The 144,179-nt window shown below is 41.0% G+C and overlaps 2 long non-coding RNA genes across 5 annotated transcripts, besides 3 other annotated features; one reads left to right on the plus strand and one right to left on the minus strand.

The window, feature by feature from the left end:
* Window positions 1–36,630: 36,630 nt before the first annotated feature.
* LINC01854 (long intergenic non-protein coding RNA 1854) lies at window positions 36,631–68,349 on the minus strand. 3 transcript variants are annotated; one of them, NR_122040.1, is made up of 5 exons: window positions 68,065–68,349; window positions 44,324–44,532; window positions 39,611–39,687; window positions 38,601–38,807; window positions 36,631–38,108 (listed from the first exon to the last, which is right to left on the minus strand). It is a non-coding gene; the product is annotated as a long intergenic non-protein coding RNA 1854 (long non-coding RNA). The 3 variants fall into 3 exon arrangements; NR_122041.1 differs by lacking the exon at window positions 39,611–39,687 and having other exon boundaries at window positions 38,601–38,796; NR_122042.1 differs by lacking the exon at window positions 39,611–39,687.
* On the plus strand, window positions 37,679–83,614 carry LOC105373612 (uncharacterized). 2 transcript variants are annotated; one of them, XR_007087235.1, is made up of 3 exons: window positions 37,679–37,822; window positions 40,781–40,977; window positions 45,328–45,592. It is a non-coding gene; the product is annotated as an uncharacterized LOC105373612 (long non-coding RNA). The 2 variants fall into 2 exon arrangements; XR_007087234.1 differs by lacking the exon at window positions 45,328–45,592 and adding an exon at window positions 83,408–83,614 and having other exon boundaries at window positions 37,744–37,822.
* Window positions 93,772–94,273: an enhancer, noted in NCBI's record as "H3K4me1 hESC enhancer chr2:130056887-130057388 (GRCh37/hg19 assembly coordinates)". NCBI's record gives its function as "activates a minimal SCP1, AML or CMV promoter by ChIP-STARR-seq in primed H9 embryonic stem cells {active_cell/tissue: H9 hESC(primed)}" and the evidence as "EXISTENCE:reporter gene assay evidence [ECO:0000049][PMID:30033119]".
* Window positions 142,217–142,446: an enhancer, noted in NCBI's record as "active region_16518". NCBI's record gives its function as "activates an Ori minimal core promoter by ATAC-STARR-seq in GM12878 lymphoblastoid cells {active_cell/tissue: GM12878}" and the evidence as "EXISTENCE:reporter gene assay evidence [ECO:0000049][PMID:35858748]".
* Window positions 142,507–142,636: an enhancer, noted in NCBI's record as "active region_16519". NCBI's record gives its function as "activates an Ori minimal core promoter by ATAC-STARR-seq in GM12878 lymphoblastoid cells {active_cell/tissue: GM12878}" and the evidence as "EXISTENCE:reporter gene assay evidence [ECO:0000049][PMID:35858748]".

Raw genomic sequence — 144,179 nt, forward strand, 5'->3', positions numbered from 1 at the left:
AGTATCAGGAGGAGATACCTTTTTATTTCAGTCCTCATTCTAAAGAGTCGTATAGACAGCTTTCTGTCAGACAGCCAGGGCACTTTTATGGGGGAGAGCAGAATTTTATACTCACTGCCCATTTCTTGGAAGAGGGTACTGAATAAAAACACACACATTTTGTGGCTGCAGTTTGATGTGTTCTCAAATTTAACTATTTACTAAATCAAAAGCAGAATACATGATGTTGACTTCTAGATATTGTTAGATTACAAGCCAGGTTTCTGTCACAGAAGACTCCATGATAGGGTTGCTTAAACGACGTGGAAGTTCACTTTGTAGGAAGGAACAGTTGGGACCGCTAATCCCGGTGACTGTGATGGATCAATAGTGCTGGATGGCAGGCCCCTTGCACCTGGATCTCTGCCATGACTGCACATGCACTCATTCCCAAAGCCCATCACGGCTTAGTTCCTCATCCACATTGCAGCTAGAGGAGAGGGAAGGGGAGGAAGGAGGGGACTCTAATGCACACATTTTGGGCAGAGCTCTGTTACATGGCCATGCCAGGCTGCAAGGGAGGATGAGGCATGCAGCTTTTAGCTGGGAAACCATGGACTCAGAGAAACCAAGGCTTCTGTTTTGTACATTGAGATTAGTAGATCTGTTCAACGCTCAAATATCCGTAAGTACCCTTGTTCCAGTCAGATACCATACTCATCCCCTCTCCAAAAGACATAAGGTAAAGCCCTATTCAGCTATTGCAGGGATCACAGTTTGCAAAAATTACCCTCATTTGCCACCTCTGCAGTGGAGCGTGTCCCATGGACTGTCCATCTGGCCACTCCATGTTTTGCCTTCAGGTGAATTCTTGTGTTCATTGTCTTTCATGATTCCTGGCTTTGCCCTCAAGAAGCTGTTCTCTGTCTCTGGTTCTCCATGGCTTGGCATGCAATGGGCATCAGAAACAAGGCCCTTTTTTGAGGACTGCTTCCCTTTCCTTTCATAGCCAATTCCTAGAGGTGATTGTCAGAGGCTTGGAGACCCAAGACCAGACTTCATTAAACATTGCTTCCGTGTCCAGTCTGCTTGCATCTTCAGCCAAAGGGAGTTCCTCCAGGTAGACTTTTCACTCCTGAAACTTCTGGTCTTTGTTTGATGGCCTCTGTGCTCTGCCCTCTCTCCCTCTCAGCTCATGGTGTCTGTCTTAAGGCCATCTGAAACACTAGGCATGGGTGGGAATTAGCTCTCCTTATCTGATTGATGCCACCATGACAACCCCAATGTCCAATTGAAGGTTCTTAACTGGAATTGCTACATAATGGCTTGAAGCCACAATTCAACCACAGATAATGCTGTTCTTATGAGAGATTTCTTCCAAAGCCCACTTTTGTGTTCCCCGCAGGCTTTGCCGTGAGCTGCAGGAGCACCAAGCATGTGCTGGAGTTTTGAGTTCTCTCTGCAGGCCCCTGAGCACGCAGTCTCCCTTCCCAGCTTTGCCCAGACAGTTTTACCAGTGATTTCCTAGGACATAAGGAAGGCCACCAGATAAAGGACATTATGTAGGGCTTGGAGTTAGATAGCCTGGGACTGAATCCTATCTCAGCTTCTTCCTTTCCTGTGCTTCTGTCACAAATTACCACAAACTTGGGGACTTAGGTACAACACACATTTATTATCTTAATGTCATGAAGGCCAGGAGCCCAGAATAAGTCTGGCAGGGTTAAGACCTGCTTTCTGGAGGCTCTAGAACAGAACCACTTTCTTGTATTTTCCAGTTTCTAGAGGTTGCCTGCCTTCCACTAAGGGATTGCTACACGTATTTGGCTTTATTTTAGCAGCGTCCCACTCATGGTAATATATTTTTACTTATCAGGGTACAGACAGCCTGGTAGAAGTCTCAAAAAGCAATGACTTAAACAAAATACAAATGCAACAGGCAGACCAGGTAGGTAAGGACCAGTACGATGGGTTCACACCATCCATGACCTATTATTCTGCTTCCGTCTTGCAGTCTGTGTCTCTAGTGCATGGTCCTGTCCACATGGTAAGAGGGTTCAGCACCACATTCACACCCCAAAGAAAGGAAGGGAGAGCAAGACCATTCCCTTCAAAGACATAAACCAGAAGTCTCACTCATCCCTTCTGGGCATTTATAGTTTAAAAGGAACTGAGAACTGCATATTTTAACTGTCCATATAAAATTTGGAAGGCAATACTAAAGAAAGAAGAGAAGCATTAGCCAACTATGGATGGCTGAGTGGAATAGCAGTGGGTTGCCGTTCAGGTGTGTCTTCCACATCCCTCCCTGTGCATGCTTACCTGGCAGTGTAGATAATAACCCTGGGGGAGTCACAGCAATGGTGGACTAAGATAGGAACCAGTCCTTTGACTAAGGACTATCATAAAAGCAAACAAAATAAAAGCTACTTAAAGGCATTAGAGGCCAAGCGTGGTGGCTCTCATGCCTGTAATCCCAGCACTTTTGGAGGCTGAGGCGGGTAGATTACCTGAAGTCAGGAGTTTGAGACCAGCCTGGCCGAGATGGTGAAACCCCGTCTCTACTAAAAATACAAAAATTAGCTGGGCGTGGTGGCGGGCACCTATAATCCCAGCTACTAGGAAGGCTGAGGCAGGAGAATTGCTTGAACCCAGGAGGCGAAGGTTGCAGTGGGCCAAGATCACGCCACTGCACTCCAACCTGGGCGACAGAGCGAGACTTTATCTCAAAAAATAAAATAAAATAAATAAATAAATAAATAAATAAAGGTATTGGAGAGATGAAAATAGTGAAGAACTACCATCCAGTACTCTAGGAAAAGACAGAGGCCCAGAAAAGTAAGTACAGGATTTGGGGCTGTTTTTTCACTAAGGTTGTTTGTCGATTTCAAAATGCTTGGTCATAAACATTTTTTGTAGAGTCAGCCAACGTGTTCCATGATAATCCCCACTCAATTTGGGTTGAAACACCAAGAGAACGGTCCCTGGCAGTGAAGACAAACTAAAACTATGCTTGGAATGCAGCTTCCTTCAAAATAATCTCATACCCTGAAATTGGGTGGAAGTGACCCCATATTACCTGGAAAATGAAAGATGCAGATACCTTCAGGAAGACTATAACACCATCCTAAGCCTCCAATTATTCTCACAAATGAACTAACAAAGTATATGTCACATAACTAAAAATAAGCAAGCACATGGGGAGACAATGAATGAATCAGATAGAAATGTTAAATTATAGTTTATTTGTTAAAAAAATGAAAATACCAGCAGTTGAAAATTTAAGCACAGAATCAGAAACTAGTCCAGAATTATAAAAAATTACCAAATAGAAATTTGAGAAATGAAAAATGGAATAACTGAAATGAAGAACTCAATGAGTGGGTCCATAAATGTTTAGACACAAAAGAAATTTAAAAAATAACTAGAATGAAGCAGAAAGAAAAAAGGTATGAAAAACAGAGGAGAATTGGCAAAAGACAAGGAATATAGTGAGAAAATATAAAATGTGAGCTATCGGTATCCTATAAGGCAAGACAAAGAAGCAAAACTGAAGACAGAATAAATAAGAACATTTTAAAACTGATGAATAATAGAAATATACATATTTAAGAAGTCTGTTCCAAGCAGGCTAAAGAGAAGGAAATCCACTCTTAGAAAAACTACTTAAAACCAATGACAAAGAGACAATTTAAAAAGCAGTCAGAAAATTCCCTATTTTATTTAAACACACTATAGCTGATCATTCCTGCTCATTACAACTAAAATCTTAGGACAAACTACATAAAGTAACTCCCTGAGAACTAAGAACAGTAAATGAAAGCGGGTAAAATGTAGAAAGAAGTCAAAATGTAGAGAAGAGATATTCATGGAGGTAAGAATGCCATTTCCCACCGTGGCTCTGTCCCTATGTCAGGCCCCAGTTGTGGAGCTGTGAGGCAATGCAGTGGTGTGTACACTTAAACAGAAGCCTCCTGTGATCTGGAGATTATCAGTGAGGTGGTGCCAGAGAGGAGAGCACTGAGTAGGGAATCCATTATTCTCTGTAGAAATCCACATTAGCTGTAGTGCCACCCCTGAGCTACAGTAACAGAGACCAAATAAAAATAGCAAAGGTTTTGGGAACTGAACTAATATCTAAACCATGGCACGAGTGTCAGACTCAACCCTCAGTGTTACATGTGAGGGACAGGCTTACAGATGCATAGCAAAAACAAAGCACTTTGTGGTATAAACCTGACCTCTAAAAGAGAAAATCCAAAATTATCCAGAGCCTTATAACAGAATCCAGAGGTCACACAATGTAACATTAAAAATGTCCTGGATACAATCCAGAATTACACAACAAACAATCAGCAAAATATGACCAATTCTCAAGGAAAAAGATGGTCAACAGAGGCAAACCCTGAAATGCGTCAGATGTTGAAATAAACAGGAAAAAATTATAAAGTAGCTACTATAACTTTGTTCTGTAAAAGCAAGAAATTAACAAATGAAACCCCAAAACCTTGAAATGAATGAAAGCTAAGCATTCTCAGAAGACAAATAAAAACCATAGAGAAAGAAATAAAGGGAAATGTTAGAAGTCAAAGCTATAGCATTGGAAATGAAAATTTGCTACATGGGCTCAAAAGAAAATGGAGATGAGAAAGGAAAGGATCTTGAACATAGATTAATAAAAATTAACACATCTGAAACACACAGCAATAAAAAACGATGGATAAAATGAACAGAGGCTCAGGGATCTGTGGAGCAATATCAGAAAGTCTAACATGCATGGCACTAGAGACCAGGCAGAAGAGAAGAAGTGGACCATAGTGTAGCAAATTAAAGCAGGGATGCCATTGAAAACTATCTGGGTTACATCCAGAAATTCAGATGGAAGCACACAGTGCCACACCCAAACATTGACTGTGTGTACAATCAACTCTTTACATCTAACTTCCAGTTTATGGGAAATGCAGTGAACAAAAGAACATGTTCAGGATGGGCACAGTGGCTCATGCCTGCGATCACTGCACTTTGGGAGGCCAAGGCTGGCAGATCATAAGGTCAGGATTTCGAGACCAGCCTGGCCAACATAGTGAAACGCCGTCTCTATTAAAAATACAAAAAATTAGCCGGGCATGGTGGCAGGCATCTGTAATCCCAGCTACTCGGGAGGCTGAGGCAGGAGAATCACTTGAACCTGGGAGGCGGAGGTTGCAATGAGCCAAGATCGTGCCATTGTGCTCCAGCTCAGGCGACAGTGCGAGACTCAGTCTCAAAATTTTTTTTTTAAAATTAAAAGAATGTGTTCAATGGCATCACAGGGATGCAATCAGCAAAATTCAGAATGTGAGAATCTCAATGGGACTAGTGGCCTACCTTCTTCAAAAAGTAAATTGCAAAGAAAAAAGAAATAGAAGTTGAGGGGAGGAACCTATAGACAGATTGACTAAATGCAAAATGTGGATCCTGAGTCAAACTATTCTATTGTGAAAGTATTTCCTATAAGAAAGCAGAGAAAATTTGAACACTGAGTAAATATTTGCTGATTATAAAAAATTCATGATTTTTTAAAACTTAATAATGGTAGTATGGCTATGTTTTAAACAACAGTCCTTATATTTTAGAGATACTAGAATTGTATGGATGAAATAGCATTGGGCTTTTCTCTAGAATAGTATGGAGGGGAAGGGAGTGTTTAAATAAAATAAGGTCAGGTCAAATGGTGAGGATGGGATTCAAGTTCATTCTCTTGCTTGTGGATATTTAGTTGTCTCAACAAAATTTAATTATTTTGACATCCATGTTGAAAATTACACGTATGTGTGAGGGTTTATTTACAGACTCTGGAAAATAGTTCATTGATCTCCCTGTCTGTCTTTTGGTACTGCTACATTGTTTTTGTTGCTGTTTGTTTAGTGACTTTCCTGAACTAATTCTGTAAAGTTTGTATTCTTTGTTGTTCATGTTCACTAAAGCCTTAATGGTGAGCTGAACATTTTCAGATATCTTCTTAAGCATCTTTTTGTTTGTTTTTGGTTTTGTTTGTTTTTGTTTGTTTGTTTTTGAGACGGAGTCTCGCTGTGTTGCCCAGGCTGGAGTGTAGTGGCATGATCTCGGCTCACTGCAAGCTCCGCCTCCCGGGTTCATGCCATTCTCCTGCCTCAGCCTCCCGAGTAGCTGCTTGGATTAGAGGCATGCGCCACCACGCCTGGCTGATTTTTGTATTTGTAGTAGAGACGGGGTTTCTCCATGTTGGTCAGGCTGGTCTCGAACACCCGACCTCAGGTGATCTGACCGTCTCGGCCTCCCAAAGTGCTGGGATTATAGGCATGAGCCACTGCACCCGGCCTTAAACCTCTTAATAAGTCTCCCAGCCTTCAGTAAGGAGCACTGTGGGCAGGTTAGGGCACACATTTCTGACCTCATCAGTCAGAGGGCTTAGGACTCTGTCTTTGTTTTCTCTTCTTGCTTCTGCAAAGCCTCAGAGTCGGCCTGAGGGAGAGACTTTCTCAGGTTATCCCTGGGCATGCACACACTATTGCAAATATGTGAGACCTTCTAGGTCCCCAGGAACCTGCCAAAGCTTTCCAATACCTTCCATGGACATCAAATTCCCCAGCTTTTCCTTTCAGGGGTTTTAGTGGACTTTTTGTTAGCCTCTACTGTTATTACCACTTCAGAAGATGCAATGTTAAACAATTGCCACGATTATTTTGATAGACAACATTGGGAGAAGCTTGTTCACAACAAATGTACTTTGTTCAGGTCAAATAAAGACAAAATATTTGAGTAGGGTTTTCCAGGGAACTGCCAGACCTTTTAATAATAACAATTCTGTGCAAATGGGGCTTTTCTGGGAGTTCCAAACCTGCTTCATCCTCTGGCTCCTAGGTCATTAGTTTTCATAGCTACCGTAATGGTAAGTCTGGCTGTTTCCAAGGCTACTGCAGAACTGATGAGAGTGAAATGGAAATGAGGTACGTTGAAATGCCATAAAGCTCTCTGTTAGTACTGACATTCAGCCTTTTTTCCTGGATTGTTGAAAGACTTGGTTAATTCCCAGAATTCTGAAAACCTTGCCTTTGAAAAATGTTGCAAGTATTCTTATTGATTTTATAGAGGAGAAGATATTTTTTGGTCCTTACTGTACTATTCTGGAAGTGACCCCCACTCCAAGGAAAAGCTTTTAACACATCATGTTTATTGTCCAGCAATTCACCAAATGTATTGTGACGTATTATGATCCAGGGGTAAATGATTGGCATGTCGTGATGTAAGGGCAGTGGCAAACAAGGCTATCTGCTTTAGGTTGCACGTTCAGCACCTGCTAACAATTTATCAGCTCTCATATGTCAAGATATTCAATAATAATTCCTTCTTTTGTTCTAAGCTTTTGAAATCAGCCTCTAACTTCTACAATCTTTTCACCCCCTTTAAGAAACTTTGAGCAAACACCAGTAAGGTCATAGAGCTCTCTTGTCTCTGAGATTTTCCAGTAGTTATAATGTAGGATAAGCAATCTGTCCCAATGTACATCTGTGCGAGGGTCTGCTTGGTCTTTTTCCTTGCATTTGATGACCAAGACTCACAAAAGATTGAGAGTCACTGAGTTCTTATGATCTAAATTGAGCCTTGTACTTCCCCAGGCTGTCCTAAGGGTGAAATAGCATTTCAAAGGAAAAGGGAGGCTGAGATAACATGTAACACTGTCCCCAAACTATCTAATCCCACACATCTATATGGGAAATAGCAAACACTACACAAAACCAGACTACTCAAGAAGACTAGAATGGCTTTCCAAAGTCAGCAACAAATTAGAATTGCCTTCCTCCATCCATAGCTTCCTTCCCTAATACGAGAGGATTTAAATCCAAAAGAGAAGAAGGGAAAAGTGTCACCAAAGAAGTGGCATTTATGAGCTAGAATGGGAAGAAACTTTAAAATCAAAATAGCATTGAGCTCTTTGCTGCATTTACTGTGAAAACAAAAATTATCTCAGGAACCATCCCAGAACATATCAGTGTCACTCTGAATGCACACACAATTGTCTTGAAGGGCCCAGAGGAACCTGTGGCAAGACCTCAGTCTCATCATTGTAGAGCTCAGTCTTCTTGAAAAAGAAAAAAAGAAACTTTGGGACAACAAACACTGGGGCAATAGAAATGGAACGGTTCTAGTTTGCACCCTTTGCAAGCATCATTGTGGGTAGCAGTGGGATTGTTCACTGCTGCATCTACATCTTTACTGCAACACAAGTCTCTTCTTGAACTACAAAATTTCTTATGAGAAAAGAATATTCACATTATTTGAATGAGACCAGGTGTGCTAGGTTCAAGACCTCAAGCCCCAGAAAGATGAGTTAAATCTTGAAGGAAATGGCATTTCACATGTGTGAAATCCAGATGCTTTGATTTAGACAAGATATAAAAACAAAAAAGTTGATGGCATTTCTGCCCCTGAAAGATTTAGACTGATAGATGAGATTTGTCCAGCTTCAGAAACAAAAGATGATGAATAATACCTAAGACCTTGTATTTTAAAGTTTGATGTTTAAATTTTAAAAAGACATCTCATTAAAAAAAGAACATTGAGGTTTTAAATCAGATTTAAATGTTAATTTTAAGCAGTGAAATGGTGAAAAGTTTATAAGATAAAACAAATTCCAAAGAAATAGTATTTTTAAAAATTTATTTTTACCCACTAAACTGAGAGAACTCATTAACTATTGAAAAGATTTGTGTATTTTGTTCCTTTATCTAAAGTTGTATTCTCCCAAATTACTGAGCATCTGTAGGAGAATCATATTTTCTGTTTCTGTGTCCCCTTGGCTGGTGAATCTCAATGCTGGGTTTCTAAAAGCTGCTAAATAAAACCTTAGTAGAATCATAAACATCTGTGTCCTAGGAGATTGCTGCATCCCGGTCTCCCTCAGACCAAGTGCTCCCTCTTGGCTTCCTGGGAGTGGGATTTTTCGTGCTGGGAGGGGTAGTCTTCTAGAATTTCTCATCCACTTCAACTCTCTGTTCTAAAAGCTCTATTCCAAGCAAGGCCTTCCAAGAGGGCTGCGAGTCCTTCACTCTACCTATCTCCCGACTGGAGGTGGAAGCTCTACCTCAGATAATGATAACTGAGAAATGTTGGCCCCCAGTTTTCCTTGCCCCAGTTCCTTCACAGGGACAGTAAAAGAAAACCCTAGTAAAACCACGTCATTCCAGGGTGACCATATGCCTGCCCAAGGCTAAGTCCTCCGAGGAGGAACATTCAGAGACAACACTGTGGAGGAAACAGATTTCACTGAAATCATTTGGTGATGACATTAGACAAGTAAGAAAAACAAACAAGAATAACAGGATGCCTTGTGGGGAGGAAGAATCAGTATCTAGACAGTATCAATATCAGTATTTAGAAAATACATTTTCTAAAATATCCCGTTTTTAACTAAAAATTTTGAGATATGATAGAAAATAAGAAAATGTGACCCATATGTAGGTAATTAAAAGAAGAAATTGCCTGTGAGAGGACCCATTGTTGGACTTAGGAGATAAAGTCTCAAATGAGCTATTATTAATATATTCAAAGAACTAAATAAAATAATGCTTAAAGATGACGTATAATGACCATGTCCCTTTAAATAGAGAATATTAAGAAATCATATACTTTTAAATGAAAATTCTGGAGTTGAAAAGTACAATAGTATAAATGAGATATTCACTAGAGGAGCTCAAGAGTTGTCATGATCTGACATTAAGAAAAAATCAGCACATGCTTGTAATCTCAGCAGTTTGGGAGGCCGCGGCAAGTGGATCATGAGGTCAGGAGTTCGAGACCAGCCTGGTCAACACAGTAAAACCCTGTCTCTACTAAAAATACAAAAATTAGCTGGGCATGGTGGTGGGTGCCTGTAATCCCAGCTACTTCGGAGGCTGAGGCAGGAGAATTGCTTGAACCCGGGAGGCAGAGGTTGCAGTGAGTTGAGATCATGCCACTGCACTCCAGCTTGGGTGACAGGGTGAGGCTCCATCTCAAAAAGAAAAGAAAAGAAAAAATAAGCAAACTTAAAAGTATATTAATAAAGATTATGCAATTGGAATAAAGAAAAAATAAAAATGAACACAGCCTGAGAGAAATATGGGACACATTCAAATGCACTAACATATGGTTAATGGGAGTTCCAGAAAAAGAGGTAAGAAAAAGAAGGGAGCAGAAAAGTACGCAAAGAAATGATGTTTTTAAACTCCCCATGGTGAAAAACATTAATATGCACATCCAAGAAGTTCAAATGATTTAAAGTAGGACTAACTAAAGAAAGCCACATTCAGACCCATCACAGTAAAAATATTGAAAGATAAAGACAAAAAGAAAATCTTGAAAACAGCAAGAGAAAAATTACTTGTCATGTACAAGGAAAATTCAACAGGATTAACAGCTGAATTCTTCTTGTCAGAGGCAATGAAGGCCAGAGGCAGTGGGATAACATATTCAAATTGCCAAAGAAGAAAAAAACTTTCAACCAAGAATCTTGTATCTGTCAAAATTATCTATAAAAATGAGGTGAAAGAAATATGTTTTCAAATAAAGAAAAACAGAGAATTCATTCCTAGCACATGTGCCTTACAGAAATAATACAGGAAGATATTCAGAACATAAGGAAGTGACCCAGAGAGTAATTCTAATCCAAGTGAAAAATCAAAAAGCAATAGCAATAGTAACTACAATAGGCAGTGTCATTGGATATGTACTTCCCTTTTTTCTCTGAACTGATTTATCAAGCAATTATTATTGTGTCTGACATATACAAAGGTAATATACTTACTTGACAATAACATTATTGATATAAATGACGAAAAGTGATTCAGAAAGAAATAGAAAATCTCAATAAATCTAAATAAGGAAAGCGATTAAATTAGCAATATATTTTTTAAGTTTGCATAAGGAAAACTGAAGACACAGATAGCTTCGCTGGTGATTTCTATCAATTATTAAAAGAAAATTTAAATACCTGGCTATCAAAACCAGATAAATATACCACAAAAAAGAAAACTAAAGATTGAGGCCGGGCGCGGTGGCTCACGCCTGTAATCCCAGCACTTTGGGAGGCCGAGGTGGGCGGATCACGAGGTCAGGAGATCGAGACCATCCCGGCTAAAACGGTGAAACCCCGTCTCTACTGAAAATACAAAAAATTAGCCGGGCGTAGTGGCGGGCGCCTGTAGTCCCAGCTACTTGGGAGGCTGAGGCAGGAGAATGGCGTGAACCCGGGAGGCGGAGCTTGCAGTGAGCCGAGATCCCGCCACTGCACTCCAGCCTGGGCGACAGAGCGAGACTCCGTCTTAAAAAAAAAAAAAAAAAGATTGATACTCTTATGAGTATAGACAAAAATATCCTCGACGTAATACTAGCAAAACAACTCCAGCAACATATAAAAAGGATCATCCACTATTGCCAAGTAGAGTTTATCCCAGGAATGTAAAGTTGGTTTAAAAGCCAAAACTCAATTAATGTAATACACCATAGAAGAACAAAGGACAGAAAACACATGATCATCTCAATAGACACAGAAAACATTTTTGGAAAAAATTCAACACACTTTCATGATATGGACATCAATGGACTGGGTTTAGAAATGTTCTCAGCTTGCTAAAGGGATCTATGAAAGATAGAAGCATCATCTCTAATGGCAAAATACAGAATGTTTCCCCCTGAGATCAGGAATAAGATAAGGACTTTCACTGTTGCTACTTTACTCAATATTTTACTGGACGTTCTGGCCAAGTCAAATATATAAGAAAAAAATAAAATGTATCCATATTCTAAAAATAGAAGTAAAGCTATCCCTACTTGTATGTGAGAAGTATATAATTTTGTATACAGAAAATATAAGATAATTCACAAAAAAATAGAAATAACGAATGAGTTTTGCGAAATTTCTTACATAGAGAAAGTCTTAAATAATGCACTGAATCACTATTAGAATTAATAAATGAATCCAGGAAAGAAACAATAAGTGGGCTTAGTAAATTTAGCAATTAATGTATAATTATATTTCTTTGCACCAACAATGAACAATCCAAAAATGATATGAAACAATTCTATTTATAATAGCATGAAAAGGAGTGGAATACTTGAGGATAATTTTACCAAAAGAAGTACAAGACTAGTACTTTGAAAAGCATGAAACGTTATTGAAAGAAATTAAAGATGTAAATAAATGGATTAGAATATTTAATAATGTTTAGATAGCAATACTCTCCAAATTGATCTACAGATTTAATACAATCTCTATCAGAATCCCAGCTGGCTTAGGTTTTTTTTCTTTGCAGATATTGACAAGATGATCCTGAAAGTCATATTTCAAATTCAATTCAAGAAGCACGTACTCAAAATAACCTTGAAAAAAGGATATCAAATGGGAGTATTTGGATGTCAGCAAACGGCAGACTATGAAGTTCCTAGCTTTTGTGCTTACACAGAAATATATATTTTTAGGGACATGGATGAAGCTGGAAACCATCATTCTCAGCAAACTAACACAGGAACAGAAAACCAAACACCGCATGTTCTCACTCATAAGTGGGAGTTGAACAATGAGAACATATGGACACAGGAGGGAAACATCACATGCCGGGGCCTGTAGGGGGGTGGGGGAAAAGGGGAGGGGAAAGGGAAGGGATAGCATTAGGAGAAATACCTAATGTAGATGATGGGTTGATGGGTGCAGCAAACCACCAGGCACATGTATACCTATGTAACAAACCTGCACTTTCTGCACATGTATCCCAGAACTTAAAGTATATTTTAAAAAAAGAAAAAAAATGTTTTAAGAGTTGTCAGTACTGACTCTGAAAAATTTAGTCAAAGGTATACAGCAACCTAGAAAACACCCCGTGAACAAAACCCATGTTCAAAACTGGAAGAAAGTTATAAGGCATTTTACCACCCCTGCTCCATTTCCCTCCCCAGTGCATGGTGGTGGTTTTGGTCTTGAGCAGTGGTAGCTTAGTTCTAGACTCCTCCCTGGAACTGGAGGAAAAAGAGAGGTCCTAAATTGCAAATTTGTGCATATGTCTATTCTAAACTGTCTAACCTATCTGGGAGCTACCTGAAGGACTACTCACTGGTCTCTATCTCATATAACTTAGAATACAGGCAGAAAAATTGCTGGTGCTTCTTATAAAAGCTACATGGTACTAGAAACCCACAGACTTCTAGGACAAGAAAGTATGGGTGGAGACATATAGTAGATCATCTAAGGTCCAGAGGAGAAGCTTGCATGAGACTCTTTGGGAATTGAGGACATTTAAAACAGCCATGGAAATAGGAGACTTTAGAATGCAGTGGGCCTGCCCAGATAACACATAGACTACTCAGAAAAAAATTGATATAATCTTAAACTAACACCTTGGGCTAATTCCTAGGCTTAGAGCTAGCTAGCTAATCAGTGAAGGACTACCCCAGTACAGAACAAATATTCATCATATGGTTCCTCTCATATGAAGTACCTAGAGTGGTCACAATTGTAGAGAAAGAAAGAATAGCAGTTAGCAGTGGCTGGAGGGAGAGGAGACTGGAAGTTATTGTTTAACGGGTACTGAGTTTCTGCTGGAGATAGGTATAAAAGTTATGGAACTGTATAATGGTGATGGTTGCACAACATTGTGAATGCACCTAATGCCACTGAATTATACACTTTAAATTGGTTAAAATGGCAAATTGTATTTATGTATATTTTACCACAATAAAAATTTATTGAGAAAAATGTTGGAGAACGCATACTTCCCAATTGATGAAACTTATTGCAAAGCTGTCATAATCCAGATATTGTGCTGTCAGCATAAGGGTAGACATATGAAACAACGAACTATTATTGAAAATCCAGAAGTAAGTATTTAAATGTATGGTTAACTGAATTTTTTCTATAAATATAAGTGCTAAAACTAAAAGACTGTAAGTAGAAATCATAACCGCATATATTCATGACCTTGAGTTAGGCAGAGCCATCTTAGTGAAGATAATAAAATCACACATGAAAAGGGTGATGATATTGTTTGTATGTTAGTCGCTCCAAAACTCATGTTGAAATACGATTCCTACTGTTAGGGGTGGGTCCTGGTAGAAGATGCGTGGATCATGGGGGCAGATCCCTCATAAATGGTTTAGCACCATCACCATCTCCTTGGTGGGGAGGGGGTTCTCACTCTGATAGTTGACACCAGATCTGTTTAGAACTAGAGTCTGGCACCTCACTCCCACTCTTGTTCCTGCTTTTGCCATGTGACATGCTTGTTTCCCCTTTGCCTTCCATTGTTATTGGAAGCTTCCTGAGGCCTCACCAGGAGCAGATGCCAGTGCCATGCTTGTACAACTGCAGAACTGTAAATCAATTCAACCTATTTTCTTTATAAATTACCCAGCCTCAGGTATTTCTTTATAGAAATGCAAAAACGGGCTAACAGAGGTGAGTAAATACATATATAAAGTTAAAAAAAAAAACTTTTGTGCTGTAAATGATACCTTTCAAGAAAATTTTTTAAAACTCAGAGGGTAATATATGAAAATCAAATATGTCATAAACAACTTCAACCTATAATATATAAAGAATACTTACAATTCAATAACAAAATAAATAACCCAATTAAAAATGAGCAAAGGATACAAATTAACATTTCTCTAAAGAAGACATACAAATGGCGAATAAGCACACAAAAAGATGCTGAATATCATTATGCATTGAAGAATGCAAATCAAAGCTCCAGTGAGGTACCACTTCACATCCACTAAGATGGTTAAAATTTAAAAAGACAAAATATTATGTGTTGACAATAATTTGGAGAAATCTGACCCTCACATACTACTGGTGTGATAGTAAAATAGTGCAACCATTGTTAAACATAGATTTGTAGTATGACCCAGCAATTCCACTCCTAGGTATGTACCCAAGAGAAATAGAGGCATATGTCCACACTAAAATGTGTACAGGACATTTTACATAATAGCCAAAAATTGGAAGAAGGGAAAATATCCATCAACTTAAGAATTAGTAAATGCCATGGGCTATATCCATACAATTGTGTATTACCTAGCAACTAAAAAAAGAGTAAAGTGCATTCTCTTGAACACATGACACAAAATGGATGAATCTTGAACACATTTTCTAAATGGCAAGAAGCCAGTCACAAAAGAAAACACATTGTGTGATTCCATTTCTATGAATGTTCAGAATAGTTAAATCTATAGGGAACGAAGGTTAGTGGTTGCCTAGGATGCAGAAGTTTGAGGGGAAAATGCAGAATGAATGCTAACTGGTATAATATTACTTTTTAAAGTGATGAAAATATTCTAAAATTGATCATGGTCATGTTTGTATAACTGTGAGTATAACTGAAATTATTAAATAGTACACTTAAATGTATGGGTTGTGTGGTATATGAATTACATCTCAAAAAAATCTTAGAAATTATCTATAAGTTCACTGCTCTCTAGAAAGGAAGGAGATAAAGTTTTCTTCTTTTCAGTTTTTCCCAATTTTTAAAAACTTTAAATGAATTTGCTCAACTATTAACTATAACTTGCAGGGCAGTGGTGAGAGTTAAATAACAGAATGCATGTGTAGCTCTTCCAAAGCCTAGAGCTCAATGGTTGCTGATAAGTAATAGCTTCTGTAACAACACCACAATTTTCACAGATCTGGAGGGTGCAAGGAGGAGCCATGGGAGAGTGAGAAAAAATTTCCATAGGTTCCCCAACATAAGCAAATTTCCACCAAGAGCAAAGAGCCTTCTAGAGTTTCCTCAGGAATTTAAAGGGGTGTTTTTCTAAACCCTCACTAAAATAGATATTTGGATTAACCATTTCTCCAACAAAGATGTACACATGGCTAGCAAGCACATGAAAAGAATCTCAACATTTTAGTCATTAGGGAAATGCAAATCAAAACCACAATGAAACATGACTTCATACCCTCCAGGATAGCTGTAATAAGAAAAGAAAGTAAAGAACAAATGTGGACAAAAGTGAAGAAATTGTAATCCTCATATACTGCTAATGGGAATGTGAAATGGTGTAGCTTCTCTGGAAAAAAATGTTTAATTAATATCTAGAATTACAGTAAAAACCAGCAGTGGCAACTCCTCAATAAGTTATATATGGAATCAGAATGTGACCCAGCAATTTCACTCCTAGGTATACAGCCCAAAAAATTGAAAACAGGTGTCAAAGGAAAACTTGAACACAGATGTTCATAGAAACATTGTTCACAATAGCTGATGCTGGAAAAAACAACCAAAGTGTCCTTCAACTGATGGCAAACAAAATGTGTTCTCTCCATACAATGAAGTAGTATTCATCCACAAAAAAGATGCAGTACTATAATAGTCAAGGTTCTCCAGCAAAACAGAGTCAATAGCATGTGTATACAGAAAGAAATTGATTTTGAAGTATGCGATTGTGGCGTATGCGATTGTGGAGTCTGGGAAATTCAAAATTTTTAGGGCAGGCTGTCGCGGGACGAGTTGATGTTACAGCTGAAGTCTGAAGGCAGTTTCTGACAGAATTCCTTCTTTGGGTGGTGGGGGAGGCTCACTCTTTTTACTGAGGTTTTCAACTGATTGGATGAGACCCAGCCACTTCCTAGATGGTAATCTGTTCTACTCAAAGTCTATTGACTTAAATACTAATCTTACCTAAAAATATCGTCACAGCAACATGCATGCAGATGTGTTTTGAATCGGCACTTAAAATTAACCATCACGTGTGTGGATACATGCCACAGTATGGATGAACCTTGATGATATTATGCTAATTAAAAGAAAGCAGACACAAAAGGTATTGGATGATTCCACTTATTTGAAATATACAGAATAGGCAAATCCATAGATACAGAAAGCAAAGTAGTGATTGCTAAGGAAATGGAGAGCGACTGCTCACAGGTACAGGGCTTCGTTTTGAAGAGATGAAAATGTTCTGGAACTAGATAGTGGTGATATTTGTACAACATATGAACGTATTAAAGACCACTAAATTGTACACGTTAAAATGGTCAAAACCACAATGCGGCACCAGTTCACACCCCTTGGCATGGCTATTATGAAATAAAAAATAACAAAATAACAAATGTTAGTGAGGATGTGAAGAAATTGAAGCCCTTGTGCATTGCTGGTAAGAATGTGAAATGGTGCACCTGCTGTAGATAACAGTGTATTTTCCACACACTGAAACAGTGATTTTTCTCAAAAAATTGAAGATAGAATTACCTTATGACCCAGCAATTCCACTTCTTGTTATATATTCAAAAGAAGTGAAAGCAGATGCTGAAATAGATATGCGTATACCCATTTCATAGCAGCATCATTCATAAGAGCCAAAAGGTGAAAGCAACTCAAGTGTCCATTGACAAATGAATGGATAAACAAAATGTGGTATATATATAATGCCCCTAGTCTCTCTTTAGTGAAAACTCTCAGACCTTCTTGCTGTCCTTCCCAACCCTTTCAGCTGGCCAGAATCAAAGTGAAGTTCCCTTCCAACTGAACTCTAGAAGTACTTTCCTAGTCAGTTGCTTTGGTTTCCATTCTTTCTATTTCCAATTCTTCCTGAATACCACAATAATAACAGCTAACATTTATGAAGCACTTACAGCTGACAGGACTGTTCTATGAGCTTCCAGTGATCATTCAGTCCTCTCAACAGCCCTTTGAGGTAGATGTTTTTATTCATTTTATTGTACATATGACTGTATGGAGGCACACAGAATTTTAGTAAATTGCCCAAGCTCAAGCTCACAAGGATAGTAAGAGGTAAGGCTGGGATTCAAATCTAAACAGTCCAGTTCACCTGATCATGAAACATTTAACATCAGCCTTCCTCTAGTTTGACTTTCTTCAGACCTGTCTTCTACTGAAGAACCCTCTGTGGTTCCCTACTGCCTGGGGATGGCCACCATGAAATACTGTTTAGCCTTAAAAAGGAAGGCTAAACACACGCTACAACATGGAAGAACTTTGAAGATGTTATGCTAAGTAAAAAAGACGATATTGTTTGATTCCACTTATATTAGGTACCTGGAATAAGACCAGTCATAGAGACAGAAAGAATAGGTGTTTCCAGTGGCTTGCGGAAGGGAGAAACAGGAAGGTAGGAATTAATGGGTGTACAGTTTCACCTGGGGAAGATAAAAAGTTCTTAAAATGGATGGTGGTAATGGTTGCACAATGAATGAGAATTAATTTAATGCCACAAAACAGTATACCTAAAAATGGTTACAATGGCAAATTTTATGCTATGTTTATTTTACCACAATAAAAAGATGTTTAAAATGCTGAATTTTATGTCATGTGTATTTTACGTCTCCCACCAAAAAAACCAAAAGTGACATGAAACATCATTGAGCAATGCTTGTCTTTGAAAAGCAGTGGCTCAGAGAGCAAGAAGCACCTGGGGATGTCCAGACAATTTGGTATTCAAGTCTTGGCTCTCTATTCATCTCCTTCAGCAAGTCAAGTATAGTTTCACAGACTCAGTGCCATCATCTGTAAAATATGGATATGGCCTGTTTGTGCACCTCGGGCCAGCCGTGAACCACCCATCATAAAAGGCAACGATGACAGCTACGTCTGCTGCAGATGATCATTGCCATCATCATCGCCACAGCATCACTGTCGCCATCATCTTTGCCACTGCGGTGCTGTCACCACTGTGAACTCCAAGTGATAAAGTATGACATCACATGAGTGTCAGGTGATACATTCTACAGTAGCTCACGATTTATTCAGCACACACATTCTGAGTGCCGCCTCTCCACTAGACACATGATGGGGAGAGTCTAGTTTGAGAAAGACGGATGTAAAAAAAAAGGTAAGTGGCTAAATTGCTGGGATGAGTGGATGTGACACTATGAGGGCAAAACAAAAAGGACTATCTATTTTTTCAGGTACCAGGGGATTTCAGAAAAGGACAATGTTGATGTGAGCTGGGATTGTCAAAGGTGATTTCAAGAAGAAGGCAGAAGGAAACTGTGCCCGATGGGAGAGAGGAGAGGAAACAAACTAGCTAATGAAGGTGCCAGCAAGAGTGAGAGTCTGAGGTTGGGCCCCGAGGCCAGACTGCATCACATGAGGTCAGGGCCCTGGCTGTGGGGAGGGATTCAGACAGGGCACATGGACACAGGCTAGGAGCAGATGGCTGGCCCAGGTGTAGAGAGCCAACAAGGCCACCGAGACATCTGCAGGCAGTAGGGAGCCATGGAGGGTTCTTCAGTAGAAGACAGGCCTGAAGAAAGTCAAACTAGAGGAAAGCTAATGTTAAATGTTTCATGATCAGGAGCACTGGACTATTTAGATTTGAATCCCAGCTCTGCCTCTACTTACTATCCCTGTGAGCTTGGGCAATTTACTAAAATTCTGTGTGCCTCCATACAGTCATATGTACAATAAAATGAATAAAAACGTCTACCTCAAAGGGCTGTTGAGAGGACTGAGATGATACATTGGAAGCTCATAGAACAGTCCTGTCAGCTGTAAGTGCTTCATAAATGTTAGCTGTTATTATTGTGGTATTCAAGAAGAATTGGAAATAGAAAGAATGGAAACCAAAGCAACTGCCTAGGAAATTATTTCTAGAGTTCAGTTGGAAGGGATCTGCACTTTGATTCTGGCCATCTGAAAGGGTTGGGAAGGAGAGCAAGAAGGCCTGGCAGTTTTTAGTAAAGAGAGACTAGGGGCATTATTTCTTCTTTCTCATTTATTTGCCCCATCTCTTTTATTTCTTTTCTTTTTTTTTTTTTTTTTTTTTTGAGACGGAATCTTGCTCTTTCATCCAGGCTAGTGTGCAGTGGCATGATCTCGGCTCACTACAACCTCCACCTCCCGGGTTCAAACGATTCTCCTGTCTCAGCCTCCTGAGTAGCTGGACTACAGGCGCCTGCCACCATGCCCAGCTAGTTTTTGTATTTTTAGTAGAGACGGGATTTCACCATGTTTGTCAGGCTGGTCTCGAACTCCTGACCTTGTGATCTGCCCGCCTGGGTGTCCCAAAGTGCTGGGATTACAGGCGTGAGCCACCGTGCCCAGCCCATCTCTTTATTTTCTTGACCACAGTGGCATATCACAGAAGAGAGAGGACGTGTTCCTATTCCTCTGGATTTCTTTTATCTTAGCAGTAAAACATATTGGTAACATGTTTGACAAGAAGCAGACTTCCACAGCGGCTGTGCAGGGAGACAAGAGACCTGGGTTCTCACCATGCCATGTCATGCTTTTCCCATGTGACCATGGCTCCTTCTCAAAAGTCAGGCTGCATCTTCTCCATCTATGAGCGTTGGTTTGTAACAGTACCTACAGCACTCCTTTTCCTGCCACATTGCTTTTAGGAAATGCTAATAGGAGTGCCAGAAGAGTTCAAGGTTCAAATATATTTATGAAATATTTTAATTGTATTTTCTTCCTGGAAATTTAAAATGAATGTCAGCATATTAACAACTTGAGAAATTTCAGCAGAAAAAAAAAACGCCTGTGGAATTACACATATCCCAACATCTCTCAACTTCACATGAGTATAGAGCTTATATTTATTCCACAGAGCCATGTGCCAAGGAGGCACAGGCTGGGAAACCCTGGATAGAGGCCCTTCCAAACTTCCCACCACTAACACACCTCTGTAATGTGGTGATGTGGTTGCAAACGGGCTCTGAGTGCTACAGTGACAGAAGTAGCTCATGTAAGAGTTTTCTCTTACCTCTGCGTGTTGCCCCAGCAAGTGAGGAGCAGACAGCATTTAATACTTTCAAAGTGAGAATGCAAGAGTGAGCCCTGGAGGCAAGGCTTAATTGCTGGATTTTGAAAAAGGGAATAAAAGCCCTTCCCTGCGAATGTCAAATGTATCCTGCAGATATTTTCCCATCATGGAAAGTCTCTGTGTTGGGCAGTTTTCAGAACCTAGACAGACAGGTGAAAGGGGGATCTCTCTAATTTCTTTTCATTTCCCCAGGTAATAACACTCTTGAGCGACACTCAGCTGCCTCCTCTGCCAGACTATTAACCTGCAGCTCTCTTGCTGAGTTTCCCTGAAGCTCAGGGAAGGAAGTCCAGAGGACTAGGTGCTTCCCCCGCGCGAAGAGCTGCTACTGATATTACTTTTCCTAACCTTTACTCCAAGAGCTTATTTTTTTAAATGAGAAATAGGCTGTGAGAGAAAACCTCTCCAAGAAGGTGAAACAAATGGGCTTCATTCAGTCTGGAGGGTGATAAAAGAAAGAGGGTGATAAAATAACTGTCTGTGAGGGCCAAGAGAGGTTAGGCAGGAGGGAGATGTTTCTTCTCATTAGGAAGTGGAAATGCACTCCTAAGGAATGACTTTAGAGGAAGAAGTATATTGGAGGTGAAATGTAAAAAGAAAGTGAAAAGATAACAAATATTAATGGAGTGACTGGATGGATGCATGGATGAATAGATGGATGGGTGGATGGATGTGTGGAAAATGGAGACCATTTGTCAACCCAATGGATGATTGACTATGTTCAAGAGTGACAAAGCAAAAGTCTAGGTTAACAGTAAATTTGTTAAAAAATGTCACTCTCAGCACGGTGGGCTTTAAGCTAGTCTGACACATCAATTGCAGATACTCGATGATTATAATATGCAATAATAACATCTGTGTTTTTTTGGCATATGTATTATACATGTTATCTTGCTTTTTCTCTTATGGATTCTGTGAGTTAAGTATCATCTTTAGCATTTTACATATAATAAAATCAAGGCTCGGATTCTGTTTATTGAAATTGACACTATTAACTGTAAGACATCTGTTTTATGAACTGTTAAGAAATAAAAATCATGATTATTGTAGAAGAAAGACATATTTCAAATGCAGAAAAGGGTGAGGGAGGCAGCGTGTCCGAATGAATGGGATGCTGTAGCTGGGGCAAGGTGGCCACACTCACTCGGCAGCTGTGAGGGAGATCTAGGCTATGAAGCTGGGCCTATGGAGCCAGCCCCACACCCCTGCAGCACCATTCCAGCTGCTTCTTCCTGGTCCCACCTGCCTCCCACTCTGGGTCCTGTTTCCTGCCTAAGACAACGTCCCCTCTGGTTCACAGTCCTGCTCCTGGCCTTCCACGTAACTTTTGGCTCCTCGTCCAGCCTCAGTATATAGTCTCTTCTCACTTCATACCACTTTGGAAACAAACCCCATGACTGATAATGATTGGGGATGATTAAAATGGAATATGTCAGCCAGCTCCCCCAAAACCTGCATAAGAGAATAAAGTTTACTAGAAAGCTAGCATTAGACATGAAAATCATTAAATATTCACTCCCACACTTACATATAAGCATCTATATCATACTTAATATGCTTAAATATAGTAAGTATAGAAGTATACTCATATACTTAACTCTCTTTACTTCTTAAATATAGATACCAGAACATTTCAGCTGCACATGAGTGGATTAGGTTTGGACTCCCCGCCTCTGCATTGAACTGGTCCTGTCAGTTAATACTCCCATGTGTGGGTGGGGCACACGAGTGGTTTATGTAAGGCCTCACGAGGATGCTCACAACTTCACTGCAACAGCTCAGAGATCTAGCTGACACACAAACAGAATTCTTCTTAACAGTTGTTGATAATTCAGTTGAATTAGTTTAGCCAATTAGCTAAATCTCATAACAGTTTCTAATTTTTGACATGTCTTGGTTATAAGCATTTTGACAGGTTTGGAACTACCACAGGAGTTCTAAGATGTGGGACAAGGAATGAACTTGAAATCCATGTTCTCCTCTTTAGGTCCTGCACAATTCTATAATCTTCTTTCCTTCCTCCTCCTTGTGGACTAAATAATCTGAATTCTTTGGTTAGGTACCCACATCTTCTTCCACCAAGTCTACAGAAATATTGTGGGGTAGTGAAAAGATCAAAGGGCATCCAACAGAGCCCTCCACTAATTCCTTTTTTGATTTTGAGCAGATAAGGAGGACTCTGTAAGCCTCAGAGTCATCACCTGTAAAATGAGACTAGGAATTCCTTCCTGGAGGAGCTCCTGCATTACCTAATGCATAAAGCACATGAGATGTCTGGCATGTGGTAGGTGATCAGTAAGTGACACTTACTGATGCATTTCTTCCTTGGGGCTGGAACAAAGAATTAGATGTAAGTGCTCCAGATTTGCATAAGGCTAGGATTGAGTCTCTTCATTACAAACCAATTTGGGGAATTATAAAAGAAAATCTTTCATTTGTGGAAATCACTTGACTGTCATTAGATCCAGTCAATCTCTGAGTTGGAAGTTTTTGAACTAAAAGTTGACCTTCCTCCCCTCTCAAACCACCACCCTGCCACTGTGCAGCTAAGCTTCATCTGCATCCTCAGCACCCTCTCCTCATGCCCTTGCAGTCTGGCTCCCACCCTCAACAAGCCTCTGCAGCAGCTGTCTTCCATGTCATGAGGGACCTCCTGCTTCCCACAACCCATCCAACCCATCATCCCTAAGAGACACTGGGTCCCTTCTCTTGATGGACTGGCTCTCAAGGTCCCAGGGTGACTCAACTCAGATGGAGGTCTTTGGCAAGCAGAATTTTGGGAGAACATATGGGGGCCATAATGTTGGCTATGCCTTGGAAGTTGAGCAATGTTTTTGTATTCCAATATTTTACTGAAGACCTTCTATGTGCTAAGCAATCTATTTGTCTCTTACCATCCATTTTTTACATGAATTCTCACATCAGCTTGCAAGCTGAATAGAATGTGGTGGCACTGGGTGACTTCCAAGGCTGGGTCATAAAAAGAATTACTGCTTCAGCCTGGCTCTCTCTTCCTTGCGATGCTTGCTCTTGGAACCCAGCTGCCAAGCCAGGAGGAAGCCACGGCCACACAGGGAGGTCCCATGTAAGCATTCTACCCAGCATCCCCTACTGAGGTGCCATCCAGCATCAGTCTTGACCTGTGAGTGAGCAAGCCTTTTGGATGACTCCAGGCCAAACACCGTCTGATTTAAATGACTTGAGAGACCCAGAGAGAGAACCACTCACTAGGCCCAATTAGTCCACAGAACTGTGAAGGGTAATAATAAGCAATTATTGTTTTCCAAGACACTGAGTTTGGGGTGTAGGGTTAGAAAAAAGAGTGTTTGGGGATCAGATGGCTGATGGTACATGTACTGATTTGTGCACTGTTTCTGCTGTGAGGGTATTATTTTGTATAAATGTAATAACTTTTCTGTAGTTAAGATGAGTTGGTTAAGGTTGTTTTTGATATTACTACTGGGGGGATATTGAACCCACAGAGTCCTTCGTAGCCTTCTTTTTGTTGTGATGAACAAAAAGGGCCTTTGCCCTTTGTTCTGAAAAGCTCTTGCACATCTCCACTTTGGGAAGAAACAGGTAGAATGCATTTCTGACACCACATACTCAGAGTTTGTACGGACGTCACAGGTTAAAGGCTCGGCTTGTAAGACTGCTCTCACTTCAGATACCAGCTGACTTCTGACTAACTGGCTACAAATTTGGGTGTTCCTGCTGCCTCCTAAGGTTTGATAATATGCTAGAGCAGCTCACAGAACTCAGGGAAGCACCCTCCTTATGTGCTTAGTTTTATTGTAGCAAAAGGATACAAGCCTGAACCAGTAAAAAGGAGACTGCACGGGTGAACTCTGGAGGGTTCTGCACGTGAAGCTTCATGGCTTCAGGGTGTACCCTCTCCCAGCACGACTGTGTACATCACCAACCAGACAAAGTCACCCGAGCCTCAGGGGCCAGTTTTCCCAGCAGTTTAATCACATAGGCCTGACTGAATCATTGGCCACATGATTAAACTCAGTCTGCAGTCCCCCTCCTCTCCTGGGAGGTCAGGCCAAGCTCAGCTGGCTCAAAACCCCAATCTCTAATCACATGGTTGGTCTGTTCAGCATGGTCCACCCCTTTTCTGAAAGTATTTTGGTGCCCACTTGAGTTACCTCATTAACATAAACTCAACTCAGGTGTGATCTGAGGGGGCCTGCCGTGAATAACAGACACTCCTATCATTCCAGGGACATAGAGGACACCTGCCAGGAATCGGGGACAAGGCCAGCCAAATGCTTTATTATAAAACAGAAGACTCACGCCTGTAATTCCAGCACTTTGGGAGGCTGGGGCAGACAGATCACAAGGTGAAGAGATTGAGACCATCCTGGCCAACATGGTGAAACCCCGTCTCTACTAAAAATATAAAATTAGCTGGGCATGGCATTGCACGCCTGTAGTCCCAGCTTCTCGGGAGGTTGAGGCAGGAGAATTGCTTGAACCTGGGAGGTGGAGGTTGCAGTGAGCTGAGATCATGCCACTGCACTCCAGCCTCGTGACAGAGGGAAACTCCATCTAAAACAAAACAAAACAAACAAAAAACAGAAGACTTCTGTCCTTACCCTGTTCAATAAGTTTTTCTCATTCTTTGATATGCCAAATAGGCTGTAATTATCCTCTTGACCTCCCAAGCCAAATCTAGAAAGACCTTAAACTAGCTGAACACCGGATAAGTAGTGCTACATTTTAAACTTTTCTTTCCTTGATCCCAGGAGACTGAAGATGATTTAAAGTAGTGTTTGTATAATAGAGATATTCATATGCAACTGGCTGAGAATGAAGAAGCAAGGAAAGCAGTCAGATATATGTCCTTGCCACTCCAGGGCACCCTGCCTTCAGGAGCACAAGTAAGTGGAAGAGGGCCCTGGATTTAATGATTTGAGTTTCAGTTCTTCTCATTTGTGAAAGATGGATGTTACAAGGCTGATGTAGAGGCTGAATAGGATGGTGCATGTACGGCCCCTGGTATACTGCCTGTCCTACAGCAGGATATCAGTAACAGCAACTGCTATCATGACTAGACTGTTATCGAAGTGTAGTGGATAAAGGTGCAGGCTCTAAGAAAAATTACTAGGGGCATCCTGGTCGCCTTAATTTGTGGCATCTAAACATGGACAATTCTTTCTAACTTGCTGTGTTTGAGGTCTGTCCTCTGTGAAATGAGGTTAACACATGTGGTTACCATATAAAGTTTGTTTGTGTGGAGTCTGAGTTTCACTCTTGTTGCCTAGGCTGGAGTGCAATGGCGTGATCTCAGCTCACTGCAACCTTCGCCTCCCAGGTTCAAGTGATTCTCCTGCCTCGGCCTCCTGAGTAGCTGGGATTACAGGTGCACGCCACCAAACCCAGCTAATTTTTTGTATTTTTATAGAGATGGGGTTTCTCCATGTTGGCCAGATGGTCTCTAACTCCTGACCTCAGGTGATCCACCCGCCTCAGCCTCCCAAAGTGCTGGGATTACAGGCATGAGCCACCACACCCAGCCTAGAGTTCTTAAAATGACTTATGTGGTCTCATATGTGTAGTGCAGTGCTTGGAAAAAGTAAATACTTTAAACATGTTAGCTCTTTTTACTGTTTTCGAGTCTCTTTCCTACATTTGGAGTCTGGAGAGCTGGTTTCCAGACCACACGCCTACTCAAGCTGGGTAGGTAACCTTGGGTTCTGCATCTGTTGAAAGAGGCCAGTGGATTAAATGGCCTAGAAGGTTTCCACGAGTGCTCCTATTTCTCACTGGAGATCGGATCAGATGGGTTTTGAGGGTGCGGGCTCACAGGTGGGATGGATTCCCAGCAGCAATGATCCTGCTGGCCAGGCCTTCTCTCACTGCACCTGTCATTTTCTCAGCCATGCCCCCTGGAACTGGTGCAAATCAAAACCACAATGAGATACCATCTCACGCCAGTTAGAATGACGATCATTAAAAAGTTAGGAAACAACAGATGCTAGAGAGGATGTGGAGAAATAGGAACGCTTTTACACTGTTGGTTGGAATGTAAATTAGTTCAACCATTGTGGAAGGCAGTGTGCCGATTCCTCAAGGATCTAGAACCAGAAATACCATTTGATCCAGCAATCCCATTACTGGGTATATACCCAAAGGATTATAAATCATTCTACTATAAAGACACATGCACACAGATGTTTATTGCAGCACTATTCACAATAGCAAAGACTTGGAACCAACCCAAATGCCCATCAGTGATAGACTGGATAAAGAAAATGTAGCACATATACACTATGGAGCCATATGCAGCCATAAAAGATGAGTTCATGTCCTTTGCCCGGACATGTATGACGCTGGAAAACATCATTCTCAACAAACTAGCATAGGAACCCCCGAAAACCAAACACCGCATGTTCTCATCCATAAGTGGGAGTTGAACAATGAGAACACATGGACACAGGGAGTGGAACATCATACACTGGGGCCTGTCAGGCGGTGGAGGGCTAGGGGAAGGATAGCATTAGAAGAAATGCCTAATGTAGGTGACTAGTTGATGAATGCAGCAAACCACCATGGCATGTGTATACTTATGTAACAAACCTGCATGTTCTGCACATGTATCCCAGAACTTAAAGTATAATAAAAAAGAAAAAAAAAAACTGGAGCTTGCAAGCTAGTTTCTCCTCTCCTCCTCTATCCCCTCCCCACACCCACTACCTACCCTGAAAAGGAACACTGTATCAGTACATTCCTTGTTTTTGTCTCAGTTCCACTTCTGTGGAAAATGTTTTGCAACAAAATCTCCTAAAAAGCTGCTGAGAGGCGAATAGGACCCAGGTAGAAGTTATTTACAAGACGAGAGCATGCATAGAGCCTTCATTATTAGGAAGAAGTACCACTTGAAGGGAGGGTTGCTTTTTTATTACAATTCCCACTTTCCAGTGCTCTAGCCCTTTAGCTTGAGAACCGGCATGCTCAGCCCTCAAGGAGGTAATTAAGACAAGAAAGACATTTATTCGACTGAAGAATAGACAGAGAAGCTGCCAGCCCAGCCTTGGATGGTACACTGGGTCCCAACACCCTAGAGGACAAGACGTGCCAGCTGCTGCCACACTGGGAGCGCTCAGCCAGCAGCTTTCTTTACAGAAGCCTGCGGCGGGGCTCCCGCTGCCCGCCTTGCCATGCAGTGCTGATCACAAATAACAACAGCCCCTCCTGCTTCAAAATCCCTAGTGATGCATTCAATTCGCAGAAGTCCACAGGCAGGCATTAATATTGTCTCACAGGAAAGCAACCTGGGACTCAGAAAAGTTACGTTGCTTGCCCAGTGCAATAGGTGCATTCTTTTTGCCATTGAATTTTCTATCCATAGTCACACACACACACACACACACACACACACACACACACACACACATATGCATACTTTTAGGCACAGCAAGAAAACAATTATCTTTTTAGCTAGTCGTGTCTACCAGGGACTCAGAGGAAGGGAACTGGCCACATAGAACACAGGCATTTGCTGTTGTTGTCTTAGCAAGTGGTTCCTTTTACTGGGGAAGTCTCGCCTCATGAATTAGATTTAGGGTTAGGGAGTTAGGGAATATCAAAAGTGACAGTAAGAATCTATTCCTTTAGATCTGACTCACATCCTGCACACGGACACTGCAAGCCACAAGCTTCCTTTCCTTAGGAGTTACAGAGAACATCAACTCCAACAACCACTTAGCACATTCTTAGGCTCACTGACCACTGCCCTTGCCAAGGATGCCAGAGACTCCCTTGTCCCATTCCATGTTGCTGTGAGAAAAAAGGCAAGTGGGGAGTGGCATGGACCCCTTTTGGCATATTAATGATGGGAGCAGTGAGTGCGGCACATGCCCAGACAGACCGAGCAGCCAAGGGTGGTGGCTGTGTTTAACAGCATCCCTGCATCCTGTAGAGTCTTACAAGAAACACAGCTCTGGTGACATCTGCAGGTCAGGATCTCTAAGCATGTACACATTCATTCTCTAAGCATGGACACCCAAGCGCCTGGCTCTCTGTTTTGTTTTCCTATGGCAGTACAGTGCATAGGGCTTTTTAAAAAACTGATGACTTCACACCACATCTAAAAATTATTTGACATGCCTCCCAGCAAGAAGTGGAGCCCGAGTCCCCTTTCCTTGAGTGTGTCCTGGCCTTGGTAATTCCTCTCAACTGAATAGAATGTGGTGGCACTGGGTGACTTCCAAGGCTGGGTCTTAAAAAGAATTACTGCTTCAGCCTGGCTCTCTCTGCCTTGTGATGCTTGCTCTTGGAACCCAGCTGCCAAGCCAGGAGGAAGCCACATTTTGTTGTGGCCACACAGGGAGGTCCCATGTAAGCATTCTGCCCAGCATCCCCTCCTGAGGTGCCATCAAGCATCAATGTCTAGACCTGTGAGTGAGCAAGCCTTTTGGATGACTCCAGGCCAAACACCATCTGATTTAAACGACTTGAGAGACCCAGAGAGAGAACCACTCACTGTGCCCAATTAGTCCACAGAACTGTGAGGGATAATAATAACCAATTATTGTTTTCTGAGACATGGAGTTTGGGGTGTAGGGTTAGAAAAAAGAGCGTTTGGGGATCAGATGGCTGATGGTGCATGTACTGATTTGTGCACTGTTTCTGCTGTGAGGGTATTATTTTGTATAAATGTAATAACTTTTCTGTAATTAAGATAGAGTTGGTTAAGGTTGTTTATTCTTGATTTTACTACTGGGTGGTGTATATTGAACACACAGAGTCAATGCGGGTTGTATGTTGGGTCAGAAACCTGGACTGAGACCTAACCCTTTATACTCTTGAGTCACTCAGGGTAGCAGTGTTTTCTTTGGATCAGAAATCTCTGCCAGGCCCCACTGACTGGGGACATAAGGTTCCATTGCTAGGGTCCCAGCTGCCTGCCTGGAGTGGCATGTCTCCAGCATGTCCACAGACATAGACTAAAGAGAAAAGCAATCACTTCCTCACCGTCGGAAAAGATTAAACTCTGGCTCCATTCCTGTCCAACTCTTTCCAGCAAACTCTAGGTGTCCTGGGTAAAGGGTGAGGAGGTGGAGGTGAGTCTAGCTCCCTGCAGCACTGTGGCCCCAGGGTCAGAAATAGCCCTGATTTCTTTTACGATGCACTCCACCCTCTGTTGTGGGGCCTTTCATGGAGGCTACATAAATGTGCTTGGAATTTATTTTATCCAAGAAAAATAAAAACATGTCTTCCAAAAAAAGCCATATACAAGAATTTTTATGTTACATTTATTCAAAATAGCAAAAAATAGAGACATCACAGGTATCTATCAACAGGAGAGTGAATAAATAAACTGGAATCTATTCATACAATAAAATACTACTCAGAAATTAAAAGGAACAAAGTGTGTTTACATGCAATAATGTAAAAGAGTCTCAAAAACATAATACTAGAATAAATGAAGCTGTACACAGAAGACTATGCAGAGTATAAATTCTCATGTGAAATTCTGAATGAGGGAAAACATTTTTTGTTCTGAAAACATGAAACCATGGAGAACAGCCTTTGTGGAGATGAGGGTGAGGATGGATGCATGGGGCAGGGGGTACTTCCTGGGGTGGAGTCATGTTCTACATCTTGAAGAGGTTTTGTCTTACACAGCTGTGCACATTGTACCGTACACATGCAATGGTACACAGAAGCTCTGTGTATTCCACTTTGTATAAATTTATCTATAGAAACAAGAACCATGAACACATGTAGAGTGCTAGTTAATATTACACATGCTGAAGTATTTGGGATGCTCTGTCAGGGTGTCTGCAACTTGCCTTGAAAAGGATTGAAAATAAGATTATTTGATGGACGGATAGAAACTGATTAAAACAAAGAAAGCAAACTACTGATTGTGGAGGTTAGGTGATAAGTAATGCTGTAGTATAAATATATCTCCCAAGTTTCATGTGTTGAAAATGTAATCCCCCAATTCCCTTGCTGATCAAAGGTGGGGTTTTGGGGAGCTAATTGGAATTAGATAAAGTCATCAGGCTGGGGTTACCATGATGGGCTTGTGGGGTTGTAAGATGAAGGAGAGAGACCTGAGTTGACACACATGCTCTTGCTCTCTCACTGTGTTGCCTTCAACCATATCATGATGCAGCACAAAGCCCTCCCCAGAAGCTGACCAGACACAGCCACCTGATCTTGGACTTCACAGCCCCCAGAACTGTAAGAGGTAAATTTTTCCTTTATATCCAGTGTGAGTTATTCAATTATAGCAACAAAAAGCCAACTAAGACAAAAAATTGGTACCCAGCTGTTGCTATCAATACCTGAAAAGGTTGCTGTAAATACCTGAAATGTGGAAATACCTGGAAAGTTTTGGAAATGACTAATTGGTAAAGACATGAATGGAGCACTAAGGGCAATTTTGGTGAGGACTTAGAGGAATACTTCATGACTAGGGAGAGCCTGAATCTTCTTAGAGATTAAGTGGCCATGACCAAAATGTTGATAGGAATCTGGGCAGTACAGGCCATTCTGCTGAGGTCTCAGATGAACTGAGTAACAAGGTATTGGACACTAGGGTAAAGGCCATCCTTGCCATTCTTGTTATACAGTTGCAAAGGCCTTGGCTGAATTGTATCCATGCTCAAGAGCTTTATGGAATGTAGAACTTAAGAGTGATGAACTAGGATATCTGGCAGAACCATCTAAGGAGCAAAGCATTCTAACTGCTGCATGGCTACTTTTAACTGTAGACAGTGGGATGTGGGAGTTAAAAAATGACTTGAAATGGAATGTATAATTAAAAGGGAAGCAGTATATAAAGATTTGAAAAAAAAAAAAAGCCTTTCCATGCGGTAGAGAATGAAAGAGCATTTTCAGCAGAGGAAACCAAGAGTGTGACCAAGTGACTGACTGATAAGAAAACTAGTGTGGATAGAACAAAGCCAGAGGCTATTCATCAAAACAATGGGGGAAAAACTCGAAGGCATTTTAGAGATCTTTGATTGCAACACTGTGCATGACAGCTCAGGTGTCTCCTCCTCTTTTTATGAAACCAGCAGTTCCATCACCAGGGCTTCATCCTAATGATCTTTTAAAGTCCTAATGACCTCTCAATGGCCTGCCTCCAATCAAAATGAATTCAGCAATTAAACTTCCAGCACATACAATTTCAGCAGATGAGCTACAGCCTGGGTCCAGTCTCTGATCCCTGTATTCTGGTGCAGTAATGCTTGGCTGCACCAGCTGTGGTTCTAGTGAGTCTAGGTGCAGCTTGACCCACTACCCTGCAAGGTACAAGTCATAAACCTTGGTGAAGACCATGGTGTGCTAACTCTGCAGGTGTGCAGAATGCAAGCAAGAGCTGTGGAGGCACAGCAGCCTCCACTGAGATTGCATAGGATATATCAACAACCTGGGGGCCCATGCAGAGACTTGTGGCAGGGGTGTAGCCACCCCAGAGAGTGCCTACTAGGACAATGCCTAATGAGGCTACAGAGTTGGGACCACCACCAGGACCCCACAACTGTAGAGTTCCCAGCATGCAACACCAGCCTGGAAGCACTGAAGTGTGGACTGAGCCCACCAAAGCCACAGGGGTGGGGCTGCCTAAGGCCTTGCGGGCCCAACCCTTCCACTAGTGTGTCCGGGAGGCAGCACATAGAGTGAAAGGATATTCTGGAGTCTTAAGACTTAATGTTGTTTTCCCAATTGGGTTTTGTACTTGGGACCAGTTATCTGTTCTTCTTTCTTGTTGCTCCCTTTTGAATGGTAATATCTATCCCATGCCTGTCCCATCATTGTATTTTGAAAGTAGACAACTCATTTTGATTACAAAGGCTCACAGCTGGATGGGATTTGCCATGGGATGAATCATGCCTTGAGTCTCACATGTATCTGATTCAAGTGAGATTCTGAACTTTGAATGTTTGAGTTGATGCCAGAATGAGTCAAGACATTGGAGCTATTGGGATGGGGGTGAATGTATTTTGCATGTGAGAAGGACATGAATTTTAGGGGTGAGGGACTAATGCTTTGGTTTGATTGCGTCCTCCAAATTTTATGTACTGGAAATTTAATCCGTAAATTCATATGTTGATGGGAGGTGGGGCCATGCGAGGTAATTAGGATTTACAGAGGTCATCAGAACTGATGGCTTTATAAGAAGAGGGAGCGACAGCTGAGCTGTCATGCATGCTGTTGCTGTCTAGTCATGTGATGCTTTCTGCTCTGTCATGAATCGGCAGGAAGGCCCTCACCAGATGCCAGCACCATGCTCCTGGACTTGCCAGCCTTTAGAATCATGAGCTATATAAATTTATGTTCATTGTAAATCACCCAGTCTCTGGTATTGTTAGAGTGGCAGAAAATGAACTAAAGCAGGTATCCGGGTGTTTGCTTTCAAGTTCTTTCCACTTTTTTCTATTTGAAAGTCCTTATAAAGAAGTTAGAAAATAGAGTGGGGGCACAACCTTGGCATGCTCCCATCCCCCACCTCTGGCATAATTTGTGGAAATAAATCATAACTTGCTTATTTATTTACTTAGAGATGGGGTCTTGCTCTGTCACCCAGGCTGGAGGGCAATGGCACAATCTTGGCTCACTGCAACCACCACCTCCCAGATTCAAGCAATTCTTCTGCCTCAGCCTCCCGAGTAGCTGGGATGTCAGGCGCATGCCACCACGCCTGGCTAATTTTTTGTATTTTTAGTAGAGATGGGGTTTCACCACGTTGGCCAGGCTGGGCTCGAACTCCTGACCTCAGGCGATCCATCTGCCTTGGTGTCCCAAAATGCTGGGATTACAGGCATGAGCCACTGTGCCCAGCCCACTTGCTTTTTTTTATTTTTTAAATCTGAGAAGGGAGGCATTTTGTGCATAAAATGTAAGGCGTTCAGTGGTCGGATCTCTGTATCCCTTGTACATTGCAGCCTTGTGCTTGGCTGTGAAAAGAGAGGTATGCTTTCTCTTTGTGTATCTTGTATCAAAATTAGCTCTCCTGCCAAAATCCTGAGAGACAGTGACATCTGAATCCACACACAGGTTCTAGAAGGCAGCAACCCATGCCAGGATTGCCCCAACAGCATTCTCTGCACCTGCCCAGTGACTGGCAGAGCCCAGGCTTTCATTCCTGTAGTCCTCAGTGGGCTGAGCAGACAGGGTGGGGTTAGGAGCACATTGCATTCTGTGCCAGGGTGCTGAGGAAGAATAAGGAAAGCCATATTTTAAATCAACAAGGAAAGGGAATAAAGATTTTTCAGGAGGTTCTAATTGTGCCTTCATGTAGGCTTATTTTGTAAACCAGAAAGCCATGCTAATATGACAGACCCTAAATGGGGAAATCAGCTGAAAATGCTTTGCAGATTTATTTTCATTATGCTCTCAACCAAATGTCTGTGCTCATTAAACAGACTTGTTGTTGATAATTTATCTTAGACTATGGGCACACAGTCGTTCCACCAGAACAACTGACCCTTGGTGGAGTTGACTGTGGGGAGAGAACTGTGTCAGCTCAGCCCTGACATCCCACCCAGTGCTGATCTGTCTCCAGAGAGGTTGGAATCACAGTGAGAGTCCTATACCAAGATCAGCTAGCAGCCTCTTCCTCCCTTCCCGGTCCCCTCCCCTACAGCGGCATTCACAGGATTCAGGGCAGGCCAATCCATGACTGTTGACAGTGGGGTTCCCACCCCCAGCATCCAGCCTACCCACAATCCCACGAACAGAGCTGGGTCCAGGCCCACGCATGGGGTCTGCACCCAGGGCCCACAGGCCCTCATTTCCGCACCTCGTACCTGCAGTCACAGAGCAGTCTGCTCTCCAGCAGAAGCTCTGGCTCCAAGTTGGACTTGGATTTTAAGCACAGCTCTGATACCCACTGTTACTGTCATCTCTATTCTAAGGAAAGTTCATACCTCGTGCTACTGAGGGGAGGGCAAAAGGAGAAGTGAATACAAATGGCCTAGCCCATTTGCTGGCCAAAATAGCAACAAATACCAACACAACATAAATAAGGGGAAGGTCTTAGCTGTTCATTCCATGCAGAAGGGCCTCCTCTCTGCCCCCACACTCTCTGTGAGGGAAGGAGGAGTGAATTATCTAACTGGTACATTTGGGAGTAGAAGCTGGGTGCATGTGTTCAGTTAGCTTCTCCTTCTTTTCTCTTGGGGATTTGCCACATTGGGGGACCCTCGTTTGGTTCTGTCCCTTCATGCCATGAACTCCCAGGCACAGGCTTTGCCCCAGAAAGGGAGGCTGAAGCTCTTCCTTGCCTGGCACTGAGCCGGCTGGTCCCATCTGGGGTTCAGCTGAGGAAGCCTCATCCCAGAAGCTCCCCCACTGCAGGACCATGATCTAATGTCCACCTGTGTGAGACCTCCTTTCCCAGAGAAAACAAGAGCAAGGAAAACTACACCAAAGGGGCAGGCAGAGTGGTGACATAAGCCCCGTCACAGCAGGAGAGGTGGCCCTGTGCTGGCTGCATGTGCCAGGCAGTGAGGTGGATGGGGCCAGTTGCCTTTGATAAGTGGGGATCGGGCAGACATGGCCTTTGGAGAAGGGAGAGGTCTGCAGGGCAGAAAGTGATTTCCTGGAAGTAACAAGATGTGCGTTGGACCTTCCTGGTTGGTGTGTGCATTATATGATAGGTGGATGATTCCAAGCCATTTATGAGAGGTCCTTCACTCCATGGTGGTGGCAGGCCCAGCTACGCTGCTCACTGTGATGTGAGATTCAGCCAGGTGACCTGAGACCCTCACTGTAGTCTTCCAGGGAGACTGAGAGGGGACACTAAGGGATTCGCAGCCTGTCCACGCTCTCCTTGATGCTTCCTCATGCCCTCCTCACACCGAAAGGGCCCCATTCTACAGGAGATGGGCAAGATGAGGCCATGTTCCTGGCCGCCTGTGCCTGCTGCCTCTGCAAGGCACAGGCCTCCTGTGCTGCAACCACAGTCAAGGGCTCCAGGAAGTCTACTGCAGAGGCTGTGGAAACAGAGCACTGGAGACTTGATTTATTTTCCTTCCCTTTCCTGTTGTCTCCTTCTTATTACTTGAGAAATTGTATAAAATAATGAACACCCATTTCCTCACCACCAGCTTTAGCAAGTTTGAATATGTTGTCCGTTGGCTTCAGATTTTTAAGCAATCTGAGGATCTCGCATACCCCTCCTTGAGGGCATCCGTGTCCCTCATCCAGAGATAGGAACATTTGTGTCAAGTATCAATAAACAATTGTTCTGCATCTATTCCCATCCTCAAAACATAAAGTGCTAATTTGTAGAGTTTTAAAATGTTACTCTAAATAATATTTAGTAACATGTTACTCTAAATATGATTGTGCAATTTGCTTTTGACACAGAATTGAATATTTTTGGAATTTAAATATATTTATAAATGTATTAGGCTGAAATCCTTGAAACTGCTGTTATTGTAGGTTTGAAGCAGTTGAGCATTAGGATTTGTACATCACTCAATTGCACAGCTCTAGTAAATCATTTTTAACTTTAATTTTATATTACATGAATCTATCACAATTTATTAATGCCTTTTACTGCTGGTAGTCATTTAGGGTGTATCTAGTTATCCCCCATTATGTTCCCACAATAATTATTATACATGTCAACTTGGGAACACTGTATTGAAATATTCTAGAACTGTGCTGTCAAATGCAGTATCACTAGCCTTATATGGCTATTTAAATGGATTAAAATTAAACTTAAATACAATTAAAAATTTAGATCCTCAGTGAGAGGATTAGCTGCATTTAAAGTACTGAATACACACGTGACTAGTGGCTGCTGAGTTAGCACAGAATGTCCTCACGTTGCAGAAGGTATTATTGAACAGCGCTTTTCAAAGAAGGAACTTGTTTTTCTTGATGCTCTCATTCCATCAGTTTTTGATCTTATGTTTTTTATTTTTTTCACTTTTTCTATAAGTTAGATGTGTTGCTTTGTTTCTTGAATTAGATGCTTAGTTCATTAATTAGCAGTGTTTTTTTCATTGCTAATGTAGGTATTTGAGACATTCTCTTTCTAGGTACTATTCAGCCAGTGTTTCTACACAGTGCTTTCATTGTCATTCATTACTGTACTCATTCAACAACTATCAGTCAGGTGCCTGCTCTGGGCTCCAGTCCTGCTCTGGATGCCGGCACACAGCAGTGAATGAGGCATCCACATTCATGGCCCCGTCTGCTGTTGGAAGACACACATCATGAAGAAGCAGCGCTGCAGAGCCAGGGTACAGTGGGGCTGCAGTGGGGCTCAGGGGTTCGGGGCATTTGGAGAGTGAGAGTGGGAGGGAGCCACACGGAGCAGAGGTGCATCCTGCAGGGCAGAGGACACAGCTGGGGCAAAGGCCATGAGGCAAGACTGGGAACAGCACCCAGGGATATGTTACAATCTTCCCCATGGGCAGGGTGCAGGCAGAACAGGAGAGTCACATCATCTAGGTGATGATGGATGCAGAGATCTGTCACAAGGCTCTCTGTGAGCAGGGCCCAGGCAGGAGCCTTCCATCACCCAGGTGTTGGGCCCAGCATTATGTCACAATACCCACAGTATGTGGGACCAAGACAAAAGAGGAGTCCCATCACCTAGGTGATGAATCCAGTGACATGTCACGATCCCCCCTTTTGGCTGGGGCCAGGCACGAGAGGAGAGTCACATCTCCTAGGTGATGGATGCAGAGATATGTCACAAAGCTCCCTCTGGGTAGGGTTCAAGCAGTAGGCTCCCATCACCCAGGTCACAATACCCAAAATATGTGGGCCCAGGCAAAAGAGGAGAGTCCCATCACCTAGGTGTTGGGTCCAGTGATATGTCACAATCCCCCCTTTTGGCTGGAGCCAGGCAGGAGAGGAGAGTCACATCACCTAGGTGCTCGGCCCAGTGATACATCACAATTTCTCCTTGGGCAGAGCCAAGCAGTAGAAAAGAGTCACATCACCTAGGTGTTGGGTCCAGCAATATGTCACTATACACCCTGAGGGGTGGGCCCAGGCAAGAGACTCACATCACCTAGGTGAGGGGTCCAGAGATATGTCATGAGGCCCCCTTGTGGGCAGGGCTCAGGAAGGAGAGGTAAGTCACATAACCTAGGGGCTAGGTCCAGTTATATGTCACAATTACCCCAGTGGGCTGGCCCCAGGCACGAGAGGAGAGTCACATCACAGTGGTGCTGGGCCCAGCAATATGTCACAATCCCCACTGTGGACAGGTTCCAGGAGAAAGAGGAGAGTCCCATCACCTTGGTGCTGGGCCCAGCAATATGTCACAGCACCTTCTCAGGGCAAGGCCAAGGCAAATGTGTAACTTCGACTTGGTGTTGGGGCCAGCAATAGGTCACAATCTCCCCTGTGGGCAGAACCTAGGAAGAAGAGAAAAGTCACATGAGCTAGATTTATTAAGGTTTCTATAAGTATAACTTCTACTGGTTCAGGAGATTTAGTTATAAATCTCCTTTTCATTTTTTGGTGGTTACACTTAAGCTTTGAGGATATGTTCTTTATTTCAAAATGTCTAAAGTTGATCCATAATTTCCACTTTTGGTCAACAAGTGTAAGAACTTTGATACAGTTTCTTGAAACTCGAATTACTCACTCTCCTCATTTTGCATGTTTCTTCCTACCTGATGTTTCAGTTCACCTTGTTTCTATATTTAATTCTTTCTTGCTTGATATACTCTATCCTGACAACTTTCTTTTTCTCTGTTTTCATGTTTGTCTTAATTATTTCTTCAGGATTAAGTTTATTTCACCATGAAGCATATATTTTGTTAGTTCTTTCAGTCTTTGAGTGGTTAACTTAGCCTTTGCTCAGAAACATCTTTATTTGAATAACCTTCAGTTCTCATGCTCACCTTGTAGGTCGTCTTCTGGGTTCTGTTATTATAAAGAGAAGTCTCCTTGTCCTTCCTGTGCAGATACTCTGGCTAGTTTTCTCTTGTGGGTTGCAGTTTCTTCAGTGGTTCTTGGTCTGGATTTATTTTCATTCATTCTGCTTGGTGCTCATTATAATTCCCACATGTGCAGAGAACAGGACCAGGAGTGAGTTGCCTAAAGAGAGGCTATTGTGATTGAAAACCAAGTTCTGAGATCAGCTCCACGCATCACAACCTAATTGCATTTATTCCTGTCCTATTTAATAAACTACTATCTCTGGAAATTAAGATTAAGGCCATAATTTGTTTTTAGCTACAAAGAGAAAGCTGGCCTGCAAGGTGGGAAGACAGGAAAAAATCTAAAGAGCTGTTGGCTTGGGGGCATCAAGGAGCCTGGGAGATAGGCCATAGTCCTGGGTTGTTTTCCCAGCCACACACACATGCCAAGACCCTCGAACAAAGACTAGCTGGTCATCAGCTCCTCATAGATGGGGCAACCTCCACACTGATTTGGTGAGCAAGAGCTAAGAGGAGAACCTGTGCTCAGTCAATAAGGAATGCCCTTACCATCAGATGCGTGCTTGCTTGAAAAGAAAATTGAGATAAGTTCATAGTCAAGCTTTATCGAGACATACCATTGACTTCTTTTGCTTCAGAACATGAGCCCTCTCTGTCACTGACTGGCAGGCACTGCCCGTATTTCTGATCCTGACTCCTTTAGGAAGCCTAAATGTGCTTGATCTGAAGTGCTATTCCCCTCATTGACTGAGATAGGACCTGCTCTATCTCATCAGGAAACCCGGACTGCATTTTACAGCTTGATGGTGTCAGCATGTCTCAGCAATAAGTACGTTACAATCAATAAATATATTAATCTAAAAATCCCATTTGTTCAGATATTGTTAGTGGAAAATAAGGTTTGCCCAAATTGTAGGAACATCTGAATTATTTTGTTTTTACTGGAGGCTGAAGGAAATTAACCAAATTACCTAAGATCCCCAGCTAGCAATGTTTCAGTCCAGTTTTCACTTTCTCTCTTCTAATATCCCTCTTCCTGCTCATCTCTCTGGGAAAAGTAAGAAATATTGAGACAAAAGGTGAAAGAAATTTTATTAATATTAGAATGTGTTCAGCTGCAAGAAACAGAAAATTCACTGTCTTCAATCTTAAGGATATCAATCAGTCACTTAATAGTAAGTTGTGCAATGGGCCGTTTAAGGGTTTATTCAATAAGTTCATCAAGGACTCAGTCTCTTGCACTATGTTAGATTTTTATCCTCACATAATTTTTCCAATCTAAATATATCTGCAGCAATTCCAGGCTGCATATTCATCCTAGACTCCCAGACATGCAGGATGTAAATGGGGATAAAAGTTCTCTTCTTTTATTGGAAAATATAAACTTTCCCAGAAGCCTCAGAGTAGATGTCTTCTTATATCATTGGCCAATATCAGTCACATGGCCAGCCCTAGCTGCAAGGGATGCTGAGAGTGAAAACTTCCAGCAAAATTTCTCAGTCCAGACACATTGCTGCTCCAATGCAAAATTAGGTTTCTATCAACAAAAATGTGAAGGAAAAACTTTTAAAGGAACTCACACATTTCCTCTGGAAATTGAGCACTCATGAGTTGCCGCTCAGAGCCATGTCTTGAGCATGAGTTGAGTCCCCCCAGCAGTGGCTCAGGGTGCTGACCTCCCTGCATAATCATGGGCCCTACACCACTTTCCCTACAAATGCCTTCTCACCACCCTCTGCAGTTTCCTAATCTTGGTCATCAGTGCCTGGCCCTCAGAAGGCTGTCACTCATTCAACAGCATTGGCAGAGAGGCCGATGTGCACAAGGCCCTCTGGTGGGTGCTTGAGGACTGGTATCAAATCACCTGTAAGTGAAAGTAAGGAATATGACAAGTAAACAGGTGTGGGTACTTCAGAGGAGTATCATAAAGCTATGAGTACTTCAAAGGAGGAAGGACCCCTATCCAAAAACAAACATTCTATTTACTCCCTTCCAAAAACAAAAATATTCTACTAAGTCCCACATCTCCATCCAGCTACTACCTATTACCTTTCTTGCTTTCCTTCTTTTTGCCTTACGGCAAATTTCTTCACCTCGAGTTTGTAATTTACTCTGTATTCTTTTTCTGCCTTCACTTACAGAAACTGCTGTTCTCAATGTCACCAATCACATGGACATCACAAATCACTTGCAAAGTCAACAGACTCTTGTCTGCCCGCACAGTCTTCAGAAAATGTGTCCAGGTGAATTCAAAGCAAGGCATTCTAATTAGAACAATGTACAGAAGGAAAGAAGGTATGAGAGTCTGAGGGGAGTTTGAGGAACAGAAAGTAGACAGGTATGTGTACAGTAATAAATGTAATAGATGATGTTTTAGAAAAGAGTAAACAGGGAATGCGTTCTGAATGCTTTTGAATACCCAGTTGGACATCTGGACCTCCTCCTACACTTATGAAACACCTCCAAAGAGTTTTACATGTGCTCTAAAAATTAAAGACAAAGTTAATCCCTAAACACCCACCTCACCCTCCTCCCCACCCCTCCTGTACAAAAAAACAAATAAGAGAGCAAAGGTAATTCAATGGAGAAAGGAGAGGTTTTTCAAAAAATGATACTGAAACAAATGGACATCACATACAAAAAAATACAACTAGACTAAGACTTCACTTTTTATAAAAATTAACTCAAAATGGGTAATAAACCTAAATGTAAAATGTGCAACTATTAAACTCCTAGAAGATAACATAGATGAAAATTCTGGGTGGCCTGAGGTTTGACTTTTTGATACAGCAACGAAAGTGCAATCCATGAAAGAATAAATTGATAACTTGGACTTTAATAAACTTCTGACTTGTGAAATACATGGTTAAGAGAATGAAATGACAAACTAACAGACTGGGAGAAAATATTTTCAAAACACATATTTGATAAAGAACTGGTATTCAAAATATACAATCTACTCTTAAAAGTCAATAATAAGAAAACAAATGACCCAGTTACAAAATGGGCAAGATATCTGAACAGATACCTCATCAAAAAGATATACAAATGCAATTAAGCACATGAAAATATGTTCAACATCAAATGTCATCAGGAAAACTTCACATTAAAACAATAGCAGTAAAACTATTCTTTATATTATTGTAAATGACTTTATGCATTTGTCAAAACCTATAAAACTGTACAACGCAAAAAGTGAATCCTAATATAAGCTATAGATTTTAGTTAATAACAATATATCAATATCTGTTCATCAACTGTAGTAAATGCACCCAACTAATCCATAGTGTATGAGAGTTCTTTATACTTTCTGCTTGGTTTCTCTGTCAACCTAAAACCACTCTAAAAATAAAATAAATTAACTTTTAAAAATCACCAATAATAGCCCTCATTGTGTGATTCTTGTTTTCTCATCCAAATGTTGATCTTCTCCAGATGCATTACTTCATTATCAGTTTCTGCACCTAAGTTTCATTAGTTAGAATATAATATCTTTTAAAAAGATACGTTGGTTTTGCTTTTCTTGCATCCCCCAAATACCTATTAAAAGTTCAGAGGTGGTAAATACATGGAGTTAAGACTTAAACCATAATTTAACAACAGTGAAAATTTGAAATAAGATAATATTCTCCTTGGATACAAAGGCATTTTAGCTTTGTGCTAGATGAAACTTTTAAGTTATCCAGTCTCCAGTGAACATTTATTCCAGCTCATTGAAGTTGAATATTCAGAGGACTCACTGAATTAATTTGTGCAGGAATGGTATTTTTAAGGGAGGCCATTGTAAATTCTAAATCACGAAGACTCTCTTGGCACCTCAGACAAGAATATGCTATATTGTGAATGTAGCATTTAATTCCTAAAAATGAGCAGAATGTCTTCGTCTTCTTATTTTTTGTGTGTGTATCAGCATGCTGTATGCAATTCTTTAGTAAACCACATTTAGAAATCAAATAGGAATCGCTAGGCCCGAAGGCACCTTCAGAGGTCATTTGGGTCACTTCCACATTTCCAGTGTTATTAAACTCCCTAAATTAAATCTCTCAGCTTATTAAATCTAGACTGTGCTAGTGCACAGGTTTCTATGTGCTCACAAAACCTGTCTCTTTCATTCTGGGCACAGGCATAGACCACACTTTCCAGCCTTCCTTGTGGTTGGTGCAATCATGTGACTCAAGTCTAGGCAAAAGATTACAAACAAAAGACATATGTTTTACTTGGCCCATCCAAAGCTCATACAGCTGATACTCCTCCTATTTCCTTAACTGCAAGAAGAAAGAAAAAGTCCTCTAAGGATCCAGGATTAATGTGACCACAGACTGAAAGGAGCTTAGACTTAAGGGGCCAAATTCCTGGAGAGAAAGGAAGTTCTTTGAAATGACTGATGTGCTGGGGCTTGTGCTGATAGAAGGATGAGAAGCCCAGGAGAAAGTCAAGTGAAAGAAGTGGTTTCACAGATCCCTTGGAGCCTTCTGAGAAGAGTAAAACAAAATTAAGACAAGATTTGCCAAAAAGACCAAGGTCCCAGAGAGAAGGGAAATAAGCCTATTCTCAAGCTAGAACACAAGAGCAGAAAGTGGTAAAACCCACAGCTGAAGAAACAGAACATTATCCAGGGTCTCGTCAATGTTTGGTACATAGTGAGTGGCCTTTTTTGTTTGTTTGTTTGTTTGTTTTTGAGACAGAGTTTCACTCTGTCACCCAGGCTGGAATGCAGTGGCACAATCTCTGCTCACTGCAACCTCCACCTCCCGGGTTCAAGCGATTCTTGTGCCTCAGACTCTGGACTGAAGTAGCTGGGATTACAGGCACCCACCACCATACCCGGCTAATTTTGTATTTTTAGTAGAGATGGGGTTTCACCATGTTGGCCAGGCTGGTCTCGAACTGCTGTCCTCAAGTGATCTGCCCACCTCGGCCTCCCAAAGTGCTAAGATTACAGCATGAGCCATGGTGCCCAGCCATGAGTGGCTTTTAATTTAATGTTATGAAGCATAAACAACCAAATCAAGAGAAAAATCCAACAATGGAAATATAGCAATGAAAAATATACTAGTAAATATTTATTATTAATATGGTCAAGAAAATAAATGGCATGATGGAGAAATCCACCAGAGGACTGGAATGTATTAATATCGAAAAGAATCAAATTGAATTTTTAAAACTGAAGGTAACAAAAATGAAATTAGGAACACAGCAGGTGAGCTTAATAACAGATTGGGCGACACTGAAGAGAGGATTAGGAGATTGGGAGACATCAAATGGAATAAGCTCTACTTACCTGTCTCTCTGAACACTAGTGAGAAAGAAAGATGAACGATACACATGAAACATGTCAAAACATAAGCAACCTAAGGACAATGATGAAAATATCTAACATTCATCTAATTCAATATCCAGGAGGAGAGGGCAGAAATAATGTATCAGACAAAATGTATTAGGAGTGGATGAGAATTTTCTAAAACAAATGAAAAACATGACAACAGATGTAAGAAGTACTATGAATCTCAATGTGGTCGTTTCCTACCACCGCTGTCACGAATTACCACAAAATCAGTGGCTTAAAACAGCACACATCTATTATCTCATAGTTTGTAGGTCCCAAATCCAGGTGGGCTCACCTGGCGCCTCTGCTTAGAGTATCCCAGGGCTGAAATCAAGGTGTCCGCAAGACAGGCACTTACCTACAGACTCCAGAAAATAATCTGCTTCCAAGTTCATTAGGTTTTTGGCAGAATGCAGTTCCTTGCTGCTGTAGAAGTGAGGTTCCCTTTTGTTGGCTATCTGCTGGGATCCCCATCAACACTTTCTGTTCACTTGATTCCCTGTTGTATTGTACACTTCATCTTCAAATGGCAGCAGCCTCTTAGTCTTCCTCACTCTTCAAGTCTCTCTGTGAACGTACAAGATACAATTTTGCTAAGCTTCCTGCCACTGTATTATAAGGATCCCATTTCTTCTGGTTTCCAATACCAAGTCACTCACTTCCCTCTGAGCCCTGGCTAGTAGTATCCTTCAAGTACAGATGTCTACTAACAGTCTGTTTACTGCAATTTAGGCTTTTTCTAAGGTGATTTCTAAGATTTTTCTAAAATTCTCCTTATTTTCCTCAACAGTGTCCCTATTTAATAGTCTGTTCAAAGGCACCTAGGAGTTTTCTAGCATGCTTTCCAAAATTCTTCCAGCCTCCACTCACTGCCCAATTCCAAAGCCATTTCCATCATTTTCAGGCATAGAGAAGTAGAGGGAATGCCAAGTACTGGAAATAGCAAGGGCAGCGAACTAGGATGGCTTTGAAAAATTCTGGGAATAGACAATAATCTGATATTGCTTAATAAAGTGCTTATTAGGAAGTAAAGGTGGGCTGGGAAAGACCTCTTAGAGAACCTTGAAAGCCATTGTAAGGTATTTGCAGTCTCTTCTGTAGACAACAAAGAGGCATCAAAGTCTTATTAAGACTAATGAGAAAGAAATTTTGCACAGATCAAGACAAACAAAGAGAGTTACTTGAGGCAATCTTAATGAAAAACATTAAATTCCTAAAGTCTAATAGGATAAGAGGTAGGGTGATGCAGTAGAAAAAAGGACAAAGCCTGGGTTTAAGACCTCTCCCAGCAGCTATACGCTCAGTGAATTGAGGCAAGTTCCTTAATGTTTGAGTCTCATTGTATTTATCTGTCTGCAACAGGGCATCTCTGAATTGGGGACTCTGATTGGCCCAGAAGGAATCAACTACTATGTCTGTGTGCATAAGAACAGAGATAGGCAAAGTTGACTGTAAGAAATGGAACATCCGGGCCACGCACAGTGGCTCACACCTGTAATCCCAGCACTTTGGGAGGCTGAGGCGGGAGGATCACGAGGTCAGCAGGTCAAGACCATCCTGGCTAACACAGTGAAACCCCATCTCCACTAAAAACAAAAATAAAAAAAAATTAGCTGGTCATGGTGGCACATGCCTGTAATCCCAGATACTCAGGAGGCTGAAGCAGGAGAACTGCTTGAATCCGGGAGGCAGAAGTTGCAGTGAGCCAAGATCATGCCACTGCACTGCAGCCTGGGTGACAGACTAAGACTCCATCTCAAAAAACAAACAAACAAACAAATAAAACAAAACAAAACAAAAAGAAATGGAACATCCTTGAGGCAAGCAAAATCTAAAGAATAACTGCTTAGGGTAGAATATTGGTTAAATCCTGAGTCAACGTCTTGACTTAAAAGTGAAAGGTGCAATGGCAAGTGTGTAGCACATCATGGGTGCACCACCCAAATCCTCTCAGCCCTTCTCACTCCAGCCACTACTTCAGTGACCGGGGCTGAGCAGCCTTGTGGCAACTTCAGACAGATGCTACCTGACTCTTGCTTCCTGCCATGGGATGAGCTGATGCCATGGCCTGCAGCATCTGTGCTCCTCAGCCTCAGTCCTTGCACAACCCAGAGATGCCAGAGAGTGAACGCCTTGGGCTACCTTTCACCAAGCGGGGTTAGGGGCTGAGAAAGAGCTCCTAAGGCTCCTCAGAAATGTTCTGCCCTAGTGATGGCAAATCCCATACTCATCCTTGTCTTGCCTTTCCCCTCATCCGCAAGCTCTCCTCCTACACCTGTAGTCCCCATTCTTGATCTCAATGATCACATCCCAAATAATCTACTTGCATGCAAGCCTCTGTTTCAGGTCCCTGCCTTCATGGGAACCCATGCTGTGGAAAACACTAGGTAAAAATAAATTATCTACAGAAAGTCAGGGTCAGTCAGCAGAGGGCTGTGAATGTCAAGGAGCCACAAAAGCAGAGTTGGGCAAGCAAACAAATGCAGCAGATCTGCATGCCAGGGCGGTCCAGGGGAAATCCCAATATTCCAAATACAGTAAGAGACCCTAGGCATCTTGGCTGGGCACCACAGATAACGTGCGGTTTCTTTACTGAACTTGCCCATTCAAATCCCATCTGGCCAAGCAGTTTCTCATCACTGTTTTGCACTGTATGGTCTATGGCAGAGAAAGCACTGGTCATAGCCCCTATTTGTATTTGGTGCCCACAGTGAATGCCCCATTCACAGATTTTGAAGCTGCAGGCTGATCACCAGGATCTGGATGGTCAAGGCCACAGGCCTGGAGGCAGCAGGCCTTCTCTGCGCCTTGCCAAGCTGGACTTTCTCACACTTGCTGCACGACCTGCTTCTCAGGATAGGTGTGAAGGTTGAGGAGTGAGAGAGGGCATGCCAATGGCCAAGCACAGTCCCTCGCACATAGTAGGTGCTCTGGAAAGGCAGTTACACTGATAGTAGACTGCAGGCAACAATCAGAGGTCATGGGTTCACGTGGGAGGGCCCCCAATCTTTCTGGGGAGTCCTGCAGCCTCATCCAATAGACATTTGTCCTCTTAGTCCAACAAGCTATCTGCCCTGGGTGTCAGCACTGAATTTTCTCTGACATTTTCCCTTTTCTTTTCTTCCTATAAATGAGAAATGAAGTATAAAAAGTTGTGCACAGCCTCCTGCCTGCATCACGGCTCTTAGGAGAGATGTTGGCATTTAAATGCCAGACAATCTGGTGAAGTCAGGATGAGGCCAGCCTCAGGCTTGTCTTGGGGTCAGGGGTAAGGGGCAGGGGTCCCCTCTGGTTTCTGATTTAATAAGAGGATTGCTTCCAGCCAAATGCAGGGCCAGCAAGGTCAGCACTGAACACACGCAGCTCCACTGAGAAATAAAGGGGCCAGATGGTTATTACACTGTGTGTGTTTCTTATAAAAGGCAAAAAAAAAAAAAATTCTAGAGTGACTGCAGCAGAGGCTGTTCATCAGCAGAGGCACAGTTCAGGCAGGCCTGTGGCTTGGTGCTGCTCCCTGGGGGAGGTGTACTTGTGAGGAGTTTCAACACGCCTGCAGATCCCATGAAGATTTGGCTGTGGGCAGAAGCCACAGGGATGGAGAGAGGCACAGCCACTTTGTGAAAATGGAAAACACGCCTCCCTCATCTTAGCTTTCTTAGTTTCCCATTTTGATGCTCCAGAAAGCTTCTTAAATTACAGCTGATGACCACTGTAGCAGCTGACAGCCGTCACCACTACAGTCGTGTGAGTCCGACCTCATTCTGCCCCTCACACGGTATAAACATGAGCAACTCCATTGATCACACTAACTTTAGTTTGCTCTATTGCAAGTATGGACTAGAAACATGTGACTCACCCTCTAATAACAAGGTAATATCAGATAATGTACCTAAGCCCCTGGTGCACATCAGGCACTCCAGAAACACTGAGTGCCCCTCCTTCATTCCTGGAGTCAAATACAAGGGCATTGAGCAGCCCTGAAGGAAGCCTCATCATCCCTTCTGGAGGAGGTGGATGAATGAGGAGCCCCAAGGAGTCACGCTGTTCAGCCCACTCAAACAAGGCTTGCGCCTGCTCCATCTCAGAGTTCGCTGTGGAGCGCCCAGCACCAGGAGCTCTCTGTGCTGATGTGGCCCTCTTAAGGATGGTGGTGGCATTGTCACTGCTCTCCCATGTTAATTAACTGGGTTGTTATTCCAAAGTGTTAATGGCCAGAACTGTAATTCAATCAAGTAAATAACATTTCAAGCAGTTAATAAAAGAAATGGAATTTGTAACCACCCATAAATGTGATTTTGTAGACGTAGGCCATGTCTAAGCAGTCAGTGGTCTGTCCTTGCCACACAAATGTCAGACAACCAGGATCACAAATACTGCGTGGGAATCTGTTGAGAATTTTTCTCTCCATAGGTTTTTAAAGCAAACTGTGTTCCTTTTTGCCTCTTCCCCCCTCATTAACTTTCAAAATGTGTTTTTCTTAAGGTTCCACCTTGGGGAAATAGCCATTCTCGCCCACTGATGCTGCTTGTGAATTCAGTTTTATGAGGAGCTGAGATTCCAAACACCACCTGACTTGTTATCGTTCTTTTTAATGCCCCCAGCTTTTTGGTTATAATCTATTTTCCATAACCATAGTTAATACCATGCTGTGTCCCTGCAGGGTTTTCAGCATGCATGGGAGAACATTACCTTAGGAGAGTTGCCACTTCCTCCAGTGGAGTTTCAGAGTCTGGTGGACACCTTCCTTCAGCCCCTCATTATGCCATCTCTGAGCCCCACCTCTTCCAGCTCTGAGCTGGGTCCTGAGGACTCACAGATGGACTGGATGCTGCCTCTGATCTCAGAAGATCCGCGTCCACTCTCACACCATTGGACCTGGCTATGTGCATGTCCCTGCTATGACTACCTCTCCCCTGGTGGCACGGCTGAGTGTGAGGTCACCTGCCAGAGAAGAGATAGCTGCTCCAGCCCCAGGGCCCCTTCCTTGCCCAGGGCCTGTGCTAGAGGGTCTGACAGAAGCTGCTTCATCTATGCCAGCCTTCCATCTGTACAGGGCTGATGGGCCGACTTGGTTTTGATTTCTCTCTTAGTGCCTTCTACTTCCAAGTGACCATGTTGCATACATTTTAGCAAATGAAGGGGCAATACGAGTGTGGAGTGACAGAAGCAGGGACTCAGAGGGGGGGCGGGGACAGCACCAGGTGTGTAGATAGCACCTGTCAGGAACGTGAGGTGCCTGCCTGGGCTCTGTAGGACTTCGGGCTTATCATGCTGCTCCTGCTCCATTCCATTAATGCTTCAGTCACCCACTCACTTACCCATGTGCCCACACACCCACTACTCAGCTACTTACCTGCTCCAACCACCTACTCTCCTACCCAACCTCTTCCTACCCCCACCAAACATTGTCACCACTCACAGACAAACTCACATATTATCCACCCACCTCAGTCATCCACCCACCTGGGTACTTGGCTACTAGGCTCTCTTTTAGCACCCACCCATCCGCCCACTCAACCCTCCACCTAGACACCCACTCATCCACCTAGACACTAACTCACCCACCCGGCAAGACACGTATTCACTCACCCACCCACCTAAACATCCACTCACCCACCCATGTATACACCCACTCACTCACCCAGACACCCACTCACCCATCTAGATACCCACTCATCCACCCACCTAGACACCCACTCACCCACCCAGCAAGACACCCATTCACTCACCCACCCACCTAAACATCCACTCACCCACCCATGTATACACCCACTCACTCACCCAGACACCCACTCACCCATCTAGATACCCACTCATCCACCCACCTAGACACCCACTCACCCACCCAGCAAGACACCCATTCACTCACCCACCCACTTAAACATCCACTCACCCACCCATCTAGACCACCCACACACTCATCCACCCAGACACTCACTCATTCACCTAGACACCCACTCACCCATATAGACACCCACTCATCCACCCACCTAGACACCCACTCACCCACCTAGACACCCAACAATTCACCCACCTAGACACCCACTCACCTACCCACCCACCAAGATACCCATCCACTCACCCACCCACCTAGATACCCAGTCATTTATTCATTTAGATACCCACTCACTCACCCACCCACCTAGATACCCAGTCATTTATTCACTTAGATACCCACTCACTCACCCACCTAGACACCCAGTCACTCATCCACCTAGACACCCACTCACTCGTCCCTCTAGACACCCACTCACCCACCCACCTAAACACCTACTCACTCACGCATCTTGACATCCACTCACCCACCTGGACGCCCACACACTCATCACATAGACACCCACTCACTCATCACCTAGACACCCACTCACCCACCCAGCTAGACACCCACTCACCCACCCACCCACCAAGATACCTATTCATTCACCCACCTAAATATCCACTCACCAAAACATCCACTCACCCACCCATCTAGACACCCACTGACTCACCCACCTAGACACCCACTTACTCATCTAGGCACCCAAGTACTCATCCACCAAGGATCACTCACCCATCTAGACACCCACCCACTCACTCCATCCATCTACACAACCACTTACTCACCCATCTAGACACCCTCTCACCCATCTACCTAGACGCCCAGTCATCCACCCATCTACACATCCACTTACTCACCTGCCTAGACACTGACTCACTCATCCATCTACCTAGACACTCACTCACTCATCCACCTAGGCACCCACCTACTTACTCATCTAGGCACCTAATCATTCATTCACCCACCTAGACCCTACCTACTAACTCACATAGACACCCACTCACCCATCCTCTCAAACACCCACATAGACAATCACGTACTCTGTCACTTGCTAAGCTGCCCCTTACTCCTTCACCTTCTCACAAAAGGTTACTGACCAATGACCCTCTGGGATCCGTGAGCTTTGTTGTGGGGAGGAAGAGGTGAATCAGGCTCAGATGCCAGCTAAGAGGCTCTTCTGGCCCAGTGAGGGACACAGACAGTGGCTGTATCACTGAGTGTACAATGACAGAGAAGAGCAACGCGAGGCAGGAGCAGAGAAGAGAGACATCACTCAGCCTAGGAAGACAGGAGAGGAGCTTTGAACTCAGAGGCTAGTCTCCAAGTAAGAAAAAAAATGCTGGTAGATGCAGGAGCAGAAGTCTGGAGCTGAGAGGGATGCAGCTTCTCTAGGAAAGTCATGGGGTAGAATAAGGGTGGGGCAGGATGGGTGGGTGGCAAGAGATGGTCTGGAGAGACCAGCAGGGGAAGCTCCTACCAACCTGAGGATTCTTTAGCCTCTAAAGAGAGCTACGACTCAACGTGGAGGCAGTGGAAAGTGCTAACATGGCTATAGGCAGGAATGACTCACTGCAGATGTGCATTTGAGAAAGGTCTCTTTAGTGAAGCAATGAGGGCTTTGACTTCATCATCTGCAAAAATAAAGTTATAGACTATGGTCTCTCAGATCCTTCCAGTTATCTAAGTTTAAAGGTCTCCAAGGGTAGGAGTGGGGAAGGGAGAGCAATTAAAGGGTTGTCCTCATTTTGCAGAAGACCATACTGAGGAAGCACAGGAAGTTAAATGACTCCCTCTGTTCCCACTCCCAACCCCAGAAAATATCTTAGAAGCCAAAGAAAGACTCTTTGCTTCCTGCTCCAAGCCAAGCTTGTCTTTGAACCCAGCAAACAAACACTTGGCCTTTGTGGTCTGCACAGGTGTGAACTCTGCCTTGACCTGGGGCAAAAGCTATAACACAACCAGTCAAATGACTGCATAGCCATCTTCACTAGTACCATTACCCAAAGATGCTGGAGATCTTTATGCATAGATAGGATAAACAAAATCGTGGCTATTCATGTTTAGTAAGCAAAATTCCCTCACTGAAAGAGGACCCTGGCAGAAGTGGGCTCTAATTCACCCATTCATCTGGTCCCGTCTGCTAGGCTGGAACACCATTGTGTTATTACCTGTTCTTGCCACAGCTTAGACCAGTAGAGACTGCAGCGAATCTCTGTCTAGATTAACTTTAGCCACATCCTCCATTGCAGGAACTTTACTAGATCTAAAGACAGAGACTTAAATTCCAGGCAAAAATGGGATGATTCTCAGTTTGACAAGTTTTTCTTTCAAAGCCCCAACCAGTCCAGTTTCCAGGCCAATAGGCAGTGGGCCAACCACCCTTCTTAGAAGACTTTCCTCTAACCTCTTCCTGGCCAAGCACAAGGTTTGATGACCATTCTCTTCTCTCATTCCATAGCCATCATGATGGTGATGCTCTCCCAGGGTGGATTTCTAATCACGATTTAGAAATTTAGGAAAAGTGTTAATTACACATAGACCCTCATCCGTGCACAATTTACACCCACACAAGTCTCATCCCCTTTAATGGAAATTGTGCCAGAGTCTTTCATTCCACAGCAATTCATTGAATGCCCATCATGTGGCAAGGTCCCAGGAGAAACACAGCAGTAAAACACAGCCACCTTCAAGAGACAGGCCATTGAGATAATAATTAAAATATACTTTGATAAAGCTATAACAGGTGTCAAAATAAGGATGACAGAGGTTGTGGGGGATGCCTGCCTCAACTTGAGGGTGCACAAGGCTTCACTAAGGATTGGTATGTGGACTGGGTTTTGAAGAATGAGGTAGAGAATGGCTAAAGAACACCCTAGGAAATGGAGGAGATTTCTGTAAAAGCTTAGAGGTCTTCAAGGGGTTCTCACACCTGCAATTCATCCCATATGAACAGGTGTAGAGGGATGGAAAGTGGTGGAAGATGAGATTGGATTATGAGAGGGGATGTGTGGAAGCCTACAGAGCTACTCTGCAGTGTCTGGATTGAAGTGTAAAGGCTATGGTAGTTCTCTAAAGAGTTTTAATAAATTGAAAGACAAAATCAAATTTGCATTTAAAGAAATTCTTATTACAGAATGGAGAATAAATGGGGAGCAAGCATGACTAAAGAAATATAGTATAAAGTAAATTTAATTAAAGTAACTAAATTAAAGAAATATAGTATAGATGCAATCTAGCCAAGATATGATGAAGATTTATCAACAATAAGTACAAAGAATGTATATCGAAGGTGGTAAAGGGGAGGAATTCACAAGGACCAGTTTTCCCATCAGATGGGGAGAGTGAAGAGTTGAAGAAAGAGTTAACTTTTCCAAGATGCTGGAATTCACCAAGACAAGCAGGAGGAGGAACAGGATTTGGGTACAGAATCACAAACTTAGCTTAGGATCAGTTGAGTGTGTGGTATCTCTTGCACACTAATGTAGAGGAGGAGTGTGGAGGGCAGTGGGCTCTATAGGTCTTAGGTTTTTAAATTGAAAAATTCAATTTTTTTGTTATTTAAAGTAAAATTGTATCTTATTGCAAAAGGAATAATATTTATTGAAGAATATATGAAAAATAGAGAAAAAGAATAAAAAGTGAATTAAAATTCCAAAATAATTTTCCTAATCACAGATAGACACGATTAATATTTTGGTATTTATTACTTCTATGCATATGCAAACCACAAATATTCCTTCAAGCATCTTCAGGTCTATCTACAGTCCTCTGATGTTTGACAAGGATGGTTTGATCACTCAGTCCACATGTTACAGGAAACCCAGCATTTTATTTAACAAATAGGCAAAAGCATTGTTGTGTTACATTCAACTTTCACTCCAATCCTCTGCTTCTGCAACATGCTTAATCCCACTCTCTTCTCTTCCTGCAGTTTCTGTCTTCTTTTTCCTTACTGATTCTGTAAGTTTCTGTCTTCTTTTTTCTTATTCATTTTTTTCTTATTCTCCACAGCATCACTATCCAAAGGCTCTAATATGCAACAAACTTTCTTGAAGCACAGACAATTACTTAATGGATAAGGTAGTACAGGCAGAAGCCATGGTTTTGTATTAGCTATCCCTGTGATGATATTTCATTAGCAACAGGGAATTTGTGTCTTGCTCCTGGTCTATTCTCTCAGTTGTCCTCAGACCTGGCTCACTGTCATTATCTTGGTTTATTTCTGACTAAATATTATTCTCTTACCTTTCCATTGCTTGTTCTGGTCCATGATATTCCAGTTTCTTTATTAGGATGAGCAATTTATTCCTTTGTTTCCAACACTAAATAAGGCTCTGGACATAGTGTTAAACACCAAAAAAACCCAAATGTACGCATAGAAACAAACAAACAAAAACATTCAGATGCTTGGCAATTGCTGTTTTCTTATATTAGACTTAATTTCTGGACAACAATGTGAACATATAATTATTTTTGTGTGTATTTTTCTGCACCGAATTATATATTTCTTACAATGCAATTTCCAATAGTTTTATAGCACTCCAATCTATAACTCTGCCAAAGTTAAATTTACTGATAACTTATTATTAGACATTAGCCTGTTTCCTTTGTTTTTCACTATTCTCAATATTTGAAGGGACTCTTTTTTGGTAAATCTTTGTCCTGCTTATTCCTGAAATACTTCAAAATGGGCAATAAAGACTGCTGAGTATCCTGTCTAGAATAATTTTCAGTGTATCTCTGCTTTTAGTTGTTTCTAAACTATTTTACCACTATAAAAATAGTTAATAATTGCTAGGCGTGGTGGCTCACGTCTGTAATCCCAGCACTTTGGGAGGCCAAGGCGATCAGATCACAAGGTCAGGAGATCGAGACCATCCTGGCTAACACGGTGAAACCCTGTCTCTACTAAAAATACAAAAAATTAGCTGGGCATGGTGGCGGGCACTTGTAGTCCCAGCTACTCGGGAGGCTGAGGCACGAGAATGTCATGAACCTGGGAGACGGAGCTTGCAGTGAGCCAAGATTGCGCCACTGCACTCCAGCCTGGGCGACAGAGCAAGACTCCATCTCAAAAGAAAAAAAAAAGTTAATAATGCAAATGATTTTTTTCATAGAAAAACAACTGAATTGTGTCCTGTGTAATGCAATTGGAGTGCTGGCCAGTTTAAAAATTCTTTGTAAATTAATTTCAGCTTTCCTGATAGCTTGTAAATGTGTGTCCTTTCCATTCTCCTTTGAGCCAGTTGTAATAACGTATTTATTTCATTAAAGATGAGATAAATGCCATCTTTGATATGTATTTATTTTATATTTTTACAAGATTCATGATATTACTTTTCTTAAAAAAATTATTTAACATTCCCTTGACATAGATTTCTAGAAGTAAAACTATTTGGACAAATTTTATACATTTTGCTATGATTTTTGATATGTATTACTAAATTTTCTTCCCAAAAGATGGCATTGATTTATATTCTCATCAATAGTATATGAGATTATCTATTTTTACACATTATTAATATAGATGTATTATAATCATTATCATAATTTTAATACTTTAATAAAGTAGAGATGAAATTGTATTTTTGTATTAAGTTACATATTTTTCCTTTCAGTAAAGGTGTCTTAGAGAACACTCCATTATCCTACCCTTCTGGTTTCCAGGAGGAAGATTTTTCTCTAAATACTCTTCTTTCCCTCCATTCATTACTCTCCCTGGAAGTAAAAGCGGTTAGTTGGTTGGTAGGTGGCAACATTTAGCTCCATGTTTCACAATTAGCTGGAGCCAGTGGACCAAATGCTTGATCTTTTTCTAGCCCCCATCTTCCACTCAGGCCAGGGGGAGCAGTGACTTGGGGAACTGTGATGCTTTTCAGGTGTGATCTCCAGTGGGCCTTCTCATGCTCCAGACTGTGTCCAGCATATCTTTTCTAGCTGTGTCTTTCTGCCCAGCATGTTATAGTAAGCCTGCTGACTTTGTCTTATTTCTCAAGTGATTTAGAACCTGTGTAGGAAATATGAAGTACCATTTTGTTTACTTGGTACTAGTCATTTGCAGATCTTCATGAATAAATTGTCTATACAGAGCCTTTGCCTGTTTTGGTCTTGAGATGTTCATATTTTTCTTTCTTTGTGATTTGCAAGAGATCTTGATATAATAATGATAATAGCCCATAGCTGTCACATGTGTTGACTGTTATCCAATATTAGTGCAAATACATAAATACATATATGTGTATATGTGTATGTTGTGTACATACACATATAATTATACAATAAATATACATATATACCCATACAATCACATACACACATATGTGTCTTTGCTTTTTCTTCTTTAATTATTCATAAAGTCCATGCTTATCCAAAATTTCAAGTTGAAATGAGTTTGTCAGGGATTGTGTTGGTCACTGTTTGAATTTCATAGAGAAGCTTCTCAAGTTATTGTGACCTTACTGTGTCAGATACAAGATTTAGTAGCCTGTGGGCATAAACAAGATGTTAAGAGCTTTGGGTCTGAGGAATGACCACCCTCATAGAGAGTCCACTACAGAAGCTCCTCCCCTTTGCCTTGCAAGGCCTGGGGCTGGCAGTAACTGGGATGAGGACTTCCTGGATTTCCTTTGGTTGTGCCTTCTGGAATTCAAGGTGGCTCCACTGGAAGTGGTAAGGGCCAGTGACTCCCCCTATTTGCCTATCCTTACCTCCAATGCTGCTGGGTGTCAGAGAGTGTTTTGGGAATCATGCTGGGATTTTTTTCTTCCATTTACATTCATAGTTTTCTGTGAAAACTATTCCTTCATGCAGTATTTTGGTGACTGGTCAACATTTCCCTAAATCCAGTTTCATGTCATAGATCTATTGTCTGGAGGAGATTTGGGAATGTAATCACATCCTTTCCTAGTTTTTAGTAATGGTATGGATTTTCCCCCTATTTTTATATGTGTTTAGTGAGGCTAATAGCTAAAGATGCAGAATAGGTAAATACATATATTGCAGCTACCATCTTTGCTAAAACTTCTATCAGTGAGTATAAATTTGGTTGGGAATTGTGGATTTAAATATCTTAGAAATTAACTACCAGGGCAAATAGTGTCTTTGGTTTTCACAATATGCAGTTGTCCTTCCTTTATGAGACATTCAAGTGGCTGTGGTCATAGCCCCTTGCAGTGTAGTGGAGCCAAAGACAAGTTCTGGCCAATGAAATGTGAGCATAAGTCACCAGTGCCATTCCTGGGCTGAGGCAGAAAAAGTGGCCCCAGAGAGGTAACTGCCCTCTAGAGTGAACTTTGCATGGAGCGAGCTATAAAATTTTGTTGTGTAAGTCTGACAATCTGGTGGATGTTGGTTACTAGAAAATAGTCTAGCCTACCCTCTTTATCCTGTATAAAAAGGTTATTATTGACACTTCTGTATTAGTGTTTCCTGTTTTTTCTTTGCTTTCAAATGAGGGTAAAACAAATAGGAGAATTAGAAACAAAGAGGTGGCCTATACTTGAGAAACTATAATATGCACCTAACATTGTACATCACAAGAAGAAACAAAGGCAATAGGATTTTTCCAAGAAGAGTTTTGGCAACAGCCTTTCCCAAAGCTCTGGAACCCAATCCAGACTCCCTTCACAAGGTGAATTCAAAGTGTGTTAAAGCTGTGTTCATGTAATATGATACTTCAATTGCCTTAACAATGATTAAGAGTAGCTAGAAATTGGCAGTAAGAGGACCTAATTTTATCTAGGCATTTGAGGTCTTTGGAGTTTTGTTTCAGTTAGTCAGGTTCATGAAATGGGGAGGAGATCTAACACCACCAAGAGCCCCTGAGGACAGCTCATTTCACCTTAGCAAAGCCCTTTAGTGACTCTTAGGAGGCACTAAGCCTCTGGGATACTCCTTTTCCAAAAGGAATATGTAGCTAAAACACATGGAATTACCTATTCTACATCTAATTTTAGCTATTAGCCTCACCAAGCTTATATAAAAATAGCCTCACCAAACATATATAAAAATAGGGGGACAAATCTGTACCATCACCTTTTCCAAAGTCTGCACCATTCCAGAATTTCAGAGCTCACTGCAGACATCACAATTATAAACCCAGACTAGGAACAATCATCTGACATTGGTACAGGGGACGCATGAGGGAGTGAAAAGAGCATTTGTCCAAGAGTCCTGAATAGTGGCTCCATCCCTACCAGTAATCACCTACAGGACTTTGGGCAAATCTTTTTCCCTCCTTGAGCTTTAATTTTCTTATTGAAAATCTATTCTATCCTAAAAACCATAAGTTTTCTAGATGAACTACTCTGTAATGATGGTTTATTACTAGTCAACACATAAACTTAACAGCGTGCTACTAGTCAGGAGCTTGGCTGCCTATCTGTTTATTTAATTTATATGCACTCAAACCATGCAGTGCAGCCTGAGTAGTGACCTGGAATGCAAATGCACACACAAAGTAGAGATGGCGGCCCTTTTGTGAAGAGAGGCTGATTGCAGCTGCCCATGGCCAGACAGCCCCCTCTGTCTGCCTTCTTTCTCTCAGCCCTGTCTTTGCACTTAATATGTTTCGAGCTTCTGTGCTTTCAAGTCTACAGTAATTTATCTTGTGCACAGAAAGAGTATAAGATGTGACCTAATTAAATTCAAAATAATTAATGGGAAGCTAACAGAGAAAACCATGATAGTTTAGAGATTTTATGGCCACTGCATCAATAAAACTTCTTCTCTCACATGACCTGCATTTCACTGGTTTCCTTTCCTTCCACTATTTATTCTGTTTGCAACCATTGTAGGCAGAACAGAGTATTACAGAATCACAGCAATCTGCTCTCTATTTTTAAACTGCAAGGCTGAACATCATTCTTGCTCTTCTCATTCAATGTGAGTGCTCATTCCAATTTCTTTAAATCTGGATGGATTGTTTTATAGTAAGGAATGGCAACAAAATGAATTGATAGGTAACAGAAGGGAGTCCTCAACAGGCTTTTTAGGGTAATGGCATTAAATGGTGGGATGTAGAATTTTCTTGAAAATACCAAAAGTTCATTTTGCAGATTTTCTTTGAAATGTTTTTTCCAAATCTTTGTCTTAAGAACAAATATTTGAAATGAAGATTAATCACAGTAAGAGTAACAATGTGCCCATCCAGATTGGCATTCTAGGACTTATGCACAGCCATTCATTCACTGTAATAGAGAAAGACAAATAACATAGGAGGAAGAGGGTCACAGCCTAGCAAGCAGAGAATGCACTCTTGAGATAACCTGCTTGGCTTCATCCCAGTCCTGTCACCTACTTGCTACAAGCACTGAATCACTTAATTTCCCTATGCTTCAGCTTACACATTTGTAAAAAAAAAAAAAAAGGTGAATGATAAAAATACATTCTCCTGTGGGTTGACATGAGGGTTAAACCATTTGATATATGTAAGTGTGTACATAGTTGGCATTCATAGGTGCCATAGGAGTGTTGGCCAGGACAACTTACTTTGAGGAAAGACTCTTCAGAGAGTGTAGTTTGGATCTTGCCCAATAACTCCGATTGGGAATGATTAGCAAGGGATGTCAGGGATATCTGCAGCCCTTATCAATTCCCATGACCCAGAGACACTCAGGTGTGAGATCAGGAGGGAGGCTGAGGTCGTGGTGTCCTGAAAAATATGAAGGAGCAATCAAGTGCAGAGGATGTAACCTAAACTCAGAATGTAGCATGATGTTTCAGAGACAAGTAAACCTTGAGATTAAGAACTATTTACTATTTTTCCTTTCTAAACATGAAAATCCCAGCCAGGACCCAGAAGTGTCATGGTGATCTATCTGGACTTGTGTTGGTTTTTGCAGCTAAAGAATCTAGATGTGGGTCAACCGTGCATGCATCCATGAAGCAGCTTAAAACCCACACCATTTTCCCTGTATTACAAGGGACTTTTAGTGGGGGCGCTTGGGGTGCAGATCCCACCTGCTCTCGCCAGTGCCATCAATAATATGGTCAAATCCTATGAGAGTCTAGGGAATGTGATCTATGCAGGCCAAGCTGAGGCTGTACACTAATCAGATGAGACAAGTCTGTGATTAGCCCATCACAGCTACTTTTTGTATCTCTGTGCCTTGAGTGCACCTTTCTATTAGAGTTTCAGGAAAGGGGAATAAAACCTGAATCCACTTGCTGGAATAAGACTCTAATAGCTCAAACTTTCATGCTAATTCACTAACAACACTGAAGGTGACAAGAGGATCATAGAGAGCTATGAAGGTAGAGCACATGCTATTCAAGGAGTTGCTTATATTTGCATCAACTGAGAACAAAGCAACTAGGAAAGGGTGAAGTTACAAAGGACTCCTTTGATTTAGTCATTAGGGGATTGTCTGATTATGAGAGATAGGTATATATTGCTAAGGAGATAGTTCAGAGGCAACTGGATGGGCTGGGAGTGAAAAAATCTCAGTTGTTTCAATATAACACTTACTAGCAAAGAGTGTGGGACAATCTCATCATTTTTCTGATTCTTGAGTTTCTCATCTGCAAAACTGGAGATTAATAACCAATGTGAAACTTTCTTGTATTCTAACACTTCATGGTACTCAGTATCAAAGCCTTTCTTGAACCTCAAAATAGAAATACAGAATAAGGATGTTAGAAAGAATACTCAGAGAGCTGCAGAAAATCAGTGAATAAAGTGCAGATAATGTGACACTTGGAATGATTTACATAATAAGTTAACAGTAAAATTAATTGGGATAGGGGTAACTGCACTCAACCATAAATGAGCAACTGGAAGAGGAATCAGATCCATATCCAATATAAGCTCACTGTCAAGAAAGTTTGTAAACTTTATGACTAAATAAAATTGAATAAAAATATTTTATAACAGAAGTGACATCAGCAAGCTGAAAAAATACAAGATTCCAATTCTCACAGACCCATATAAACATTGATTTTTGACAATCAAACACTGTCAGGAATATCTATATGAGAACCTAGGAATACAATGGAGAGATTCCAGCACGCTGTTCTAGCAAAAATATAATTACAAATATAGTTAAGAAGGTAAGAAGAACAGTGTCACTTTAAAATATTACCCTTCCCCCAAAGCAGCACAGCTCAGTGCCAAGAGAGACCTCATTGGCCCACAGTTTGTCCCACATGTGAAAGTGAGAGTAATGTGAGATCCTGACTTCCCCAGGCTTGTGAGATATTGCCCAAGAGGCCCAATTCTGCCTCATTCCACCCAAACTACTGAGAGCGTCAGCATAACTATACAGTCTAGAGGAGTTAGAAGTGGGGAAAAATGATGGGGGCTCACTGAAACTTTCAAGTGAATTTCAAAAACTGGACACAGATACTATTAACTGTCCTGAAAACTTTCCCAAGAGGCCTGCCCATGACCCCTGTGAGACATCTCACCTAAAGCCCCTGCATGAACTTAGCATTCCACAGGTATCCTTGAGATGGTATATGAAAGTCTCTGCAGCACAGGTGAGTCCCTGCAGATTATGAACAAGCACTCACAGAGAGACAGCTTGATTTTGGAATATTGAAAGAGGACATACAATCTTAAAAAGAAGAAACAAGAGGTGTGAGGCAGGCGCATCCATAGAAAAGGCCTGACAGATTTCCCAAATATCTAGCTGGGCTGACTAATAAAAGTCTTTCTGTCCTAAAATTAGTCAGTAAAGAGTGGAGGAGAAAACTACTTCTTCAAACACAAGGACAGTAAGACAAACTTCAAAGAACATAAAGAATCAAGAAAACATAACACCAACAAAGGAACAAAATAACGTTCCAGTGGCTGACTCCAACGAAATGGCAATCGACAAATTGCCTGATGAAGAATTCAAACTAATCTAGGAAACACAGAGAGAAAACCTAAACAATATTAGTAAAACAATACATGAACAGAAGGAAACATTCAACAAAGAGAGAGAAACCATAAAAAAGAACCAAACAGAAATTCTGGAGCTAAATAATATAATGACTAGACTAAAAATTTCAATGGAGAGTTTCAAGAGCAGACTCAATAAAGCAGAAGAAATGATCAGCAAGCTTGAAGACAGGTTATTTGAAATTATTCAGGAGGGAACACCAATTTAAAAAGGAACAAAAAAGAATGAAAGAAGCCTATGTGATTTATGGGATACAATCAACAGAAACATTTTATACACTATGGAAATCTAAGAAAAAGCAAAGAAAGAGAACAGGGAGGAAGCTTATTTAAAGAAATAATAAAAGAAAATTTCCCAAATCTGGAGAAAGAAATGAACATCCATATCTATGATACACAAAGGACCTCAATAGGCTCAACATCAAGAAATATTAACCAAAACATATTATATTCAAATTGTCCAAATTTGAAGATAAAAAATTAAAACAGCAAGAGAAAAATTGGATTATCATATACACAGGAACTGTCATAAGACTATCAGCAGATTTCACAACAGCAACCTTGCAGACCTGGAGAGAGTGGTATGATACTCAAAGTGCTATAAGAAAAAAGCTGCCAAGAAAGAGTATTTTACCTGGCAAAGCTGTCTTTCAGAAATGAAAGAGAAAGAAAGACTATTCCAAACAACTAAAAGTTGAGGAAGTTTATCACCATTAGACCTGCACTACAAGTAATGCTAAAAGGTGTTCTTCAAGTTGAAAGAGAAGAACACTAAATAGCAACAAAACATATGAAATTATAAAACTTACTGATAAAGGTAAGTATAGAATTAAATTCAGAATACCTTAATATTTTAATAGTGGTGTGAAAATCATGTTTAATATTAGTATGAAAGAAGACAAAATTATAGAATAATTATTGCTATAATAATTCATTGATAAATACACATTATAAAAAGAGGTAAATAGAGATTTTTATGTGATCAAAGTTAGTTTGACATCAGCTTAAAATAGACTGTTACAAGTATGTTTTATGTAAGCATCATAGTAAGCACACACAAACAAACCTGTAGTAGATACACAAAAGATAAAGAGAAAAAAGTCAAACATAATCATACATAGAAATTAAATGAACAAAAAAAGAGAGCAAGAGAAGGAACAAAAGAACGACAAACCAGTCTGAAAGCAATTAACAAGATAGCAAAAGTAAGTCTTCATCTATCAATAATTTCTTTAAATGTAAATTAAATTATCAAATCAAAAAACACAGAGTGGCTAAATGCATTAAAAAAACAAGATCCAACTAAATACTACCAACAAGAGACTAACTTTAGCTTTAAACACACATATAGGCTGAAAGTGAAGAGATAGAAAAAGATAATGTATGCAAATTATAACCAAAATAGAGCAGGTATGGCTATCCTATATTAGACAAAATATATGTCAAATCAAAACTGTCAGAAGGGACAGAGAATGTAACTATATAATGATTAGGCAGTACGTTTTTCAACAGGAGATAACAATTATAAATATTGATGTACCCAACACTGGAACCACTAGTATATAAAAGGGATAGTAACAAAACTGAAAGGAGTAATACAAAACAATACAATGATAGTAGGGGCTATGGTCTGAGTGTTGGTGTCTTCCCTAAATTAATATGTTATTACTAAATTCCCAATGTGATTGTATTAAGAGGTGAGGCCTTTGAGAAAAGATTAACTCATGAGGGCAGAGCCCTCACAGGGTTATTGCCCTTCATGTGAGAGTCCAGTGTTCCCCCCTTCTGCCATGGAAGAACACAGCAAGAGATACCATCTAAGAAACAGACAGTGAGCCTTCACCAGACACCAAACTGCTGACACCTTGATCTTGGACTTCCCAGCCTCCAGAATTGTGAGAAATAAATTAATATTATTTATAAATTACCCTGTCTAAGGTATTTTGTTACAGCAGTCCAAATGTACCAAGAAAGTAGGAGACTTTAATACTCTACCTTGAACATTACATAGATTATGCAGATCAAAAAATTAATATACTACATTTTAACGACACTATAGACTAAATGGACATAACAGACATATATAGAACATTTCATTCAATAGCAACAAAATATACATTCTTCTCAATCACACATGGAACACTCTCTAGGATAGGTCATGTGTTAGGCCACAAAACAAAGTATTAACAAATTTGAGGAAATTGAAATCATAACAAATATATTTTCTGAACACAATGGTATTAAAATAAAAATCAAGAACAGAAGGAAAATTAGAAAATTTGCAGACATGTGGAAATTAATCAGTGCACTTTTGAATAACCAAGAAAGTCACAGAAGAAATCAAAACAGAAATTTAAAAATATATCTTTATGCAAATGAAATTGAAAAAAACAACACATCAAAATTTACAGGATGCAGCAGAATCAGTTTTAAGAAAGAAGTTTATGGCAATAAATGCCTACATTAAGGGAAAAAATATCTCAAATAAACAACCTAAATTTACACCTCAAAGTACTTGAGAAAAAAAGAATATACCAAGCCCCAAGTTTCCAGAAGGAAGGAAATAATAAAGATTATAGCAGAAATAAATTAAATAGGGACTTAAAAATGATAGAAAAGATCATTGAAAGTATTAATGAGTTGTTTTTCTGAAAAGGTAAACAAAATTAACAACACTTTAGCTAGACTAATAAAAAAAGAGAGAAGACAAATAATAAAATTAAAAATGAAAGAGAAGACATTACAACTGCTATTACAGAGTTATAAAGGAACGTGAGACTACTATGAATAATTTTATGCCAACAAATTGGATATAATAGGGAAAACTGATAAGTTCCTAGAAACATGCAACCTACCAAGACTAAATCTTGAAGAAATAGAAAATATGAACAGAACTACAATGACTAAGGAGATAGAATCAGTAATCAGAAACCTTCCAACAAAGGAAAGCTTTAAAGCAGATGGCTTGACTAATGAATTTCACCAAACATTTAAAGAATTAATGCGAATCCTTCTCAAACTCTCCCAAAATATTGAAGAGGAGAGACCACTTCCAAACTCATTTTACAAGGTCTGCATTACCTTGATAACTAAACTAGACAAAAACCCTACAAGAAAAGAAAATCACGGGCCAATATCTTTGATGAACACAGATGTAAAAATCCTCAACAAAATTGAACAGCATAATAAAAGCATTTTCACCATTATCAAATGAGATTTATCCCTGGGATAAAAGGATATTCAACATTTGCAAATCAATAAATATGATTCACCACTTTAGCAGAATGAAGGAGAAAAGTCATAGTATCATCTCAATAGATGCAGCAACATCATTTGACAAAATTCAATATCCTTTCATGATAAGAACTCTCAACAAACTAGGTACAGAAGGAATGTTCCTCAACATAATAAAGGCCATATATGTCAAGCCTCCAACTAACATTATACTCAATGTTGCTTTTCCTCCAAGATAAAGAAGTCAAGAATTACCCCCTCTTGTCACCTCTATTAAAAATAGTACCTGAAGTACTAGCAAGAGCAATCAGACAAGAAAAAAAAAATAAAACGCATCCAAATCAGAAAGGGAGAAGTAAAACAATCTGTATTTGGATATGACATGATTCTACATGTAGAAAACCCTAAAGGTTGCAAAAAATAAAAAGATGTTAGAACTAATAAATGAGGCCAGGCACAGTGGTTCACGCCTGTAATCCCAGCACTTTGGGAGGACAAGGCAGGTGAATCACTTGAGGTCAGGAGTTCAAGACAAGCCTGGCTTACATGGTGAAACCCCGTCTCTACTAAAAATACAAAAAAGTTAGCAAAGCGTGGTGGTGGGTGCCTGTAATCCCAGCTACTTGGGAGGCTGAGGCAGGAGAATTGCTTGAACCTGGGAGACAGAGGTTGCAGCGAGCCAAGGTGCACCACTGCACTCCAGCCTGGGTGACAGAGCAACACTCCATCTCAAAAAAAAAAAAAAAAAAAAACAGGAACTAATAAATGATTTCAGTAAAGTTACAGGATACAAAATCAAAGTACAAAAATCATTTGCATTTATTTACAACAGTAATGATTTATCTGAAAAAGGAATCAGGGAAACAATACCATTTATAATAGCATCAAAATAATAAACTAGGAATAAAATTAAGCAAGAAGATAAAAGATCTCTACATTGAAAATAATAAAGCTTTGATGAAAGAAATTAAAGATGATATACATAAATGGCAAGATATAATGTGTTCATGGATTCAATAAATCAATATTTTAAAAATGGTCATACTACCCAAAGTCATATACAGATTCAACATAATCCTTATCAAAATTCCAATGATATTCTTTACAAAAATAGAACAATTATAAAATTCCTGTAGAATCACAACAAAAGATCCCAAATAACCAAAGCAATCCTGAGAAAGGAAGACAAATTTGGAACCGTCACACTCCCTGATTTCAAATTGTACCACAAAGCTGTAGTAATCAAAACAGCAAGGTACTGGCATAAAAATCAGATGCGCAGACCAATGGAACAGAATAGAAAGCTCAAATAATCTCAACCATATTTGGTCTACTAATTTTCAATGAAGAAATAATGGGGAAAGAATTATCTCTTGAATAAATGGTGTTGAGAAAACTAGGTATCTACTTGCAAAAGAATAAAATTAGACCCTTATGCCATTTACAAAAAGCAACACAAAATAGATTAGAGACCTAAATGTAAAACTTGAAATAATAAGAATCTTAGAAGAAAACTTAGGAAAAACACTCATTGACATTGGTCTTGGCAATGATATTTTGACTAGGATTCTACAAGAACACAAGTAACAAAAGCAAAAATAAACAGATGGGACTACAATAAGCTAAAAAGCTTCTGTACAGCAAGAGAAACCAACAAAATGAAAAGGACCTAAAGATTTGGAGAAAGTATTTGCAAACTGTATATCCGATAAGGGGTTAATATGCCAAATATATAAGAAATGCACACAACTAAATAGCAAAAAAAAAAAAAAAAAAAAAATTAATACCCTGATTTAAAAACGGGCAACGGACCTGAATAGACACTTTTCTAAAAATATACAAATGTCCAATAGATATATAAAAAATGTTCAACATCACCAATCATTAGGAAAATGCAAATCAAAACCACAATATTAATATTACCTCTCACACCTGTTACAATAGCATGTGTGAATATATATAATACACATATAAATGTATATGTAATATACATGTAACATATATTTCTAATAATATGCGTGATATATATATATATATTTCTAGTGTTGGCGAAAGTGTGGAAAAAAGAAAAGTGAACCATTATACATTATTACATTGTTAGTGGTAATATAAATTATTCTGACCATTGTGGAAAACAGTATGGATGTTCCTCAAAAAAATTAAAAATAGACCTATCATATCCCAGCAATCCCTCTTATATATCCAAAAGGACTGAAATTGAAGAGATATCTGCACAATCATGTTCATTACAGTACAATTCACAATACCCAAAGTTTAAAAAATCTAAGCGTCCATCTATAGATAAATGGAAAAAGACATGGCATGTATATACAATGGAATATTAGCCCTCCTTTAAAAAGAAGGAAATCCTGCCATTTGCAACACCATGAATGAATGTGGAAGACATTATGCTACGTGAAATAAGCCCGACACAGAAAGATAAACACCGTATGATCTGACTTATATGTGGAATCTAAAATAGTCCAATTCATAGAGGCAGAATAGAATGGTGGTTACCAGGGGCTAGGGGAAGGGGATGTGGGTAGATGTTGATGTTGAGGAGCACAAAGTTTCATGTATGCAAGGTGAATATGTTCTGGAGATCCAATACACAGCATGGTAACTACAGGTAACAATACTGTACTCTCTACTTAACATTTGCTACGAGGGCAGAACCTGAATATCCTCACCATACACACAAAAAAGGTAACTACGTAAGGTGTTGGATATACTTATTAGGTTGATTTTGTTGATTATTTAACAATATATTAGCATATCAAATCATCAAGTTTTATGCTGCAAATATAGACAATTTTTAAAAATACATTTTATTTATTTATTATTTTAAATAAAAGTATAACTAGAAAATCCCTGAGTATTAATTGATTGCCTTTTATAAACTGAGGTGAGGTATACGCTTGGCCTGGTAAACTCTGAGAGTAGAGAAGACTGAGAGGGTCTGAACCTGAACAGGATCCCACCTTGGGGTGTGCCAGTGATAAGGTCAGAGCTGGCTACAGGTGCCACGCAGATATCTGGCCCTCTAGAGAGCAATGGGAAATCAGAGAGGGGCAGCTCGGAGGGGCCTCAGGGCCTGCGTCAGGGTAACTGGGATCTTGGGCCGGGTGGGAGGGTCACTGACGGGAATGGTGGAAGTACTTACATTCAGAGTTCCAAGGTGGCCCCCCCAGGAAGGGTCTTGTCCAGCAGGGGTGGGTGCTCCAACCTATGGGTGGCAGGAATATGCTCCATTTCAATAAGGCACCACTGAGTAGGAAAGTTCCTCAAATAGGCAGTGAGGCAGGGGTAGGGATGTCAGCACAGGGACTGAAGGTCAGTGCTGACTTACAGAAGGAAGAGAAAGGAACCAGCATGTGCTAAGTGTATGTCGCATATCACATTCCTGATACTGCACCAGTCTGCCTGCAAATCTTTTCCCAAGGAATCCTCACACAAGCCAGAGAGTATTACTTACAACATAGTTTGCACTTGATGTAACTGGGCTCAGAGCCCCTAGTTCATCACGAAGACTGAGTGAGATCCAAACCCTGCTTGGGCTCTAAAGTCTGTGCCCTTGCAACAGTGCTCCTGAAGTCCCCTGTGCTTGCTGGCCTGCCAGGATGGTTCTGCGACTTTATGAAGGAAGAGCCTACCAAGAGGGACTGGACAATGGGAGCTAGGTAGGCTCCTACCTGCCACCACAGGAATGAGAACACCAACACACAGGCAGATGACCCACAGGAGCGCCAGCCTAGAATTAGCCTTCCCCAACACAGGCTGCTGCAGCTCACATGTGCCTTGTTGGCATAAGGCAGCAGCCAGCTCCTTGGTTCACACCATCTGCCCTGTCCTCTGCTCCTTTTCCTGGTTGACAGCTGGGCCTTCAAGTCCTCCAGCCTCTACCAAGTCTTCTCATTCAGCTTCTTAGGCTCCTGGGCCACATCCATGTTTAGTTTCAGGAATAAGAGTAGAACACCCCTATTATCCAGGGTTGGAGGTGGTGACAGAGCAATGTGGCTTCCAGTTCATTGCATGGGTTCCTGATGGTCCTTGTGGTTTCTGTTTGTCTTTCCATACTGCCTGCTGAAACCCTGATGACTGCAGGTGCAACATCAGCTGCAGATAAACCTTAACCAGCTTCCACAATGGGATAAGAACAAGCCTCCATAATAAGTCCCTTATTTTGTATCACTCCTAGTGGTTTTGCTTCTTGGATTTCATCTGAGAAGTTCTGTTTTCACTGTGCATCTCTGTAGATGACCAGAGGACATCAGGAATAAGAATATTTCATAGTTACTGTAAAGATTATACACACACATACATGTATGTATCATTTATATAAGGGCCTAACTGAATGCCTAGCACAGAGTAGGTCTTCAACAAGAGTAGCTATCACTAATTGCTTCATTACAAAGCTGGGTCAAGCTCTAGTAGCAGTTCCACATGGGCAAAAAGGCTTCATAGTTTTTGGAATCTGAATAGGAGATCAAAGACGATCTGCATTGCAATTCCCATGATGAGGAGTTTAATTATGAACAATGGGAAGAATAATGCATGCAGACTGTTTACAGATAGCTAATGGCCTAATATGCTAAATATAGTTGCAGTTCCCTAACCAAAAGCTCGGTCTGCTCTATGGAAGCAGACTGAAAGCCCCCACTGCTGTGCAATGCGGGTGAGAACAGCTGGAACAAATGTTCTCTTCCTTGCCACTGAATGATAAATCACACCTGTCAATGAATAAAACATTCCGTCTCAGCAATCAAGCAATGGATTTTTAAGAAGCCTTACCATTTATCAGTTTAGCTATTGATTACCTGTGAACGGTCATTTCATCAGAGGGATAATGAATGGGAGAGCAGAGTTCCAATGTGCAATGTGAAGTGAGTTCGTAAGTTTGCCTCCAGAAACTTGATAGTATTTAAACTTGCCCCAAAGCATTAAGGAACTTATAATAGATGTAACCACCTGTCGTTGGATTTCTGATTAACAATAACAGGTGTACTAAGCAAAAAATAGACAAATGCTGATTAAAGAAACTGAGGCCAGTTGCCCACCAGCAGCATTACCCAGAACTTTAGGATGCTGACAAAAACAAGACACGACTGTGTGCATAACAGGAGGCAAGATGAGCAGTTTTGAGTTCACACCTGAGGTCTTCTCCAAACCCTAGGCCAGCCTGGCATAATTTTGTTCATATTCCTTGTCATTTTGGTTTTGTTCTGAGAAACATGATTGTGCTCATTGCATGAGCTGCTCAATTGCTTAACAAGTGATGTGCCAGTAAGTATTTAACAACTAGCTCTCTGAGAAAAAGGAGCTTATGTGCAGTGTTTTGTCAATGTATGGTCTAAATGTAATGTGGTTTAAATACTCCCACTATGGATGATTTCAAGCTGTCAATGTGATGCCCCTGCACTCAGAGTTGGGAAGAAAGGCTAGCAATCAGCTCTTATGAGTCAGTATGAGCCAACTCCAGCCCACACAGTGTGAACCGCCAACACACCTTGTCTGTATTGTGCCGGCTTGTGTCTTGGAAGTTGCACCTATCTCCACATTAGAAGATGAATGTCTCGGACTCCTTTCTTTTATGAGCTTCATATTTATACTCTTCCTTCTGCCAAGAGACATTCTGCCAAGTGTCTTCCTTGCAGCAGAAATTTAGAAAACAACATCAAAAGTAATGAATCGTCTAAGACAGGAAGGTTTGAACTATAAAAACAATGATGTGCAAAACTTACCTAGGTGTTCTGCTATCAAATAAAATAATGGTTATTTTTCCCAGGCCAAAGGAAAAGAAAATTGCTGGATAACCGTTTTTCTGTGGTAAGCATTGAGGGCACCACACATCTGCCTGTTTTTCTGTTTAACAGTGTTCAGCCATTAATTTTGTACTCATGATGACCTCTTCCAAATTAGCTTAGGCCCAGCTTTCTCACCTCTAGTCTTCACTGGAAATCAACAGCAATCCAGGATTTAGAAATGTTTGACTTTCCCCTTTATTGATGAATGCTCTAAGTTAGTGTTCTAAATTACCCCCATCCTGGAGTTGGCATTTTGAGATAGGAATGAGGTACAAGATGCAGTAACTGAAGAAGTAGTAAAGCACAGTAGTCAACAGTGCAGACTGCACAATCAGAGTTGAGCAAGAATACTGGACTCATTGTGAATCTGTTCTTGGACAATTACCTCCTCAGTTTTCTCATCTATGAAATGGAGGTAAGTTAGTAGCTGCATGTAGCAGGTGACATCTGTGTGCTGACCTGACAGACATTCCCAACTCCTCTTCTCTCTTGTTGCAATTCACCCCACTGTACTCTACCATCTGAGAAAATTAAATGCATATTTTGCCAAAACTCTTTGCTAAAAAAGGATAACCCTATAACACAATTGTGGCTGTATCGTAGGAATGAAAGATTTCTGGTCTCTTCTGAGAAATATTTTACTTTGTCTGATAACAGGGACACATGTAGCTGGCAACAACTCTTCCTTTTTGGATGTAAATGTGATGTCTGGGAAAGCAATAGTAGCCATTTGGTGACCATGGGGTAAGAGGCCCATGGAAAAGGCCATAAGAATCACAGAGAGCCATAAAATCACTGCCAGGGAGACTCTCTCCAGATTTCCTGCGATACAGGATGAACACATTGCCTGACAAATAGAAAGGATGGCAATTTTACATGTTTATGAGTCACTATTCAGTCTGTCATTACTATTTATTACTGTACAGGATTCGTGCCTTCTGCTGTATCGCTCACAGCATGTAGGGCACTGGACTGAGGGCAGCAAGTCTGCTGTATAGAGGCTTACCATTTGATGCCACAATCCATGCCTTGGAAGAGCTTCTAAGTTTAATAAGGAAACAGATACATGCATGCACAACAATCTGAAGGCATTTAAAGGCAGTGGTTAACTATATGACCACGTGTTTCAGAGAGGTACTATAGGATTTCTGAAAGAGATCCATGTGGTTGGAATGGTCCAGGGAGACTTCATGGGGAGGCCTGTCTTAAGACAGGCCCTGAGGGGCAGTGATGAAGTGGGATGTAGGCAATGAAAGAACATACTAACTGGGAATCCCCTGTAGAAATGGCCGTAGAGCTCTAATAATGTCTGCTTTGGGAGATGCTGTTGGTTCCTCCTAATCCCTTCAATCACTCCACTCTCTCGCCAGCCACTGGTCACCTACCCTCAGCTCCTTTGCGTGTTGGCTGCTAATGGCTCACAGCTGCCCCTTTCTCCAGAGAATCACACTTAGCTATTAGAAGCTGCCTGATTGGGAGTTTGTGGCCCCTCCCCTATGGACAGCTCACAGCTAATGACTAAGTGATAAAAGTCTGGCTTTTTGCCTAATTGCACTCTGCAATACAATTCACACACAAGAACTCCCCATGGGATCAGGCTGAAGTCAGTCTCCAGCTGAGACCACATCTTTGCCTATCTTTGCCCTACTCTGTCATCCTTCCTTCATCCCCTTTCTCCTGAGATCATTTCCTCAATAAATCATGCAAATCCCTGTCTCAGGCTCTGCTTCTAAGGAACTCTGGTCTAGCTCATGATAAAATACTCAAGGAATGTTGAATAAATGACTTATTGAGGCAACAGTGGTTTCACACACTTGTTTTTTCATTTGTTTATTCCTTCTTCCAATAAACCCATGTTGAGCATCTGTTATTGGTGCACTGTGCAGGCATCTATAAGGCAGAGCAAAGACATGACCTGTGCCCTCAACAGACATCATCAGATACAGAATACTGTGTGTTATGGAGAAACAAGACAGGACTAAATGCACAGGTTTTTGGAAGCACACAGGCCTGGGATGAATATTACTTTATTGCTATCAATGTTACTGTGAAATAGCTCACTTCTCTAAGCCTCTTTATATCTCTCTGAAATGTAGTAATAAACCAATTAACTGCATGATTAATAGAATTTAAATGAAATAATGGGTAAAACTTTCTCAGCTCATAGTTGAATCTGAAGTGTGCTGAATGTTAGTATTACTACTATAAGTGCTAGGATTACAAGTCTTTACCTTGGGACCCAGGGGAAGAATGACCTACACACAGGAAAGGGACAATGGTGAGAAAAGGTATGCTTATAGTTATATCTGGTTCCACTTTCTAAATTCTCCTTGAAGCTGACACCTCTAATGATGTCCTAGATGTTATTGAAATTCAACCTGAATCTCTCTCTATTCCATTGTTACCTACATGCTAAATTTACCAACACAGAATGTCTTCATATTAAGAAGAAAAAGGAAAGAAGGGAAATGAGAGGGAGGATAAGAAAAGATAAAAAGAGAGAAAAGAAGAGAAAAACATTGTCATCTAACATTGAGTTTATGTCAGACAATTTATCAAAAATTCCCTGGCAGGAATGACCTTTCAGAATTGCCTCTGGAATTATTCCTCTCCAGTGGGAAATGGCAATTCAGCAAGCCCAGTCGCAGCTACAGCACATAATAAAATGAGAAACTATCCTAAATAGCTTATTTGCTGTAAAAGTACATATTTGGAGCACCCTGTGCTATGTGGTTTCACCTTCATCTTGGGTTCCAAATATCCTGGAAGGGCCCTAATAAGAAGACCAAATGATTTGAATCTCTAGCACAGACACTGGGAGAATTAGTAACTTGGCCTTAACAAGTGCAGTTTTTTCCTCATAACCGCCAAAACAATCATTTTTGATTCAAATGAATTTTATTCAACAGAAAGTATTATTTAATGGGGCTTCAAATTGTTACTAATGTGTTGTGTAATGGCTTAGGAAACACTTCAGGATTTGTTTTGTATCAAATATTTACCATGCACTTCTTTCCTGCCAGCCCCTGTGTTGCAGCAGGCTACTAGCTATGAATATGACATGATTTCCATCCTTTAGGAACCCAGTCATGATAGCGATAAGGAACTCAAGTTGTAAGTACAACACAGTGTAATAACAGCAATATCTGATATAAGTTTTTTATGGAACCACACATGAAGGCCTGGTTGAACTGACAAATGTAAATGGTATCAAGAAACTTCTGGTAATGACATCCATACGCATTGACACACTCAGGGAGGGCTACAGATCAGCAAAGTCACAGCACCAGTGGGGTCCTCCCTATAGTCCCATGCCCCATATCCTCAGGACAGTGCTCATGACTCTTGTGGGAGTATCTCCTCTCTAGGGGAATCACTCTTTTCCTCTTGGATTTATCAAGTACCATGTTTCTAACGACATATTTCTCCTTCAGCTTGTACCTGTTTCATTATCAGTATCTCCTAATTAAATCCCTAGTACTTAGGTCAGTGTCTGGCCCAAAATAGAGGCTGCCTTAGTCCATTTATATTGCTATAACAGAGTACCTGAAGCTGAGTAATTTATGAGGAAAAGAGGTTTATTTGGCTCATGATTCTAGTGACTGGAAATTCCAAGGCTGAGCAGCTGCATCTAATGAAGGCCTCATGCTGCTTCCATTCATGGCAGAAAGTAGAACTGAAGTGGGTATGTGCAAAGACATCACATGGCATGAAAGGAAGCAAGAGAGAGTTTAGGAATTTAAATTTGCTTCTAAACCAGCTGTCCAATAGTTAATCCAACCTTGCAAGAGTGAGAACTCACTCCCACAAGATGGCATTCATCTATTCGTGTGGGATCTGTCCCCATGACCCAAACACCTCTCTCTAGGCCCCACCTCCCAACAGTGCTACATCGGGTATCAAATTTCAACATGAGTTTTGGCAAGGAGAAATCACATCCAAACCATAGCAGATGCCCAGCAAACCTTTGTTGAATGTGATTGTATTGAAATAGCATTCCTTTGAGTGGTGCTATCCTAGTGGATCCAGTTGCCTTATGGAACTCAGGGATTTAAGCTTTATATTTATGGATACAAATTAGCTGGAACTTATTTCAAAGTGGTGAACTTATTTTACACTGGTGAGGACTTTAAACCAAGTTCTGGGGTCATTACTGATACCCCAAATCTACCACTTACTAGGTATGTGAATTGGAGCAAGTCACTTAATCTTTCTGAATCTAAGTGGTCTCACTAGCAAAGTCAGGGAGAATGTAGGTTTCCCATTGATAAAATGTTTATTATGATGCATACAACAAAATTATGTATGGGAAAGCAGGTGACCCATGTTAAAGTACGAACTCTGATTGCCTCCCTGCTGCTGTTGTTGAAGTTGAAGGGCCGGTGTTTGAAAGTGGCTTTAGATTCATTGTGTGCAGCACCCAAGGGTTGCTCCAGGACTAATGGGGGAAAGCCCTAGAGGGAAAGATTTCACTAAAAGAAGTAGGGTTTTAATGGCCAGAGCTGGGTGAGTCTTATGCTCTGCTGGCTCAGGCCAGTATAGATTATAGAAGACACCCAGGAGTGGGAGGCTACTTGGCCTCTGCCACCTTGGGGTCCCTGAAAATCCACCTTGATTTTTCCATGGCTGAGTATGCCCTCTTTTATTATACTTTAAGTTTTAGGGTACATGGACACAGGAAGGGGAACATCACACACTGGCTGTGGAGTATGCCCTCTTTTCTTAGCAAGAGTTGGTGGTGGGGAGGACAGTGGGCAGCATTTTCTGTTGCCCAAAATATTTCCCCAAGGGGCCAGTTTCCTGAGAGTGTACTTTGTTTTTTGTGAGCTATTGTATTACTTGCAGCAATCACCAAGCACGTTTGTGATCCTTCACAGAATCTGACAAAACATGGACATCCAGTTTGAGAGTCCCAGAATACTAATTTGTAAACCTGTCAGATTTGTCACAGTGGTGAGGAATGGTGTTAAAATTGCTTTCAACATCTTAATTAGTGGTAGCCTTTTAGAGAAATGCAGTATCTCCAGCTCATTTTTGTTTCTTATTTTTCATTTGTTTTTCCAGAAAAAGATGATTAAAATTTAAATCGTGAGGATCACCAGAAAACAATGTGCAATTTAGAAATGCTGATGCAAATGTGATTGAGGGTAAGGGGGCTTTCACTTGCTCCAGAATACTAAACAGAGGGCTCATTCCTGTGTCTCGTGTCCTACGCTTACACTTGACTTTCGAGCCTGGGACCGAGAGGCCCTTTGGAGGAACTGTGGAAGCCTCTGGTATAGTAGAGCAGTAAGCACCTTTGATCTGGTGTGAAAAACTTCATTCTGAGATGCCTGAAAACAGTAGCACTATAACGGTTGCTATTTACCGGGGACTAACTGTGTACCAGGCTCTTGGCATTAGTAGATTATGTCTCTTCTGGACTAATTCTACTAACAAACCTATGAGATAAGTATCATTAACATCCAGATGTTACAGACAAAGAAATGGAAGCTGTGAGAGGTAATGTGACTCCCCATGATCACACAGCCAGCAAATCTTTCTAATTCTGAAATCTGCACTTGTAATGACTATTTCATCTTACCCTTGGAGTAAAGGGTCTGCATATCTTCACCAGGAAAGCAGTGATGACAGCTGTGCTCCCTGTCTCCTGCAGGATGTGGATGGCCCGGTGCCCACTTACCTTTGCTGCTTGATCTCTTGCCAGGTCCCTGTGCTCCTTGTCCACACCCAGCAGGCAGTGACCTGCAGAGTGTACTGCATCATACATCTCAGTGTCTGCTGTTACTGTTTTCTCTGCCATCTGACAGTTGCCATTCCCGGCACCTGGTAGATGTTTATTTCCCATCAGAAGCTCAGAGCCTTCCTGGATTCCCCATATTGATTTGTAGATATCTGTTTAGGACCTCCATGACTCACTCCAACTTAGAAGTCCATTTTAGATTTTTTTTTTGTTGTTCATTTGTCTAATCTCACAGAATTTTCCACAGAGTTCATTGAGAAGGAAATAAAATTAATTTTCATATTGTTGCAGGACCCCTTTCTGAGGCTGGCACATTGCACCATAATACATATTTGATGAGGGAGGAGGGGAGGGAAGCCTGAGGGAAGCTTTGTCTAAGTTTCTGTCTAGCGGCTGCTCTTTCTCTGCAGAATAATCTCCAATAAGGGGAAAAACGCATGGAGAAAGCAAAACATTAAAACTGCCAGGAAAGCAGAGACTCTTGTCTCCACGTAGCTTGGTTTAGTTCTTTCCTAGGAACTTAGCATTGTGGTTGTGATACCAATCCAGGTAGTTGTGTATAGCTGTGGTTCTTTGCTCTCATGGCTGTATAATACAGGAATGTATCACCATTTACTTTTTTTTAAACTTGGTAGATACTGCCAGTGGTGTTCCAAAAGAATTGTGCCAGTTTACACTTCCGGCAACAAAGTATAAGCATTTCAGTTGCTCTGAACTGTGCGAAATATTTTTATTGCCTCTATGTTTCATTTTAGCTACTCTGGTGGGTGTGTAGAGTTATATCATTGTTTCAGTTAGTGAATGCTGTGTAACAAATGATACAAAAACTTACAGGCTTAAAATCAAAACCATCTTCCTACATTGTGCAATTACATGGGTCAGCAATCTGATTTGGGTCAGCTGGGGAGTTTCTCTGCTAATCCTTCCAGGGGTCATTTATGCTGCTCTACTTATCTAAGGGCTAAATTGGTACTGGATAGTTCACCATGGCCACACTCCCAGGTTTGACATTTGGTATTGGTTGCTGGCTCTGCCTCCCTGTCCATATTGCTCTCTTTTCCTTAAGGAGGCTCACCTGGGCATTTTGCATGGTGACAGCAACATTCCAAGGAGGCACATAACATCACTTCTTTCACATTCTAATGGTAAAAGCAAGTGGCAAGGCCATTCCAGGTTCAAGAGTTTCTACAGTTTTGTATTTAAATATGTTATATTTGTGGAAATAAATGTTACATTTTTATGGAAGGAGGGGCAAAAACTCCTTGCAAAGGAACATACCTGCAGAGATATAAATTAATACGGCCATTTTCGCAAACAATATAACCACTATTGTTGTGATATTGATTTGCATTCCCCAGATCATTAATAGATTTTAGCATGTTTTCACAATTTGATGGCCCTTGCATCTGCTATTCTGTGAAGTGATTGTTTAAGTCAGTGAACTCTTTGAAGGTGTCCATGATATATTTTGGAAAAATGTACTTTATTAGATATATCTATCATATATAATCTCTGCTCTATGTGCTAGTCTTTTCGTTCTCCTAACAGTGTCCTCTGCTAAATGTATATTCTCAATTTTAATGTCCTCATATTTATCAACTCTTTCTTTAAAAACAGCACTTTTGGCCAGGCATGGGGGCTCAAGCCTGTAATCCCAGCACTTTGGGAGGCCAAGGTGGGCAGGTCACCTGAGGTCAGGAGTTCAAGAACAGCCTGGCCAACATGGTGAAACCCCGTCTCTAGAAAAATACAAAAATTAACCAGGCATGATGGCAGGAACCTGTAATCCCAGCTGTTCAGGAGGCTGAGGTGGGAGAATCACTTGAACCCAGGAGGCGGAGGTTGCAGTGAGCCGAGATCACGCCACTGCACTCCAGCCTGGGTGACACAGTGAGACTCCATCTCCAAAAGAAAAAAGCAGTTTTATTCCCTATTTAAAAAATATTTTCCTGACAGAAATTCATGAAGATAAATTTTAAGTTTTATTCTTAAAGTATTATTGTTTTGCTGTTCATATTTGCATAAACAATCCATCTGAAACTGATTTTTGTGTAAACTTAGAGGTAGGGATCAAAATTCATTACTTTTTTCTGTATGGTAACCAATTGATTTCATATAATGTATTGAATATAAAAATTTATATACACCACATGAGGGTGCCACCTTTGTCATATAATAGATGACTATATTATGCATCTGTTTCTTGACCCTTTATTTTGTCCATTTCATTTGTCTTTTTCTGCACCATTATAAAAAGTGTTATGTATTTTATTTTTATAAGTCTTGACATCTGATATTGCAGAATAATCTTTCTGCTCATCAAGATTGCCTGTTACTTTTGCACTTTGCATTTTTTAAACATTTTAGCATCAGTGAGTCAATTTTTTGAAACAACTAGCTGGGATTGTGATTGAGATTGCATTGAGTATAACAATTTGGGGAGAAATAACATCTTTGCAATATGGGTTTCTCCTGTCAATGAACATGGTGTATCCCTCCATTTATATTGTTATTCTTTAATTTATAGTAACTATATGGATTATAGCAACAATACTGTGTACTCCTCAATGTGAAGGTACATATTTCATGACATTTATTCTTACTAGATTTTGTAGCTGCAATTTTATTAAGATCATTGTAAATTCACATGCAGCTGCAAAAAAAATAATAATATAGAGAGAGCCTCTGTACGATTTACCAAGTTCCCTTCAATGGTAACATTTGGCAAAAGTATAGTAGTATGTCAAAACCAGAATACAATCTACTGATCTTATTACTATTTCTCCAGTTTTACTTGTAGTCATTTGTTTGGGTGTGTGCATTTAGTTCTGTACAATTTTATCATAATTATAGGATTTTGTATCCACCACCACAGTCGAGATGTTAAACCATTCAATTGCCTCGAGATTCCTTTGCACGGCTCATTTATCACCAAGCACACCTTCCTCATGCTCACCTTGCTGCCTCCCCTAAGCCCTAGACATAACGTATCTATTCCTCATTTTTTTAAATGCTGTCACTTCACAAAGTTAAATAAAGAGAATCACACAGTATGTAACATTTTTGATTTGGCATTTTTGTACTCAGAAAAATTTCATGGAGATTCATCCAGTTGTTGGATGTATCAGTAGTCTATTCCTTTTTACTGCTGATCAGTATTTAATGGTATACATGTAACAGTTTGTTTAACCATTGGCCTGTTTAAGAGCATCTTGACTTTCCAGTTCTTGGTGACAACAAATAAAACTGCTATGAACATTCACATACTGTTTTTGTGTGTGCATAAGTTTTTATTTCATTTTATTCTCAAGAGAGCTACTGCTGGGTTGTGTGTTAATTGCATGATTAATTTTATAAGAAATTGAGAAACCATTTTTTAGTGACTGGACCATATTACATTCCCAACAAGGATGTATGAGGGGTCCAGCTTCTCCCCATTCTCACCAATATTTGGCACTGTCACACAATTTTTTTTTTTTTTTGAGATGGAGTCTTACTCTGTCGCCCAGACTGGAGTGCAGTGGCATGATCTCGGCTCACTGCAAGCTCCGCCTCCCGGGTTCAGGCCATTTTCCTGCCTCAGCCTCCCGAGTAACTAGGACTACAGGCACACACCACCATGCGTGGCTAATTTTTTTGTATTTTTTAGTAGAGATGGGATTTCACCACTTTAGCCAGGATGGTCTCGATCTCCTGACCTCGTGATCCGCCTGCCTCGGCCTCCCAAAGTGCTGGGATTATAGGCGTGAGCCACCACACAGGGCCAGCACCATCACATTTTTTAAAAATTACATATTCTGATCAATTTGTAGTGGTGTCTCATTGTGGTTTTAGTTTGAATTTCCTTGGTGGCTGATGGTACCAAACATCATTTCCTGGGCTCACTTGCCAGCTGCAGAGCCTCTGGTGAAATTTCTGTTCAGGTATTTTGCTCATTTTCCATATTTAACTAGTTGAATTCCTTACACAGTCTAGATATTAGTCCTTTGTCAAATGTATAGTTTGCAAATATTTTCAACCAGGCTATAATTTGTCTTTCTATTCTCTTCACATGAGCTTTTGCCGAGCAAAAGTTTTTCTTTCTTTTTAATATTAATAATGCCCAACTTACCAAATTTTTCTTCTTTAACCATCTCTAAAAATTGTACTATTTTATATAGACTATTTAATCCATTTATATTTAATGTATCTGGTTTCTTAACTATCATCTTACTATTTGTTTTTATATTACCTTTTTTATGTTCCCTTTTATCTTTTTCTAGATTAATCAGATATTTTTATTATTCCTTTTTTAACTTATTATTTATGCATTGTTTTATTTAAGAATTTACCTTAGATATTCTAATTTGCACTTTAAAAAAAATTCTTCTGAAAAAAACAGGACACATGCAGAACGTGCAGGTTTGTTACACAGGGATACGTGTGCCATTGTTGTTTGCTGCACCTATTGACCCATCCTCTAAGTCCCCTTCCCTCAACCCCCCACCCCCCAACAGGCCCTGATGAGTGTTGTTCCCCTCCCTGTGTCCATGTGCTCTCAATACTCAACTCCCACTTATGAGTGAGAACGTGTGGTGTTTGATTTTCTGTTCCTGTGTTAGTTTGCTGAGGATGATGGCTTCCAGCTTCATCCATGTCCCTGCAAAGGACATTAACTCATTCCTTTTTATGGTTGCATAGTATTCTGTAGTGTAAATGTACCACATTTTATTTATCCAGTCTATCATTGATGGGCATTTGGGTTGGTTCCATGTCTCTGCTATTGTAAGTAGTGCTGCAGTAAACATACATCTGCATGTGCCTTTGTAGTAGAATGACTTATATTCCTTTGGGTATATACCCAGTAATGGGATTGCTGGGTCAAATGGTATTTCTAGTTCTAGATCCTTGAGGTATCACCATACTGTCTTCCACAATGGTTCAACTAATTTACATTCCCACCGATAGTGTAAAAGCATTCCTCTTTCTCCACAGCCTCACCAGCATCTATTGTTTCCTGACTTTTTCATAATTGCCATTCTGACTGGCACGAGATGGCATCTCATTGCAGTTTTGATTTGCATTTCTCTGATGATCAGTGATGTTGAGCTTTTGTTCATGTTTGTTGGCTGCTAAATGTCTTCTTTTGAGAAGTGTCTGTTCATATCCTTTGCCCACTTTTTGATGGGGTTGTCTGTTTTTTCTTGTAAATATGTTTAAGTTCCTTGTAGATTCTGGATATTAGACCTTTGTCAGATGGGTAGATTGCAAAAATTATCTCCCACTCTGTAGGTTGCCTGTTCACTCTGATGGTAGTTTCTTTTGCTGTGCAGAAGTGCTTTAGTTTAATTAGATCCCATTTGTCAATTTTGGCTTTTGCCGCAATTGCTTTTGGCATTTTTGTCATGAAGTCTTTGTCCATGCCAATGTCCTGAATGGTATTGCTAGGTTCTGAGACCACAGTGCAATCAAATTAGAACTCAGGATTAAGAAACTCACCCAAAACCATACAAGTTCATGGAAATTGAACAACCTGCTTCTGAATGACTCCTGGGTAAATGTTGAAATTAACACAGAAATCAAGAAGTTCTTTGAAACCAATGAGAACAAAGAGACAACATACCAGAATCTCTGGGACATAGCTAAAGCAGTGTTAAGAGGGAAATTTACAGCACTAAATGCCCATATCAGAAAGCTGGAAAGATCTCAAATCGACACCCTAACATCACAATTAAAAGAGCTGGAGAGGCAAAAGCAAACCAATCCAAAAGCTAGCAGAAGACAAGAAATAACTGAGATCAGAGAAGAATTGAAGGAGATAGAGATCAAAAAAACACTCCAAAAAAAAAAAAAAAAAAAAAAAAAAAACGAATCCAGGAGCTGGTTTTTTGAAAAAATAAATAAATAAATAAAAAATAACAAAAGAGAGAGACCACCAGCTAGACTAATAAAGAAGAGAAAGAAGAATTAAATAGACACAACAAAAAATGGTAAAGGGGATATCACCACTGACCCCACAGAAATACAAACTATCTAATTTGCATTCTTTTTCTGCATAACAAAAAATATTGATTTTATATTTTCTCCAGTAATTCTAAAACCTCAGAACAATTTACTTGCATTCTTCAGGGCCTATTTTTGTGCTATTGTTCCCCTGAATTTTAATTCTGCATGCATTATAAACTCTATGTCACATTGCTATTATTGTTGGTGCAGAATATGTTCCACCAACATCAATATACATCAATATTTTCTTACATATACACTTCTTTCAGTGGCTTTTTTTCCTGCAATTCTATGTTTCCCTGTGGGGTCATATACTTGTGCTTTAAAAAAATCTTTTTTTTTTCTTTTTTTGATAGAGGTCTGTTGGTAAGATATTCTTTCAGTTTTTCACATCATTTAACTGATAGAAGAGATTTTCTCATAATGAAACCAATTCATTTTTAGCTATCACTTTACTTCTAGCATGTGTGCAAAAATACTGGAATTAAAAAATTAGATTATTTTGAAAAACAAGTTAATCAGTCTAAATGAAAAATTGTGCTTTCTCGAGTGAAATGCAAATGTTCCTTCTGCAGATACTTTTAAAAAGACATTATCTTTGGGTGCAGTCTTCTTAAAACAACCACTAACTTTTGAAATAGATACTGACACATCTTCTGCAGACATGTCTTCTGGTTTCTAAATGGTCATTAATAACACTTTGGCTCTAATGATTATTATGTCGGCATTTTGTGCATGCTTGTTAACATTCTTGAAACACTAATTTATGTGCTGACTTTGTCATCAAACATTTAACGTGTTGAGCTCACTGCTGCTAAAAGTGTTTATTAAAATTTTTTGAAAATATTACCAAACAATATTATTAATAAGTATATTTACAGGATGAAAAAAAGAAGTAAAAGCATTGAGACCACTCTTAGAGCCTCAATGGAAAGGCTCTTCAGTGTCTATTTATTTTTATCATTACTTTTCAGATGCACTCAACCACAGATCCTACTGACATGAAGGTTTATGCACCTTGAGGACTGCTGAACACTGACACAGCTAGCTGGTGCATCTAAGAGACTGGCTAGGGCAGCAGCTTTGAATACTTCTCCAACTACCACAGAGACTGCAAGGCATCCATTCAGGCACAACTCATTTTATCAGCAAGCCTTCTGCAAGCCGGTCCCAAAAAGAGAAATGAGCTGTGGCCTGGAAAGGGTGAGAATGAAGGGACACGGGTTGCTGCCGGTGGTTTCAGTTTTAATCGTGTTCTACATTGGAAAACTGTGTTTACTACATATATATATATATCTTTATATACATATACATATATATATATTTTTTTTTGGAGGCAGAGTCTCGCTCTGTTGGTCAGGCTGGAGTACAGTGGCACGATCTCAGCTCGCTGCAACCTCCGCCTCCCAAGTTCAAGCAATTTCTTTTTTTTTTTTTAATTTTATTATTATTATACTTTAAGTTTTAGGATACATGTGCATAATGTGCAGGTTTGTTACATATGTATACATGTGCCATGTTGGTGTGCTGCACCCATTAACTCGTCATTTAGCATTAGGTATATCTCCTAATGCTATCCCTCCCCTCCTCCCCACCCCACAACAGTCCCCAAAGTGTGATGTTCCCCTTCCTGTGTCCATGTGTTCTCATTGTTCAATTCCCACCTATGAGTGAGAACATGTGGTGTTTGGTTTTTTGTCCTTGAGATAGTTTGCTGAGAATGATGGTTTCCAGTTTCATCCATGTCCCTACAAAGGACATGAACTCTTCATTTTTTATGGCTGCATAGTATTCCATGGTGTATATGTGCCACATTTTCTTAATCCAGTCTATCGTTGTTGGGCATTTGGGTTGGTTCCAAGTCTCTGCTATTGTGAATAGTGCCGCAATAAACATACGTGGGCATGTGTCTTTATAGCAGCATGATTTATAATCCTTTGGGTATATACCCAGTAATGGGATGGCTGGGTCAAATGGTATTTCTAGTTCTAGATCCCTGAGGAATCACCACACTGACTTCCACAATGGTTGAACTAGTTTACAGTCCTGCCAACAGTGTAAAAGTGTTCCCACTTCTCCACATCCTCTCCAGCACCTGTTGTTTCCTGGCTTTTTTAAGATCGCCATTCTAACTGGTATGAGATGGTATCTCATTGTGGTTTTGATTTGCATTTCTCTGATGGCCAGTGATGATAAGCATTTTTTTCATGTGTTTTTTGTCTGCATAAATGTCTTCTTTTGAGAAGTGTCTGTTCATATCCTTTGCCCACTTTTTGATGGGGTTGTTTTTTTCTTGTAAATTTGTTTGAGTTCATTGTAGATTGTGGATATTAGCCCTTTGTCAGATGAGTAGGTTGTGAAAATTTTCTCCCATTTTGTAGATTGCCTGTTCACTCTGATGGTAGTTTCTTTTGCTGTGCAGAAGCTCTTAGTTTAATGAGATCCCATTTGTCAATTTTGGCTTTTGTTGCCATTGCTTTTGGTGTTTTAGACATGAAGTCCTTGCCCATGCCTATGTCCTAAATGGTATTGCCTAGGTTTTCTTCTAGAGTTTTTAAGTTCAAGCAATTTCTGCCTCAGCCTTCTGAATAGCTGGGATTACAGGCACCCGCCACCACGCCTGGCTATTTTTTTTTTTTTTTTGTATTTTTAGTAGAGACAGGATTTTACCATCTTGGCCAAGCTGGTCTTGAACTCCTGAGCATATGCTTTTTATATACATTACTATATGAAATAATGGAAGAATAGGAATGACAAGGTTCAGGTCTACCAAACCCAATCTGATTTATTTTAATGCAACTATTCATAATAAAAGTTATTAAAATATAGAATCTGTTAAAATATAAATATAAAATATAAATTTTAACCAAATGGAATGCCAAGATAAAGATTTGTTGTTAACAAGGGCTCACAGAACAGGATCAACAGAATGGGAAAAATGCCTGGAGAAAAGGGTCCAGGTATCAGTAAAGACATCACACCCACAGTGATCAGGTTATCAGTGAGTACCAGTAGATACCGAGTGGAAGGAAGTCAAAGTCTCCATTTATACCCAAATGTCTGGCATGCAGTTTGCTGAATGTAACTACTAAGTTGACTGTACAATCATTGCCTTTTTATTAAGTTCAATCATTCTCAGTGATCATTCTAATCCGAGAACCCATTTATCCAGCTACTATTATAAGAAGGCACCTAGGTAGGACTGACATTTACAAAGGCTAACATCAGATGAGGAGCACTGTCTGTGGAGTGTCAAAATTTCAGGGTCTGCCACATTTTCACAGTAGCAAAGAAAATGAAACAGGACATTAAATGTGTAGTCACAGGTCAGAGTTTTCATTCCTTTAAGAACGGAATACTTGAATAAAACAGAGGATGGGTGTGACGTTGGAAAGCTACATTGACACATGAAGAGTCCTCACACGGCAGGTGAAGGATTAGAACACTTATCCTTAGGTGCTGTGAGCCATCGAAAGCTTGTAGGCAAGAAGCAGAACTGTGGGAGGAAGATTGAAGGAAGATTAGTGTGGTAGAGACATGGGAGCAGAACGGAGGGAAGCCTGAAGGCAGGGCCGCATATCAAAGCAGCAACAATTGTCCAGGGATGAGGCAACAAGACTAAGGGATTGTTTGTTCTCTGATATTGGATTTACTTTGTACGTTTAAATTTTACCACTGACTGGTAGTTTTGTGACAAAATAAAAATATGCATGGCAGGGCTCACCTGGCATAAACAGATGGGGCTTCAGAAGTTCTCTGTAAGTGTCTACACCTCTGTCCTTGGACCATCATCCCTTTCAGTGGTGAAGACTTTGGATCTGTTACCCTGTGAGGTTTCCCTGTGAGGTTGAAACCCATATCAAAAGTGTTGACAGTACCTGCTGTGTTGGGTGGACTTCCTCCTGAGTGAAGGTCCTCACCCTGAGTGAGTTATTTCACTTGGAAAAAAGGAATTTGTATCATTGGGAGTGGTTCAATCTAAAACAAGGATTGAGAGTAAGGCCCCAAGCCTTGGAAAGAAGAAAGGAATATTATTTTTTGAACACTAATTTTATGGTAGCTTCAACATCTCGTTTAATTCCTCAGTATTAGAACAGAGATATTATAATACCCATCAACTGATAAAGAAATTAGCATACAGTTTAAATTATGCAAGGTGATAAATCTAGTCATTGGTGGAGGGACGATTCTAAGCAAGATGTGGTTAGTGATGGAGTTCACGGGATTTCCACGAACGGCAACAGGAAAAAAGTAATAAAAGAGCCTGTATTCAAGGATAGAGATTACACATTTGACTCTATAAGTCTTTTCCTTTCACTTAGGTACAACCTAGATCAATTAATTAAATGTTACCAGCAAGCCAATTACAGCAAGGCCAAGTTAGATCAAGAATGAAGCAATGTGACATTTTAGGGGTGAGTTAGTACCAGTGTCCCTGTATATGTGACCTGTGATCAATTGTTGCTTTTACTGCCCTGATATTTCTCATTATGGTCTGAGGAAATTGTTAGTTTTCCTCTTTCAAAGGAAGTCATGGGACTCAGTATCAGTCTTGTCAAGCGTAATGGAGGCTGTTTGATGTTGGACATAATCATGAGGATCAAGGTAAGATGCCACAGGTAGGACCATGAGTGGGAGCCACTGAGCTTCACCAATGCACAACTCTGCTGAGGGCGGCAGTGCAAGAGGCTCTTCCCCTCTCCCCAGCTTGGTCACACTGTACCCAGATCATCATATAGTCTCTGGTTCCATTAGTGCTAATAGCCCTGCAATGCCTGACTTCAATACTGGTCACACCATCTCTGACCTTTGAAACTTATAGTCAGTCACTGAGTTCCCCAGTTGACACTAATGCTTCCCACAAACCCTGGCTAACTTAAGGTTGTCCCAGCCATTCTTTACTCTTGGCTGTCTCCAGTAGGATGTTCACTGAAGTTACAATCCTTGGGACCCAAATTTAGGCATTTTTCAGAAAGGTGGGGGAAGAGGGTTAGTCCTTCTGTCCTACTTCATCTTCAACTAAACAAGAAGGTGCCTACAAAGGACATAGCTGAAACCCTACAATGTTGGCGAACAGTCTGGAGACCTGGCGGCCTGGAACCCACACCAGGAAGGAGGACTGGTTGTTAGCATTCTGAGCCCTGGGACTGCTGAGACTCTGAATAATGGGAGGGGAGTTCAGACAGAACTGAGCCCTGTTAACAGTCCATGCCAGTGGGAGCATGGCGCTCAGTGATTAGCGAACCTCTACTTCCACAATGCAGCAAATGCAGTTTTAATTGAAGCCATGCTTTTCTTTCCATTCATTCATTGTGTCCTTTAGTGATTAATTAATTATTCTCTAATACTTCCACACATACTGGGCAGTTTTCCAACCTTTTAGTTATAAGGAAAATATAATAAAATTACAATGAGGTATCACTACACATCTACCAGAATGACTGGAGTTAAAATACCAACTGTTGGCATAGTTACAAAGTGGAGAATTCATTCACTGCTGGTTAGAATGCAAATTGACAGAGTCACTTTGGAAAACTGTTTGGCACTGTGCACTAGAGCTAAGCATATGCACACCATATGGCACAGAAATTCACCCAACAGACATGGGTACTTACATGTCCTGAAAAATATGTTCAGACATGTTCTTAAAGACATTATGTGGAAGAGACCCCAAAGAGGAAGCAATCCTGATAAGACGGATGAATAAAGTATGATATTTTTATACAATGGAATACTATTCACCAATGAAAATGAACAAAATAAAACTATACTCTAAAATATGGGTGAATTTCATAAACAACATTTTCTGAAAGCAGACAGACACAAAAGAGTAAATAATGACTTATTCCATTTATACAAGTTTTAAGATTAGGAAAACTAATATGTGCTGTTTGAAATTGGGACAGTGTTTACCTCTGGGAGGATGCAGGGCATAGCAGGGAGCATGTAGGGGGCCTCTGAAGTGTGGTGATTTTATGCTTTCTGTATTTCTTATATGGGCGTATTCTCTTTGTCATAAGTCATTGAGGACTTATGACTTGTGCAATTTTTGTAGATACTGCACTTCAATTTCAAAATGTTTATAAAAAGACCCATCAGTGTGCTGTATTCAGGAAACCCATCTCACATGCAGACACACACATAGGCTCACAATAAAGGGATGGAGGAAGATCTACCAAGCAAATGGAAAACAAAAAGGGCAGGGGTTGCAATCCTAGTCTCTGACAAAACAGACTTTAAACCAACAAAGATCAAAAGAGACAAAGAAGGCCATTACATAATGGTAAAAGGAACAATTCAACAAGAAGAACTGACTATCCTAAATATATATGCACCCAATACAGGAGCACCAAGATTCATAAAGCAAGTCCTTAGAGACCTACAAAGAGATTTAGACTCCCACACAATAATAATGGGAGACTTTAACACCCCACTGTCAACATTAGACAGATAAACGAGACAGAAGTTAACAAGGATATCCAGGAATTGAACTCAGCTCTGCACCAAGCGGACCTAATAGACATCTACAGAAGTCTCCACCCCAAATCAACAATGATAGACTGGATTAAGAAAATGTGCCACATATACACCATGGAATACTATGCAGCCATAAAAAAGGATGAGTTCATGTCCTTTGTAGGGACATGGATGAAGCTGGAGACCATCATTCTCAGCAAACTATCGCAAGGACAAAAAACCAAACACTGCATGTTCTCACTCATAGGTGGGAATTGAACAATGAAAACACTTGGACACAGGAAGGGGAACATCACACACCAGGGCCTGTTGTGGGGTGGAGGGAGGGGGGAGGGATAGCATTAGGAGATATACCTAATGTAAATGATGAGTTAATGGGTGCAGCACACCAACATGGCACATGTATACATATGTAACAAACCGGCATGTTGTGCACATGTACTATATATATATATATATATATGTATATATATATATATATAATAAAATGTGATATCTTTCTCAAAAAAAAGTGTGCATATGTATGTGTGTGCATTCGTGTGTGTGTGTGCAGAGAGAGTGGGAGATTTATTTTAAAGAATATTTGTGGGGCTTTATCTCCTTATTCAGTGCTTCCAGGGAATTTTGCTTGGGTGTAGTCCCCAGGCCTTTCGAGGGACACGTCCACATCAGGTAGTGGGGCAGAGGGAGGAGGGAGCATTGCCCTGACACTGCCCTAGCTACTCAGCCAGGGCACTGGAGGCTTCGGTTCTGCAGATGGTAAAGGTAAAATTCTGGCTACTACTATGCTGCTCACAGACCCCATTCTTCCTAAGAGTTTGAAGCCCACTTGAGTATCCATGATCTTCAGTTGCAACATTTTGAAAAACCCCAAGAAGTCACTATGGAGTGAGTAGCAATGGGGCTAAGGGGAAAGCCTGTAATAAACCCAAAATAGAATTACTTTTACTTTCTTCAAGAAGAGACAGTTACAAGGAAGATGGACGGGGAAGAACAGAAATAATGGTGTGCTCCATCAGTGTGGGATTTGCAAAGCAATTCCTCTTTCAGTGGAGGACTTCAGTTTCTTCACGGGGAATTAATAACGTCAATCTTTAGTTCAATTATAGTCAACAAATATTGCCTGCATTCCTATTATGTGCCAGATGCAATGCCAGGTGTGGAGGATTCAGATGAAGTGTGCAATTCCCACTGTGCTCATGGTTGACTCCTTAGCCAAATGGATGGGCACACAAGCAAAGAGCTTGACAGTACAAATGATTTCACAGAAAGGCAAACAATTTTTGCAGGATCAATAAAAACAGCATGGGGTGACTAATTACAGATTCCTAACTAAAGTGTTTTATTAAATTGTGGCTTTCTTCCCCCACATAAACAGAGTTGGCTGTCCAGGGCTTTGGTGCAGGCTCTAGGAAGCCACCTTCATTCCTTCTACTTTACCATGTTGGTGTGTATCCTCCTTCCTCAAGGTCACATAATGGCTGCTGGAGCTCAAGCCTTTTGTCTAAGTTCCAGAGAGAAGGAAAGGGAAGGTAAAGGAGCAAGAGGAAGACCCTGGCCATTTCCTAGAAGCTCCACCCAATGATGTCCCTTACATCTCATTGGCCCTTCTTACTGCAATGGTATGTGGGAAATGTAGTATTTTATTTGAGCACTTTGACACTCTGAATACATCACGTATTTATTACTAAGTGTATATCAGCTGGTCTTCAACCACAGGATCAGAACCACTGTGAGTTATATGGAATAAGGGAGTAATGAACAGGTTTGGACCATTTGTAATTTTTGGAGATGGTTAAGCAGTCTATGTAAGCCTTTATCTTTATGCCTCGTGTTGGTTCTGAGCCTTAAGTCAGCCTGGCCATTAGTCAGGAGGAAGACTGGAAGTGACATGAGGGATTGCAAGGACAAACTGGAAGCTATTCGCATGACTGGATCCCATAAAGACACACTGGAATCTGTGAGGATAAACTGGACCCCACATCTGTCTCTCACAGTCTTCACCCTTAATGGCATGGGTGACCTGTAGGAAAAGCTGATGCCATTTGCAAAGAAGTGATGTATGCGCTACCCAGAACTTGGAGCAGCTGAAAGAGGCAGTCTGCTAGAACTGCAGGAGCCAGGAGGCAGCAAGGCGAGCCAGCAGGGCAGAGACAAGAGTCCCCAGCCCAGCAGTGTCTGGTGCCCTACATGGTACTTCAGAGCATACGCAGAGCCTGCTGGTTCACCTCTGCCTCCAAAATCTTATACAAACTCCTTTCTTTTCTGGTCAACCCTTACCCAAAACCATACAAGAGGGAATTCAGGGAACAGTAGTTCGAATTTAGTTAAGTTGATATAGTTCAGGACTATAGTCTCAAGGTAGAGGGGATAAGGGGCATGGTGCCAGCAGAGAGCCATATCTCCCACAGAAGGAGAGCAGTCAGCCAGAACTGGGTTGAAAAGGATGACGTGTTTTCTAAGTGCACGGGAAACTTCTCAGATGAGAATAGCATGTGTGCCAAAGAGGAAGAAAACACAGCGTGGTGTTCCACAGGCACTTCCAAATTGCTAGAGCATGAGACAAAAATGGGGTTGGAGGCGTGGGAGGAGAGGAAGCTGAGGACCATAGAACTATATTGACCTCCGTTTTATGTACATAACCTTGTAATATCATGGAAAACATGAAAACTCCTAACACCCCTGTGTTTGTCAGGACCTTGGCCCCTTGCCAAGCATATGGGGCTCCATAAATCAGTTAGAACTGTGTCTGGGTAAGTAACAGAAATTCCAATGACAGTAGCCTAAATAGAAAAGGTGCTATTTGTCACATATTACAAAATGTCTGGGAAAACAGGGCAGGTGTGATAGCTGAGCAATGACATCGGGCCTTTTCAATACATGTGCTCTGTTATCCCTTCTGAATGTTTCAGATTGGGTTCATTGGAAACAGATGTGAGACCAGGCATTTCCTTAAGAGGGTTTACTGGGGAGAGCTTTCAGGAGACGTACCAGTTAGGGACATGAGGAAGGCAGGTCTGGGCAGTGGGAGATGCTGAACAGCAAAGCAGTAACAACTCATGCCTCAGTCAATCCTAAGGAGTCTCTGGAGCTGGGATGCCCCTCAGAGTCATCCCAAATGCAGGCCCTCCATATTCCACATCAGCCCATCATTGCCTGGGCTGTGGCGCCTCCTTTAGGCCAAGGGCAACCTTAAGAAGCAACACAGTTGTGTCTTCAGCTACCACTCTCAATATATGGGGGACAGGTCTTGGCAGAGCCCTCTGGAATCTACTGCAGTTGATGAGGTTTAATCCTTATGCACGTCACTTCATGCCACAAGGTAGATGCTACGCCTCATGGTCTCACATCCCCTCCTAGGCAGGTTCTAGAGGTGCAAATGGGCAGAGAAACTCCTTCTCAACAAGGCTGGGCCTTTCCACTCATGAAAAGTGTGTCCTTCTGAGGGATTTCTACCAACACTTTATGTGCTTGAGCTGTAACCCATTATCATCTCTACTGTTAGGGAAGTGGGGAGTTTAATGCTAAGGATACTACTAAGGACTCTGAAACATCTGCGTTCCGTAGTAAAAGGAGGAGGGAATGGGTATTTGGAAGACAGATAGCAGGTCTGACACCCTGCAGATGGTGACTTTAAAAGGAGTTAAGTAGACTTGGTCTCTGCCTACCTAATGTTCAATCTCAACTGGCAAAGGTTCAAGGAAAATAAAACCATGTCACACTATTAGTGCAGAGGAATACTGGAACACAGCTCTGGAAAATAATTAGGAATGGATGCTAGAGAAACTCTAGCACCTGAAGGCATAAAGGAGATGAGCATGTGATGTGCGTTTCACCATCATTTATAACACCCATCTACAAAGCCTAAATGTCCAACGCAGGGACATGGATGAATAAAATGCAATCACTCATATAATTTATTCATTCACTCACAAATGTTTATTAAGGCTCTATTAAATGTCGGCCTTCATGCCTCCTTTTCAGGGCCCTGAGAATTGGCCAAAAAGACCTGGCTCATCCATGGTACGCTGTTGCTGGTCTGGTCACTTCTTTCTGAGGCTGCTTTTGCTCAACTAGACTCCTATTTGTTTCTTTCTTAAAGCTGCAGCAAAACTTTGGACTGAATGCATCATGTCCCATTTATTGGAAATCATTGTTAATGTCATATTTCACAAGATATCATATAGGAGGCAAACAGAGCAGTGTGGTCCCTAAAGTCTTGGCTTCCCAGTCCCAGCTGGCAAGACCCTAGAGCTAACTACATCTGGGTCAGGCAGAGCATGTCCAACCGATTACCATTAAGTATTATTAGACACTTTAAGTGAAGCCAATTTTTACATCCGTGAGAATAATCGAGGGGTTGCGTACCTCTGAACAGAAAATGGGAAAGAACTGACGGCATGATTGACTCAAATTCCACCACAATTACTTTATCAATTTTATTATTTATGTTCTTCATTCAAAATCATCTGTCTTTAAATGACTATTCTTGAGGATTCAAAATCATATAATCAATTTAATTATATGTTTGATTTTAAGTTATAGAGACACATTCATCCTATTATCTGTTTATGAATAAATATTTTGACACGAACGTATTCTGTATAATGTAGAAGTATTCACATTTATGATTTGTTGTACATCTCAATTCCATTCACCCATGCTGAGTTATCAAATGCAGGTCACTAACCACCACATGCTGTCCCATGGCTGGAGGAAATGAGCGGGGCTATGAGGTGACCTCCCACTGGAGACTGGAGAAAATAGCCCGCACCCCAAAAGATATGCACACACACACACACACACACCCTCCACAGTGCTGTGAGACTTATTTCTTCAGAAAACAAGCCAAGAAAATGGAGGAGAACAGGCGTCTGAGTCGGCCAAAGTATGTGCCTATTGCCCTAAAGAGAAACTCAACCTCATTCAGACCCCCTTTACTTTTGTTTTAGAAACAATCTAACAGCTGACTATGGGGCTCTGACCCACACCTTCACCTCCACCTGGTGGCTCTCCCAGCTCACCCACCCCACCCTGGGGGAGCAGCTCCCACATGCCCTCAGGGGAAATGCTTCCTCCTTAGGAATGTGAGCCAGTGGGCCCCAAAGGGCCTCACGGATTCAGCCCACCCTTCCAGCTCCAGAGCCCAGGCCTTGACCTGCCAATGTGTCTTCTCCACAGGGTCTTCCAGGTTAGTGCAGCCCCCACCTCTGCTGCAGCAGTCTCCCTCTGGGGTGTCCCCACCTCTGACCCCCGCAAGCCCTGATGCAGGACAGGCACTGTGCTGGCACAGGCAGTAGGTGCCTGTTGCATGAGATAAAGGCCAGGCTCTGGGCATGTCATGAACCACTCTAGCCATCCCACCTGCCATTGCAAGGACCTCCCCACAGGCCTTTGGAAGAGCAGCCTTTGCCAGAATCTCCCCAACTCTGCGCAGCTGCGGGGGTGGGGGTCGAGCCTCCACAGTGCTCCCTCTCGGCCTCAGAGGGCACCCTACACCATTGCTCACCCCTACCATGTACCCCTGCCTCTGCCTATGTCGGGCCCCTGCTGCAGTGCCTTCCCCTCTGACGCTGCTCTCAGTCCAGTCCACCTCCACCCTATCCCTGAGCTCAGTGTGTCCCCATCAGTGCCACCCTGCAGTGACCCCACCTGCCAACGGGTCGCTCCTTCCTTTCACCCTCCCACAGGGATCTGGGCTGCTGTGGGGCCCCCTGAGGAGTACTGTCCGACAATGCTAGTGCCACAGCTTCCATGGGATTCCTCCACTGCACCTGTTTCCTCCTGCTCAGACCGAAGTAGGCCTGAGTTGAGTGTCATGGGGCTCTCAGAACGCCCTTCCCTTCCTGAAAACCTCTCCTGATGTCCATGACCCCCGCGCCATCCCAATCTTAAAGCTCATGTGATAGGTTGGGATCCCTGGGAAGCCACCTCTGAGATGGGCTTTGGCAGGGCGGGTGTTTATTGAGAAGCGTCCCCAGGGTCAGTGCCTATGAAGGAAAGGGAGGAGGTTGAGCTATGAGGCAGCACCGAGGACAGGCTCTGTTGCCTGCTCTGGGGGTCCTCAGGCTAGAATGGCCTTTGGGGCTGTCCTGAGTTGGGCCCGGGGTGGCCAGGCCTCTGTGCTCCTGCCTAATAGAGTCCTGGTTGTCTGGGGTGCCCTGAGCGAATGGCTCTCTACAGCTGTGGTGCTGAACTGACAGTGGGCCTGACCGCTGCAGCCTTCAGTCCCTGGAGCAGCGAGCTCTTCATGGAAAGGGCCCGCCAGACCTATGCTCTCCACCAGGTCTGTGTTTCTTTTTGGAGTTTCTCTTTTGGGTTTGCTTTTCATTCCAGCCTGGCACACAAGCCCTCTGCGACTTGCTCCAGCGACTAACCTGTCCTTCTGCCTGAGCGTCCCCTTGCTGCCCTCCCTCTATTCCACTCTTACCCACTCAGACTTTGAGAGCCAGGCCAGAGCTCCCCCTTGTACAGATGGTTTGCTGAAGGGCCTGGCAGGTGGGGTCACTCTGCCCTCTGTAAGAATGCCTGGACAGAGAACCAGAGACCACCCCGACCATCCCTTTCCATCAGTGACAGCAGAAAAGAGCACCTCTGTGGACCTTCCCAAACAGAAAGACCAAGGTCTTGTGACCGGGGTTTGCTGAAGGAAAAATGGTCATCAGCACTGGAAATAGTAGCTTTTAAATGTTGTCACTGAGGTGGGTTCCTGTGCAGGACGAGGAGCAGGACCAGCCATCTTGGCCATGCTCAGAGACACAGAAAGAGGTGGATTCCTTATGGAGAGAGAGGTGGATTCTTTATGGAGAGAGAGGTGGATTCTTTATGGAGGGGGAGCAGAGAGAGGACAGGGGCTCAAGGATGGCCCCCACACAGCTCACTGGGAGGCTTGCTCTGAGTCCCAGCCTCCTGCCCAGGAGATTTGGGCAGTTGGGGTTGCAGGAGTGAGTTAGTACCAAAGGTGTACCCGACTGTGTACACTTGTGGAATAGATAATGCAACCAGGGATGGCTGCAGTGCTTGAAGGAAGAGTAATGTCATTACAGCCATGTGGGTGAATGTGAGTGTGTCTGTGCCACGCACACCCACCCAGAGAGTCCAAGAACAAAGGCATGACTGTTGGACAAGCATGAAACTGCAAATTAGTGCTTCTGATATGATATTGCCTCATGAATAATCAGGACATTCTCCTAACCTCGGGTGTGATTTGAAACTGGGAGTGTGGCCATATGGCATCATTATGCAGCAATACCACCGTCAACCATGGCTCCAGGAATAGAATTATTTCTTAAAGAGGTCAGCCTTGTGAAAGTCTCTGTTTTGTTTGGGTTTGTTTCTAAATCCTGCTAAGCAGAACAGTGAGCTAGGGCCATAGGACAAGAATTCCTTGGCACAGTCAGCTTTGACTAGGAATTGCACTCGGTTAATGATGAATCTTGGCAGCTTCTCGCTGTGGCAGCCTTTCTCCACCATTTCAACTCTATTTTTAAATGCTAGTTGCTCTCCCACTTTTACTTTGTTAGTGGAGAATCTCACATGCATTAATGGATACAGCAATTAATACCCAACTGCCTGATCTGAGGTTTGCAGGCTATGTGACCCGAACATCCTTGGTTGCATACTCTGTCCTGTAAGTGTTCATGGGCCTGGCACAGGTGGTACCCGCAGACATTCTTAAATGTGCCTCAGTAAGAGAGTCCAGGGTTATGAAGCAGGCATTGCAATGGAGAGTCTCCACTACTGAATGATGTTCAGCCCATACAGGCCACTGATGTGCTAGAACTCGATTCATGGTATTGTGTAAGCTCACCTTTCACTGCCATGAAGAAATTAGGAGCTTGCGTTTCTCACACTGGATTCTTTGTGTCTGTCTCATTTGTGTCCTGTGAAGCTTCCAGCATGAGGCAGACACACGACTTCCGACTATAGGGAGGTGATATGTGAGCACTCCTCACCCTCACTTTCTCATTGGCACAGTCCACTCCAATCCTCAGAGCCACTCTCAGGGAGAATGGAGTCCTCTAGTACACGAAGGAGACCTCCTCCTACTCCTCATCCACTCACTGAGCATTAGCAGGACGGACTGTGTGGTCTCCAGAAGACACTGAACTCCAATGCTTTAGCAACACTACCTCCTAGACTTCTCAGCCAAGTAATAAAATCTACTTCTGTCCCACCCCGTTCCTTCCACTCCACAACGCTGCACACTGCCTCATTCTACTGCATTTTATTTCAACTCCACTTGCTCTATTATGTTACAGTCAAGTATTACTACCATGCCTTGGGAAGCACAGAAGAAAAATATGGAGTGAAGCCAACCTTTCTTTTTCCCTAGATTGACTTTATTGTGATACAGTTTACGTAGAATAAAAAGCAGCAGATTTTAAGTGTATAATTTGATGAATTTGATAAATGGATGCCCCTGTCTAATCCACATCCTGATTAAGATATATGACTTTTCATAAGCCTAGAAGATTATTTTATGCTCTTTTGCCAGCTATTCCCCCACGTTAGTCAGACATGAATCTGATTTCTTTCATCATAGCTTAGTTTTGCCAGCTCTGGAGCATCATGTAAACAGCATTCTATAATCTGGACTCTTTCACTGAACGTAACATTGTTGAGATCTACCCATGCTGCTGCATAGCTCCATAGTTCATTGTCATTTTGAGTAGTGTGTTATTGTATGGGTATACACGACATGTTATATACAAATATACACTGAAACAAATATACATGTGTATAAATATACCACATTTGCTTATATATTCACCTACTAATGGACAAATTAATGATGGGATTTTGGGCTATCTTTTTCTTTTTAATGTGGAAAGATTAAATGCATGAAATGGTGAGAAAATAGTACAACAGTTTATTTCAAATAAATAACTAAATATATAATTTACAGTGTAAATACAGAATAAAAATACTAGTATAGTGTGTTGGAAAGAATATGAGATTTCAAGTGAAAGAAAGGTTTTGTTTTCACTTCTGCAATTACCTAGGAACCTGGGAAATCTCACAATCTATTTAATGTTGGCTTTTTTCCCATATAAAAACAAGCTATCATCTTCTGGGAAGATAAAGTAAGAAAATTTTTGCTTATTCTTCTTGCTAAGAATAACTAAAATCACTGGAGATTATATAAAAAAACCAACATAAGAAGATTCTGAGTAGTGAAGAGAATGAAGCACACCAAGAAGGGACTTTGGGACCCAAGGAACAATACCAATGAGTTCCCTGGGCTTCCTTTTGCATTATACATCCCTGACTTGGAGTTGAAAAGCCAGCAACCCAGAAGAGCAAACAGATGCAGATTTTAAAAACCACAAAGGCCAGGCACGGTAGCTCACACCCATAATCCCAGCACTTTGGGAGGCTGAGGTGGGTGGATCACCTGAGGTCAGTCATTTGAGACCAGCCTGGCCAACATGGCGAAACCCCATCTCTACTAAAAATACAAAAAAATTAACTGGGCGTGGTGCCACATGCCTGTAGTCCCAGCTACTCCGGAGGCTGAGGCAGGAGAATCGCTTGAATCCCGGGAGGCGGAGGTTGCAGTGAGCCGAGATTATGCCATTGCACTCCAGCCTGGGCAAAAACAAACAAACAAAAAACCAAAACCAAAAACAAACAAAAACACCACACATACATACAACAGCAACAACAAAAGAAACACAAAATACCCTCCTGCTTTCTCTACTCAAAGCACCAGAAATGGGGTCATTCAAGAAAGACAGAAATATTTTACACAGTAACCACTGCATGCGCAAGTCAAACATGAAAGAAAAGCTCAGGCTAGCAAAGGCCACCTGCAGCCTAGATGTCTACCCTGGCCAGTCTGTAATAAGACAGCCAACGCCCCTTTCTGGTACTATGTGTGTCATCAGACAAGGCCAAGTAGGGACATTACTGCCCACTCCCCTTCCTGCCATGGTGTTAGTGGAGACCACAGGGAGAGATTGGTTTTCTGTCCCCAACCAGCAGCAAGAACACTGCTTCCCTGCCCTAGTGGGATAGTGTCAGAGGAAGCCTAGTGGAAACTCAGGACTTTAGTAACAACACACAGGTAACAAGGCCACCTACTTCTATGGTGCCAGTGGACGCCAGGTGGGGAGCTGGGTCATTGCTACCTCTCTCAGCCAAGGATATACCAGGGCAGGCCTAGAGGCAAGCTAGCACCCCACACCCAACCAACAGCAAACATGAGCCTCCTGAACTCAGGTAGCTGTAAAGACCAGGTGGGGAACCTGGAATTCCACTCCCACCTGGGGGTAATGAGGTAGTTAGCCCCTTTCCTCCTCACAGGGGCTTATCTAAGATCCAGAGACTCCTGAGTTTTATCAACAATGTCCAGGTCACTTATGATATTGGGAGCCAGGAATATCTCAAAAACTTGAGAAGAGACAATCAATATATCAACACCAAGATAATAGAGATGTTAAAAATATCTAAGATTTTAAAGCAAACATGATAGGGGTGCTCCAAAGAGAAATTATAAGTATTTGGAAAACAAATTAAAGAGTAAAAATCCTCAGCCAAAAAAAAAAAAAAAATAGGAAGTCTCACCCAGAAACCAAAGTTATAAAGAAAATCCAAAGGGATATTTTAGAACTGAAAAACACAGTAGCCAAAATAAAAAGTTAAGTGGATGGTATCAACAGCAGAATGGAAGGGGCAGAGAGAAGAATCCATAAACTAGAAGACAGAGAAGTAGAGATTACTTACTTAGAAGAGAGAAAATAGATTGTAAAAATTAAAAGCCTAAAGAATTTGTGGTACTATCACAAACATCTAATCCTATCATAAGAATTACAGAAGAGGAGAAAGAGGATAAGTCCGAAAACGTACTTGAAGAAATACTGGATGAAAACCTCCCAAGTATGGAAAAAGAGAAATAAACTACAAATTAATGAGGCTAAGTGACTTTAATGGACTTAAAGAAATCCACACCAAGGTAAATCATACTTAAAGTTTTAAAAACTAAAGCAAAGAAAAAATCTTTAAATTAGACGGAGAAAAATGACAACTAACCTATAAAGGAGAAATAATCACTCATGCATACAGGTGCAAAAATCCTTCTAAAACTGTAGAATTCATCAATCAATAAAAAGAAGTACACACTGTGTCCAAGTGTGGGATGCAAACCTGGTACAGTATTTGAAAATCAGTCAATGCAATTCATCATATTAGCATGCTAAAGAATAAAAACTATATCATCATAGCGATTGATACAGAAAATCATTTGACACAATTCAACAATCATAAAAACTCTCCGAAAATAGGAATAGAAGAAAACTTTTTCAACTTGATAAACAGCATGTACAAATAACCTGTAGCTAACACGGTACTTAATGGTGAGAGACTGAATGCTTTCCCCCTTACGTTAGGAACAAGGCAAGGATGTTGTCAACTCTCATAACAATCAACTTACTGCTGTAAGTTCTAGTCAGTGCTATAAAGCAATAATGAATAAAAATAAAAGGCCACTTGATTGCAAAGGAATAAATAAAATTATTTCTACTTGAGTTGCCATGATTGTCTACATATAAAATCCCAAGAAATGTGCAAAAATCTCATTGAATTAATAAGTAATTTCAGCAAAGTTGCAGTTTACTACATCACCATATAAAATTAATTTAGCATAGACATTAGTAATGGAAACATGGAGACGAACTTTAAATAAAATATCATTTAAATCACTGAAAAACATGAGAAAATTTGGTATACATTTAACAAATCATGTATAGGACTTGTATGTTGAAAAATAGAAAAATGTTGATGAAATAAATCAATGAAGATCTAAATAAATGGAGAAGCATAATATGATCATGGATTGGACGACTTAAAATAGTGAAGGTGTCATTATCCCCAAATTAATATACTAGTTAAAGATAATTTCTATGAAAACCCAAGATTCTTTCTGTAGATATGAGCGAGACTATTCTAAAATTTATACTGAGAGACAAAAAAACTAAAACAGCATAAGGAATTTTTAAAAAATAAGAATAAAGTGGAAGTAATAAGTCTACCCAATGTTAAGATCTCTTCTATAGCTACAGTGTCAAGACTGTGCCATCCTGAAAGAGGGATAGGCCCATAGATAATCCTATGAGGCATACGTGAATTAGAGGTGTGTTACTTAATTGCCAAATGTTTGCAGAATTTTGGACTATCTTTCAGTTATTTATTTCTAGTTTAATTCTATTGTGATCTGAGAACATAGTTTGTAAGCTTTCTCTTCTTTTAAATGTGTTAAGGTAGGGTATAGAACCTGGAATAAAGTGCAGCTTGGTGGGTATTTCATGTGAGCTTAAAAAGAATGTGCATTCTGCTGTTGCTATGGAGTATTTTATAAATGTCAGTTATATAATGTTGATTAATACTGCTGTTTGGGTTCCAACTTTTTTTTTACGTAAGTGAAAAAGGAACTCAAAAAGGAAAAATAGACTTTTCGACAAATGTAGCTAGAGCAATGGAACATCACGTAGACAAAGAAAAATGAAGCGTGACCCAAACCTTACACTGTGTATAAAAATTAAAGTGCACCATGGACTTAAATATAAAATTGTAACTTATAAAATGTTTAGAAAAAAACACAGAAAGTCTTGCAACCTATATGTATGACTAAGCCAAGGAGTCTTTCACTTGGTACCAAAAGCACAGTTCATAGAAGGAAAGGATGATAAATGAGACTTCATCAAAATTAAATATTTTGCTTTTTGGAAGACTGTTAAGAAAACAAAAAGACAAGCTACGGCTGGGTTAAAATAGAGTAAAACACATACCTGGCAAAAGGACTAGTATCTAGGATATATAGAAAACTTATGAGACTCGACTTTAAGGAAATAAATGATCTAATTATTAATACATGGGCAAAAGATTAAAAGAGAGATTTTACCAGAGGATATACAGATGGCAAATAAGTATAAGAAAATATATTTTTCATCATTAGTCATCAGGAAAAAACAAATTAAAGCCACACTGAGATATCACTGCACACCTCTCAGAATTTCTAAAATATAAAAAGATGACAATGCCAAATATTGGCAAGAATTAAGAGAAACTGTATTGCCCATATATTGTTCGCATGAATGTAAAATGGTACAGTTACTTGAAAAATGTTGAGCAGTTTCTTAAATGGCTAAATGAGCAACTACCATATGACCCAACAAATGGACTGATGAGCATTTATTCCAGAGAAATGAAGACTTATAATTACTAACAACCTGCACCAAAACTTATTGCAGCTTTATTTGCTATAACTCCCAAACAGAAAAAACCCAGATGTCATTCTTGACGTGAATGGTTAAACGAACTGTAATATATCAATACTATGATATAATACTTAGCACTGAAAAAGAGTAGACTATTAAAACATTCAACAACCTAAGTAAATCTTCAAAGAATTATGCGGAGAGGAAGAAGCCAATCTCAAAGGTTATATACTATACGATTCCCTTTATACCCTGTGTGTATATCACACATGCTATTGATTCCATTTATACCCTTGAAATGCCAAAGTAATAAAAATGGAGAACAGATTAGGGATTAATGAGTGAGTGGGGGCAGAAGAAATGTGGGTGTGGCTATTAAGAGGCAGCATTGGCGGTCTTTGTAGAGATACAATGTTCTGTACCTTGACTGTATCAATGTTGATGTCCTGGTTGTCACATCTTACTATAGAATTGTGAGATGTTTTATGAAACTGGGTGAAGGGCATACAAGATCCCCATATTATTTCTTACAACTGTTTGTAAATCTATAATAAACTTCAAATTAAAAGTGTAATAAAAATTAAAGAAGCTATTCACACCTACCTTCTCATTCACACAGCTCTATAATCTAGACACAGATTAAATATACTTTCTTTATTGTTTTATTTGTAATTGATATAATTATATTAACATGATAAAATTTAATATTTTGATATATATGGTTCATATATTGTGGTATGATCATATCAAGCTAAGTATAAAAATATACTTTCCTAATTTATATTCCTTTCTTAGTGTTTAATGGCAAATTCAGTTCATTACCATTTTGGCTACCTGCTGATTACACAAACAGAACTGTTTAGGGCCATTCTTACATCACATTCTTACATCAACAGAGGTGTGAAGTTTGCTTTTTGCCTAAAATTAAATACCAAAATATACCACATATTCTAGTAACACTATGGTTGTTAGGCTAAAACTAGCTCAAGAAATTTAAAGGTTTTATATAAACTGTATATTTCCATGTAAATATCAATTAGGTTCACCTAATACAATTCATCAAACTTTCTTAATTGCCCACTGATTGCCAGAAACTCATGATATAATGGTAAATGACATGGGTTCTGTGTACTCAAGACACAGTACTGTGGGAAGAGAATTAGGCATACAACACAGACACGTGGATGAGGTACAAAAATGCATAGAGAGACATTATCAGCTTCCTGAGAAGGGGCAGGGGAGGCTTTAGTAAAGCAGGCCTATCTGGGCTGCATCATTAAGAATGACTTAGAAATGTCCTCTGTGAACACGGAGGGGAACCGAATTTTAGGAGAAATGGATGTCATTTGGAAATTCACAAAAGTATGAAGCAGCATATCAGTGATGATGACAGTGACAGTGATAGTAGTGGCAGTGGTGGTGGCAGTGATAATGGTAGAGGACAGTGAGGGTCACTAGTGATGGTGGCGTGGTGGCGGTACTGGTTTTGGTGGCAATGTTGTGGGTGGTTGATGGTGGCGGTAGTTGGTGAAGGCAAGATTGTGGGTTGTGGCAACATTGGTGGTATTGGTGGTGGTGAAGGTAACGCTGGTGTTAGCGATATTGTCGTGGTAGTGGCAGAGTCAGTGATAGTATCAGTGGTGATTGCAGTGGTGATTGTGGTGGTGGTGGTGGCAGTGGTGAAAATGAGGAGGATGGAAGTAGCGACAGGGATGGCCGTGATCTTGGCAGTAGCAGTGGTGGTGGTTGCAACAGCAGTGTTGTACTTGGTAGCAGTGGTGGTGGCCATGTTGGTGGGGTTGGTGGTAGTGACAGTTTTGTTGGAGGTGTTGATAATGGTGTTGGAGATAACAGAAAAGCGTTGCTGTGATTGCTATTTGTGGTGGTGTTAGTAGGATTCATGGTGATATTGGTGTTTGTTAATAGTATGGTTGGTTCTGGCAGTGGTGGTGACAATGTTGATAGTAGTGGTGGTGATGGTGGTTGTAGCAATGTTGTTGCTGGTTCTGGTGCCGGTGGTAGTAGTGGCAATGTTGATGTTGTTGCTGGTGGTGGTGGCAATGTTGATGTTGTGGTGGTGTTGTCAGTGGCAATGTTGTTAGTAATGGTGGTAGTGGGCAGCAATATTGGTCGTGGTGGTGGCAATGTTGATGTTGTGGTAGTGGTGGTAGCAATGTTGACGTGGTTGTTGTTGGTGGTGGCAATCTTGATGTTAACGGTGGTGATGATGGTGGCAATGTTGTTGCTGTTGGTAGTTGGTGGTGGCAGTGTTGTTAGTGATGGTGAAAATGGTGGTGGTGGTAGTGGTGGTAGGAATGGAGATATACATAAACTGGGAAATAACTTAGGACCAGACTGACATTCTCTAATATGGTTACAGAATGGAGGTTGTGGACAGCCAGGGGCTAACAGGTATGTTCCTAGGAAATGTCTTTAAAAGGACAGAATTGAAAGTGTGTGTGGTGGGGGTGAGTGGAATAGCGAAGATCAACAGTTTCTTACAATTTCAACAATATTCTCTATAAGAGTGATTGTATGTCTGAAGGCTTATCCAACTGTAAAATCTTGCTGCTATCTTTCTCCATTTCTGCCCTTCAGTCAGGATGTGACCTTCAGCACATGATTTCAGCTCATTGCCTACATGTTCTCATTCCTCAAATTAAAGCATCTGCCTCACTAATAATTCTCTTAGAAAGGATGACTACTCTTGTGCTCAAAGGAGACAAAAAGGCACACACTTTCATTATCAAGATAAAATACAAAGGGACTTCTCTTTTGGAAAATCAGGCTGACAAGAACTGTGGGCTGAAGGTCCCAAGGCTGCCGCAAAGAGGAGGAACCGGGTGTCTGTGGGCTGAAGGAAGAAAAGACAGTGCAATGTTTGGAAGTCCCTTACTATTTAAGGATTAAAAGTGGGAGAGAAAAAGAGCAAACAGATTCAGAGTGGTGTTATTAAGAGATCTTGGGAAGAAGAGAAAGCTAAAGTTGCCTGTTATTTAAAAACATAAAGAACAAAGGAAGAAGTAACTGAAAAGAATGATTATTTGCATCACGACCATGCTCTTTTCAAATTGCTTTTGCAAGCACCATTATTCCTGAAAATGGCTTGCAAGTAGGATAGGTATGTAGAGAATATAAATTCAGGAACCTGAAGAAACTTGTCTAGTGGTACAGAGCTAGTTGATGGTAGAGCTTAAGTTAAAAGTCTTGGCACATTGGAAAGAGCACAGAGAGGGGTCGTTAGAGTTCTGAGGACACACTCCTGACTACCTACCTTTCAATTTCTTCACCAGAGAAGCTCACTTCTGAAGCAAGGGCAGGGTCCACCACAGACTTCTCTTCCTCGTACACTCAGAGAGCGGCATGAGGATGAAGCATCCCCTGGAAGCAGGGGTCTCACCTCCCAGCCTTCCCCAGAATGCTGCAGTAGTAGTAGAGGGGAAGAGAGACCAGGCCTCCAGACATACAACCAGAGAAGGTTGAGGGGGAAAAGAAGAAGTGGGATGAGCTGGTGTCTTCATCACTCCTTGCAGTGCAGCCAAGACTTGTCTGAAGACAAATGTTTTTCAAATAACAGAGTGGCAATAAATAACCACTTAATTTTTCTTTTTGTCATTAGTTTTTTTTTCTCCTTAACTTCAGAAGAACATTTTAGAAAACTCGTATCTTCTGCAGTGATGAAGCATTTAGCTAATTGTTAATTGTTCCTTCCTGTTAATTTTTGATTTAACACTGTTTAAACTTAAAATGATATGTTCACATGAGTTCGTTTTTATTAAATATTATCCATCTAACTTTTTCATTGAGTGACATCTGGAGTGATGTTTAATAAATTTTAATTACAATTAATGCTGGACCAGGGTACTTGGATTAATAATTTGTTTTTACTTCTCCATGTTGCTGCAATTTTTAACCGAAAAATAAAGTCATCAATATTTAAAACAAAACAGTAAGATAATCCCTAAAATAATAAGGCAAGACAGGAATGTAGCAAATTACAAGATAGAAAGCATAGGTTTTATTTAAAGGTCAATTTAGCAAAAGTAAAAAAAGGAACAAGGGGAAAATAAATAGAATGGATTTCAATTGGCAACTATGGAATGAGGTGGAGAAAACATATCTAATCATATCCATTATAAAATGAAGTTTACTGAATTGCCTTTAAAAAGATATAGGAACTTGTATTTAACTTCAAAACAAAACAAAGTGAAAAAATAAGAGGAGGTTTGTAAGAAAGTGATAAAGATTTATTGACAAGTAGAAACAAAGGAGCAGTGGTTCAATATCACCATCAGACAATGTGCTCAGGGCCATAGCCACCAAGAAGACCTGAGTCATTGATTTTACTACCTCATAATGAAATTCAAAACATTTAAATAATAAACTATTAGAGTACAGGTTCTGGAAAAATGGAGTAGATGTACTTATCCTTATTCCTTCAATAAGAAAACAAGTAAAAATCCTGGAGCCTGTACAATACAAACCTAAGAATACTCTAAAATGTAGAAAGTAGAAGGACAATTCACTGGGGACCTCAGGATGCAAAGAGTAGTGGGGTGGAGCTGGGTGGAGAAACTGGACTCCTCCCCATACGGCAGTAACAAGAAGCAGTTTGTTCCCCCAGTGGAGCGGCATCATTAGAGGCCTGCTGAAGCAAAAGGCTTAGATAAGATCCAGCGTCTTATAACATAATACCAAAAATTCCAGGTTATAATTGAAAATCACTTGTCATACCAAGAAACTGGAAGTTCTTTAAGAGACAATAGACACCAACAGTGAAAACACACAGATGTTAGAATTATCTGACCAAAATTTTTAAGCAATCATCATAAAAAAGACTTCAGTGAGCAATTGAAAACACACTTGAAACAAATTAAAAATTAAAAATCATCAGAAAAAATAGCCTCAGCAAACAGATAATATAAAGAAGAACCAAATTAAAGTTTTAGAACTGAAATATGCAGTAACTGAAATATAACCTCAATGGAGAAAGGCACAGCAGCAGAATGCAGATGACAGGGGAAACTTGGAGATAGAGCTAGAGGAATTACCCAGTCTGAACAAACACCTAAAAACATCGTGGATGAAATAAACAGAGCCTCTTCATCCTGGGATGAAAACCTAGGACCTGTGGGGCTATAAAGTAAAATACCTAATATTTGTATCATTGGAGGTCCAGAAAAAAAAGAAGCAAATGGAGCTGAAGAAGAATTTGAATAAATAATGGCTGAAATTTTCCTAAATTTGACAAAATATAAGATCCAAGAATCACAGCACACTTCAGAAAGTATAAACTCAAAGAAATCCATACCATGACACATTGTAGTAAAACTTCTTTAATGTGTACAGAGAGGGAGACTGCCTAACAATGAAGATTAATTCACCAAGAAGACATAGCAATCCTCAAAGTGTATATGCACCAAACTACAAAGCTTAAAAATATGCAAAGTAAAAACTGAGAAACAAAAGGAGAAAGTCAAATCCACAATTAATTGGATACTTCAACATCTCTCAACAATTGACAGACCAAACTGACAGAAAATCAGCACATATATAGAACTCAATAACAACATTAACCAAAAGGAACTTATGAACGTTTACAGAATACTCCACCCAACAAAATCAGAGTATACTTTCTTTTCAATAGTCTATTGATCACAGAACAAATATAGACAGTATAATGGGTCACAATAAAAAACCCTTACAAGTTAAAAAATTGAAATCATATGGAGTTTTTTGACGATCAACGTAGAAACCAATAATAGAACAGTAACAGAATAATGTCAAATAATTAGAAAGTAAACAACACACTTCTAAATAATGTATGTCTCAAAGAGGAAGTATCAAAGGCAAAAATACATGGACATAAAACAAAAGACAAGCTATAAAAATTGGGAAATCACAACTGATGCAATGCTAGTGGGAAATTTACAGTGCCAAATATTTACATGTTTTATACACCAGTCCAAGGCTTGCCAGTGGCCTGATCAAATGGCCAGGCCACTAGCGGCAACCTATGAATCTGGTAGGTTCAGAGTTCTCCACGTGCGGCAGGAACATGGACATAACTGCAGCAATTTCCATTGCAGCATGGGAGTGAAGGCTAGCAGTGGTGCACACAGACAATAAACCAATACCAATGATCAAATCCATACCAACTCCGTGGTGGGAGCTATGAAAATAGAGGTTTGTCGGGCCCCAAATGTGCCTGCCCATACCCCAGTTTGGTGACTCAAAACCAGAGAGCTGTTTCCCCTTGTCTTGGGGACAGGGTTGTGTTGACCACAGTTACCTGTGCACCAATAGCTAAAGGGCTCAAGAAGTGCAACTTTCCCATTTCCCCATTAATTCTAACCCTGACATAGGATCTCCTGTCTCCCCAGGGGACAGAGGAACATTGGGTTGATCGACACCTAGTCTTCTTCATTTCTGAAAGTAAAGAAGTTTGGGCAAAAGCAGGTGGGCACTCTGACCTGCCCCCAAGACCACAGGGATGGGCAGAAGGGACAGACCCTGCATCAGTCACGGGGGCTGCCAAAGGCCAGTTCTGGCCTCACCTGTCAGGATTTGAGCACGTGCTTTCCGAGGTGGGAAGGGGTGTGGGGAGCCAGTGGGCAGAGGACCAGGGTGTGGACAGCTGTTCCTCAGTCAGGACTGCCAGGGTGGTGCAAGACGGTCGCTCAGAAGGCCACGGTGGCGGTTGGTTGCGTTTTGTTCTCCTGGCAGAGGCTGCTGTCAGCGCACTGTGAAGGGTTTGCAGTGGTGCATCCCACATCATGCACTCTTCCTTGCTAACTTTAGCAGGATTGCCTCTGGAGGGGACTAACTCTAATGGGCAGCTGAGCAAAGTGACCAAAGGGCTCCATAGTCTATTTCTTGTGAAATTTTAACAATTTGCTGCATTAAAAGGTGTTTATAGGTTCCAGGGCCTGCTTAGAGTGACTCAACTTATAAGAGCCTCCAACAATCTTGGGTCCCATTGTCAGAGTGCCATAAGCTGTGGCTGGAAGCTGCTTCCCTAGCCTTCTCTGAACCCCTCTACTGGATCCCTGATCTGGCCCACTAGGGGAGATTAACCGGGGAACTGGGGCTAAAATACCTAACCCCCATCTCAGAGCCAAAAGGCTTATATAAACAATCTGCTGGCATCCTCCAAAAATGCCATGGCTTCTGCTAGGATGGCATGAGACCCTAAGACCCATTGGCCTGGCTGGCAAAGTGCCCCAAGGGATCCTCTAGCACCTTCCAAGACCCACTGGCAAAACAATCTGTGGGACTCTCAAACTTTCGCAAAGGATCAACCCTCTAGAGCGCCCCGTGTTCTCTACTAGAGCCTCCCAAAGCTGCCCATGGAATCCTCAGGCTTTTTGCTCTTCCAGAATGGTATTGTGCTTAACTGGCTACTCTGCTTAATGTGCCACTTTGTCAGGGGCTGAGCTGAGCTGGAGAGAGCTGAGAAGCCAGGTATCAGAGCAGCCAATTAGGACAACACACAAGTGAAATTAACAGCCAAGTGTTGGACCATGCACGGTGACAGTGTAAGCAACAGACTAAATTGGAGAAAGCACAGCTACCGCCTGTTCTATTGTCCCCAAAAGAAAGTTGCCAGTCAAGGGTGGCATCAGTTTTCTATCAGACATGAGGACTGTCTCCCTGCCAAGGGTATCCCAAACAAAAGGCTCCTGCATTTTACAGGCCTGGGGGCCTGGAGAAGAAAGAGGTGGAAGACCTAGGAGTGGAAAAGTACTTCGTACTGACTCAGAGGAGAGAATAAGTGTCCTCAAGATGCACCCTTCCTTCCCTTATAAGGAAATCTCAGCAGAAGCCCCAGAGTCAGAGGCTTCTAAGTGGAAGCAACCAGGTTAGGGATGCACACCTGTGTAAGAGCAGTGCCAGCCAGATACTCCTTGGCTGCAACTCCCTTTGGGGACTGCAATGCACTGGCATACTCCAGGCTCTGGTGTGGGGAGGGCAGGTAAAGCCTTTGTAATGGCCTGTGGTCAGGCCTGAAAAGTCACGCACAGATCATTTAACCAGGAGCTGGACTCCTCATGAGAAAAAAGCAATGTAAACCGAAAACAAGGAGAAAGAGAGAAGTAACAAGGATAGAGCAAATCAATTAAAATTAAAATTAAAACAGGAAACAACATGGAAATCAATGAATTAAAGTGCTAATTCTTAGAAAAGATCACTAAAATTGACAAGCTTATAGCAATTGAGACGATGATAAACGGAGAAAAGATACAAATTACCAACATCAGGAATGAAACAGGTGATAACTATCACAACTCACCCAATAAAATTATTTAAACAGCTCTATAACTGTCAAGACAATTGAATGTAAAATTAAAATATTTTTCAGAAAAAAAATCTATATGGTTTTATAAAACAAAATATAACAAATATTCAAACAATTAACACCAAATCTACATAAATCTCTTCTAGAAAATAAGAGATATCACTTCCCAATGTATCCTATGTAGCCAGTAGTACACTGGTAGCAAAATCAGATAAAGATTAGGGGAAAAAAAAAGGACAGAGGAAAACACACACCAATATTTCTTTTGAATTTATGTGCAAAAATCTTCAGCAAAATAATAGAAAACCTAATGAAACAATGTGAAAAAAATATAACACACCGTGACCAAGTAAGTTGAATTTCAGGGATGCAAGGCTGATTCAGCATTCAGAAATCAAACACTGTGATCCCCCATATCCACAGGCTAAAAGGAGAGCTATCCTACGATCATATCAATTCATGCACAGGAGCATTTTACAAAATCTAACACCCATTTATGATTGTAGCAACTCTCAGCAAACTGGGAATAGAGGGGAATATCCTTAATGAAGACAATCTACAGAAAAACTACAACTTGCATCATGTTTCATGGTGAAGATTAAATGCACTTTCCACATTAAATTGAGAACAAGCCAAGGATCTCTGCTATCAATCAATGAGTTAAAGTATTAGTTCTCACTGCTGCCATTCAACATAATCCTGGGAGTCCTTGCCAGCACAATATGGCAGGAAAAGGAAATAGAAGCCATGCAGTTTGGAAAAGAAAAAAATTAAATTTTCCTATTTGCACATGACCTGATAGTCTAATAGAAAATCCAAGCAATTCTAGAAACTCATGGAACTAATAAGGGAGTTCAGTAAGTTTGTAAGACACAAAGTCAAAAATATCAAAATCAACTGTAGTTTTATATACTCATGATGAACAGGTTGAAACAAATTAAAAATATAATACAGTTTATACTTGCTCAATAAAATAAATATTTAGGTATAAGTGTATCAAAACATATAGAGGACTTACAAACTGAAAAGTATAATACTGATGAAACTAATCACATAAGATTTAAAAAATGAAGAGATATCTGTGTTCATATTAATTGAAATTTATTAAAATTAAAACTTTTTAGGCTAGGTGCGGTGGCTCAAGCCTGTAAACCCAGCACTTTAGGAGGCCGAGGCGGGTGGATCACGAAGTCAGGAGATCGAGAACATCCTGGCTAACACGGTGAAACCCCATCTCTACTAAAATTACAAAAAGCCGGGCGTGGTGGTGGGCACCTGTAGTCCCAGCTACTCGGGAGGCTAAGGCAGGAGAATGGCATGAACCTGGGAGGCAGAGCTTGCAGTGAGCCGAGATTGCGCCACTGCACTCCAGCCTGGGCGACACAGCAAGACTCCGTCTCAAAAAAAAAAAATTTTTTTTTTCTTCAAACAACCCTGCTAAGAGGATGAAGACCAGCTACCAACTAAGTGAAAATATTTGCAAGCCACATATGTAGCAAAGGAGTCAGATCAAGGTTATAGGAAGAAACTCAATATTAAAGAAATAATCCAGTTAGAAAATAGGCAAAAGATATGTAGAGACATTTCACCTAAGGGGATATTCAGATGACTAATGAGCACCTGAAACGATGTCCAGTATCACTAGCCATTAAGGAAATGCAAATGAAGACCACAATAGTATACCAGTATACATCTATTAGAACAGCTGAAATAAAAAATAGTGGCAATAGTAAATACGGCTGAGGCTGTGAAGAAACTGTATTTCTCCCATATTTGTTTGAAATGTGAATTGGTACAGTCGTTCTGGAAAAAAGTGTAAGTTTGACAATATCTTTGCAAATTAAACCTACTCATTGCTGAATTAAAGAGATTAAATCAAAATTATCAAAAAATGATACTCTCTTATAAAACCATAGTAATACAATTTCCTAAAAAGAAAATCACATTCACACTGGCAGAAAGGATTACAAGCTATGTGAAAAACAAACGTCCCACTCAATGTACAAGACACTTACGAAAACAAAAAAATTGTACCAAAAATAAGAAAATATTTGAACAAACAAAAAGACAGTGTTTCTGACTGCGAAAGGTCTACATTACAAAGTCACTGGCTTTTCTCTTAACCTACACAACCCAATCCCAATCAGAACCTAAAGACACATGTTTAGTTCCAAATAATGGACTGAGACCATATATTTATGTCTCCCCCCACCTCTACACTTCACGTAAATGATAGCAAAGCAACAAGGAGATATGCGAAGGCATTGGCAGAAAAGAGAATTTAAACTCAAGCAAGAGAATTTAAACTCAAGAAGACAGGAGGTAGAAGAGGTTCACAGGTTTCAGAAGCACTGTTGCTAGGCCACTGGAGAGTGCCAGCCAGCCTTGCTCAACCCTGAGGGCTCCTGGATTCACAAGCTGTAAGTTAATGGAGGATTGGAAGATAAGTTCCTGGGAAGTGGAGAATTAAGTTCTATATATGCAGAAATGGATCCCCATCCCCACACCATTGTTAGAGGAGTTCTTGTCCTGCATCCAGGAAGAATGACAAAAGCAGACAAGTGAAGGGTGAAGAACATGAGTTTTAATGTTAGAACGACTCACAGAAATGGGTAGTTCCTCTCTGTAGGCCGGTCATCCAGTCCAGTGTTCAGCGTCTTAGCAAAGAGACCTCCCTGGAGAAAGTGACTCATCTCTGCAAGAAAGTCATTCTGACCTCTCTGCAGGTCTCTGAAGTTCTCAGCAAAAAAGGACTGCTCTGCAGCTTGTCGTCCCACCGCTGGAATCCCACTCCCATCATCTCGCCACCTTTGTCGTCCTCTTGCTGTCTTCTGCCTTGCGCTGGCTGAGCCCAGGGCTTTTATGGAACTCAAAGGGGAGGAAGTGCGTGCTGATTGGTCCACGGGCAGCCATGGGCGGGCCAGAAGAGGCACTACGAGTTCCCACTCCAGTCCGTGGGACTGGAAGCCCAGCCCCCAGCCTTCAGGCCCTCCCTGGCCTGAGGGTGGGGCATTTCTGGGGACCCCGCCCGCTTTCTGCCCAGGAATCAATCCGCCTCCTGCTGTGGTTCATGGACCCGGGGCTTGGCCCAACCCTTCTCTGAGATGGGAGTGGGTGCTGGGAGCTGAGAGAGACCAGGCAGTGGAAGCAGACATCCCTGAGCCTGCAGGGCCGGCAGCTGGGGTGGGGGGGGTGGTCCTTCCTGGGGCGCCCGAGGGTGCAGGCTGCAGAGACTCCTCAAGTCCTGCGCCTGGGAGGGCGACCGCAGCTGCCCCGCCAACTCGGAAGGGGCAAGGCTCCCGTTTGTCCCCTACTCCTGCCTGCTTCCTGGAGCCAGAGGCAGGTCTGCAGCCGCAGGCTCCACGGCTGCAGCTGCACCTGGGAGTGCAGACCCTTCCTGTTCCCAGCTCCCTCAAGAGGACAGGGAGGCTCATATCCACAGCTGCAGGTTGGGTGGCTGTAGCCCCTCCTAGGAGGGCTCCTGCTGGCTCCATAGGGGAGGAGGCCTGGGTCTGCAGCTGTGGTTTGGGCAGCTGCAGCTGCCCGGGGAGCTCCCGTCCCACCTCAGAAGGGGCGGGCTCCCACCAGCTCCATGGAGTGTGCTGACCCAGCGGCACTTCCATGCTGCAGCTGGCATGACCGCGGCAGCCACTGCCGTAAGCATCATCCACAAGCAACACAGACACTCCAGAGTCTCAGCAGTCAGACTCATTCTCTGCAGGCAGAAAGGCAGAGAGTTCTAAAGGATTTGAACCTGAAGGAGAACTGGAGTGCCTGATGCAGTCATTAGAAGACTGCAAACAAGCATTCAATCCCCTGGCCCTGCCTTCTCCTCCACTCAGTAAGGCTGTCTGGGACCTCACCAGCTCATTCCTACCTAAAAACCTCTAGTAGACAATCTCTAGCCATGGGTGCTCAACCATGCTTATCATGGCACCCCTCTTAAACATGAATTTAAGCATAATGACCAAGGAAACCAGACATTTAAGGAAAGACCACTGAGGGACTCCAAGGGCTAGAACTGTGGTTGCACATAGAAGACATTCAATAAATATTTGCTGAATGAATGACTGGCCACGAGAGAAGTAACAAAGACTCACAATGGAGGGAACAGATAATTCCGGAAATGAAAGATATGTTAACATCTTTAAAAAAATAAAAACTCTAGTATCCTTGGTGAAATTTAAAACTGTAATGTCTGATAAAGCAGAAACAGGCTACCAAAAGAAAAAGACAGTAGTGAGAGGAGCTCTTAAAAATTAAAAAAATGCAATCTTCCACCCCCCCAAAAAAGAGTTGAAAGATAAAATGAAGGAGAGTGAGAAAAATATTGAACAAATGACAAGGAGACAAAATGCATTACAAAAGGCCAAATTGAGGAGGCACTAAGGGCACATAGTCCATTTTTTCTGGTGGTGTTCTTGAGTTGTTGGGGAGTGTGCTCAACAGCATGGCCCTATCCACATTCTGGAGAGGGCACACGCATGCACACACACAACACACGTGCACTGCACACATACATGCACATGTGCACACACATGTTCCTGCACACACATAAGGCCTGCACACACATGCATTGCACTGGCAACACCCCCATCTGGCTGCTTTCTCTTGCCCTCACTGTTGAGCACCAGATTCCTACACTCCCATGATCTCAAATTCACCCCGGGGTGGTCTCCCAGTAACCCGGCCACAGCACATGCACACCAATTGTGTGTGTGGAGGTGCTACCAGTGGCCAGCGAGCACATGCAGATGTGCCCAGCACACAGCTGCTCCTGCCTCACGTGATTCAAAAATTAATTACAGATGTAGTTAATCTAGATGAGGTCACACTGGAGTAGGGTAGTCCCTAGTCCTATTGGCTTAGATGTCCTTATAGAAAGGGGGGATTTTGGACCCAGGCACACATAAAGGAGAAGATTATGTAGAGTGCAGTTGTGCTGCCACAGGCCAAGCAACTACCAGAAGCTTAGGAGGAGGTCTGATCAAATGTGACAAAATGTGACAAAAATGGTGTATCACTGATTTAAGAAGCTTGATGTCTGCAGCCAGTTTTTAGTTGAAATTTAGGTGATCTTATTCAACCCCCAAAACAGCATTCCTAATGCACTTCCATCTTCCCTTAAACATCTTTGTATTTAGTCCAAGCCCAGGATCACTCAGGGTCCAAGGGACAGCTGCCATGTTTCTGGATTTCCATGTGAAAAAACATGTATTTTGACCCTTTGACCATTATTAGAAATTAATTTGAAATATATTATAGAGCTACATGTGAGAGTTAAAGCAATAAATTTCTAGAGGAAGAAATTTTTTAAATGTCTTCATAGTCTTGGGGAAGGAGAAGATTTCTTAGAAAAGATGCAAAACATTCTAACCAAAAATTAAAATCAAATAAAACTGACTTCATCAAAATTTAAAATTATGCTTACCAAATACATTAAGGAAGTAAAAAGACATGTTTAGACTGAGAGAAAATATTTGCAATAAATGCAACTAATGAAACAGAGTATATTAAAATCACATAAATCAATGAAAACACAAAACTGAATTAAAAATTAGAAAAGCATTTGAACAGATACTTCACAAAACAACATGTCCATAGGACCAATAAATGTATGATTAGGTGATTACATTCATTATTTATCAGGAAAATGCAAATGACCAAAATAAAAAATATGGACAGTCTAAATGTTATCAAGAGTGGAGCTTTTGGGATTGTACAACGACTTTGGAAAATGACAGTTTCTAACAAAAACCAGTTCTTACCCTATGTCACAGCAACTCTCCTTCTAGCTATACTCCTGTAGTAGTCTGCTAGGGCTGCCACGGCAAAGTACCACAGACTGGGAGGCTTAAACAGAAACTTATTGTCTCACAGTCCTGGAGGCCACAAGTTGAAGATCAAGGTGATGTCAAGGCCATCCTCCTTCCTGACCTCTTCCTAAGCTTCTAGTAGTTCTTTGGCCTGTGGCAGGACAACTGCAATCTAAATAATATTCTCTTTTATGTGTGTGTGTGTCCAAAATCCCCCCTTTCTATAAGGACATCCAATCCAATAGGATTAGGGACTACCCTACTCCAATATGACCTCATCTAAATTAATTACATCTGTAAGGACCCTATTCCCAAATAAGGTTACATTCTGAGATAGTAGGGGTTAGGACTTCAAAATATGAACACTTTGGGAGACACAATTCAAGCTGTAACAGTACTCAACAGAAAGGAGTGGGTATTGTCCACCAAAAGTCACAGGCAAAAATGTTAATGGCTATTTAATTCATAGTAGTCAAAACTGAAAATAAACCAAATGCACAACCAAGAGAGAATGGGTCAACAATATGTCATATATTCATACAATGGAGTACCATATGGCAATGAAAACAAAGCAAAATGATTACTACGCTCAACAACACAGATAATGCTCAGAAACATATTGAGCCAAATAAGCAGACACAATAGTGTATGCACACTGATTCCCTTTATATAAAGTTTATACGAACTACAAATGCTTATATCTGTGAATCCATGAGGACAGAAGTCGGAGGAGTGAAGAAGTGTTATGGTGAAGGTGGGAGTGAGGGAGTGGGTATTGACCAGGAGGGGGTGTGATAAAATTTCCTAGGGAGATGAAATGTTTCATGTCTTCATTTGAGGACTGGCCACTCAGGAATACATGTAAAATTGATCAAGATGTACAATATGTACAAGATATAAAATATGTGTGTTTTACTGTGTATATTATGTCTAGGAAAGACTGTAAGAAAAATAATAAAAACATACTGTTGATTAGTAGGTTTCAATGCAAAGCCTTTGCCTTTTCTGTACAATTTCATTAAAATGTTGACAAAAAAATGGTTCATTAGAAGGATGCTTAATAAAATCTACCCTGCAGGGGCTGATTAATCCATAGCTTCCAGGTCTAGCCAGCATAAGGCCAGGGACACATTCTCTTATGTGCTCATGCTGCAGCCTCTGAACAAATAAAACCTAGTGATGACTGGTTAGCTGTATCATCTCTCAAGGATCCACTTTCATCTGAAGCTTATGTATACCACATGAGTAGGGTTCTCTAGAGAAGCAGAACCTACATATCTATATCTATTAATATACATATAGGTGTGTATGTGTGTATATATATAGGTAGTATATATATATGTGTATGTATATATATACACACATTCACATACATACATACATATATATGAGGAAATTTATTGTAGGAATTTGCTCATGTGGTTATGGAAGCTGAGAAATTCCATGGTCTGCCATCTGCAAGCTGAATAACCAGATAAGCTGGTGGTGTAATTTAGTCCACACCAGAAGGCCTGAGAATCAGGGGTCAACAGTTTAAGTCTTCTTCTGAGTCCACAAGCTGGAGAACCAGTTTTGATCCCCCAGGACAGGAGCAGGTGGATGTCCTAAATCAAGAAAAGAGAGAGCAAATTCGCCCTTCTTCCTCCTTTTTGTTCTATCCTAGCTCTCAATACATTGAAAGGTGTTAACCCACACTGGGGAGGACAGATCTCTTTTACTGACTCTGCTGATTCAAATGTGAATCTCTTTCAGAAACACCTTCACAGATATACCCAGCAATAACATTTTACCAGCTATCGGGGAATCCCGTGACCCAGTCAAGTAGACATATAAAATTAACCATCACTGTAAGCAAAGAGAAGAGGGAGACAGAGGAAATTGAAGGCAAAGATTGGTATGGATATCCCCGTGTTGATGCACAGGAGATAGTCCATTCTCCGAGCAGGAGGCAAGCCCTCCTGCTGAGGCAGCTGACATCTGTCAGTTTTTCAGGAAATCACATGTTAGGGCTCTGGCTTGAGTCAAGACCATCTGCAGTATTGACAGAAGAGTGAAATAATGGACCTTAATATTGAAAATACTTGAATTTCTCTCCCAAAATTTATTACTCTTCTCTGTTTTCTGTTTGAGAAAATAAAAGTATGGCTATCCATTTTCTAAAGAGTACATTCATGGCACACATAGAATCATTTTTCATAAAGGATTAAGAGAAATAATAACACATACCCAGAAAATCGGATTGCTTGAGATGCGTATGTGATTTTCAACGTGAATAATGCACAGTTACATTCTGAAGAGGGATTGTGGAGGCCCCTTAGATAAGCCAGTCAGTAGGAGATGCAACCTCAGGTCCCCATCCCGCGTGAGACAAAGGGGCTATTTAGAAGCAATCTGGTACAATGTTGGCTGTTAGCAGGTTCTTTCTTGAGGGGTGCTATGCAGCCCAGGTGCCTCTGATTGAGGATGAGCCTGTGACTGCCCTGACTGGTAAGTCCAGGTTCAGTTGTCATGATGTTGGAGGACCCTCTGTCCCTCAGAGCCAAAATCACCCGCTCCTGGGTCCTAGTTAAGACCCCTGATGCTAGTGCCTCTTTGTTGTGATGATGCTGGTTCTACCCTTTGCCTCTCCTCACCCGCAAACACATTCTCCAGCCCCCTCTTCCTGCTCTGCATCTCCACAAGCTGATACACAGAAACTGTGTCATCTGGGCTTCTTGCCCACTGGTTCCAAGTGGATTCAGCCATGGACAGCAGCAACGGGAGACTGGTGGGCAGGAGGAGAAAGAGCTCCAAGTATCTTTTCTATTTACTCCCTGCCTGGCTGCTGCATCTTGGGTAGTAGCCCTGTACTTCCCTTTGCTTGCAACAGCCTGTCCTCCACTTGTTCAACCCTCCCTGTGGAAGAGCTGACACTCATCAGGATCCCAGACAGTCCTGGGCCCCTGAGCATTCCATTAAGCCACCTTCTCATGCCTCCGGACTAGTAGCAACCCAATTCTCCCCCACTTCTCTAGCTACCTGGGGCTTCACTTCTTCATAATATTTTTACTCTCCCAGTTTAAAGATAAGTCAATTATTTACCACTGAAACAAGAAATGCCATAGAAGCTGAGTTATTCAGATTTCACTTTTTCTTCAGCTAATATACCCCCAGGCCCCATAAAAAAAATCTGAACCATTCACTTGTTCACTACCTGTTTCCCCTCATTTTCCCTCATTCAAGGGTAGGCTCCACAGGATAAGGAAAGTTTATTTCATTCCCTATTGTATCTCCAGGACCTAGAACAACAATGCATAGCACAAAGTAAACAATCAACACATATTTGTAGAATAAATAGATGAATGAATAAGTGAATGAGAGTATAAATGAATAAGACAGCATCAAATATTTTAGGCCTATTCTGCTAGTGACACAGGAAGTAAGTCCACTCCCTTTTACTAAAATTATGGTTACATGAAAAACTAATTAAAATGCAAGGCAGAAATAATAAATGTAGAAGCAATGAGGGAAACAGAAAATCACCATCAGAACAGCACAGTAATAATTGCTCCGGGCAATTGATGCGTGCTAAAATTAGTGGGTGGAACTTTGAGGAGAAACAGGAATTTGCATAGCCTCAAAGTATTTTCTGCAAAATATTTAATTACTGTGCTGGCTTTAACATATGTTCAGAAATCCTTTGATATTACTCCTTCTAGAAGATGTAGCTTAATTCACTTCCCATTGAGTGTGGGCTGACTATAGTGAATTGCTACTAATAGAGTGGGGTTTCTTGGCCTCAGCACAGTTCTCTGTTGCAGGGATGCCCTTTGCAGGGTTTAAGATGACAGCAGCATCTCCAGCCTCTACCTGCTAGATCCCAAGAGCAACCTCACTCCCATCTGTGACAACGAAGCATGTCTCCCCTGAATATCCTCTGGGGAACAAACCACCCTTCGTTGAGAGCCACTGAAATAGAGGGTGGAAAAGGACACAGAATAACTTCCAAGTAGAAAATCCTAGGCCAGGCACAGTGGCTCATGCCTGTAATCTTAGCACTCTGGAAGGGCGAGGCAGGAGAATCACTTGAGTATAGGAGTTCAAGACCAGCCTGAGTGAGACATCTTCTCTATAAAAAAAAGTTTTTTAAAAAATTAGCTGGGCATGGTGGTGCACACCTATAGTCTCAGCTACTCAGGAGGCTCACCTGAAGCTCAGGAGGCAGAGGTTGCAGTGAGCCGAGATTGCATCGCTGCACTGCAATCTGGATGACAGAGTGAGAACCTGTCTCAAAAAAGAAAAGAAAAGAAAAAAGAAAAGAAGGAAGGAAGGAGAAAAAAGGAAAGAAAGAAAAAAGTAAAGAAAATCTTGACTAAAATCTCCTTAACCAAAGGATAAACATACACATCATAGTGGAAACCAGGTTAACTTCATGTACCCCGCGATGTGATAGGATGAGGATAGTACACAGCCCAATCATGAGAAGCATCAGATAAACCCACATCCAGGTGCATTCTACAGCTAGATCTCTGACCACTGCTGCTCTTCAAATGTGGCAAGGTCATAAAATACAAGGGAAAACACGGAAACAGTCACAGATTGGAAGAGACTAAGGAGACACAATGAGTGAGTGCAACATGGTATTCTGGAGTGGATCATTTCACAGAATGGAAAAATAAACATTAGGGCAAAAAATATGAAAAACATCTAGAATTTAGTTCATGGTGTTATGCTGATGTTAATTTATTAGTTTTGATAAATGTTCTATGGTTATGTAAGATGCTAATGTAAGGGAAGGAAGGTGAAGGAAGACAGGAACTCTCTGTATTATCCTCACAACCCTTCTGTCAACCTAAAATTAATTCAAATAAAGTTAAACAGTGCAAAATGTGAGGTAGAGAGTACTAACCACAAACGAATGATAGAGAACACCTTTCAATCTTTCTGCAAATACACTCCTTGCCTCATTATCCATTTGCTGACCCTACCTTCTACCACTACAAATATATAATTCAGCTTATACTTTGAGTGACTTCTGGTTATATATTTTACTCCAGTTCCATGGCAGCCTCATTCACTAGGTAAACAAGATGATAAAATCTCTAGGCCTCGGGCTAAAAGAAATAGCTTGGGCAAAGTTTCCTCTAACCCAACACAATTGATGGAAATCTCTTGGAAGTAAATTGCTTCCATTTATCCCAAATCTCATTGTCTTCTGAATGTCTAGCTGATGCTCCAGGCTCTTTGAGAATAGTGCCTCATTTGGAGGAATGGGGCTTCTGTTGCTTCGAATCTTTTCTTCAGTAATTCATTTATAGACACGCACAATGGGGTCTCCTAAGTTACGAGGGGTGCCCTTCTAACTAGAGAGCTATCTGGCCCATAGTTGGAAATGCAGAAATGTCTCACTAAGGCCAGGCATAGGTGAAATGCAGTATAGCTTCAGTGGAGGCAAGGGCAGTGCATAATAAGACTGTGATAGTTTTGACAGGAAAAAAAATACATTGACCAGAATTCCAAAGCCTCCACTTGGTTCCCATGGAATTGAGCCCCTGGAGGCAACTTCCAGGCCTGCTTCTCCAGCCCTCTGCACTGGACCAAGCAGGGGGCCTGTGGAACCTGACATCCAATGAATTTAGGTCTATCCTGGAAGAAAGATTGAATAACGTGCTCATAGACTACCTGCGTACCTTGCCCCAGCACAGTGGCTGCCGAGAGGGAATAGAGTGTGGCTGTACTACACTTCACTGAAGAGAGTCGGTGTCTACCCAAGAGGCGTGAACCTTTCTCCTAGGAGATGGGGTAGGTGTGTAGCCAAAAATATATCTAAGAGAACAACTCCTAATTTATAACACTGTGATGATAACATCAGTCATCCTGTCTGACAATATTCAACAAAAAGGTTATTAGGAACTGTGGATGGAGTCATGAAACCATCAATCCAATGGAGGCTGACCCATCAGCTCTAACCAAATATGGTGAGCCTCATGCTATAAGGAGACCTGCGATGTCAGTCCGGCTAATCTGGGTATGCAAATGCTTAGAATATGCATTTTCCCAACTATAAAGTACTACTGATTTTTTTTATAAAAGAAAAAGATACATTTAAAATAAAATAACAATACAATCCTAAAACTCTAAGCATGAAACAGACCCCTGACAGAAGCCATTAAAGAAAAAGGTGGCAAGATTTGACTTCATAAATATTAAAATTTTTAATACTGCAAAAGTCATCATATAAATGGATTAGTGACAACCTGGGAGAAAATATTGTCAATACATGTGGTGAACAAGGAATTAATATGCATGGTGTATAGGGAATGCCTATATAACACCAAACAAAAAAAATAGGGGTATTGATAGTGGCTATGAATAGACAAATTACATATATAAAACCACAAATGGCCAATAAATAGTTGAAAATATAATACAATTTTATGAATAATTTTAAAATAAAAATTTAAACCAGAGTGATATATTTTATTTATCTGATCAGATGGACAACAATTTAAAAGAATATTGATATCAATTCAGTACTGGAAGAAAAATTGGAGCTACCACCTCTTCTTGGCAGAAGTGCAAATTAGTATAAATTGTTATAGTTTGAACGGAAGTAAATTCATATAAATATCTTAAAAGACAATTTGCCAAATTTACCAAATTTTAAAATTTGCATGGCTTTTACATCCAGAAGTTCCTCTTATAGCAAGCATCCTTATACATAGATACATTTACAAAAACATGCCCAAATGGTTTTAACACCAACCTCCCAAAAAGCGATGAGACTTAACAAATAACCCAACTAGAAAATGGGCAAAGAACCAAACAGATATTTATCAAAAGATGACATAAAAATAACCAACATGCACATGAAGAAATGTTCAACATCACTCATCTTCAGGGAAATGCAAATCAAAACTGCAATGAAATAACACCCCATACCCATTATAACAGTGATCATCAAAAAGACAGAACATAAGTGTTGGTGAGGATGTGGGGAAGAAAAACACTGGAACACTTCTGGCAGGAATGTAAATTCGTGTAGCCATAAATGGAAAACCATATGGCGGTTCCTCAAAATATTAAGAATCAAACGACCATATGATCCAACAGTCCCACTCCTGTGTTTATATCTAAAGGAAATAAAATCAAGATCTCAAAGAGGTGTCTGCATTCCCATGTTCACTGCAGCACTATTCACAATAGCCCAGGACATGAAATCCACCTAAGTGCTCACCAGTAGATTCATGGAGAAAGAAAACATGGTATATGCAAAATTCGACAACATTCAACCTTAAAAAAGAAGAAAATCATGTCATTTGTGACAACATGGATGGACTTAGAGGACATTATACTGGATGAAATAAGCCAGGCACATGAAGACAAATACCGCATGATCTCACTTACATGTGGAATCTAAGAAAGTGGAACTCATAGGAGCAAAGAGTAGAATGGTGGTTACCAGTGACTGGGGAGAGGTGGGGTGGAGATTCAGGAGATGCTGGCCTTAGGACACAAAATATCAGTTAGACAGGGGAGATAAGTTCAAGAAATCTATTGTACAACATGATGACTATAGTTAATAACAATGTATTGTATTGAGAGGTGAAGCCAGTTGGACTTCCTGGGTTGAGTGGGGACTTGGAGAACTTTTTTGTCTTACAAGAGGATTGTAAAATGCACCAATCAGAGCTTTGTAAAAACACACCAATCAGTACTCTGTAAAACGCACCAATCAGTGCTCTGTAAAATGCACCAATCAGCACTCTGTAAAATGCACCAATCAGCAGGATTCTAAAAGTAGCCAATCGGGGGGAGGATTGAAAAAAGGGCATTCTTATAGGACAGAAATAGAACAGGGGAGGGGACAAATGAGGCAATAAAAGCTGGCCACCCCAGCCAGCAGCTGCAACCTGCTTGGGTCAGTTTCCAAGCTGTAGAAGCTTTGATCTTTTGCTCTTCACAATAAATCATGCTGCTGCTCACTCTCTGGGCAGTGCCGCCTTTAAGAGCTGTAACACTCACCAGGAAGGTCTTCAAGGCCTGTGGCTTTATTCTTGAAGTTAGCCAGACCACGAACCCACTGGCAGGAGCCAACTCCGGACACAGTATGTCTGAAATTTATTAAGAGTAGATTTTAACGCTCTTGCCACAAAACAATAAGCATGTGAGGTCATGAATATGTCAACTGCTGTATTTAGCTGTTCTACAGTGTGCACATATATAAAAACATCACGTTGTATTCCCGAAATATATACGGGTTTTCTTTGTCAATTTATGAAAACGAATTATTTTTTCAAATGTGCATAAAAAATTTGGGACAATACTTGATGATTTGTGAATATTTAATAATGTCAACTATTATTTTTACAAAGCGTTTTAGTAGTAAATATAGTAGTCAATAGCATTTAAAACTACCCAAATATTCCTTATAGGAAAATTCTTAAATAAAATATATCATATCTATATTGGCAAATGATTGTTGATCAATAGGTATTTGTTGAAAGAATGCTTAATTCTGGTTGGTTTGGATGAAACTGCTTTATAGTGTGGTTTTCCACGCATGCTGGCTGGTTGAGAACATCATCTGTCTTGGTTTGAGAAGACGCATCTCTCTGTCCTGTCAGATGGGAGCCGCAAGATGGGTTCACAAGGGGATCAAACTGAAGGCTGTCTTCCAAGTGGGGGGACTCCTCTGACCTCAGGGTGTTACCAACCGCGTGAGCCACAGTCCTGACTCTCCAAACCCACATATATCACCCTGATGTTCCTTAGAGCAATTGCTGTCTCTTGTCCCTTGATCCTCTAGAGGATGGCAGCTGCCCTGTTCCACACCCTGAGGACTGTGGTAGCTGCTGACTCTGAGCCACAACCTAGCACTGCTGTAGCAGTTGCTGTGTGCTCATGTTATGAAATGCAGGCTCTTATGCATGCTTCACTCCATGTAGGATCTGGTTTGTTTCCACTTTTAGTAATTCTCACTCACCTGTGGTATGCTTTTCGTTCTCCAAAGCTATCTGATTCGATGATTTCATGTGCTGGGGAAGGTGGAGGGCAAGATTCCTGAAGGCTGGCTGAGTGCATTCTAGGGCATCAGGACAGGACTGGGTCTTTGGACAATTTCACATTTCAATTTTTCTATCTCTGGTGATAGTAGTGGTTATTAAAGTTTCTGGTCCAGGAACCCTTAGGGGTTCCCAAAATCCTTTGAATAACTCCATGAGTTCAAAATCATTTTCATAGCAATGCCAAAGTATTGTGTCTTTTTTAATGTTACCATAGCTGTAGAGCAGGGTTTTCCAGAGATTACGAAACATGTGCTATCACAATGGAGTGCACACAGGCAAACCAGGTAGAGTTGATTTGTCTTCCATTAAGCCGGACGTTAAGGAGATTTGCAGCCTGTCATGGTGGCTCACGCCTGTGATCCCAGCACTTTGGGAGGCCGAGGCGGGCGGATCACGAGGTCAGGAGATTGAGACCATCCTGGCCAACATGGTGAAACCTTGTCTCTACTAAAATACAAAAAATTAGCTGGGCGTGGTGGCGCACACCTGTAGTCCCAGATACTTGGGAGGCTGAGGTAGGGGAATGGCTTGAACCCAGGAGGCAGAGGTTGCAGTGAGCCAAGATCACGTCACTGCACTCCAGCCTGGCAACAAAGACTCCGTCTAAAAAAAAAAAAAAAGAAAAAAATTTGCAAAAGGGTAAAGGAATGTCCGTTTTCTCACTAGTTTCTTTTTTTAATAAAATATAGCTAATTTTTTAATAAAACATAATTTGTTACTGTCAACTGGTTATTTTTAAATAAATAATGAATATATTAATACATCTCCGTTTAAATTTCTAATACTGAAAACATTGATAGACAAGATCTTAGGAGTGCTCAGTAATATTAAGAGTCTGAAGGAAATCTGCTACCGAAACTTTTGAGAAGCACTGCTCAGTAGGATCATGTTCTGACCCTCCCTTGGGAGTAGGCTGGCAAAGGGCAGGGGCCTAAGAGCCCAGGGTTACCGGATCTATGCTTCTCCAGTCCAGCCTCCTGCAGGCTGTCAGACTCTAGGCTGTGTCTCCCGTGATCTGTGGTCGCCTCCTGCAGGCTTCCCGCCTTGGTTGACACAGGCCCCGAGAGCCTCATGAGTACTGGTAAAGTAGGATGTCACTCTCCTCTGCTTCACATTCTGTCAAAGATTCCTGCGCTCCAGCTTGTTAATCTTTTCCCTAGTGAAGCAACTGTGGTTTTACTGCTCAACTAGTTAGTTCTACTTGAGATCTAAAGAGGAAAATAAAACACATCTAACAACATGACTGATTTTAGTAATTTTGGAAAACTCCTCATCTACTACCCCCCCGCACACACACAATCACATCTTCCTAATGATGCTTTTCAGTCTTTAGTTTTCAAGATTATTAATTATTTATTTTATAAAGTAATATGTGTTTTAATTTAAAATTATAGGTAGGATAAGAATATAATAACTTAAAACTACAAACATTCCTATAAAGATAGTTTGTATAAAATCTTGGTTCATTTCTTTTTTTTTTTTTTTGAGATGGAATCTCGCTCTGTCGCCCAGGCTGGAGTGCAGTGGCGCGATCTGGGTTCACTGCAAGCTGCACCTCCCGGGTTCACGCCAATTCTCCTGCCTCAGCCTCCCGAGTAGCTGGGACTACAGGCGCCCGCCACCACATCTGGCTAATTTTTTGTATTTTTAGTAGACACAGGGTTTCACCATGTTAGCCAGGATGGTCTTGATTTCCTAACCTCGTGATCCACCCACCTCGGCCTCCCAAAGTGCTGGGATTACAGTGGTTCATTTCTTTATACATACCTTCTTTTTTTAAATTTCATAAAACCAGTAATGTGTTTTCATTATGTTGCGGTTGTTTGATGACACGTGATTTCACGGGATCTATGTAGTTGCATCATAGCTTCCATCCTGGGGCACTTTTGTTACATCTGTTTGTTTTCCTATCATGAGTACAAAAAATCCTTATATTTTAACCTTTCTTCCAAACTGTGATTATTTCCTTAGTACAAATTCCAAAATATTGGCCTATAAAGTACAAAAACTGTTAAAGTTCTTCCATTTTCAGCCAAGTTCTTTCCCAGAAACATTATACCAACTCCTACTCCTTCCAGCAGCCTATGAGAAAAGCCGTCTCATGGACCTACTCAGAATTAAATAGTTTGATTTGAAAATCCAATTTGGCAGATGTATTTCACTGTTGTTTAAAATTGCAATCCTTGATTACTAGTGTGATTGAACATTTCCCCCAGTGACCTTCCTGGGCAGGTTTTTTGTCTGGTGTATGTATTGTGATCATTCTGCCTATAAACTTTAGCTTGATTTCACTTGTCATTTTTTCCATGTTATTGATGCCTCTTTGTAAACATACATTTTAATTGCTGGGTGACACAGCATTAAATGCATATTCCACATTTACCGAATCATTTCCTAACACGGTACATTTAGGTCTGAGCTGTGCTGCTATGTCTGTCTGTATTAGTTGTCAAGGGCTTCAGTCAAAAAGTGCCACAGACTGGGCGGCTTAAACAACAGAAATGCATTATCTTACAGTTCTGGAGGCTAGAAGAACAAAATCAAGGTGTTAGCGGGATTGCTTCCTTCTAAGGGCTGGGAGGGTGTGCCCTAGGCCTTTCTCCTCTGTGCATGGCTGTCTTCTTTCTGCATTTCTTCATTTCACCTTCTTCCTCTGGTTGTCTGCGTGTCCAAATTCCCCCGCCCCCACCCCCCGCTTTTTTTTGAGATGTAGTCTCGTTCTGTCGCCAGGTTGGAGTGCAATGGCGCGATCTCGGCTCACTGCAGCCTCCGACTCCCTGGTTGAAGCAATTCTCCTGCCTCAGCCTCCCAAGTAGCTGGGATTACAGGCATGCACCACCACGCCCAGCTAATTTTTGTATTTTTCAACATGTTGGCCAGGATGGTCTCAATCTGCTGACTTCGTGATCCGCCCGCCTCGGCCTCCCAGAGTGCTGGGATTACAGGCATGAGCCACCGCCCAGGCCCAAATTCCCCATTTTTATAAGGACAGCAGTCATAATGGCTTAGGGCCCATCCTAAAGGTCTAATTTTTACTTGATTATCTTTGTAAAGGTCCTATCACTAAATAAAGTCACATCCTGAGGTACTGGGGACATCAATATATGAATTTTGGAGGGACACGATTCAACCCATAACACTCTTCGAGCTTAAAATTTGTCTGGATTTGTAACTATTTTCTAAGATTAAATTCTCTGGAGTAAAGATAATGACTCTAAACTTTTGTGATGCATACTGTCGAAGTGATAGGGAAATAACCTCTTATTGACAATTAGCAATGAGATGTAATAAGAAACATCTTGAGTCCCCTGGTAAGAATAGGATCTTTAATACAAACTGAAGGTAGGGACTAAGAGTCACACTCCTTCCTGGAGTCATGCCCTATAGGGTGGGGGGGGGGGCGGGGCATGAGGCTTTCACTTGCAGAAGGATTGGGAGAGGAACCCTGGAGGAGACCCCGGGTAAGGAGACACCACTGCCACAGGCTCTACTCACCCCTGCGCCAGGGAGGCCTCCTGCCGGGACTGGAAGTCTGCTAAGAATTTCTCCCAATAGGCCATGGCTTGTCCTCCCTGGGAGCCATGGAGAGTGGCACTTCCTCAGGGGCTGGAGAAGTGGGCCTGGGCGGGTTCTGGCAGGGAAACAGAACCTCCCAATGAAGCATCCCCACTGATGACAAAGACCATCTCTGAGGGACCCTCCACTGTCCGTTTCACCCCAGAGGTCTGCCCTGCGTCTCACTCTGTTCACATCTATTTTCCACCGGACAGACTCTAATTAAGAAACAATTCAGAATAATTAGAAGCCAGTAATGAATAAAAGGTAATGAGACATTCGATCTGCCAGTATTTTAACAAGAGCTATGCCTTTGCTAATTAGGAAGTAAAACACCCTCATGCACTCGAGGCTGACCCGCAGTGTGCCAGTTTCTGTGGCACAGACGTGTGCCTGCAGAGACGGCAGCCGAGGGCATCAGCAAAGTGAGGCTGGATGCCCTGTCCCACTCCACAGAGAGTGATGGCCAGGACCGCAAGGCTGCAGGGGCCAAGGAAAGACACAGGCAGTGCTGACGGCCTCAGGTCGCCAAGCCCTTTCTGAGTGGCAGTCACTGTGCAGTGGCTTTAAATAGACGCTCCCATTTAATCCTCGAACAAACTGGAAGGTACAGACTGTTCCCCTCTATTTAAAAATAAAGAAACTGGCTTCTGGTGGGAACTCAACCAGTGAAGGGAAGAGCTATTATTAATAATTCAAGTCTGTCTCGTTTCAAAACCTGGGATTTTCCACTTTTTGTAACGGCCTTGGAAATCTTGAGACAATTAATCAATTGCTTTAGGCAAATTCCTGCTGGTGTTCTGTTTCCTTCCTAATTAATGTTGGAATAATTGAGATGGGCAGCTCAGCCTTACTTCTAGTGTGACTGTTCTGTCAAGTCAGCTGCAATGGCCCTGATGAGATTTTCCCCATTTTTGAAGAAAAAGTGGAAACAGTAAATTAGCCTCATTTCAGCAGACGCCTCCAGGAGGTGTCTTCCTCAGCCCACCAGGATGAATGCATTTGCTTAAAATGGTTGTGACTAAACTTCTCATCACAGCTCCAACAAGGAAAAAGCTTGGAAGCCATTACATTAGTCCTTACGACAGGAAAAGGTTGGACAAGGTGAAAATCAGCAACTTTCTGGGGTCCAGGAGAGGCCTGAGGTCCAGGGCACATCTTCACCCTGAAATCTGTGGGGTCAGACACATCTAGAGTGATATCACACCTGAGCTTCTGCACCACGACCAGAAGTCACTGGAACCATAACTTGATGGAAACATTTATCTACCTGTAATGTTTGATAAATTGCTGGAGGCCAAGTACAGATTAGCATGATAATGAGAAAATTCTGAAGGGTCTCTTCCCCACTGTCATTGGTTGGGGGGGACATTTCACAGGCTTTCTTTCCAGTTACCCCCACCAAGTTTCTCATGGTGAGGCTCTCAGAAAGATGCCCTGATGGCCTTGGCAGGGGCAGGAGACGAATGGCCCTGGTATGACCCTCCCAGGCCCTTCTCCCTAACAGAAGCCCACTCTCCAGGGGCAGGACATCCCCAGAGGGCAACACAGTAACCTCACCTCAGCAAGGGGTTGGGGAATACTGCCTTTCCCCAGACCCCTCCAGCTTTTCTGTCTCACCTAAAGGAAAACATTAAAGAATGTGGTCAATAGGGAACATGAATCCAAGGATATGGATCGGAAATGGAGGAACCGAGACTTTTGTGAAGACCACAGCATGAGGAAGGCCCTGCACCTCACCACCACAAAAACAAGCTTCCAGTATAAAGACCGGCCTGTGGCTGAAAGAGTCAAAACACAGTCTCTCTGAGGAGCAGTGCAAAAGGAAGCCCCCGAGCCAAGAAGAGATGTAAACCAAGACACCGAAGGAATCTGCAGCCTTGGCACCTACAAACAGCCCACATTAGACATGCCCAACTTCAGCTGGATTCACATAAGTTCTCACACAAAAGGCCTTTAACCTCAGTTCCTGTAACCTAATACATCATGTCTAGCTTTTGACATAAAATTGCAAGGAGGGCTAAAAGGCAAGAGAAAACACAGTCTGAAGAGACAAAGCTATCATTAGACCCAGACTCATGTAGGACACAGCTGGTAGGATTATCAGACAGGGAATCTAAAATAACTATGACAACTATGGTAAGGACTCTAATAAAATAATGTGCACAATGTGCAAGACCAGATGGGTGACGCTAACAGAGAGAAAGAAATGAAAGAAATGGAATCCAAGGGAAATGGTAGAAGTAAAAATCATTGTAGTGAAAATGAAAAATGTCTTTGATGGGCTCATTGAGGAGACTTTATGCAGCTAAGGAGGAGTCACTGAACTTGAAGGTAGCTCAAGAGAAACTTCTCAAACCAAAACACAAGGAGGGAGGATGAAAAACACAGAACAGAATGTCCTGGGACAATTTCAAAAGGCATGCCTATACTTAATAGGAATGAGAGAACAAGAAGAAAGAGAGGATAGAGCAGAAGGAATATTTGCAGTGCTCATAGCCAAGAAATTTCAGAAATTACTGAGAGACATTTAAAGACTGAGACTTACTCAGACTATTAATCTATAACATAGAGATTAGCCATGGAACAAGAAGGAAAAGGGCAGAAGTTTTGGATGACTGTTTCTTTGAAGCCTCAAGTCCCTTCAGATGTGTTCCATGGCCTTCCCACCTACAAAGGCTCTGAATCAGGGTTACTGCATCCTCCACCTGGTTGGCTTCCTCATCGAGGAAACCTCCCTTTGAAAAAGCCTTTTCTACCTGGCCCATACCTGCCCAGCTTCCATGAGCTTCAGGCGGCCTCTGGCCTGACCCCTCTGTCAGACCAGCTATAGGCAGTTCTGAAGATGGACATCTCTACTGGCCAAAGCTCCATCCTCCACCTGCTGGTTAAAATGTATATGAGAACATGCGTGCGTATGTGTGCATGTATGTGTGTGCGTGTGTGTGCACGTGTGTGTGTGTGTTGAATATTTGTTCTTACTCCTTCACCATTTACAGTTGACTGCAACATATTAATTTATGCAGTCCCTGTGTTTAATTTTTCTTCAAATAGAAATGTTTAGTCTCCCAGGCTTTCTTGAATGTTTCCCTAAGAAGGCGTCCAGGTTTATGAAGCTGAGCAGCTTCTGGATCTTTAAGGCAGTGTGGGGAATGGCAGGGAAGAAATCCACAGTCTCCTTCTGGGCTTTAGCTGGTGTCTGCTGGTCTCTAGGTGATGTGCCTTGTCTTCCTGTTCCTATTGTGCCCCGATAAACTCTGATGATGCCAGCTATTGCTGCATGGACTTGTGGATCATTCTCCTGCCAAAATAGTGCTCATGGAGGGTCCCACCAGGTGACTTGGCCCCATATAGTAGTTCAGTAGCTGCAGATCTTCTTGGCAGCCCCTTCATCCAGCTTGCTGTTCCAGTGAGCCACTGTCTAACGTCTGCTGCAAGGTCAGTTCCCCAGCCTCAGTGGATCTCTTCGCAGGACATAAATTGCATCTCAAAAGGAGGGCAGGGAAGATGTAGAGAAATCATGGTGTGCTCCCTTTGCAAAGGGAGCTCCTCTCAGTGACTCAGAGGTAAAGGATTCAGCCAAGGCCGGGCGCGGTGGCTCACGCCTGTAATCCCAGCACTTTGGGAGGCCGAGGCGGGCGGATCACGAGGTCAGGAGATCGAGACCATCCCGGCTAAAACGGTGAAACCCTGTCTCTACTAAAAATACAAAAAATTAGCCGGGCGTAGTGGCGGGCGCCTGTAGTCCCAGCTACTTGGAAGGCTGAGGCAGGAGAATGGCGTGAACCCGGGAGGCGGGGCTTGCAGTGAGCCGAGATCCCGCCACTGCACTCCAGCCTGGGCGACAGAGCGAGACTCCGTCTCAAAAAAAAAAAAAAAAAAAAAAAAAAAAAAGGATTCAGCCAAGAGACCCTTCTCCACCCTCAGTGTTACTTTCATTTTTTAATGTACCTCATTCTTTCTAGGCACTAATCAGATTTGCAAGTACTGGGAGAAGAGGTACATTGCTGACTGCAACCCATGTGAATGCTAGCAAAAGGCTCAGTTTCTAATTGGTATGCATTTATATAAAATAGCCTAGGGGAGGTCTTTGTAATTGCTTATGGTGTGACCTAAAAGCCCAAACATAGGGTTTGGCCAGGACAGGAGCTGACTCCCCAGGCAAGATTCAATAATGGCTTTAGAATGGATGGACACAGGGTTGATACCTTTTCACTTTTGCTGCCTCCTCACACTATATAATTTCATACTCCCAGAATGAAAGATCGGTGCTGATCAGGCTTTCACATGAGTTAGATTGGTTCTGATCAGGCTTTCACATGAGTTCTAAACAGCCCAGAAATTAGTAGCACTGTCTTAGGCAACTCTGGAGGCACAGGCAAATCAGGGTGGCAGAATCTGCCCCAACACCATGGCTACCAGAGCAGCAACACTTATACACTGGGGATCCCTCTATGTTTTTCTCTTTAAAAAGTTACTTCTGATTTTTAAAAAGTTAGAAATTGAATGTGCTAGATGGCCATCATTTCTCCGTTTATTTTTCAGATCCTGTGACTGCAATAATGTTTCTGCCACCCCCATGCCTCTATTATGTGATACTTTCGCTTTTTTGACCCAGAGGAAAAAGTTAAACATACATGCTGATCTCACTGAACCCCTTTATTGCACAAAGCTTTGCTTGCATCCCCCAAAGGTGTAATGAGACACAGGGATAGGAACGACCTTTCAGGTCTCAGAGTAAGATGGACCAGGCTGAGAGAGTAGGCAAGTTCTTAATTCTCATCTGAGCTTTGTCATCCTCCCAAACTGTCATCTTAATGCTGCCTGCCATGCTTCTGTTCCACATTTCTTTTTTAACAGCTTCTCCAGTAACTAGGACATTTTTATATTATCATTCTTGGAATACTAATGTGCTTTCCATCAAAAGCTTTAGGGTAATTAAATTGAAGAGAGGGGAAAATGAATAAAATTTGTCATATAAAATAATGATCCAGTCTGTTGATTGTATCATGTGGACCAATTATAGCCTTGCCAAAGATCAAAGTCACCTGAAATTGCCATTTCTACTTATTGACAATGATTTTTGCTAAAGTAAATTTGGTGCTATAAAGCAGTATATTGGTATAATAGTTCAGTGAGGGGAGGTGATTGTGAAAAATAATTTAATATAACAGTCACAATAACAACATATGGAGATAAAATATTATTTTCTCCAATTTTGTAGGATGGAGCAGTCAGTGCTCAAAAACTAATGGCATGAAGGTAGCACTTCCAGAATGGTGCTGCAAAGAGCCCTGGGAAAGCTCTCCCCCAGGAGAGACACCCGCTAAGCTTATGAAATTTAGCAATCATTCAAAGTCTGTGGAGATTGATCAAAGGGCTTAAAGCAAATTGAGAACAAAATCTATGGAATTTCTCAGCAGAAGGCTGGGCCTTTGTTCTAGAGACTTCCCCCACCTCCTCCCCCACATTTCTGCCTTGTGGCTGAGTTGTCACAGTGGTCTTGTCAGTAAAGTCATAATTCCCATTCACCCTAACTTTCTAGAAGCCAGTGAACACCAGCAAATCACATTTTGCCCAGCTCCCTGCTGCAGAAGATCTATGTTGAGTGCATGGTAGCAGTCAGTGGCAATGCACATTTCCCCACTCCCAAATTCCATTAAGTAAGTAAGATTGGCAGGGCAACTGGTGAAAAATTCAGTCTCCTTTTCCCATATATCTTTGTATTATGAGGGAGCTTCTTTAGTAGGATTGGTTAAAATAAAGAGCCACTCTCCTCGCTTCCAGCTTTCTGAGATAAAGCTATTATTATAGGTAGGCTTACAATCTGGAAAACCACTACATTCTATTCTCATTCATTCTGAGATACAGAAGATTTATAATGGATAGTGCTCAGAAGAGGCACCAGTTTTCACCTGTCCAGCACCACACTCCATAGTTGCTGATTCATAAAAAAACACATGGGGCAGTCATGGAGAGCAAGCACCACCCCCACCCCCCAGCTTCACACTTCAGCTCCATACAGCAGAGGTTCTACTCAAAGGAAGGTCAGAACAAGCTCAATGTCCGTTAACACCCTGCTGCTGTCAAGGGGCCGGACTTCAAGTGGATCAGAGTATTGAGTAAATTTTATCCCAAGTATAGTTGAAGTCAGCTAGTAATTAGTGAAGTCTAACAGCTTGATGTAATAGCAATACAAAGAGACTAGCCAGAAGTTTATTAGGGAGATCAGGAAAAGAGAGAGACTAAAGAGAGCTAAAAGAATTTCCAGTCATCGCTGGTGGTCAGGAAGTCTGTGCATAGTCAAGGATCTTCCATTTGAGGAGTGACTGGAAAGACAACTTTTGAGATAAAAGTCCTTAGCTGAATATGAAGGAAACACAAACTTCTCTAACAGTCTTCTTTTAGAAGTCTCCAAGCCACATACAGATGTTATGATAAAAGGGAGGGGGCACTTACTAGCTCAGAGGGCTTAAGCACAACCTTGAACCAATCAGAGGCTGGCAACTAAACAGTGTTGATCATGTGACAGGCCCTAGGAAGATAGGCTTGAGATAAAAAGAAGAGAAATTTGAGCATGACATCGCACACAGCACACTTGAAGGGAAATAGCTTTTCTGAACCACCACAGCCAAATAATTAACATATAAAGCAGCAAACAACATCAATAAGCTTGGAAGAGGGGATCAGTATCTAGAGTTACTACAATGTATTTTCCTTTAGAAGTTTTCAACAAAAAATTACCAGACATACAAAGAAGAAAACTCAGTCATACACAAGAAGGAAAAAAGCTGCCAGTAGGCTCTACCTTTCAGGAGGCCCAGATGTTGGTCTTATCAGGCAAAGACATCAAAGTAACTATCATAAATATATTCAAAGAATTAAAGAAAATTATCCTTAAAGTTATGATGACAATGTCTCATTAGATAAAGAAGATCAATAAAGAGATATAAATTATAATAGACCAAAATGGAAATTCTGGAGTTAATAATAGCCCAAATACAAATTTTAATACAGAGGCTCAACAACAGGTTTGAGCTGGAGAAGAAACAAGCAAAACACTTAAAAATCTAAACTATAAATATTATACAACACAGAAGAAAAGAATTTAAAAAATGGACACTTACAGAAATATTAGACATTAAACACACCAATATAAAAATAATAGAGTACCAGAAAAAGATGAAATAAAGGAGAATTTAAAATGTTCAAAGAAATAATTGCCATCAACATACCAAATTCAATGCAAAACATTCTTCAACAAACCCAAGAAGCTCTTCACAAAGAGATCCACACTTAGACACATTATATTCAAAAAGAAATCTTGAAAGCAGCAAGAGAAAATGAACAAGATAATTCCAATAAGATTAATGGTCAACTCCAAATCAGACAAAATGGAGGCCAAAAATCAGTAAGATGACATATTCAAAGTGCCAAAAGGAAAGGGGGGAAATACTCAATCAGGGCTCTTATATCCATCAAACTACTTTAAAATGAAGCTAAAACAAAGTCATAGATTGAAGCCCCATCCTGCAATGTGACTGTATTTGGAAATGGGACCTTTATGGTGGTAATTAAGATTAAATGAGGGCCCTTATTCAATAGGATTCACGTCTGTACAAGAAGAGGACAAAGTGTGCACTCGCATTCTCTCTCTCTCTTTCCCTCTCTCTTTCTCTTTCTCTCTTGTTCTCTCTCTGTGGATGTGTGTGGGTGTGTCGTGTGAGGGCGCATTGAGAAGACAGCCATCTGCAAGCCAGGAAGAAAGCCCTCACTAGAAACTGACCATGTCAGACTTCGATCTTGAACTTCCAGCATCCATAACTGTGAAAAAATAAACACTGTTGTTTGAGCCTTCAGTCTGTGGTATTTTGTTATGGCAGCCCAAGCTGACTAATACACCAGATAAACAAAATCTGGACGAATGTATTGCTAGCATACTTGCCTTACAAGAAATACAGAGGAAGTTCTTCAGGCTGAAAGTGAGTGACATGTGAGAGTAATTTGAATCCATGAAAAAAAAAAATAGTTTCATTAAAGATAATTACATAGAAAATTGTAGAGAATAGTACAATGGTATATTTCTTCTACTTTTTTCTTAACGTGTTTTTAAAAATTTTTAAAAGCATTGTGAGGGCTGGGTGCGATGGCTCAAGCCTGTAATCCCAACACTTTGGGAGGCCAAGGTGGGCGGATCATGAGGCCAGGAGTTTGAGACCAGCCTGGCCAAAATAGTGAAACCCTGTCTCTACTGAAAATATAAAAAATTAGCCAGGCATGGTGGCAGGTTCCTGTAATCCCAGCTACTCAGCAGGCTGAGGCAGGAGAATCGCTTGAACCCAGGAGGCAGAGGTTGCAGTGAGCCGAGATGGTGCTGCTGCACTCCAGCCCGGGCGACAGCATGAGACCCCATCTCAAAAAAAAAAAAAAAAAAAAAGCATTACGTGTATAATAGTATTGTGTGCCTATATCATATGGAAATGCAATGTATTGGAAAATAATAGCTCAGGAGGAAAGGGATGGGGCCAAAGCTGCACCGCAGTAAGGGAGACAGCAGATGATGATGCAGACCCAAGCTAGGAAATAGACTACTACAAATTCTCCCTCATTATCTATCTATCTGTGTGTGTGTGTGTGTGTGTGTGTGTGTGTGCTTTCTTTTCTCAGCTTCCTTCAAAAGACATAAAATATTGCTGAAATTAAATTAATGTAAATTGAAGGTGGGTTCTGATAAGATGTATCTTGTAAGCATTAGTTCAGTGAATAAAAAGATTACTAACAATTATAAAATAAAAATTCATTAAACACTGAAATCTTCCACTGGAAAAGATTCACTTCATGTGAAAGAAGGCAGTAAATAGAGAACAGAGGAATGAGAAAAAACATGAGACATAGAAAACTAAAAGCAAAATGGCAGATGTCAATATAATCAGATGGGTAATAGCATCCAATATAAGTGATTTAAGCAATCCCATAAAAAAGCATAATTTTAAACTGAATAAAGATCCAACTATGCCGTCTTCAGCAGATACACTTTAGATTAAAAGGCACAAATAGGGTGAAAGCAAAAGAGTGGAAAATATATGCCGTGAAAATAGCACTTATAAGAGAGCAGGAGTGGCTATAGAAATATCAGGGGAAAAGAAACTTTAAGACAATAGGCCAGGTTCAGTAGCTCACACCTGTAATCCCAGCACTTTGGGAGGCTGAGGTGGGTGGATCATCTGAGGTTGGGAGTTTGGGACCAACGTGGCCAACATGGCGAAACCCCGTCTCTACTAAAAAGTACAAAAATTAGCTGGGCATGGTGGCACACACCTGTAATCCCAGTTACTTGGGAGGCTGAGGCAGGAGAATTGCTTGAACCCGGGAGGTGGAGGTTGCAGTGCGCAGGGATTGTACCATTGCACTCCAGCTTGGGTGACAAGAGCAAAACTCCATCTCAAAAATAAGTAAATAAATAAATAACAACAAATATTACTAGGTATAAAGACAATTTATAATTGTAAACATATCAGGAAGACGTGACATTTATAAATATATACACATCCAACAACAGAGTCCCCCCCAGTACTGACAGAATTAAAGGGAAGAATAGACAAGTTAACATTAATACTTGATGACTTCAGCATCGGACATTAATCATTAGAACGACTAGGCAGGTCAGCAAGGACGCAGAAGATGTGTGCAACACTGTAAACCCAACAGGACCTAAGGGACATTTATAGAGCACTCCAACCAACAACAGCAGAATACACATCCTTCTCAAGCACACATGAACATTGTCCAGGATAGACAATATGATATATAATAAAACAATCCTCAGTAAATACAAAGTATGTTCTCTCATCACAACAGAATTAAATTAGAAATAACAGAAAACAACTTGAGAAATTGAGAAATCAGTGGAAATTAAGTAGCACTTTTTAAAATGACCAATGCATTGATTAAGAAATTACAGAGAAAATAAAAAATACTCTAAGATAAATAAAAAGAAAAACACAACTTACCAAAATTTATAGGATACACCTAAAATAGTGTTTTGAGGGAAAATTATACCTATAAATGCCTACATTAAAAAGGAAGAAATATTTTAAATCATTTAGCTAACATTTATTTCATGTTAGCAAACTAGAAAATAAAATAAACCAAAATAAAGCAAACAAAAGGAAATAATAAAGAGTGAAATAGAAATTAATTAGCTGAAAAATGAGAAAAATTCAATGAAATGAAAAGTTCATTAAAGATCAGCAACACTGACAAAACTTTAACTAGATTAGTTAAAAAAAAAGGACTCAAATTACTAAAATCAGGAGTAAAAGAGGGGGCATTACTACCAATATCATGAAAGTGCAAAGTATTATAAAGTAATACTATGACAAACTGTATGCCAACAATTTAGATAACTTAGATGAAATGGGGAAAAATCCTAGAAATATACAAACTATTAGAAATGGTAAATAGATTCATTAGAAGAAATTGAATCCCAGAGAGAAGCTCAAACCGAAATGACTTCGCTTATGATATCTACCATTCAAAGAATTACCACTAATCTTCACAAAATCTTCCCCCCAAAAAGAAGAGTAGGAGGCACATCTGAACTCATTATTTGAGTCCAGTAATACCCTGATACCAAAGACAGACAAAGAAAATTGTAGAAAAGAAACTGTATTCTTTTTAATATGGACAACATGCCATAGACACTTTTTGCCCTCCTCTCCCTACTAGACTATAAGCCCTTGGAAAGGTACAAGACACAACCAAAGGAGAATTCTGAAAGCTTAGGAGAAGCAGGTGCACTGGTCTGGGAGAAACTGTATAGCTACAAGTTTTCTTGTCACCACTCCTAATAGTTGAAGGCCACACAGAGCCAGTATTTTATGACCCTCAATCTAGCAATCAAGTGGGATGATTTTCCCTCCAAATGTAACAGTGTTCCTCTGACCAAATCAGGCAAGTTTTACCAAGGTAAAAATAGATCAATTATTAGGACTGCAGGAAAAAAAGTTATCTTCAGGGAAAGTTGTCTTATGCCCTGCTGGGCCCAAGACTACCCTACCCACCCAGAGCCACCAGTGCAGGCAGCCCGGATGAAAAGTAAAACATAGTAGATCAAAAGCGTGCTGAGAAGGAAATTCATAGCACTAAATGGTTTCATTAGAAAAAAAGAAAATACTCAAATTAAGAAGTTCCAAACTAAACTGGAAGCAATGGGAAGGAATGAGTAATAAAGATAGTAGCAAAAATGAACCAAGTTGAAAATATAAAACACAAGGGAAAATCAATGAAACCAAACACTGGTTCTTCCAAAAAAAACCAGTAAGTTGATAAACTTACAATAAATGTGACAAGTCACCAATATAAAAACTGAGATGGGGATGTCACTTCAGACATTACAGCCATTAAAAATAACATATGACAAAATATGAGTATCTTTATTCCCATAAATTTAATAATTTAGAAGAAATAAACCCATCCCGCAGAAATCAAACTATCAAAAATCAATCAAGATGAAATAGATAATCAATATTGCAACCAAGCATCAAATAAATTGAATTTATACTTTAAAAACTCCTTAAAAATAATTTCCAGAACCAGAGCATTCTACAGGGAAGTCTATCAAACATCTAAAGAAGGTTTAACATCAGTTTTACTCAATCTCTTTGGAAAAGTAGCAGATGAAGAATTATGTCCCAACTCATTTATGAGCCCAATATTACCTTGATATCAAAACTAGACAAATATAGTACAAAAATAGAAAACTATGGACTTATATCTGTAGTTATCTGTTGTAATCCTACCTCACACCATACTCAAAAATAAACTTAAAATCATGGACCTGAAGGTAAGATCAAACACTATAAAACTCTTAAAAGAAAATACAGGAGCAACTCTTTCTGACTTGGATTAGACAATAGCTTCTTAGCTATAACCACAAAAACAAATGGCAAAATAAAAAAATAGATACATTGCAGTTAATCAAAATTAAAGCTTTATATTTCAAATGATACCGTAAAGAAAATGAAACAGCAATCCAGAAAATAGGAGAAAATATTTGCAAATCATATATCTGATAAGGGCCTTATATCCAGAATATGTATTTAAAACAACACAACTCAAGAATAAAAGGACAATTCAATTAAAAACAGACTATCTGAATAGTCATTTCTAAAAAATATGGTAAATAGCCAATAAGCACATGAAAAGATGCTCAACACATTTAGTCCTTACAGAAATTCAAATCAAAATCACAATAAAATACCACCTCACACCTACTAGGATGCTATAATAAAATAGAAAGTTACAATTGTGAAAGATGTGGAAAAATTGTAACATGTATCTTGCTGGTGGAGATATAAAATGGTGTAACCTCTTAGAAAACAGCTTAGCAGTTCCTTCAAAAGTTAAATATAGATTAATCTTATTAATCAGTAATTTCTCTCCTAGAAATGAAACATATGATTACAGAAACACTTGTAGGCAAATATTTACAGCAGCATTGTTCATAGTAGATAAAAATTGGAAACACTGTAAACGTCCATCAAATGAAGAAGGGGTGAACGAAAGGTGATATATCCATACAGTTGAATGTTGTTTGACGATAAAAAGGAATGAAGTGATGATTGATGCATGCCACAACATAGATGGATCTTGAAAACACACTTTGTGAAAGAATCAAGACACAAAAGACCACATATTATAGGGTCCTATTTATTTGAAATGCCCAGAGAAGGCAAATCTACAGAGACAGAAAATAGATTAGAGATTGCCCAGGCTGAAGTTGGAGTGAATGGGAAGTGACTGCTAGTGGTACAGGATTTCTGTTTCAGGTGATCAAAATGTGCCCAATTTTATTTTGATGATATTGGCACAACTCTGAATCTAGTTAAAAAACATTGAATTGTACACTTTAAGTAGGTGAATTTTATGGTATTATATTTCAATAAAGCTGTTAAAGAAAAGTGGCTAACATTAGGTTCCATGAAACCAGCAGTACTATTCAAGCTTTTTAAAACTACCAAATAAAATAAATTGAGATAATATCTTAACATTTATGTACCACTGCTCATTTTGTTCTTAAGTTAGGAAATGTCCTTCAAGCTACAGCATAAAATTTGCAGAGAGGCACCCTGGGCTGCCATTAGTTCTGTGTTTGAAACTTCAGGGAACGCTATCCTGAAGAGGTCAACGTCTCCACTGACGTCCCAGCAGCCTCCTGACAAGTTGTGCTGTGACCGTCTTCCACTCCCATCTTGGACGGCCCAGATGTGGGCTGTGAAGCCACCCTCTTCTGTCTGCACTTCACGCTTGCTTCCCCTCCATCTGCTGGGTCCAGCTCACCTCATAACCAAGAGTCTAATGCTGATGGCTCCCGGGAACCACCACTTTCTTGGCAAGAAGGATCCATGCAGTGTTTCTCATCAAGGAGTAAGGGGCGTGCTTCTGCATTTCTGTTCACATCGTCTTTCTTCCTACCTTTCTATTGCTTTTTCTTGTTTTTGCCTGCATTCCTTTTATTTGCCTATCATATTTTCTTCTTATTTTTTGTTTACTTTAATATTAGCTCAAACTCCAGTTTCATTATGAGGCTTTCCTTGGTTACTGTAGTGTACCATGAGTTCTCAGTTCTCTATTTTATTGCATGCATTCGTGTTCTGCTTGTCTGGTGCAGACCATAAACTTCCTGGCACTGTGTCAGCTTTCCTGAGTATGCACTATGTGCCTAACACTGTGATAAGAGCCTTCCACTTGCCATGAGGTTTAATCATGTGAGTTGATCTTGTTGTCTTTGTGAGCAGGCAAGCAAGCCGTTCTGAGAGCCTCCATTCTCTTCTATGATTCTGTATGTATCAAAATGCTCCCCAAATTTTATTATACCCAAGTTAAGGCTCAGTAAATTCTGCTGAATTGCTTTAATTATTGGCTTATTTTCTGTTTTTCTGGTTTTTTGTCTTTGATTAAAGTACTGAAGAAAACTTTTATTAAATTGATAAAACGTTGTTTACTCACTGCCACATCTCAGTGAATTCCAGTAACTTTTTTCTTTGTATTTTTTGATTAATACACTGTTTTTACAGCAGTTTTCGGTTTACAGAAAAAAATAAATAGGAAATACAGAGAGCTACCATGTATTTCCTAACCCCCTCAGCTCACCATTTCCCCTATTATCAACATTTTACATTAGTGTGATAGATTTGTTACAACTGTTGAGACACTATTGATACCTTATTAACTAGAGTCCATAGTTGAGGGTTATTCCTTGTGTTGTACATTCTATGGGTTTTGGAGAAATGTATATTGACATGTATCCATCATTACAGTGGTATACAGACTCATATCCGTACCCTAAAATTCCTCCATATTCTGCCTATTCATCTCCCCCCATCCCCGAAAATCCCTTGCCTTTTCCGGGATGTCATATAATTGAAATCATACAGTATGAAGCCCTTTAAGATTGGCTTCTCTCACCCCATGAATTAAGTTTCCTCCATGTCTTCATGTGGCTTGATAGCTCGTTTCTTGTTTATCGCTGAATGATATTTTATTGCATGTATTATCAGAGTTTGTTTATCCTTTCAGCTACCAAAGGACACTTTGGTGGCTTCTAAGTTTGGGCAGTTATCAATAGAGCTTCTATAAACCTATATGAGGCTTTTTCTCTAGACGTGAGTTTTTAACTTGGGTAAATACCAAGAAGGACAAGTGCTGGAATGAAGATGTTTAATTTTAGATGAAACTGACAAACTATCTTCCAAAGTGGCTGTCCATTTGCATTCCCACCAGCAGTGAATGAGTTCCTGTTGCTCCACATCCTCTCCAGCATTTGGTGTGGTCGGGGTTCTGGATTTTGGCCATTCCTATAGGTGTGTAGTGGTGTCTCATGGTTGTTTTAATTTGTGTTTTCCTGCTGACATATGATGCTGAGCATCGTTTTATATGCTTATTTGCCATCTGTATGTCTTCTTTGGTGAGGTGCCTGTTCAAATCTTTTTTTCTGCTTTTTAAATTGTGTTGTTTTGTTGTTAAGTTTTAAGAGTTCTTTGTGTATTTGGATCCAGTCCTTGATCAGATATTTGTTTGGCAAACGTTGTTTTTTCTTCAGTCAATAGTTTCTGTTTTCATTATCTTATCCATGTCTTTTGCAAATCAGAAACTTTTAATTTTAGTGGTGTTCAATTTAACTTCTTCTTTCATGGAAAGTGCTTTTGGTGTTGTATCTAAAAAGTCTCCACCAAACCCAAGTCTCCGAGAATTTCTCCTGTGATACCTTCTAGGAGTTCTACAATTGTGTGCCTTAGACTATGATCTATTTTGAGGTAATTTTTGTGAACAGT

The sequence above is a fragment of the Homo sapiens genome, chromosome 2 (genome assembly GCF_000001405.40).
Source record: "Homo sapiens chromosome 2, GRCh38.p14 Primary Assembly".
In the NCBI taxonomy this organism is placed as follows: Eukaryota; Metazoa; Chordata; class Mammalia; order Primates; family Hominidae; genus Homo; species Homo sapiens.